At 40.5% G+C, this 144179-nt stretch overlaps 6 protein-coding genes and 1 long non-coding RNA gene across 11 annotated transcripts; 4 read left to right on the top strand and 3 right to left on the bottom strand.

The window, feature by feature from the left end:
• Nucleotides 1-9772: 9772 nt before the first annotated feature.
• Nucleotides 9773-11483, top strand: LOC120736602 (dexamethasone-induced Ras-related protein 1-like). The gene is made up of 2 exons (XM_040036845.1): nt 9773-10154; nt 10409-11483. Exons 1-2 carry the CDS (start codon nt 9884-9886, stop codon nt 10936-10938), a joined length of 801 nt encoding a protein of 266 aa, XP_039892779.1. The 5' UTR covers nt 9773-9883; the 3' UTR covers nt 10939-11483.
• Nucleotides 11484-19726: 8243 nt separating this feature from the next.
• LOC120736596 lies at nt 19727-59093 on the top strand. Its single transcript, XR_005696543.1, has 5 exons — nt 19727-20020; nt 27570-27607; nt 47388-47448; nt 48063-48120; nt 55283-59093. It is a non-coding gene; the product is annotated as an uncharacterized LOC120736596 (long non-coding RNA).
• Nucleotides 59094-65090: 5997 nt separating this feature from the next.
• On the bottom strand, nt 65091-75061 carry LOC120736495 (5'(3')-deoxyribonucleotidase, mitochondrial-like). The gene is made up of 5 exons (XM_040036672.1): nt 74192-75061; nt 72950-73050; nt 70291-70351; nt 70052-70166; nt 65091-67566 (listed from the first exon to the last, which is right to left on the bottom strand). The coding sequence occupies exons 1-5, from the start codon at nt 74462-74464 to the stop codon at nt 67427-67429; spliced, it is 690 nt and encodes a 229-aa protein (XP_039892606.1). The 5' UTR covers nt 74465-75061; the 3' UTR covers nt 65091-67426.
• Nucleotides 75062-75720: 659 nt separating this feature from the next.
• cops3 (COP9 signalosome subunit 3) lies at nt 75721-87957 on the top strand. Its single transcript, XM_040036671.1, has 12 exons — nt 75721-75990; nt 76963-77092; nt 77794-77906; nt 78185-78234; nt 80413-80505; nt 80603-80782; nt 80876-81016; nt 82007-82180; nt 82870-82956; nt 83196-83309; nt 83435-83515; nt 87572-87957. Exons 1-12 carry the CDS (start codon nt 75936-75938, stop codon nt 87623-87625), a joined length of 1272 nt encoding a protein of 423 aa, XP_039892605.1. The 5' UTR covers nt 75721-75935; the 3' UTR covers nt 87626-87957.
• Nucleotides 87958-88581: 624 nt separating this feature from the next.
• On the top strand, nt 88582-110744 carry usp22 (ubiquitin specific peptidase 22). 3 transcript variants are annotated; one of them, XM_040036669.1, is made up of 14 exons: nt 88582-88776; nt 88995-89263; nt 95889-96021; nt 100263-100376; nt 101075-101176; nt 102010-102176; nt 102279-102426; nt 102699-102801; nt 105382-105540; nt 105844-105970; nt 106054-106145; nt 107972-108034; nt 109180-109329; nt 109414-110661. In XM_040036669.1, the coding sequence occupies exons 2-14, from the start codon at nt 89144-89146 to the stop codon at nt 109454-109456; spliced, it is 1521 nt and encodes a 506-aa protein (XP_039892603.1). In that variant the 5' UTR covers nt 88582-88776; nt 88995-89143; the 3' UTR covers nt 109457-110661. The 3 variants fall into 3 exon arrangements, with proteins under 3 accessions (XP_039892603.1, XP_039892602.1, XP_039892604.1); XM_040036668.1 differs by lacking the exon at nt 88582-88776 and adding an exon at nt 88782-88888 and having other exon boundaries at nt 109414-110744; XM_040036670.1 differs by lacking the exons at nt 88582-88776; nt 109180-109329; nt 109414-110661 and having other exon boundaries at nt 88783-89263; nt 106054-106196; nt 107972-108016.
• A 2466-nt stretch (nt 110745-113210) lies between these two features.
• On the bottom strand, nt 113211-116633 carry LOC120736620 (tumor necrosis factor receptor superfamily member 13B). 2 transcript variants are annotated; one of them, XM_040036867.1, is made up of 5 exons: nt 116480-116633; nt 115499-115539; nt 115042-115158; nt 114596-114847; nt 113211-114520 (listed from the first exon to the last, which is right to left on the bottom strand). In XM_040036867.1, exons 2-5 carry the CDS (start codon nt 115518-115520, stop codon nt 114258-114260), a joined length of 654 nt encoding a protein of 217 aa, XP_039892801.1. In that variant the 5' UTR covers nt 115521-115539; nt 116480-116633; the 3' UTR covers nt 113211-114257. The 2 variants fall into 2 exon arrangements, with proteins under 2 accessions (XP_039892801.1, XP_039892800.1); XM_040036866.1 differs by having other exon boundaries at nt 115409-115539; nt 116480-116630.
• Nucleotides 116634-131796: 15163 nt separating this feature from the next.
• Nucleotides 131797-143459, bottom strand: sstr2a (somatostatin receptor 2a). Of its 2 annotated transcripts, none has more exons than XM_040036793.1 (4): nt 143245-143459; nt 139508-140193; nt 138776-139101; nt 131797-137812 (listed from the first exon to the last, which is right to left on the bottom strand). In XM_040036793.1, the coding sequence occupies exons 2-4, from the start codon at nt 139887-139889 to the stop codon at nt 137381-137383; spliced, it is 1140 nt and encodes a 379-aa protein (XP_039892727.1). In that variant the 5' UTR covers nt 139890-140193; nt 143245-143459; the 3' UTR covers nt 131797-137380. The 2 variants fall into 2 exon arrangements, with proteins under 2 accessions (XP_039892727.1, XP_039892726.1); XM_040036792.1 differs by lacking the exon at nt 143245-143459 and adding an exon at nt 142576-143026.
• Nucleotides 143460-144179: the final 720 nt, after the last annotated feature.

Below are 144179 nucleotides of genomic sequence, written 5' to 3'. Positions count from 1 at the left end.
GTAAAAATATACATGTATATGCATTTGCTGTGGCTTCACACACTGTGACGGTTTCAGTGTTAAGATGCATGGTACTGTATTTACTCTATTATGTTAATCATTTCAAATTTCAGAGGAGCTGTTTCACTGCTGGCTTTACAGTGCAACTATGCAAATCATTCCAAAGTGAACAATGCACACTGCCTGCTACTTTATGCTAATGAAGTGTTTTATGTAATAAAGGAATGAGTCAGGGTGCAAAGCATTGGTCTCCTTGTGTTTCAAGAAATACAGACTACTAATGGAAGCACTTAAGGCAAGACTTTGCATATCTGTCTCCAACAGGGCAGATGAGAATGTGGGAATATGTATAACAATGCCTGAAAATGTTTAGCTCCTAAACAATGCAATGATTTTACTAAACCCCAAGAATTAGATTGGCTGAAGATTACTGGATTTAAAATTCACGGTGCTGGTATACAGCTGCAAACTACAGGGAAAAGTGTCCAATCCAAGTCTGCTTTCACTGCTCAGATCTTGAAGATTGAACATTCAGTGATGTGGTTCTCATGTTCTCCCCATGTACATGCATGGGATTCAGTTAACTGCGGATGAGTTATCCCTGTGACAGGCTGGCATCCATTCCTGGGTGTACTCCACCTCTCAGACTATGACAGATGGTATAGTCTCCAGCCACACAGCAAACCTGAATTGAATAAGCAGAAGAATTTGAAAGGACGGAAGTTTCTGCACTTACTGAGTTTTGGACTCTGTGCTATTCCAAAACATGGGTGACCTAAAGCTCTAGACCAGGGGTCCCCAACTCCAGGCCTCAAGGGCTGGTGTCCTGCAGCTTTTAGATGTGTCCGTGATACAACACAGCTGATTTAAATGGCTAAATTACCTCTTCAACATGTCTTGCAGTTCTCCAGAGGCCTGGTAATGAACTAATCATTTGATTCAGGTGTGTAGACCCAGGGTGAGATGCAAAACCTGCAGAACACCGGCCCTCGAGGCCTGGAGTTGGGGACCCCTGCTCTAGACAGACAGCAAGCCTGATTACTTTTAAGAGTAGGCTTCAAACTTTACTTCCTGACAAAGCATATAGTTAGGGTTTGATCAGGTTACCCTGAAACACTCATTTTGACCATAGACAAAAAAAAAGTGAATTTTTAAAAAGTTGAAAAATCACTAATGAGCACGTGTGGAAAGAAAAGCCAAACAGACTGGTGATAATGTAGGTACAATACACTCAATTTCACTTCTATTCACTTAAGCTGAAATCTGTGCTACAAATAAATTTGGAAACCTATTAAAGTGTTGAACAAATTAGCATCTTTCCTTTTCTTTATTTCTTACATCAGGACGGTGACATCATTTTGCAGTCAGTACTGTGGAGTGCAGCTTTGTTGGACACTGGCCTAATGTGACTGTACTGAAGGAAGAGAGAAATATCGTGGGCATTATCAAAGAAAATACTAATAAAAAAAATCTCATAGCCGCTATGCAACACAGTTTTTCTTTTTTAAGGCTAAGAGATGTCACTGCCAAACAATCGGCACATTGAGGGTGCGCTCAGCAGCAGCCCCAATGACAGAGAAAAAGAAAAATATTTTCATCATTTACTTTCTGCCACATTAAAAATGTGTTTTCATCCAAATCCTACGACTATTTAAATGGACAGTTTCATTCTTTTATAATCCATTATTTAAACATGTGACAAGTATTTTGAGCATTTATCCTCTTACTATCACCAGGTCACCATTATGGTGCTGGGTTTTGGCTAAGCTACGTAGTACAAATAATCAAATGATCATAAACTAGATGTCACAGTTTTATTTAATGAATTAAGACGCATCACAGTTTTTCTTGTATGTAGATATGGTCAAGATTACCTGCTTAAGTTCAAACAGAGCATCAGAATGAGGAAGAAAGGTGATCTAAGTGAATGTGCCATGGTTGTTGGTGCTTGATGGGCAGATCTGAGTACTGCAGAAACTGCTGATCTACTGGGACTTTCCCACACAGCCGTCTCTACAATATACAGATGAGGGTTTGAAAAAGAGAAAACATCCAGTGAACGTCAGTTCTCTGGGTGAAAAATCGTTAAATGCCAGAAATGAGTAGAGTATGACCAGACTGTTTTAAGCTGAGAATATGACAGGAGTAAGTCAAGTGACTAATTACAAGTTACAACCAAGGGCTGCAGAAGAGCATCTCTGAATCAGAGAAGCTAAAGCAGCTGAAGACCACACTGGGTTTCACTCCTGTCAGCTAAGACGAAGAAACGAAGGCTACAGTTTAAAAAACTATTGTTTGATTTGATGACTCTCAGTATCTGCTGCAACATTCAGATGGCACAGTCAGCATGAAAGCATGGATCCACCCTGAGTGATGGTGTGGGGGATATTTTCTCAGCCCATTTTGGACCCAACTGAGGATCATTTAAATGCCACAGCATACCTGAGTATTTCTGCTGACCATATTCATCCCTTTATGACCACAGAGTTGTCATCTACTGATGGATGCTTCCAGCAGGATAACACCAGATCACCTGTGTACTTAGATAGATCCCACAGTCATCACCTCAGTCCAACAGATCACTTTTAAGATGTGATGGAAGGAGAGATTTGCATCATGTGTGATGCTGTCATGTCAATATGGACCAAAATTTCAAAAGGAATGTAAATCTGTGCCACAAAGAGTTAAGAAAGGCACAAAAGGGGTTCAACCCAGTAGTAGCAAGGTGTACCTAACAAGGCGGCTGAGGAGTCTAAATCTTTCTTTGCATTTCATGAACTAAGCAAGAAGAGTAGCAGTTTTAAGGTGTCGATATAGAAGCTGTTTACATGTTTTTCATCTGGATGTGAAAATTAGATGTATGTATTTTTCTTGCAGAAAGGAGTTTGCTACATCAAAATAAGAGAATAATAATGAAGGACCACCAGGATCTAGTGAGTATGAATGCAATATGAACAACAAACTCTGTAGTATTCATTAAGATTGAGATTAAATGGAGAACACATACATGCACTTTAACACTCAACATAAAATCATGGGACTCCTACTTGACTGAAGCGTACAGTCATCGGTCGTGCTCTCTAACCCATGATGTTCTAGTGCTTCTCGGAAACGGGGATTTAACAGTATAACATAGACGCCATTTTTTACACTTCATGTCTAAATGTGTAAAGTGTGGCATGCTGTTAGGAACACTGTGTTCCAAAGCCGTATGTGCATTTCTGTGCATTGTAACAAAACTGTACGAAAAAAAAGAGCTTTAGCTCGTTTTGGTTGTGATTCTAATATTCAAGTGCATCACAACAATAAAAGTTTCTTTCAGTGCTTCAAGACTCTGAATAACTATACACAAATGTGCTTACAGTCTGCATCCTGGTAAGTAGGTCAGAATGATGGTAAAACTCAAATGTAATTACATTTTATTATCCTTGCTTTACATTTAGGCAGCCATTATCACATCAATTTGTTTTGTTCTTCAGAAAACATCTGGACTGCTTGGTGGTCTGTCCTTGTACCTGCCTGAAAGAAAAAGCCCTCTTTTTTCCCAAACAACTTGAGACTGATGTCTATTGTTTGGTGTTTTTCTTATGCCATGTCTTCAGGGTAAAAAAAAAACAAAACCATTCTCCAACTATTCTGCTGTTGCCCTCCTCAAGGTCAAATGTCTTCCATTCCATTTTCTATTTTCCAAATACACTATTGTGCCGAAATCTTTTTAATCGTGATTTCAATGACTTAATTCAACTGGAACATTTGAATTCATCATTCCAGTCACTTACATGGCCACAGGTGTATAAAATCAAGCACCTTGCCATGCACAGTGCTTCTGTGACCATTTGTGAAAGAGTCAGTCGCTCTCAGGAGTGAATTCCAGCATAGTACCATGACAACATGCCACCTGTGAAACCGATTGGGAACGACAGCAGCATATAAAGACATTTTAGTCAATTTCATGCTCCTAACTTTGTGGGAACAGTTTGGGCGTCCTGTTCCCACATGACTGCACCAGTGCACAAAGCAAGGCCTATAAAGATATGGATGAGCAAGTTTGGTGTGGAAGAACTTGACTGGCCTGCACAGAGTCCTGACCCCAACCTGACAGAACCAATTTGGGATGAATTGGAGAGGAGACTGTGAGCCAGGACTTCTTATCCAACATGAGTGTCTGACCTCACAAATGTGCTTCTGGAAGAATGATCAAAAATTCCCATAAACTAGGAAACGATATACGATAGAAACAATATAGATTTGGTCAATGATAGAGATTTTGACTATACTGCTCTATCGCGATAGCGCATGTTGATGATGTCATCAAGCTGCGCCTGTTTTGGTCGAAGGCATCGCAGCGGCTACAACCAATATCATCTGCAAATTATGCCAGGCGACAGTCATAGTAAAGAGATGAAGCACTTTTGAAATAAGGGGAAAGCCAAAAACTGCGCTTCCTCCACTTCCATAACATTGATTCATTAATGTTGAATTCTGTCGCAGCTGCTCTATTCCCATGTTGTTGCAGTATATTAATAACTAACCTCGTATTGTGGATGAATAATCTCAGTTGTTCTCCTGACTGAAGTTTGGCCCGTGTATAGCATCCTGCTATGCGATTGCATTTGTCCCTAACCACCAGAATCCCTCAAGTTAACTATTAATGAGTGGAAAAAAGTTGGCGTTCATCCTCCAGCTTCACTGTGCTAATGTTATGCTAACATACCTGTGTCGCTAGCAATCACGTAGCACAACATGTTTAGGTGGAATCTAACGAGCTAACGTCCTGTTAACTTCTAACTCCGTTAAATGTAATAAATTCTGTTTTCATGGATGTTAAACTTAATTGTTACACCTGGTAAAGCAACAACGCTGATGATTTAATTAAAGATGAAAGAATTTAGACAGTTTTTAACTCTCAATATTCGTTTGACTTTGGGACCTGAAGAGACGGAGTTTTGGACCCAGATTACTCCGCGAAGCTCCTCACTACGGCAGCCGTAATGCTCTGACAATCCATCAAGCAGTGCCGCTTACCAAAGTTGTACTAAAACATTTTTTAACAGATTTCTGCACGCCCAAATCGGTTCGAGGTCAGTAGGCACAACCAGAATTCATACATAAGGCACACTCTCGATTTTTGAGAAAATTAAAGGATTTTAAGTGTGCCTTCTAGTGTGGAAAATACGTTATACAGAAGAAAAGAATATATCGTGATATATATCGTTACCACACATGCTTCAAATTATATCGCGATATGAATTTTAGGCCATATCGCCCAGCCCTACCATAAACACTCCTAAACCTTATGGAAAACCTTCTCAGAAGAATTGAAGCTGTTCTAGCTGCAAAGAGTAGACCAACATCATATTGAAACTTATGGATCAATAATGGGATGTCACACAAGCTCATATATACATGTGAAGACAGACAAGCATTTTAGATAAAGGTAAGCCGTTAAACTGAGTTGAGTTTATGTTTTCACCATGTCGTTTAGGTGTTCTCTGGGTTTACCGTAACAAGTTTTCTCGCTACCCGGTCTGCTCAGAACACTATTACAAAGGAAACAATGTATCTCAAGAGTTTCACTTAGTGGTTAAATCAGAATAATCTTCTTCCAGCTGGTCCTTCAGGGGAGCAGCCTCATTGTAACACCAACCCTCTGTATGCCTTCACTCCATGAACCCTCTCTGTAGTCTTCCTCGTTTCCTCCAGCCTGTAAGCTCCTTTTTTCAAGCTCTAAACAGAATGCTCTAACAATAATAAAAAATCACAATCACATTTTCCCCAAAAGGCTGGAGAATGAATTCTTATTTCCTAATTTTTATCAGCAGCTGAAAGAAAATACAAAAGCACCCACTGCAGATTTTAGAGCTTTAACAACAAAAACAGGCATGACGAACATATTAAGATGCTTCAAGCATTTGTTTGCAGCTTACATCACAAAGTGCATTTCCATTATATCTGATTATGTGAGGCAGAGGCACATTTCTGTAGTGTGTGTGTGTGTGTGTGTGTGTGTGTGTGTGTGTGTGTGTGTGTGTGTGACCACGTGTACAGGTGACTTTCTGCATTTTGAAAGCAAAACCTGTGTGAGTGTTGCTTTGAGGCTTTTTTTTCTCTCTCAGATGAAAAATGGAAATGCGGTCTATGATTTGTTGTTACCATCATCAGCTAAAATCTTTCCACGCAGCGTGCATCTGTCGCCGTCTTTTACGAGCCGCCTGGCAGACGACCCCGCTCGCCGTCTGCCCCGTTTGTTTTTCCACTGCCTCTCTGCGTTTCCCTTTCCGCGGCTGGTCGTCCTCGGAGTGGCATTATCTGTCTGCCGTTCACTGATCTCACGTGCCACCTCTTATCGTTACCGGAGTGCACATGTAGGAGAGAAAGAAATTGTTTTGGTTAATTTTCTCTTTGCTTTGATGTTAATGCAGCTGTGATGGAACCAAAAACTTGAATGAGTTGCTTTCAGTCTGATTTTCTTCTTCTTTAAATATCACACCACAGACACTGACACCTCTTATTGTTTCAGAGCTCCTATGAGCAGGACTGTACATTTTATGCCTTTTTTCCCATTAGGTGAGTGAGTGACTCTGTAGTTTGAGATTACCATTAAACACTTTGTTTCTGCTTTCAACACATTAGACGTGTCTGATGCTACTGTGATGAGTACAAAGACATTGAAAAGATGATGCAGAAAGATGAAGAAGGAAAAATCACACAAACGTGGAAGAGTTGGCTGGAGTTGTGCAAAATAAAACAGTCAGCAATGGACAGATGTAAGGATACCGATGATGAACTCCTGGATCAGTTGCCGTGACGGTGGCCAAAACGAGTCGAGTCCACTCCATGTTACCAGATAAGAAAAAAATAATAATATCAGGACTTTAGTATCAGCTCAGGATTTAATGTGTCTCTGTCACACTCTGTTAGCTGAACACAATCAGCACATAATGGATGTGCTCATCACTCATTCAGGCTCCAAGGTGATTCATTGCTTGGCTTTAATGCAAAAGTGATAGCTGTCAAATGTCAGTAGCTACATTTCCATCCAATTTCAACCCCGACTCTCAGATAAATGTCCAACGAAGATGCAAATGAATGCACTGCAGTTATGAAAGCATCAGAAGCTGCGTGCGCCGTGGGTTGAAACAAATAAAATGGAGCGTTATGGAAATATCATAATTGTGTTTGTTTAGTGTGTAAGCTGCATGTTTTTCCTCTTTTTGCTGCTCCTCTTGTGTACCTGTGTGCTGTTGTTTGTCTTCCCAGTGATGTGGAAGCTTGAGAAGCAGATCGCAGTCTGTGGGCATCTGTTTCCATGGTACTTTTCCCACTTTTCTATTTTGATTGCACAGATTTTCCAGTTTAACTGGCCTTGTTAGCCTTTCACTCTCTTTTCTTTAAATGTATTGCATATCTGTTTGTTTTCCACAAAGCAGATAGACAGGAGCCACTTAATGTTAGTCACATGAGCCTATAACACTGACCTTTCGGTTCCTCGATTACGGTCTTTGTAGCAGACGTTACCACAGGAGTGCACTCCTGAGCGTTCCTCCTTTTCACATCCAGCAGCAGGAGGATCCCACTCTTTCTCAGTCATTCATCATCTACCCTTGGACCAATTAAATTCCTCTGTGTCACATATGTGTTATCAGACTCCCATACATGTAAGCAGAAGCCCAATCATAGAAGTCATTATTTAGATTGGCTCTTTCAGAATCAGCTGCATTACATTACTTGATCGTAATTATCGATTCATTAATGAGGCGGGCCCACCCTGTGCCCACACACTGGTCATGTGCCTGCTGGTCAGATGCCTTTAACTGTGGCGGAGCAAACAGTCAGACGTGCTGCCTAATGACCCACTTCCTCACTCCGTCTCTAAGACTGAGGCCAGACATCCCATCAAAGGAGGCCCATTTCCACTCCTTATACCCATAATCTCATTCTTTAAGTCTATACAGCCTCTGGCCATAGATGAGGGTGAAAGCACACACAGATCAGTAAATCAACAGCTTTGCCTTCTCCTTCACCACAACAGAATGGCTCTGCACAACATAACTGCAGACGCTGAGCCAGTTTTCTTCACCGTGCACAGGAAAAATCTGACAGCAAAATCCAGCATTTGTTATTATGTAGAGAAAAGCATTTGGTGGAAAGATCTACTTCGGTTGCACCGTCACTGTTTCGTAAATCTGACCACAAAATTAGCTAAAACTAAAAGGGGTGGATGAGCTTTTACTTAGTTGGAAAGTTCACAGATACTTGTCCCTGGAACTAAAAGTCCAGGCTCCCTCTGCTTCCAGCCGGACATCCCGCACGCCTGTGATGAGTCAGCTGTTATTTCCTTCCATCGAGGATGAAGTTGGGAAATCACTGTTCGTCAGTGGTGCACTGACTTACTTTGATGGAGCACACTACTCCCGACGGAACCCTGCTGCTCATTTTGACATTAGCTGAGGATGCACTGCTTCATTTTTAAAACATTTTTTTTAAAGAGGCAAGACTGAGATTTGAACATGTTGGACATGTGCAGAGGAGGGATAGTGGATATAGTGGACAGATGACGTTGGAGATGGAGCTGCTGCACAAAGAGGAGGTTCATGGACACGCAGAGGGACAGACTTAGGCGCAGGCAAGATCATCTGTTGTTGTGACCCCCAAACGGAGCAGCTGAAAAAGAAGAAGAATCTCATATCTGTGCAAGCAGATGTTCTCACATTTCCACATCTGTGTCACCGAGTCAGGGCGTTACTCCCCACACCTGAAGGGATGAGACAGCAGTGAGCTAATATTAAAATCAACTGCTGTCTCCTGTTTTGCCCAATAAAACCCCACCTCCCAACATAGATACACACTTTCCACTTTGCGACTATTTACTACTAATTTTATGAACCGCTGAAGAAATCTTTGTTGCCACCTCGACTGCACACTTTCACAGTGACAGGTGAGTGAGTGTGGTCATCGAAGGTTTGATGAATTCCTTTTTTTGCATTTGCTGTGAAACTAAACGGAGACTGCGTTTACGCTGACACATGCGCACAGACACGCAAAGTCACTCCACGCTGAGTTTTGTCCCCCTTCTCCCTTTTAGGTAAGTCGTGGCAGACGCCTTGATGAAAGTCGTGCCCTGAGTGCCCCCTTTCGGTCTCCATAGTAACTGCAGCATCTCGATCAGCCGTTCAAGCTGCTGCTGCATGGTGATTATGAATCAGCAGCTGCTGGACTTGCTGAAGATGTGAATGAATAAATCAATGAATGTGACCTTGTTTGTAAAAGACAGCGGTGGGTAAACAGCTGTGGAGACTTTAGATTATTGCTCAGCATGTTTTTCTTTTTTCCCTTTTCTCCTTAGATGATGATGTTCCAGTCAACATGACCTGCTCTGCTCAGTCTAGAGGAAACTGTATCCGCTGTCTGCTTTAATGGTGTCTAAGGTCCAGCCTGTTTATTAACACAGTGTGCCAAAGCGGGTTTTAAACGCCGGAAAAAAGCGTCAATTATTAACTCTGTAATAGTGCTGGAAGTTTTTTTTTAGTTTGGCTGTTACGCACAGACCCCGCCGCCCTGCCCCGCACTGTTACAAATGTTCTGTTTTTCGGACGGTCTGTTTGGTTCTGTTTCCCGGCGCTCTCTCCCCATCTTAATTAGAAGTGACAGACTGACGCACCGGTGGGAGTTTGCTCCGCTTTTCGTTGCACTCAACTGGGCACCGAGTACTCACCGAGCTGTGACGCGGACAAGAGGCGGGGTCAGCCTCGCGCATAAATATGGCTCAGCATCTAGACAGAAACACACTAGAGCGCAAGTGAGAGCACCGAGACACACAGAAGGCTGCTCACCTGCCTTTTACGCACAGACGAACGGTGCACATCCAGCCCCGGGTTTAAACATGATCAAAAAAATGTCGCCCTCAGAAAGCGATTTTGACATCCCAGCAAAGAACTGCTACAGGATGGTGATTCTTGGATCCACCAAAGTTGGCAAAAGTGCAATCGTGTCCCGATTCCTGAACGGGAGATTCGACGAGCAGTACACGCCCACTATCGAGGACTTTCACAGGAAAGTGTACAGCATCAAGGGGGACGTTTACCAGCTGGACATACTGGATACGTCCGGAAACCATCCTTTCCCTGCTATGAGGAGGCTTTCAATACTGACAGGTACTTATCCACATTCTTATCACTCCCCTTTTTTATACCAGAGAATCCTTATGTAAACTCAGAAAGCAAATGCGGGCTTTCTAAATTCTGCACGCACTCGGTCAGAACGCACATCGTGCGCTTTAGCGCGTGGCTGCAGGGTGCAGCAGAGCCTCCTGTGCTTTATTGTAACTGTGCATACACACAGGGAGAAAATGAAAACACGTTAAACAAAAGCAAAGGCGGTTAAACAAAATAATATTCTCTGCTTTCAGGTGACGTGTTCCTCCTCGTCTTCAGCTTGGACAACCGAGACTCCTTCCAGGAGGTGCAGCGGCTCAAGCGGCAGATCTACGAGACCAAAATGTGCCTGAAAAACAAGATCAAAGAGAACATCGACGTCCCTCTCGTGATCTGCGGGAACAAGGGTGACAGAGAGTTTCACCGGGAGGTTCAGCAGGAGGAAATCGAGCAGCTGGTGGCCGGGGACGAGAAGTGCGCGTACTTCGAGATCTCCGCAAAGCGCAACGAGAACGTGGATAAGATGTTTCAGACTCTGTTTACCCTGGCCAAGCTACCTCACGAAATGAGCCCCGACCTTCACAGGAAAGTGTCGGTGCAGTACTGTGACATGCTGCACAGAAAGTCTCTGAAAAACAAGAAGCTGAAGGACATCGGGGAAGCGTACGGCGTGGTGACCCCGTGCGCCCGGAGACCCAGCGTGCACAGCGACCTCATGTACATTAAAGAAAAGGCCATCGGAGGCGGCCACGGCAAAGACAAAGAGAGGTGCGTGATCAGTTAAGCGGACGCTGAAGTTCAGACTCTAATGACACGTTTGAAGGGAGAAGAGCCCGGCCTTTGGTCAGAGCAGCCGGCAGCGCTCAAACTGACACTGGAGGTTTGGAGACGCCGAGGCCGCCGCGCGCTCCGGTGAAGCTCCGTTTATAAAGGACACAGACTGGACACGAGTCCGCTAAAACTACCAAAAAAAAGAAAAAAAGGTTTCCCACCAGACATTCGAGAATGTTAGCTTGCTCCGTCAATCAGAGCCCGATGTGTGACGTGGCTTCATACTTTGTGAGACTCGCGCATAGATGCGTAAATGTGTTTTGTTGACGTTATACCTTTACAGACGGGAGAAAGAGAGAGAGACTCTTTGGGTGAGGAGGTGCAGTGTTTCGGGGAGGTCATGTTTACATCTTCTAGATTTTCTAAAGGCTAAGTACACTTGAATGTTTCGTTGCAATCTAGAGTATTTTTTATTGTGAATGTATATTTATTGTCACTGTCATTTTTCTCTTTTGCAGTGAAAAATATAAAATGTAATAAAAAATAAATCAACACAAATATTTATCTCTGTTTCTTCTATTTTATAATGTTAATATTTCTGTAGGCACCTTATAAATAGATGCATTCAAACAAGGAAGGGGGATAAAAAGCACAGCCCAAAATAATATCCTTCACAACTCCCATTTGATCTTGTCATTCTGAGATGTCATGCTCTCTGGGACTGGGACGCTTCAGTATAACTGATGCAAATATCTACATTTTGCACTTATCCTGCAGAACCAAGCAGGATCTGTTACTTGTGCCCCTAATTCCAATCAAATAAAGACAATATAGTGCAGAAAAACAGGCTTTATTACCCAGAGGAAATCAATGCTTTCATGTTTATTTAAACTGCTATCACTGGGGACAAGTCATGTGTTAGCACCTCACTAACTGCAGGAAGACTGAAACAGACCAAATTAAGGGGATCTAAAATGTGAAAATCACTCTACCCCACCTGCAAAATAATTTGAGGTCTATCCAGGAATTGTAAATACTATTAAAAACATGCTTCAAAAGCATTTTAGTGAGCTGTTTTGCGTCACATGGTGGACGCTTGTGGTACAAATATGCAAATCATGTCCCTTTAATGTCCAGATTCTTCTGTCCTTGAGTGCTCTCGAACATTTTAAAAACGTAATAGTAAAATTCAGGACAAAAACAGTAATAATTTGTTCTTATTATGTTTTTCTACCTTGTCACCTGCATTTAGAAGTTCCAGCCTTCTTCCCCCGAGACAAGGCAGAGACTTAATGTTCGGTACATTCTCTGTGTGTGATGTTTTAAGTGCTCGCTATCAGCAATAATTCTGCATACTGTATCTTGGCAAAGAGACAGAGAACATCTTGCGTTAACCTGAGAGAGAGGAAAAGTCTCTCAAAGGCCAAGGTCAGAGGGCTGTACTATAACACTGCCCTCTAACTGTTCAGTTACACTATGTGCTCCCAACTGCATTCATTGTGAAGATCAGCAGGCTAATGATCTTATTATCTCCACACTGATAAGGCGACGGCAACACTAATTGGCCTGGTGTGACGCTCGAGTAAAAAAAACCTAAGATCACAATGTACGTTTGCACACAGCAAATCCCCGTGAACACACATTTTTCATTATTATCAACAAGCACCATCACATATGCCAAAGGCGTCAACACGCGCACTAGCATCAGAACGGGGAGGAAGGCCAGTGACACATTGTAAATAAGGACAGAATGTGCCACACAGGCCAGCAGCAGCTGCACAACAAGGAAGTGCGCAGGAATTCTGTTTCTTTCTTTTTTTCATCTCAGAATGTCTCTACAAATGCTGTTAGCTGGAAGTATTTTAATCACAGACTCTCAGGTATTGCAGACATTCCAGTGAATAAAGAGTGGTTTGGTGTTTCTTATCATGCTGAGAGCAGGTATTTAGTCTCAAGCATCTTTGCTCCATTTAATCAGTAATTACTCTCTATTAAATCAGGACGCTACATGTCTTTGTGATGAGTGCATTTATGCTCAGACACTTATCTAGTCTCTAGCACCCCTGATGGTCGGTTGGCCTCAGACAATTGGCTACCAGCAGTCTGTGTTCACATCTATTTGTGCTGTTCCATAATGCAATGAAAGCATAAGAAGTGATGCTCCAAAGCATAAAAAAATCATAAATTGTTCATAAAAATGAATTACTGAACAGCTCCCCAGAGGTAACAGCAAATGATCAGCTGGTTTCAGCATAGGTGATAAACCCCTTCCCCTCAGGTTTCCAAGTATCTAAGTACTTTTTTTTAAAGTTTAATTTCTCTCTTTTTCCACTAACTTTGTTTAAGTATGGTTTTAAGTATCTTTGTGCCTTGAATGTGTCAATTGTTGTTGGTCAAACAACAAAGTGAAATGTTTGTTAGTGAAAATCATCCTTTTTTAAAGTTTTGTTTTTATGAAGCTCAACACACGATAAAGTCAATGCTAACATAATAGCTGTTAATGGCATAGCTACACATCAGCTAAAAGCAGCTAGCTGATGTGTAGCTAGCTAACTAGATGTTTATGCTAGCTAATAAGCCGATTGTTATTTTTCTTCATCTATAAAAAGCAGTGATGAGTGTTCAGTGAGCAACATAAAAGTACAGCGAAGACTGCAGCAGTTGGACTTTAGCAGGTGGATGACTGGATATGTAAAGCGCTTTGGGGTCCTTAGGGACTAGTAAGGCGCTATATAAATACAGGCCATTTACCATTTACCATTTACGAAGTTCAAGGTATGTGCTCACATTTGGGCCGGGCAGCAGGTCTCGCCAGTAGAAGATTTCAGTCCTGCATGTTTCTGCCATATTTTGGCTTTACTTCCAAGTGTTGACACATCCTTCATATTTATGTACATATAAATCTTACTATAATGATCTACGTTACTGCTATAATGATGTATGATATACATGCTATAGTGATATTTGTCTGTATGTACTCTATTTTTGCCAGGTAGATGCAATCTCAACGAAACTTTGCACAGACATCATCACACATACGGTGATTATTAACTTCATTATAACTCCCAATTCTTTGGATTTTCATTTTTATATTATGGTCATTTCATCCTCTTTGAATGTGATGACACATTCTCCGTTTGCCTTTGTTTCACGCTCAACGTACATTGCCTGTATCTAACTTAACTGTCACCAAATCTGTTTTGTTTGACTCACCACTAAATATGGAATAAAGAATTTGAAAAACGCCAGAGGCCTGCCCTGTATAATCAAACTAGATATCTTAGGGAGCCCAGGTATGGAAAATAAACAGTAGTTTAAACATACTCACTACGTTGTCTATCAATTAAGTCTATTTTCAGCATGATTGATGTTTACTGCTGCACACAGCGCATCATTTCTTTAGCACAAAACAAGTTCTAAAACTCAAAGTGCTCCTCACAGGACAAAGTCAGACCTAAGGGTATACTTTCACACAGGTGTTGCCACCTGTGTGTGTGATCAGTTTTGCAAAAGGTCGTCTAAGTCACCGATCATAGTAATAATAATTAAATTGCTGCAAATAAGACATTGTATTGAATCCCCGTTTACGAGGTATAAGCAGTCCTTGAACTTCTGCAAAATGGAATATGTGTACACGTTTCTCAGTTTATTGTGCATAATGTAAATGCAAATCTGCAAATGGTTTGTTTGGACTAATCTCAACCTTAGAGGGATGTCCAAAAAGTAAGAACCAACCAAAACATTTTTACCTTCAAGAAATGTTGATTCTTTCAAAACCAAATGCAAAACCATAAATCCTTTTAACTGTCATTCACAGTGTTATCCTTAATACACATAATCATGTCCAAACTGTTTTGAAAGAAATAGTAAGTATTTACATCAAATACAAAATAGGAATACACTCACAGACACACACACAGTACAAGGCCTGCATAAAGTCTGCGCACATTCCAAAAGTGAAAGAATCCTTGAGTTTCTTAGGCTTCTTAGAAGTTTATTGCAGAAGCAAGAGCTGTCATGATGTGATGTAACAATCAGGCCTGACATGCGTCATCAAAGGCAGACACGATGAGAGAGATGGGGCTGTAATTACTTTCTTGATGACTAATGACACAGTGGAGGTCTGTGGGATCCTGCTTATGCAACACCATGCCGTATTTACAGAGAGCTTGAGAACATTAGGTAGTTAGCGGGGGTGAAGAGGTGACTTTATGCGTGGAGGGATGTTGTCACAGGTGTTCTGGGAGATAAGCAAGAAGAGCAGTGTTGGAATGTAAACAAATAAATCTAACCAAGTGCTGAACATAAAAACACTTTATTAGATAGAGTGGAGTTTGGATTTTTACTTACACGTATCGTGGACATGAATGACTGTCTATGATTTCTTTGCACCATTCTCTTTCAGAGGCAGAATTAGCATACAATATATAGATATGTAGATATTCTTGACGTTAAAACAATATTTTGCTGTCCAAATTTTATGCTCAGTTAAACATTCCATTAGTAAGTTGCACCTTAACTAGACACTAGCCATCAACTAGCTTCTTGTATAACTATGGTTGCAAGAGGTCAAGAAGTATGACATATTTATGAATGGCCAGCTTACTGTTAGCCGACTTAATTCATTCCACAATCGGCTTAAATGTGTGTTTGGGGTCACGTTCCTAAATAAACACCCCTGTTCACAAGTTTCTACCCGTCTTAGCTTTTTAAGTCCCTTTACCCCATAATCCACCGATGACCTGCTGCCAGGCCTTGACTCTGGATAATATTCTCCAAAACTCCTCCAAGTGTCTCTGTTAATGCGCCATGTGTTCCTGGGCCTCCTCCTCTTCCTCTTTCACTGTGGTTTCCAGGCCAAGTCCTGGCTGGTGAAGTTACTGCTGGACTTTCTGAGGATGTGGCCAGGATTGTTATCGACTCCTGACTTGTTCTTGTCCAGACTTCTCAACCAATAGTTTGAGGTTATGCAAAAAATTATAGGGTGGTCTATCTCTTTTGTTATAGTATTCACCAGTGTTGGTCAAGTTACTTGAAAACAGTAATTAGTTACTAATTACTGATTACTTCTCTAAGAAAGTGATCCTGTTTCTTTACTGATTACGTCTTTTCAAAAGTAATTAGTTATTTTATTACTTAGTTACTTTAAAAAAACATGATACACAACCTGAATACTTTATAAAGCAACAGACCTTTCAGCCCAATTCTATTTTTTCTGCATAATCCATCACGTACAATTGAATCAAATGAAAAAGTCTCTTTTTAACACTTGTTTTATTAGTTTTAATCTTTTAACTTCATGCACATTGTATCAAGCAAAAAATAAATTATACACAACCGTCTTTGACTTGAAAAAATGTATTTAACATTTAAACCTACCTGTTTTCTGCATATTCCAGCATATAAAATAAAATGTTTTGTCTTTACACTCACTCTTTCAAATAGATACAAGTAAAACACAGCAAAGAATAAATAAAATCAAACATCCAGCTGCACTAAGTCCTGTCGCTCTTAAATCTATTGTTACCTGTTTAGCAGGAGTGGGGCAGGTGGAGGTTTGCCCGGTGCATCAGTGGTCATGTCAGTGGGGGGATCCGGGGGTTTCTCTGTGAATGTCACATTCCTGTGGCAGTGTGCTTGTTGCTTGCTCAGATTTGAAGTTAATTTTTTTGCTGTAAAAACAAGTTTTCTTCCCACGCAGTGAACAGCGGACGCTAATGTTTTTGTCACTTTTTACGGAATCAAACTCAAAGTAATGTAAGTACGTCCACACTTTAAATGCTGCATGGTCGTACTCTCTCCCGCACTCCATAGTATCCATTGTTGATCTGCACACGTCTGTGTGTGTGTGTGACGTCACACGACCGTACGTCATCGTCATGAGACACTCTCACTTAGTAACGCAGTAACACAGCATGCTTACAGGAAAGTAACAGTAATCTAATTACTTTTTTGCAACAGTAATCCCTTACTTTACTCGTTACTTGAAAAAGTAATCGGATTACAGTAATACATTACTGCCCATCTCTGGTATTCACTTCATTTAATTTAGCAGTTCTGCCAACACGATGCTACCACCACCATGCTAACAGTTGGTATAATTTATTACTGCTGAATGTCTCACTTTACTTCCCAAAAATATACCTCTGGAAGCTAAAAAGTCTACTCTAAGTTACATCTATTCCCCTAAAGTATTGCGCTATCATGCAATGTACTCCTTTCTTCAGGCACAAACAACATATATAGACTCACCAGCCACTTTCTTAAGTACACCTTGCTTATACCATGTTGGACCTCCATTTGCCTTCAGACCTGTCTGGGTTTTTTTCATTGAATAGATTCAACATGTGATTGCATCACACGGCTGCTGCAGATTTGTCACATCCATCATATTGCAAATATTCTGTTCCACCACATCCCAAAGTTATAGGTCGGTTTTGTCTGTATCCCATCTGCTTCAAGGGTCCATGTGTTGCATTCAGAGAGGCTTTTATGCATACCCTCGTTTAGCAGTTCTGTGTGAAAATCCGACTAGATCGGCAGTGTCTATAAAATTTCTGAAATTTCTGTCCTTCAGCAGGTCATCCTAAACCACATCTACACGCCTGAATGTAGAGTTTTTGGTTTATTAGATATTTGTGTAAACAAAGGGCTTCTGCACTAATGAAGTGAATACTTATTTTCAGATCACTTAGACGCTGTCCTGATTAAGTGAATAGATACATTGTTTCATGGAGCTTTCTTATAACGTTGCCACACAAATTTAATTTGCTGTTCAAATAACAATATCACTATCTAGCAGAGGGGAACTTTGCTCCCTTGTGTTCACTGGCAACATCACTAAATTAAGTCTTCTAATAAAAGGCTGGTCAACTGGAAAACTGTGCGACTGTAATTTGTCATTTGGGCATAATTAAATCAAAGCTCGTCTGGATTCTTTAGTAACCTTAGAGCCCCTCTGAGTTATGAGCCACCTTATGTAACTGTACATAAATGCACTGCCCGACAGACTGAGTTGGCACAGAACATTTAGTGAGAAATAAGCTCATTATGTCCTTTTAAAATTTAGAGATTTTGTAGCAGAGGAAGGAGAGATGATTTATTTGCAGCCTAAGACAACAGGCCCGTGGACTGTTATCATATAATACCAGACTGAGTGGACCAGTTGTTGAGACACCAGACTGTCCACTTGCACGAAATGATTGACTGATGCAGGGATGATGAGTAGCCCGGGCTCTGGGTGAGCTGTCTTAATCTGTAATGTATTTATGTTTCAGCAGAGCACTGCAGCTCAGACATGCCGAGATCAAACTGACAGTGTAAGTCTTGATTACAAAGTAACCGGATCAGGGCTGGATTGGGCTGGACGCCCAACAGAACTCAAGTCCTGTTCCTCAGTTATCACAATGCTTCCAACTCTTACATAACTCAAACTCTACCATGCAATGAGAAAAACTATGAATACCAATTTATGAAGAATACAGTGCAGAATGTTTAGTGGAAGCACAAAACTAACATCTGCATATTATGTGATTTTGCTCCTGTTTCGTCCCTTGCTATTCTCTTGAGGCAGTGCGACCGGATTTTGCAATCACACTCAGCAGCTACGTCTAATATCGAACATACCTTCTCTCTAAATTTTTCATTAACATTTTTGCAACTTTGCATCAATTTCCTGTGGCTCAGTGTCTCAAACGTGCTCTCCGGACCACGAATAAACTTTGAACCTCTGAAACAGCAATTTCCTCACTGGCTCAGATTTTGGTTAAAGTGTAAACAGGAAGAGGGTGTGCAAGAACTGAATGCATGCAGAAACAATGCACTCTATGAGTAATACAGGCCTGGTTACTTAATAAATCAGGTTTAACACTTTTCTGCGTGTGAGTTTTTACCGGAGCGCTGCGTGACTGTTGATTTGCGTCTGCTGAACGTGCACTGATTGATTTTTTGGTTGGTCGGCTTCCAAAAGCAGCCATCCACATGCACATCAGCAGTACACGGTCGACTAATTATAACTAACCCACAGGAAGTCATCTGCAGTTATACAGTAACAGAGGTCTGCCTTTCATACGTGAATTACACAATCACTAATGGAATAGTAGAGTTGACAATATCAGCTTCTTGTTCCTTCAGAAAAAGCTACCTGCCATTTGTTTGCTCTTAATAAAACACCTCCACAGGGATAATAATACACAGCTCATTCCAATAGAAATGACTTTTCTTTCACATTTCATCCAATTCTTGGATCAAAGGACTTGAAATCACACTCAGAGATGATTTCATTTGACTGTCACATTTAAAGCCAAAAATGAGCATAACTGGGTTTTAGTTAATTAAGTTCATCATCTCGTTACTGTGTTTTGGTTTTTTATATATAAATGGAGCGGATTGCTTTCCAAACAATAAAGTCATTTTGTCAAGATAATCCATTTATTACATCATACTCTTGAGAAACTGACCTTTCGTTGCTCGAACGAATTATTAAAGAGCTCAGATTAAAGAGTGAAGCCGCTGCTGTTCTTGGCTCCTGTTCAGCGACTTTTCTTGTTATTGTGTTTTTCTTTTTAAGCTAAAACAGCAGCCACAGCTCCAGCTCAGTGAGGTTCTAGTAGGCTGAAAAACTTGCTTTCAAGGGGAAAATGTTTTAGTGAACAGCATAAAGGATGACTCGAAAAATGCCTGGGGTATGTCTAAGCTAAGTAAAAAAACAATGTGAACTCTGATTTATGTTTTTTCCCCTGTTTTAAGTCTCTCTCACTTGCACAGAGAAAATCTAGACAATTGAAGACACACAATAGAGCAAAGCAGACAAACACAGAGCAGAAGCAGCAGATGTATGCCAACACACACGTGAAAATTGCTCACACATCTAATTTTGGTGCCATCTGCAGCTGCGCTGTCTGTGTCCAGATGACTACTCCCCTCTCTTTCTGTCTTGTACTTGAGTCAATGACTGTCATCTAATCTGGCAGCTTCGATTTAAGCAAACAAGAGAAAACTGTGTCAAGGCTCTGAACATTTAACATCCTCACAGGGCCTCGTAAAGAGGCCTCTCAGCAGCCCTTGGTAGAGGAGAGTTACCTTTTTAACTGATGGTGAGTTAAATTAATAAAATAAAACTGTACAATTTTTGATTTTATATAATTGTGTGAACTTATGTAGTGACACTGTGCAGTTACTCCACAGTGTTGCTTCCTTGACTGTAATGCTGATGATGTGGTTATATTTATTATTGGTTCTTAAAGCTGGTTTGTTGGCCATGTAGTGCATGATGTTTTTTTCTGACTTTAAGTTATGAATATTTGTGGGTACTGCAGGTTGTCTCACTCAGTAAACAATTTGTATTTTTTGTGTTTTTGATTTGATGAAGAGTGAATTAGATGATTGATTGAAGTTACTGTTTTTAATTATTCTTATTTTTTGCAGTACATATATTGTTTAAATAATTGTTTTGTGTGTGCTTCCCCATAATACTACATAATATTTCATATATTATCTATATGATAGGACATGACAGTGTGTATTGCAACACATTTAATTTTTTTACAGTATCCCAGTACGGTTTATTGTTTATTTTCACCTCAACAAATTTAAATTCAATATTATTTATCAAAACGTTCTTATGGTGTATGTTGAACGATTTCTAAATATCGTGTATTGGGGTTTCCTTAAATTTGCTGATAATAATGAATACATACAATATAGACACAGAGGATAGCGAGAGACCAGACCATGGGGGAACACAGCTGACATTAATCAGACAAATGAGACAAAGGAAGCAAGCTAGAGACTATCAAAGTAAAACAGGAAGTAACACACAACACTGGGCCCAGGAAGAAACAGACATGGAGACATGAGCAGGGAGACTGAAGGAATAACAAAACACAATGATGAGACAAGGACAGACATGAACAGACCAGGAATCAAGAACTATAAATACAAACTTGACTCCCAGCAAAGGCATATTATTATTGTTTTACTCACCAGTGTTATTTTGAAGGCACTCCATAATTTATATAATTTTGACCAAATGACAAGAAATTGCATTTAGTCTTTTTTGTCTAATTATTTTTTAATGGGGTTATCTCTGTTTGTCCTGGTATATCACGCACATTTTTTATTTCCACTCCACTGTGGTTGTCTTTCCCTCCTTTTCAGTATTTTCTTGCTGTAGATTTTTGATCTGATTTACTACCTCTGGTACATCGACAACCACCCCACTGTGCCGCCCGCACTGAGACAGGCTGCCTTTCTGATCAACACAGCACCTTTACTCAGACGATAAACCCCTTCCATACATTTTCCATACCTTTCTGCTGTGCTGTTTACACTAACAGAGCGCACTGTCAGTCTTACCCTTTGTTTTGTTTTTCTTCTCTTTTTGTCTAGAGGGAAGTCACTCTTCATTCTTGATTAAGGTTTCAAGTATATTTTCCAGACTTGAGTGAGAGCCGAGTTAGTAGTTCTGATCTGGAAGCTGTTTCCTTTTGGAGGAATGCATGTTGTATGGGGGAGCTTGCTGCTGCGTTCTCCAGTAGCTGTCCTTTGGTCAGGGCGAGGGAGGGGGGCTCAGGGGGTTACTTTTGTGTGTTGTTGGAGGGTCTCTTTTTTTAACCCAAGGACTCGTATGGGGTGTTATTCCATGTTCTGTTCTGATCCATCACGTCTGGTAACAGGTTCTGTTGTTCCCGCAGCTTTCCCAGACATATAGTTGAGCTTTTTTACCTCCTCCACTTCCTCTACTATGACCACAATGTTTTTAGTGGTATTCTGTCTGACAGCCTGATAACAACAATGATGTGCACCAGAGTGACCAACTGAGTGTCAGTTAGTTGGTCACTGTGACCATGATGACAGTTGTACAGTTATTCATACTGGCTAACAGAAACAGATTTGTCTTTGCATACAGTTTATGAATGCAGATTACTAAACATCCAAAGATGGTCGCTTCTAGCTCAGAAAAAAAAATCAAAAGATAAAGAAAGAAAAGTGGTGACGGCCAAGACATGAATGCTAAGGCAACAAATGATGAGTTCAAAACCATATGGTGACACCAGGGTGGCTACATCCATCTTATACATCCAGCCTATGATACATATACGTTGTGAAATGAGAGTAAAGTACCCAAGACATAATTAAAAGACAGCCAGTGGTGTTAAGAGAGCACTTCAACAGATGTAGTTCCTCTTTGCTCTCAACTCAGACAGTTTACCTGCATGCAACAAAAGCTTGCTCAAATGTGATGACTTATAATGATTTCAGGATTCATCTCCTGCCCTGCCAACCTGCTCTAAAGACTCAGTGGTCCCCCTGTAGTTTGAGTAGTCAGCATTAATCGCTAATGCTCTTTTAACGACAATAATTTACACATATTATGTAAAGTGGAGCAATTACCAAGTGGTTAGCTTTATTCCTAATAGCTGCCAGGCTTCATGCCATGCTAATGACTGTTAAGTGCTGCAAGGACCCTGACGGGGTAAATTTCTCTTCAGAACTTCTTGGATAAATAGCAGCAGAACAGCAGGGATGACAAAATGAATCTACGCATAGTAAGAAGAAACAGATTATTTGTGTGTCTTGCCTTCTACAAAGGCTTTGGATTGAAGAAGATGAGACACAGGAGTGAGTATTGAATTACCAAAGACATAAGGCGCTTTCATCAAAGGTCCTTCTGATGTGAGTGTGTATGTGTGTCTTTAGATGGGGTGGTAACAGATCCTGTGACGCACATAATTCAAACAGAAACAATATAACAGGCATCTTGTGGCCGCCTAAATCGCACAAGTCTGATGATGGATCAGTTGTACCACAGGTGGGCGATGACTCAAGGGTTTGGAGGACTTAATTACCTCGGTGGTGGTGCATGTGCTGACTGCATGTTGCAGTGGTTATTCACTCTGCAGCTCTGCTAATGCTCGCAGCTTTTTACAATCGTCAGTTCAATAATAAGGAGCTTTACTTCACAATGAGACTGATTTGTCTATTTTTTAGAGAGCCGCTTTGACAATATGACGATAAAGCAAATATAGAGCTTGTGTGAGCAGATTAGAAATGTAGTCTTTGACTTTCATGAGCTGGGACAGCTTTGGTAATTATTTCCTGCGCAATATTTTGTTTGTTTGTTTTTGCTTTTTTTTTGCAAAATGCTTTTTTTCTTTTGTATTTAAAATCCAGGCTGATTTACTGTATTATAAACCAAATACATGAGCAATTGTACTGTAATTAAACTTAAGAGACCTTTTTTCCTCTGCAGAATTGCATTTTTACAATAGCTTGCAGTCAGTTGCAGTTAAAAAAACTAGGTCACATTAGCTACAATCAGAGTCACAAGTTTACTTATGTTACTCTTGAGGTGACAACCTGGTGTTGTGGTGGTGGTGGACGGTTGTTGACCTGTTATATTTTTTACCCTCTGGTCATATCTATGATTATGTCTGTTTTACATGCTGGTTGGAAGGAGGTCAATATAAAGGATTGTGCAGATTAACAACAGATAGATAAGGTGATGCTAAAGTTGTAAAGAATGATGCAGCTAGCACTTTTCTGCCAGAAAATAAACATGCATTGCATGATAAATTAGCTTTGACCTAAAACAGATGTTTAAGTCACATGTTGCATACCAATGTGGTCACCTCCGTGTTTAATGTCCCCTATGTACCTGTTATCTGGGACAAACCAACCCTTTAGCTATTAATAAAGACAAAAACAAATATCTGCTTGTTTGGTTGATTCCTGATTAATTGCAACTGCAACACAGTTATGTAATGCTAAAGATGCTTTGATAAGCTTGACATCATGCGCTACCACAATATGATAGAATTTTCTGCTAAATTCATGGGATATAAAAGGTTCACGAGTTCAAAGCACAATGAAGCACTGTTACATTTGTGACATACCAAAATTCAAGATAAGGGTGTAATGCCAGTAAAGCGGTATTTTAATTCAGTTAAGCAGCCTATATAAAATATAGTATATGCCTAAGCACTGTTGGGTTTAAACGGGTATTTCACTTAGTTGTAATGGAAAAACCCACTAAATGGAAGAGCTGTCATTTTGTTTAGCATGCCATTAGTTATGCAGCCCAACCTCGAAGCCTTAGGTCATGTTTGGAACAGCCATGGTTTACTTTAACAGCACATGTGTTTTTTTTCCAGAAAACCCACTGATATCATTAGTGCTGTGAGCGAGTGCAACTTCATCTTTTAATAATTCTGCTGGCATTACTTACCCTGTGTCACAATGCTAAACGTTAGTCTTAGCTTAACTATGAAAATTAGCTTGAACAGTAAAAGACTCAGTACTTAGTTTCTAATCTTTATATATTTATTTAGGCTGTGCTCTAACAGTTAGACTATAAACACTTGTAGCTGTTGGCATGATGACATTGTTTATATAATTTGGATGATTTCTTTATTTTTGTCAAGGACCATGTCATCGTTGTAAATTGTTTAAGCTGTACATTATTTTATGTTATGTTATTTTATGTAGTTAAAGTTATGGTGCTTTTATTTTGAAAGTCAAGCATGCTTACAAGTCACACTAGTTTCCTTTTTGGGAAAAAGAAAAGGAGAAAAAAGGGGAAAACACCTGTAAGCCCGCAGCAAGAATGGTCTTTATTGAATGTCATGTTAAGTGGGATGGACTTTAACTACACACGATTAAAGGAAACCTTAGAAGAACGGCAGCTAATTCCCCTTTTGCAGCATGCAGCCAACGAGGTATTTATCGATTTATCGTGTTTTGTTGTACAGTGTTATTTTTGGTGCTGTGTTAATGCTGTGGTGGCTTTGGAGAGAAGTCTTCAAATAAACCAGTGACTGAAAACCACTCTGCCTGTGCTTCGAGGGAATTATAACACTAAAATGAATTGTAATTATTAAAAGTAAAAGAAAAGCTTCTTGTCTTCTTTAGGTTTCTTGAAGATGTTTCACCATCCAAGAAGCTTCTTCAGCTCTAAGAGCAACTAGTGAAGAGCCCCAGGTTTTAAGCCCTATTGGAGTGTCCCCAAGACGGTCATGGACCCCCTATTGATCACAAGAGCCAAGGTGTGAAAACGGGTGTAGGTCACAACCAGCCAAGGTGAGCTCATTGTGAAACCTAGCCCCACCCTATCATGTGATTTCCTGAGCTCAGAAGGCCCAGGATGTGAGTGGGCGTTAAGGCTTCTGGGAAGGGATCTCAAAACTGGATTATAGATGGCAGACAGTTGGTGTCGTCACCCACCGCCTCTGTTCAAAGATGGTCGCTCACAGTGGACATAAATGGCTTCTTTCACTCCTCTTTCAAACCATCTGTCTTCACTCTCCAAAATGTGAACATTGGCATCCTCGAAAGAGTGACCTTTGTCCTTTAGATGCAGATGGACAGCCGAGTCTTGTCTTGAGAGACCAAACAACCACTTTATAAACGCATGACACAACATAGAAGAGCCACCTTGATAGAAGAAGAAGCTTCTCTGATGAGAGGTGCAACTTCTTCAAGGAAACTTAAAGAAGTCCAGACGCTTTTCTTTCCAAGCTCCTTTGACTACGATGACCTGGATGACTGAGAACCTTTACAGATATAATGCTGACATCAGCAAAAATTATCTATGAAAACAATGCCAATGTCATTGTTGGGGATTTCCATACTATCATTGCCGACGTCAGCTGACTGCTGATTTCATCAGGATAACATCAGCTCACATGACCTATGAAAACGGCTCATGTCATCGTGCTAAACATGACGTTTCAGTATCGCCCTTAACCTCCGGGAGGAGTTTAATTCTTGTTAGAAAAGTAGTTTTACTTATAATGGAGAATGCTCACATTTTCATATTACCTGTTTCTAAATAATAATAAAAAACTGAATGATACATATAAATGCATTCTTCTTAAATGCAATATCTGCAATGTTATGGGATTAGCTGGCAGCACGTGTAACAGCTTAAAAAACAACAAGTATTCAGTTCAATTGGTCAAGTCTCCACCTGTTTGTTTTTCTGGTTCTCTCTGCATGTTTTGGTAATTCTGGAATATTCCATCGTAACTAAATGATTGTTTGTGATTAATCGGTAACTTTTAGTTTGGCACTCAGCCTTCAGTAAATAACTGCAGACCGAGTGTTTTGCAGGCGGGGCCAGGATATCCTACAACCCACATGCTGCATGTTTACATGTGCAGAGAAAGGTTGACCGTGACTGTTGTAGCACATTCTTGTGTAAATCAGCATATTGCCATGCTGTGCATCACTGGTAGTAAAAATGCACAATCATTGAAGTTTACTACAGGTCAGGCTGACACCGACACGTGGTCTTGAAGTGTCACCTCTCCTCCTGACAGCTCCAGCCTTGTCTTCTTTCAGCGCGCTGGCTTTCACGATGACTGAGCGTCTCTTCAGTATCCACTCTCAGCTGTTGTTAGTGACTTGACAGTTATTAACTATAAAAGCTGCTGTCCTTGAATAGACACACACAGGCTGTTAACTCCTCTGCTTGCTGCTGCCAGGGGCAACCAGAAAAGAGACACTACAGAACTTACATAAGCTTCAGTTCAGTGATTATACTTTGCAAGGCAGGCTTTGTGTTGCATAGGTATTATTTGAAGTACTGTATTATAATAGCTCGAGTGCTCCCTGTTACACTTGGGTATTATAATATAGACTCTCTAAAGTGCTCTTTACTTTAGCTTGTCTCTGGTTTTTGGTCCTGAAATTGAAACTGTAACAAGATTGCTATTTTGAAAATGGCGTCCTTTTGCCGACGGCAGTTTTACACCATGCAGATCATTAAACGTTTAATTATTTTCCTTCCCCATAATCTATCATTGCTTTACTCCAGTTTGCTACCTCATCTTGAGCCACCCCTCACTTCTTGAGCCAGACTTTCTTGATCTTGTGGATTATGTCTTTGAGTTTTCTGAGGGTCTTTTAAAGTTGAGTATTGGTAATTAGTGTACTTCTTCTGTTAGGGTTTTTTTTTTTTTTTTGCATTATTCTTTTGCTTATTTTGTATTGTGCATTTTGAATCCCTATCAGGTGAGTTGTATTGTGTTGTGAGTTTATGTTACATGTCCATATCATCTGATAAAATACAGCTAACAAGTTAACAAACTGTTCCTTTTCTTATTAGAAACAGTACTTCAGCCGGGCCTTTGATTGACCCTTCAAATCAGACCTCAAGCCTGTTTCTCTAATCTCTATGCATCTACTTCCCATCATATGCTCAGTTCACTTATGCAAGTCACAAGATACCAATGAAATAATGTTGCCTGCTTAACATGAAGGAGTGGTCTGTGAAAAAGGGGATTTTTAAGTGTCTGAATTTTAAGGATGGTTCACATAATTTTACAATGCTTTGAGGTTTGACTAATGCTGCACCGCCTTCTTCTGCAATGAAACTAACTTAGAGATTTAGTGCAGATACTCACATTTAAATATGCATCAAGTACAGATTATATATATATATAAGGAGATATATCTTATAAGGATTTCTTGTGATATTGAAATCTGTATCTGAATGCAATGTTTTCACCCACAATGCAGAGGTAACACTGAATAGACCAATAACAAGCATCAGCTCTGTAGCCACTATAAACTGAAAGCAAGTTTTTTTCTGCAAAGTTTTCTCTAAGCTAATCTTTATCATTCTCATTCTCATTCTTTCAGGTGCAAGTTTAATGATGTTTCACAGCAGTTCTGAGAGTGTGAGTACGGAGAAATGTGTGAAATTAATCAAATGTTCAGCATTTCACATTAACGTGTTCGTGCTAATGCTTCGGTTCTACCTGCTCCTGTCACTGCATGCATCAGCGACCTCGTCAGCAGTCCACTTTAATGGTGCACTGAAACAGGCTGCAGAGAAATGGAGGCACGCTGAATTCTGTGAAGTAAAATAGGGAGAAAAGTTCTTGGAAAATAATATCCTGAATGCAGTTAAGACCAGATCTGGCTGGACAAAGACCAACCTGCTGGAAGGCTTTGGAAAATGTACCTAGATTTTGTACTTTCTGAACTTTTAACTCCTGTTTCATGTGTTTTGCAGCTTTTTCTGTTGATAAAGAGTCCATCTGCATTGCCATTCACACTACACCAAAGTAGTTAAGCAATAGATAAACAATTAAATAACAGAAAAGTTCCTGTTTTACACTAGAAATTCGTGTTTTTATGATAGTAGGTGTACAGTTTCTTTGCTAAAAAAAACTTGTCTTTCATAAATGGAGGACAGTTTGTACTACCAGACGTTTTTCTGTCTTTTTACACATTAATCATATAAAGAAACTGAGACAAACTCACGAAACTGAACTTGTTTGTTTCATATTAAAATATACACGTTTAGTTCAATGAGGGCAGTTTCACTTGTCAGGCCCACTCAAGATCAAAGTGGGCTGTATGTGGCCCACAACATAAAATGAGTCTGACATCCCTGATTTAGAGGCTAATAAAATATCCAGCTTAACTACTTACAATGGAATCGCTGAGGTGCTATGATTTCTTTGTTGACAGAGTTCAGGTTTAACCTGTGAATCATCAATAAAAACAGCCAACTGGCAAACAAATCTCCTCCCTTGCAGATGGAAAACCTGGAGACAGGATGGACTGACCAGGATATGACACAAAAAGAAAATAAGAATCCTTGTGGCTTTTATTTGACATCTGGAGAACATCTGGGGCACAGCAATTATTTATACAACATATATAAAAGATTTATACTACAAAGGAAAATAATAAAAAGTCAAAATTACTTTGATTTCAGAATCAGAATCAGAAACGTTATTGTCATTGTCATGAGAACAACGAAATTGTCTGAAATAATTATGAAATAATTTATGAAGATGTAGATGACGCCACAGAAAAGCCTCCAAGCTTACTCTGCATCTACTTTCAAAACAAACATGTTAAAAGCATTTTCCTCAGAAAATATCTGAAAAGCTAAAAAGCTTAGTTTTAGTTATTTTGTTTTTTATGGATTTAAATGATACATTTCTGACATTCATGTTTGTTCCTTTGGACTTTAACTGTTAATGAGAATGAAATAACAGTGTGAACTGAGTGGAAGAAATATAGTCTTCCCCAGTATCCTTAAACAAGTTTTAATGGGTCCTCTTGCATCTATATTAATATCCATTTTATAACACTTAGCCAAAAGATCAGTTTTTGACAACTTTTTAACCATTAATTAATCAGTAGTTGTGGCAACAAACCTGACTTTGGGGAGTGCCACAAAATACAAGCTAGCATGTAACTGTCAATCTGAGTTACTATAACCTGCCTGTAGTTGCTGCATGTCAACAAGTCACTTTGCAACCCATCTCATATACAGTTATTGAATCAATGACTTGTTGTAATGTTGACTGACAGGTGTCCAGATACAGGAAGCTGGAGCCAAGCGGCACCTGCTGGGCCTCGACTTTGCTACTTCAAGTTATTAAACTGAACGTCATTACTAGATTTTAGTTATCCGGTCGTTAAGTGATGACGTGATGAATCCTACTTCCGGGCCTAAAGTAGTCTGCGTTTAATATGGCTTTTGTGTTGTTAACTTGTTTAATGTTTTGTATTTTCTTCTATTTAATCTCAAAAAGCTCCTAAAACAGTCAGTGATCACTGTTGACCTCCCTCAGCTTTTATTACCGCTAATCATTTATTTAAGCTCAGTTTTTAAAACCATAGGATGTAACTACAGCCCAGCCCATGCAGCAGTATATGAATGATTAACCTCGTATTGTGGATGGATTATCTCAGTTGTTCTCCTGGCTGAAGTTTGGTCCTTTTACAGCATCCTGCCATGCGATTACATTTGTTCCTGACCACCGAGAACACTCACGTTAACTTTTATCGAGTGGAAAACAAGTTAGCTTGTTCATATTATGCTAACATAGCTGTGTCGCTAGCGGTCACGTAACACAGCGGTCCCCAACCCCCGGGCCACGGACCGGAGTCATTTGGTACCGGGCCGCGAGAGTGAGACTCGGGTGTGAAATGCATGGTTTTCAGGGTTTTTATCGGTTTTTAGCGTTATTTTGTTATCGTTTTTTTTACGTTAACTCGGTTTTCCTGGGTCTTTTCACGTCTGTTATGAATAAATCTTCGTTTTTTTCGGTACCAGTACTAGTTTTATTTTGTTGTATTTATCCGCGACACCTTAAAGGCCGGTCCGTGAAAATATTGTCGGGCACAAACCGGTCCGTGGCGCAAAAAAGGTTGGGGACCGCTGACATAACACATTATAATATACCAGCTAGCCAAACTTCAGTAACCCTACAAACGTCACTGCTGTTTAGTTTTCTGTCTTCATTTATGTTGGAAGTGATAACAGAGCTGTACGTTTTAATTTGTTTCCAAAACCCTGCAGTCAGGACATGCTATATTGTATTTAGATAGAAGCTAGCGAGCTAACTTCCTTCTAACTCCGTTAAATGTCATAAATTCCGTTTTCATGGATGCCTGGATGTTAAACTCAATTGTTACACCTGGTAGAGCAGAACGCTGATCATTTTATTAAAGATGAAAGACTTTAGACCGTTTTTCAACTCTCAGTAATGCCATAGTGATCGTTTGATATATGGATCTGCAGCGGAGTTTAGACCCAGACACGGCTAGTGACGTCAGACTTAACGTCCGGATTGGTGCCTTTTGGAGCATTGTTAATAGATCATGTGATTCCTTTTAGGGCTTGTTGTGAGATCAAGACTATCCAATAATTTTGTGGTTTAGTTTCAGCGAGTGAAATTCTGTTACTTTATTAATTTGTTACTTAAAACTAGTTAAAAGATATTTGCAGTAGGGAACTCAAGTCACTTAGTTGCAAACTGGTTGTTGACTGGGTTGTCATGTTGTTGTACTGTAGTTAAATGTTTATATAAAAGTAAAGTCATCATTCTGCAGCAACTAAGTCCTCATTTGTGGAAGTGTTTTTGTTTCAGATCCATGAGGTTCTAGTTGGATTCTGAATGCAGATATTTGTAATTTTGTTTTGTTTTTTGTACATTTCTGTGCTTTTAGATGGTAACAGGCTTGGGATTTTTGCCAGTTTATCTCAGCTAATCACTGTATTATCACAAAGAGATTGCTTGTAATAGCCAACTTGACTCCACTCAGACCGATAATTGGCTGATGCCTTCTTATTGCCGTTTTATTGCTGTCTTGATTTACCAAAGTCACTATGAGACCTACTGACCCTGAGTGGTCGCAGACCTGGTTCACATCTTTGAAGCAATGATTTCAAAGGCAAGGAGATCACAAGTTCACGATACCGATATGTTTGATTATATGACTTATGAGATTAATCATCATCACTTTGTAAATTCTGAATTCTGAACAGATTTTGATGACCATTAAATGACTGTGATTTTTTACTTTCCAATACAATTAGTTAACACAACAAACACATTTTACAGCTCATTCATTTTGAAACTGTTTTTTAACTATTTTATTTATTTTGGAGAAATATGCCTGTCTCTAAAGGGCTTTTGTTCAGCTTTTATTTACTATAATTACAACAGACATGACAGTCAACATAAAAAGGTTCAGACATTTTTTATAGTGCATGTTTGGGGTGTATTTTTTCATTTCTAAAAAAATTTTGTAAATATTAATTTAACACAATTCTGTGGGCTACATGGGATCAAACATATTGCTCTAGTATTGATCAAATACCACTACCAGTATCAATATTTGGATTGGTCCATCAACCTTTAATATAGATGGAAGCAAAGCTTTGACCAAGAAGACCTTTCAGACAGTTAAATAGTAGAGGTGGGAATCACCATACAACTCGCGATACGATATTATCACAATACTTAACGCACGATACGATATTATTGCGATTTTTAAAAATATTTTGCGATATTTAAATTCTGCACATAAAGGTAAGCTTTATCAATATTCATTTTATCTAATATCAAAGTCTCACACTCAGTCTTTCTCTCATTTCAGTCAGTTTTATTGTTGACAAACTGAGCGGTTTGTATTACAGTCTAGTCCAACTTAACTGAATGCAACCATCTGGTACAATTATAGCTATTCTGAACTATGAAATTTATGAAAACTATGCAGCCCATTCAGCAACTGAAGAATTTGAAAGTAAATTTAAAAAAAATATAATTTTACATTAAATAAAAAAGTTTTAAACTTAATTAAAATTAAACATGTCTTAAATTAAAATAAGTAAACTGTCATGTTTATTGCTGCCAAAAAAAAAAGTTAAACACATATGGACAGTGAAGGAATGTCAGGATTCTTGCTCAGAAAAAGGATCAACATGCTCTGACTCCAGAGCATGTTGACTTCAGAGAAAAAATTGTTTGTAACAAAATATCGATTTCTGCTGTCCCTGTATCGATACATTATTAGAAAACAAAATATCACGATACTACACAGTATCGATTTTTTCCCCCACCCCTATTAAATAGCATTGTAACTGTGGCCTTTTGCTCCCTGGACATTACAGCAGCATGGGAATAATATGGTCTCACTTTTAGTCTGTGGAAATAAAAAAATCAATAAATAATGTGAATATGGTTACTGATCAGCTGAAAAACAATTGAAATTCAACTTTTCATGAGCAGAACAAGAGACAGAAGATGCAATCAGGAAAAGAGAGCACGAGATGAGGAGAGCAACACAGAAATGAAAGAGAATGAAAGAGATGTGAAGAAGAGGAAATAGTTCCAAAGGAGCCATTGTCAAAGAATAGAAGCAAAAGTTATGACATCAAATCGAAAACAAAATTGAACAACTCATTGGTGACTACAGTGCGATAAAACTGCTTTATTAATATTAATGCTCTTATTCTTTTTTCCCTAAAGGTCTTTTGTTGTGGTTATTGTTCTTTTTAGACTTGGATTGCACTCATTTTGTTTATTTCAATTTAAGGTTATGAAAGCCTTTTGATGGAGCACAGTGTATCACAGATTCATTTTAAATTGTCATAAATTGTGCAAGTGATGCAATTACTGGGTAAAAATCTGAGCATTTATGTGCTGAACACAGGCAGGGTTGTGTTACACTGTGGCAAATAACAAAATATGACAAAAATTTGAAAACTACAAAAAAGAACTGCTTGCATGGAGAATGTAGGAGGCTATATTTTTGTTCATTTGTGTGAACGTGTATTTCAGCCTTACAGCCATCGTTGCTGCAATAAGCTGTTGTAAAACAGCTGCACATCATTATCACTTTTACAGCAATAAAGGGAGCTGCCTGAGAATGTGATGCAGCAAGCACGAGGCCAGTCCAGCATGTGGGTGTGTTCATGTTTGGTCTTTGCCTAATTGCATAGGAGTGTTCATTATCTATTGCTTTGTCCTTAAGCATGACAAACATGTACCATGTGTTGAATGATTTTATCGTGTGCATCTGGAGCTGTGACGCCAGCATCCATCGTTATCACGTACAAGTTATCTTGCAGTCATTATCGTGACTTACACACTGCAAAACAGATTGAGAAATGTATGCAAGTAGAGTTAAGATTGAAACAATCTCTTATGAGAGCCTTGTACTTTCAAAGAAATCAGCTTTGAGACTGGACAACGGAGGATTGCAGCTCTGCTGAAAGGGCAGTGTTTATGACAGGTTTCTTAGAAGTGCTGTACAATCAGACCAGTGTTGAACCTCGCTGGTCAGACCTGGTTTGGTCTGGTTTGGTACATTTTGTGAAACTCCAAGAGGTCAAAACAGAAGATGATCACTACATTTTTTTTTTCATCTATTATGTAAACATACGTAATGCTGTTAAATCCATGCAAATTTTAATTTTAGTTATTTTGGAATAGTTAAAATAATTTGAAATATCTTTTTTTGTTACTAAAAACTTACCCAACAATGTGCCTTACATACATCACATGCAGGCTTTCAAGAGGATATGTGGAAAAGAGGACAGCTGTAAAGACACACTATCTGTTTCTTTGTATGGGATTGAGCCTCTTTAAAACATAGCTGTGCAGAACAGGTAGGCTGTAGGCAACACATGGACCAACATACAGAGATTTCTTAAATTATTAATGCAGTATTTATCTACATAGCTACATAACAAGCAATGAAAAGAAAACACTGAAATACAGGTTCATTTTTGGATCGGATTTTTCTGCTTTTGGATTAAAATTATAGTTGAAATCACCTAATTTCCATAACAGTTTCAGTTTTAGTCAGCACGACATTTAAAACGCTGGCTTACCTCGGTTGATGTTGCTGCTCATCGGTGCAGACCTGCATGTTAGCACGTCCAGCATACTGTCTTGTTATTATGAAAACAGAGTGAGGTCACCAAACAAACAAGCAAATTATCCATTACTCAACTGGAAATAGTATACACAACATACCTTTTTATTATAAAGTCAAAAATATGTATGCCTTAAAAAGCATCAAATATTGTTTCAGTGTTAGCTTCAGCCTTTTTTACTTACGATTGTATGGAGGGCATATATCTAAGTGGACAGAGTTCAGTAAATCAGTGCAGGTATTACAATAAAAACGCATTTTTGAAAGCAAAGTTAACTTTCATTAACTCCAATATCCTTCCTTGTTGTTGTGTTGTAGTAAGGACTGTTGTGTTGATGTGTCATAAACAGATATTTGTGTGGTTTATAATCCAAACTGAGGTCATTAGTGTACTGTACAAACAGAGTAAATACACAGGAACAGTATAACATCATAATGTTATTCTCTATAATTTGGCTTTAAGAACTTGAGACTGTTTTAATAGCTTTTCTCTAATCTATTTATGTCATGGATTACTGTAATTGTGGTATATATCTCCTATAAGAGTCTTTTTTATTCACAGCATGAAAAACATACCCTTTCTGGGCCTGGAATGCTTAAAGTGGCCCTTTGATTTAAAAGTCTGTTTAAATGTCTTTGTTAATGTCACCAGGCAGGGAATAAGTAACAACAGAACAGTTTGTGAAGTCTTAATCAAACCTATAAATTACCTACAGTTTTGAGTATATAGGAAACTGCATAATGTGTTTTTTTTCTGTCGTGAACTGATATCTGACTGATCAAACGGTCAGATATTAAAAGCTGGTTGCCAAAAGTGCTAGAAATATTTCCACAGTTTGCCACCAAGATGTCCACCAAGATGTGTTTCTCTTCTTGGTTACTGTTTACTGTCGACAGTCTCTCACATCAACAGTCATCAGCCTTGACGTGACATGTTTCACATCGTGTTCTCAGCTTTCAGTTTAGAAATTGACAGCATAAGCCGAGATGCTTTACACTATACGTCACGATGACTCTGGCAGGTTCTACAGTAACTGGTCAAATAACACACTACAGCACCAGTTTACTAGTGTTGTGGACATATCTACCTTGTTATTGTTACTATTTTCTTTCTGTATATGAACTGAACACTTAACACAACAGAAATAAAAGGATATGATGAGGGGGAAAAAGCTTTCCTACTTTAGAGTCTGTACCACTGTGACAGACTACAAAACATATAGCCTGGGAGTTGTGAATTCTTCATGAGAAGTAGGGAGTGTTTTGGGAGGTGGCAGAATTATACTGCTTCCACTGAAAAGACAGAAGTCTGAGTGCCATCTGGGAACTTCTCCATTTGTTTTACTGTCATTTGTTTGCTTAGGATTAGAGACTGAAACTATTTGTTTGGGTTTAGTGCACAGTCACAGTCTAGGTAAAGAAGCAAAGTCCTGTTAACTTGAAGTTAGATGACTAATGTCTTCAACTAGCAACAAGCTTATTCAAAAATTTTTGTTACCACAGTTGCCATAGTTATGCACATTTCAACAGCAGAACACTTGTTTCTTTTTGTTGTTTTCTCTATTTAATTTTTTTTATACAGTGTCAGCTGACAGCAACAATCATTGCAAGTCAGAGGCCCTAAAATATTTGAGAGGACTTCTATGAGCAAGCACTTGGCAACAGTGGGGAAGAAGAACTCACTTTTAACAGGAAGAGACAGAACATGAATGCGGGAGGTGAAGCCATCTGCTGTGACAGGTTGGAGGGTAATGGAAGAGCATGTTTACCATGTCATATGTTTCTTTAAGCCTATCGAGCATCTGAGACTGGGCTGAATTAAGATGGCACCAGTTTATGTTCATTAGCTTTACCAGCTTCTGAAATCATAAAGTGACACCACCTCAGATTAAAGCCAATGTAATGTTTTGGGTTTGTTTGGTTTTTTCATTTTATATACAGGGAGTGCAGAATTATTAGGCAAATGAGTATTTTGTCCACATCATCCTCTTCATGCATGTTGTCTTACTCCAAGCTGTATAGGCTCGAAAGCCTACTACCAATTAAGCATATTAGGTGATGTGCATCTCTGTAATGAAAAGGGGTGTGGTCTAATGACATCAACACCCTATATCAGGTGTGCATAATTATTAGGCAACCTCCTTTCCTTTGGCAAAATGGGTCAAAAGAAGGACTTGACAGGCTCAGAATAGTCAAAAATAGTGAGATATCTTGCAGAGGGATGCAGCAGTCTCAAAATTGCAAAGCTTCTGAAGCGTGATCATCGAACAATCAAGCGTTTCATTCAAAATAGTCAACAGGGTCGCAAGAAGCGTGCGGAAAAACCAAGGCGCAAAATAACTGCCCATGAACTGAGAAAAGTCAAGCGTGCAGCTGCCAAGATGCCACTTGCCACCAGTTTGGCCATATTTCAGAGCTGCAACATCACTGGAGTGCCCAAAAGCACAAGGTGTGCAATACTCAGAGACATGGCCAAGGTAAGAAAGGCTGAAAGACGACCACCACTGAACAAGACACACAAGCTGAAACGTCAAGACTGGGCCAAGAAATATCTCAAGACTGGTTTTTCTAAGGTTTTATGGACTGATGAAATGAGAGTGAGTCTTGATGAGCCAGATGGATGGGCCCGTGGCTGGATTGGTAAAGGGCAGAGAGCTCCAGTCCGACTTAGACGCCAGCAAGGTGGAGGTGGAGTACTGGTTTGGGCTGGTATCATCAAAGATGAGCTTGTGGGGCCTTTTCGGGTTGAGGATGGAGTCAAGCTCAACTCCCAGTCCTACTGCCAGTTTCTGGAAGACACCTTCTTCAAGCAGTGGTACAGGAAGAAGTCTGCATCCTTCAAGAAAAACATGATTTTCATGCAGGACAATGCTCCATCACACCGTCAAGTACTCCACAGCGTGGCTGGCAAGAAAGGGTATAAAAGAAGAAAAACTAATGACATGGCCTACCTTGTTCACCTGATCTGAACCCCATTGAGAACCTGTGGTCCATCATCAAATGTGAGATTTACAAGGAGGGAAAACAGTACACCTCTCTGAACAGTGTCTGGGAGGCTGTGGTTGCTGCTGCACGCAATGTTGATGGTGAACAGATCAAAACACTGACAGAATCCATGGATGGCAGGCTTTTGAGTGTCCTTGCAAAGAAAGGTGGCTATACTGGTCGCTGATTTGTTTTTGTTTTGTTTTTGAATGTCAGAAATGTATATTTGTGAATGTGGAGATGTTATATTGGTTTCACTGGTAAAAATAAATAATTGAAATGGGTATATATTTGTTTTTTGTTAAGTTGCCTAATAATTATGCACAGTAATAGTCACCTGCACACACAGATATCCCCCTAAAATAGCTAAAACTAAAAACAAACTAAAAACTACTTCCAGAAACATTCAGCTTTGATATTAATGAGTTTTTTGGGTTCATTGAGAACATGGTTGTTGTTCAATAACAAAATTATTCCTCAAAAATACAACTTGCCTAATAATTCTGCACTCCCTGTATATCAACATCAGCTATTGTAAAGAAAGTGTAGGAATCACAGCTTCATAATCACAACTGCTGGCAGATCAATAAGAAGAGAGTGGCTCAGGCTGTGAATCAGAAGAAATCAGACAAATAGAAACCTGAACTCTGGTTTCATAACCACATTCTTCATCTGCTCGCTTTGTGTTTGGGAGACTCAGAAAAGGTGAAGGCATGTGTGATTTCCTGTGACTGTGTATGTGTGTGTGTGTGAGGTTTGTTTTTTGTAGAGGAGAGGAAAGGGGTCATCACGTCTATCCCAACATCCCATCTTATCTTGTTTGTGCGTAGAGCAACAACAACAGGACGATGAGCCAACAAACACACCACTGGGCTCCTCAGAGGCTGCCTGACCAAGAAAGGCAGAATGTTACATCGACAGTCTCTTCATCAACACTGGTTATTGGTTGTTGCATGTTGGGAACTAGGGATGGACCACTCTAATACTTGATCAGTTATCATGACACAAAAAGCTAGATCAGATATTGGTGACACTATGCTGCTGTGTGAGCTGTTCAAATGGTCTCCACAGTCTCCAGATCCTAATTCAATAAAAGCACCTTGGGGATGTGATGGAGTGGGAGATTCATATCATGGATGTGGAGCAACTGCACCAATATGAAACAAAGTCTTTGAAGAATGCTTCCAATCGAAATGTGCCACAACGATAATAACCATAATAATTCAATTTAGTTTATTACTATTAGTTTTGATGTTTTAAGTATTCTTTTACAGGGTAGGAACTGATCACAATATAAAGAAATTTAAGAAAGATTTGGGAAAAAAATGTAAGAAAAACAGAAAACGAAACTGGCTTTAAAGCAAATTTTCACAACAGCTTCTGAAGCCGTTGGTGTCATGTGTTTATAGGAGAACAACACAAGATTTTCCAACAAGTGTGTTATTATCGAAAGGTTGCCTGAACATCATGTGTCATTTCATCGGTCTGTTACAAAAGCCAATGTTATGCTCAAAACAAACTGCCAACTGCTATTTTAATGCTCAGTTGGAGCTTTGTGGAGCCCTTCTCTGTATGTATTGTAAGAAAGGAAGTTTATTTGCCATTTGCCTGGAAGGAAATTATATTTTCCTTTTCCTTTTCTAACACATATCCCACAGAACTGTCTCATTTTTATCTGTTTAGTTATTTAACTGCCACGGTATACTATTGCTCCTCTAAGAATTGTAGTGTAGTTCCTGCAGGTAGGGTTTTTTTTATATATCTATAACACGAATTTGTCCAGTGTTCTGGTGTAATGAGCCAAAACCCTTGATCATGTCTGGATTAAAGCTATGGGAGATGTAATGTTACATAGTAGAAGGAAATCTGTGACATTTAAAGCAATTTTAAACCTTTGGGACAAAAACATGTGTTTCTGGTGATTTTACATATGCAGGTTTATGTAATATGATGGCCCCCAAGTAGCAAGACTGTTTCAATAATGACTTTGATTGTATTACTTCTTCGAAAATTCCAAATTTCTAAGAAGCGAGGATCTAAGGACGACTTCATCAGCAGATCTAATTAACATTTGTCACAGTAAAGCAGCCGTCCCAGTCAGAGGGTCAGCAACAAGCTCAATTTATTTATTTATTTCCATGAGAGTCTTTTACTCAACAGTTATTAAATTTGTTTGTAAGTATGTTTGTCCCACGATCATTTCACCATATCAAATTAAGCATCCGTGATATAGAAAACATTGAATGGGTTAAAAAAAAAAGTAGCTATAACAATGCTAACAGCAGAATTCTGTGGTTCAGAAACTGTATTTCATGGTGTTTTGGAAGACACTGTTAAGTTCTCTGACAATTGTTGTTTGATGGAAAGAGATGTTATACCATGAGTGAGTTTATGTGCGGGGTTATTGACCCTCTGAAGCACAGTGTAGTACATTGAACTGGTTAACAAAGAGTGCGCCCTGTCTGCTTGGGCTATAACAGCATTCTCAATCTTTGTGTGAGTCCTTTGTTGCAAAGATTTCGCAGCTTGCCACAATATATTTATATACATCAACTCCAAATCTAAAAATGTTGTGATTCTGTGTAGTTTATAGAAAAAATGCAATCTGTAATCAATCTCATGGCAGCAACACGTGTCAGAAAAGTTGGGACAGGTAGCCACCCCTCTACTTTCAGTCTAGTCTTCAAACATAAGAGAACTGAAGAGTTACAGTTACTGAACTTTAGCCAAAGGAATGTTACATGTTTCTTTATTGTCTGATAGAAAAGTCTATAGTCATATGATCCTGAAAAAGAAGACAAAGAAGACTAATAGTCTTGGTTCTTCCTTGTCATTTTATTTTGATTTCATGATCCTTAAAATGTTTTCAGTTAGTGAAAGGTCTGGACTACGGCAGGACATTTTAGCACCTGGACTCTTCTGCTACAAAACTGTGCTGTTGTAATAAATGGTAAATGGCCACCGGGCCCTCTGACCATCATCAGCAGGTAACGGGTGAAGTGTCTTGCCCAAAGACACAATGACCGAGTCTGTCCAAGCCGGGGCTCGAACCGACAACCGTCCGATTACAAGGTGAACTCCCAACTCTTGAGCCACGATCGATTATCTTAGCTTATCTAATAAGATAAGATAAGATAAGAAGAGAAGAGAAGAACTTTATTTATCCCGAGGGAAATTCTTTTGTCATACACATGCTCAATGCAGCAAGAGAGACAGAGGAACAGAGGAATAAGATATACAATATATACAATAGAATACTAGTAATACAGTAATATCCAGTAGGATGGTGCAAAATATAATATCAAATAACTCTAACAAGTAACAATATAACTATATCCTGAAAAATAAATAGCTTAGCTATCAGTGCAGGTGATTCTAAAAGTGGCATAGTACTGTGAAAATGAATAAAAGAGAGTAGCAGCATTATGATGTGGAGATGAAACAAACATTCGATGAAAAACTGTTTGGTGATATTGCACGGTCTGAATGGAAACAGAATAACTTTGCTATTAATCCTCAGGAAAATCACCTACAGAGTGAGGAAGAGTTGTACAGTCTTTTTGCCACCGGCACAAAGGATTTCTTTTGCTGCATGTGCTCCGATAGTCCATCATGGAGGCGTGCATAGTTGCAGTATGTGGTTTTGCATTGTCTTGCTGAAATATGCAAAACCTTCCCTGAAAATGACATCATCTGGATGACATTATATGTTGCCCTAACACCCGTATATACCTGCATTTGTGGATGGCAGATTGAACTGTGTTCACATGCAGTGATTTCTGAAAGTGTTCCTGAGGCCATGCAGTCATTTCCAGTGTTAGTCAGGGTACCTGAAAAAGTAATCAGTAACTAATTACTGATTACTTCTCGAAGGAAGTAATCCTGTTACTTTACTGATTACTTATTTTCAAAAGTAATTAATTACTTAGTTACTTTTTATAGCATGATTTACACCCTGAATAGGTAATAAAGCAATAGATCTTTCAGCCCAATTCTACTTTTTCCATCATATAAAATGTAATCAAATGAAAAAGTCTCTCATTAAAACTTGTTTTATTAGTTTTAATCTTTTAACTTCATGCATCAAGCAAACATTCAACATTCTCTGACTGGAAGACATTTGTTTAACATAAACAACAATAAAATAGGTATTTGTGTTTACACTGACTTTTTCAAATAGATGCAAGTAAAACACAGCAGAAAACAATCAAAGACTAGCGGTCCCGTTGCTCTATTTTCACCTGTTTAGCAGGAGTGGGGTAGACGGATGTTTGCCCTGGTGCAGGTGTGCCGCAGCGGTCGTGGAAGAATCCGTGAGTTTCTCTGTGAATTTCACATTCCAGCGGCACTCGGTGCTTGCTCGGACGTTTAGAGGTTTTTTCGCTGTAAAAAGAAGTTTTCTTCCCACGCAGTGAACAGCGGACGCTAATGTTTTTGTCACTTTTTACGGAATCTAACTCAAAGTAAGGTCAGTACTTCCACGCTTTAAACGCTGCACGCTCATACTCTCTCCCGCACTCTACATATGATCCATCCATTTATCTGCACACAGCTGTTGCCACAAACGTCGCACTCGCTTACGTCATTGTCATGAGACACTCGCAAAAAAATCACGGTTTTAGTAACGCAGTAACGCAGCGTGTTTACGGGAAAGTAACAGTAATCTAATTACCTTTTTTGCAATAGTAATGCCTTACTTAACTTGAAAAAAGTAAGTTTTTATATAGCGCTTTTCTACTCTCCCAGAGTACTCCAAGCTCTACAACATGCCACATTCACTTTCTTCTATGATTTTAAGTGCTTACTAACTAACATTCATACTCCGATGGATGCATCGGAGAGCAACTTAGGGTTAATATCTAGCCCAGGGATGTTCGGCATGCAGAATAGCGGGAGCCAGGGATCGAACCACCGACCTTCTGATCAGTAGACCTGCTCTACCTCCTGAGCTGCAGCCAGCCTGAAAAAAAACCCATTCCTGTTTGTTTTGTTTTTTACAATATTATTTTTTGGCATTTGCCTTTATTTAATAGTGATAGTAGAGACAGACAGGAAGGCGGAGAAAGAGAGAATGGGGAAGACAGGCAGCATTGGGCCACGGGTCAGATTCAAACCCAGCTGCTGCCTTCTGGCCATGGGCCACCTACTCACCCACTGGTGCTAAACTGATGCCTAGCATTCCTGTTTTTAATGCAGTGTTATCTCAAGGGCTGAAGACAAGCAACCAATATAGATTTTTAGCTTTGTCCCTGATTGGATTTCTCCAAATTCTCACAATCATTTGATAATATATATAAGATTTTCAAAGTCTTGGGAATATTATTCTGAACAATTTGTAGATGCAGTTTTTTTGCAGATTGGCGTACCTCTGCTCATCTTCTGAGAAGTTTTTTTTATACCCAATCATATTACTGACCTATTGTCAGTCAACTTTATTAGTTGCACAACGTTCCTCCAGTTTTCTTTTTAGTACCAGTTACTTTTCCAACTTATTTTTGGGATGTGCTGCCATCAAATTCAACATTAACTAATATTTTTCATGTGATATTAACATGCCCGAGTTTAAACATTCGATATGTTTTCTATGCTCTATTGTGTATAAAATGTGGGTCTATGAGATTTGCAGGTCATTGCATTCAACAAAATAAACAATCTTTGCTAAGCAACACAGAAGAATTATCATTGTGCTGAAGTAACGTAGAGCTGTGTGTGTGCTTAAGTAATTAATCGTTTATGCATGTGCATGCACGCTCATGAGTGCGTGCATGTGAATGACGGTACATTAGTGATTAACGGTCACAGTCTTTATCTGTGTAACCTTGCTCATCCAAGCACAGGATGATCCCTCCCAACATTCTCTCTCATCACTGTGACCTTCCCACAGTGTTCAGCGTCTCAGCTTCTCACAGCTGTGCTTCTCACACACATTTGCAATTGTATGCTTGTGAGGACAGTAATGGGCAAAATGGATTTCCTATCTGCACCTCACCTTTGTTTTGTTTTGTTTTTTTGCTGCATCCCATATGGCAAGATCAATTATATTACAGCTCACAACATCCTAAACACACAGTATTTGTATTCACAGCCACTGTGTAAACTCATGAACAGAGACAAGAGGTAATGATTGTCCTTTTACACGCTTAGCTTATGACCCTTTTCATGGGTAGGGACATAGACACTGGGTTTTGTGTCGTCATTTATTCCTACTTTCATTGAAAAGGGCAATCTCAATGGACACAGTGAATAAACCAATGATGCAAGTGCAATAACAACTGGAATTTGGATGTTCTTTCCTATTTTGCATTGTAAATAGCTGGCATTTCATCTGAAAACAACAGATATCAGAAGGAGAATTTTAACACTGCAAGGATGATATAGCAAAGACTGGTTTGGTGACAGTTAACTGATCAGTTCAGTATTTCTTTCTTTTTTTTTAACATTATTTTTTGGGGCATTTTGCCAAAGTGACGAGAGAGGGGAGATGGGCCACGGGTCAGACTTGAACCCAGTCCACAGCTTTCTAGACATGCGGCATGTGGTCACCTGCTCACTCCATGACCTAAAATGGAGCCACAGAAGTTTACTTTAAAATTATTATGCACAGCTACTTTCAGTACTATTGATATTTATTTAGACTCTTTTTTCTCCAGTTGCACCTTCTCAGTTACCTTCAGTACTTACCTCCTCCAAATCATCAGTCTGTCTTTTAGACCCCATTCCTACAAAACTGCTCAAATAAGTCCTACCTTTAATTAATATGTCAAAATTAAATATGATCCTTTTCAGTAGGTTTCAGAGCTTATCATGGTACAGAAACAGCTTTAGGTAAGGTTACAAAGGATCTTCTTATGGCCTCTGACAGTGGACTCATTTCTGTGTTTGTCTTGCTGCCTCAGGGCAGTCTTCAATTCTGTTGACCATAACATTTTGTTACAGCAATTAGAGCATGCTGTAATAAAATGTATTACAGGTCCTACGCTGCAGTAGTTTGAATCATATCTATCTTAAAGACTCCAATTTGTTCATGTAAATTCACACACTGAGGTTAATTATGGAGTTCCACAGGGTTCCGTGCTGGGACCAATTCTGTTTACATTATACATGCTTCCCTATCATTAGAAGGCCTTGCATACATTTTACTGCTATGCAGATGACACCCAACTTTATCTATCCATCAAGTCAGATAACACACACCAATTAGCTTAACTGCAGGAATGTCTTAAAGATATAAAGACCTGAATGACCTCTAATTTTCTGCTACTAAATTCTGATGAAACTGTGGTTATTGTACTCGGCCCTGAAAATCTTAGAAATATGGTATCTAGATGCTTACTCTGGATGGCATTATCTTGGCCTCCAGTAACACTGTGGGGAAACTTGGAGTTGTTTGTGACTAGAATTTGTTCTTCAATACACATATTAAACTAATATGTCCAAAATTAGAAACACCCTGTCTGAGAATGATGCTGAAAAACTAGTTAATGCATTTATTACTTCTAGGCTGGACTACTATAGTTTGTTATTATGAGGCTGTCCTCCCTGAAAAGCCTTCAGTTAATCCAAATTTCTGCAGCAAGAGTCCTGACAGGGACTAGAAAGAGAGAGCAGATTTCTCCTGTTTTGGCTTCCCTTCATTGGCTCCCTGTTAAATCCAGAATTAAATTCAAAATCCTGCTCCTCACATACAATAATCAGACTCCATCTTATCTTAATGACCATTATAGTACCATATCACCTCATTAGAGCACTTCGCTCTTGCACTGCAGGCTTACTTGCAGTGAAGAGGGGCCTTCAGTTTTCAGGCCCCTCTTCTGTGGAACCAGCTTCCAGTTTGGATTCAGGAGACAGACACTATCTCTACTTTTAAGATTAGGCTTAAAACTTTCCTTTTTGATGAAGCATATAGTTAGGATTGGATTAGATTACCTTGAATGCTCCCTTAGTCATGCAGCAAAAGGTTTAGACTGCTGGGGGATTCCCATGATGCACTGAGTGCTTCTTCAGTCACCCTTTTCACTCACTAAGTGCTTATACACCTCTTTGCATTTAGTTATTTGTTATTATTAATCTCAACGTCTTTTCACCAGCATGTATTTGTCCTGTCTTTGATTATAAAGGAGTCTGGCCAGGGACATGACCGGGGTTTAGAAATCAGTGAGGTCCAGAATTTTTTCCTCTTAATGTTTGATAATAAAGATGTGCTTGTGCTCCAGTGACCTTTAAAAAAAACCACGAGAGTTGAAATACAATCAAAAACAGAAATTTTGAAAACTGTAAAGGACTTTATTTTCTTCCTCTTTTGCAGAAGCAACTTGTATATATAAAATTACTAAGCTGGTTACAGCCATAAATGTGACATTAAACCGGTCAGAGCAATGGAATGTGCCTCAGGGAATTGGGATTTAGACAGCTTACTATAGTGTAGGAGAAATCCTCATGATTTCCCACAGAATCAGTTAATTGTAGCAGTCAATATGCAATAAGAAATAATGTCTATGCATTTCCCTTTTCTTGTAAAACCAAGTGTTAGTTCACAACAGAGGCAGGTGGCAGGAAGTAAACATGGACAGTGACTGTGTAGCATTATGAGTTATTTTTCATGATTGCCGATGTGATTTTATGCACCAAAAGCCTCAGAATGGGTATAAAATATTCAGGTTGATATCTTTAAGGTAGTTCTAGATTTAATTTGTTTGTTTATTTCCATAGCATTAAATGACAATAGATTTTCATGTGTCATGTCTGCAGTTAGTGTCAACAAGCAATTAGCTTAGCTTAGCATAAAGCAGGGAAAACGTTAACTGTACATACACTATTGTTAGGTGTTTAAACTATATAAAAACAAAAAGCTTCAGTGGCAGTTGCATATTTTAATGATCAGATAGCAGGAAGTGTTATAAGGATTTTGCTATTTTCAATCAGTGCTGAATCTCTTAGGTGGGTACAGCACTGAAACTGAGACTATAGGGAGAAAAAAATCTGTAGGTGATTTTAGGAAATCTGCCTATTTCAAATAATACATCCAGGCTATTTCCATCTGACAATGCCATTGCTATGGAAATGTCACTGATATGCAATAGGTCAGTGTTATATTTCAAGGTAGCATCCTTGACTCAGGGATTCTCAATAGGACTTCGATGATGATTCGATCTCGAGCCCTCGAAGTTCACATGTCAAAGTGTTGGACAAAACACTGAAACCCAAATTTTCACTGATGCATCCATCGATGTGTGATAGATGGAGGTGCTCTATGCATAAAATATGGGCTGCATGAATGTGTTTGTGTGTGTGTGGATGGTCAAACTAGAAAAGTCCACTTATATTAGTTGTCAAACAGGTATCGAACTTAGATCCAGACTTTCAGTGCAAATGTCTTAAACAGAATCTAAACATGAGTCGTTGTTTATTGGTGATTTTGTTTGATTGGAGCTTGGGTAACTTGGTTAATAGAGATATCCAACATGGACTTAAAGGTGCCTAGTGCTTCCTTTAACAGTGCAACAGTGCAGTAACATTTATTCAGCAGTGGTCCTGCAGCTCATGCATGATTTTATATAACAGCTGTTAACTGACTTTCAGCTATTAGTGTTCATTCCTAGATGACTAACAGTAGTTATTTTTTCTGTTTGTGTGTTTAGGAGTTAAAAAGAGTAAAAGTATGAAACTTGTCATACATCTGCCACAGAGTAAGCCAAACACATCGTTTACAAGCGATGAAAAATCAGGCTAGTGTTTGAAGTAGCATTAACACTTGAGGAAATTTCCCTTGTTAGTCGAGCACGGAGGTGAGTGATTGAGATGCCAGACGCAGTGGCAACCTAGATTCAGCCATCCATTTGACTAGAGCACCTACTGCCACTGCGTTGTTTGAGAAGACAGGCCTTACGTCAGCACAGTACGAAGCAATGCAGTCACACACACATCACACTGATATCAAGGCGGTTTTCATACCTTACTCAAAAGGAAACAAACACTGGTTTTATAATGCATCTGGAGATTAAGCACCAAACAATAAAGGCCTTGTTTGTGAGGCTTGCTTTTGAATGTCATCCAAATGTTGTTTAAACATAAAAATAAAGTCAATGAAATGGAAAACCTCATGCATCTGATTATTGCTCTTTGAACTTAATTAAATTTCAGTCAAAGAACATTTGATTTGATGTTACTGATTGGATAAAGATCTTTCACAAGATGTTTGGCTTTAGTTTGTCAAAGGCTAACGCAATTCTCATAAGTATATAAATCAAAGTATGTGATTGTTGTTTGCTCTTGCTTTCCTAGATCCTAAATTCGTGTCTTTTTATGCTGTGCTAAGGTCCACCCAGCAGACAGATAAGATGAGGTAAGATAATTGTGTCTTCACAACATTCACAACGGCCTATACGACATTATAACCAAGCAAAAAAACTAAACAGATATTCATTACGCATTTCCTGTGTCTCTTAACTCTTTGTTGTGTCCTCTGTCTTGTAAATGGAGCCAATTTAATGGAGTTACAGTTACTTGGAATTATTAGACACGAGTGCAAGAAACATATTTAATCAGAGCAGACAGACTAATCTGAACTAAATGGGCTGCAAATCTGTTAATATAAAAATATGAATTTTTGCAGCAATCAAGAAGCTGAAATACAACACATGTGAAAATACGCTCTCTTTCAATTTTAAGGTTTCACATTTACAAAAAAAATACTAAATCTGAAAATCCAAGGTGTGCTCCTTCTTAGATTATTGCTTTAAACTTCAGAAAACTTGAGGTCTTGAGGTCAAGTTCACTGATATTCTCAGGTGATGCACTGCTTCGGCCACAGAACCTGTGCGCCTTGCAATCACTGAGTCATCAATAGAAGTGTGCTACAGTTAAGTTTGAGGATATATCTGTCCAAACTCTTAAGCCTGACCTATATTGAATCATGCTGAATCATCACTAGAAGACAATTCTCTGATTCCCTTATAGATGGTGCACTGGCTCATTTAAAGTCCTGATCTCAACCTAACTGAAATGCTGCAATGAGGTAATAAGAGAGCTATGCATAAACAAATTCCTGTAAACCTTAATAAATGGAAGAAATCTTGCAAAGAAGGGTTTGGTATAAATTCTCCACAAACATTTAACCCAAGAAATAACATAAAGGAATAATATGGTGAAGCCCTGATGACTAACAGTATGATTTCCATGTATTACTGCTATTTCCTCTGCATGTTGTGTTTCTTATCTAAAGACAGCAGTTGGGTGGGAGGCTTGGCAGTGCTAACATGAATTTGATGTCCCAAGTGTTCATCTAAATGGTAATTTAATTCAATACAGCTTTAAAGGCCTTTTTATCCAGCTACCAATCCAGGTCAAGGGATACATAGACAAGGGATTGTAGGAGAAAGAAAAACTATTAAACACAAATGTTTAAAGATTACAAGACAAATGCTAAAAATCAGAAAGCTGATTAAAGTAACTTTCAAAGTAGTGCATGTAATAGCTGCATTAAGCATCTACAGTCATGCTACCAGTTCGGTCACTGCCTGATCCATACCAGAAACCCAATTTGTCCTAGTTTGCAAAGTCCACGATGAACCTTACCTGTGTTTGTGCAGGGAACCATGTTCGTTCTTATTTTGATAATAAATAAAACATAGACCTGATATCCACTTCCACCAGCTCATCCAGGAGGACACCAATGGTGTCCCCAGTTCTCCCCAAAAAATATACTCTCTCCATCATGTCCTCGCCACGCTGTCCATTATGTGTAGACATTGGTTCATCCTTTGAGTTAGGTGCCTATGATTGATTATAAATCACTGATTCATAGATCAGTGTTATGTGGCTTAACAAACAAACTGAAAATTGTCAGGGACCAGGAATGGACTGAAAATGAATGAAAAATCAGCCAATATTGAAAAACTGTCACAAAAGCTGGAAAACAGTTTCCTGAGAAAGCTTTAAAAAATATACTAGAAAATCTGTCTCTCTAAGGAAACGACAGGTGGCTTATAAATTGTTAGCAAACTTTTTCCTGCAACTGTAAGACAAACACAATAAAACACAATGGATTCGTTTCTGTTTGTTTGTTTCTTGGACCGCATGGTGGAACAGTGGAAAGCACTGCTGCCTCACAGCCAGAAGGTCCTGGGGTTTGAATCCACCATCTGGCTGGGGCCTTTCTGTGTGGAGTCTGCATGTCCTCCATGGGTACTCCAACTTGCTCTCACAGATCAAAGACATGCAGTTAGTGGACTTCGGTTAGTTGGCGATTCTAAATTGTCCACAGATGTGAATGGCTATCTGCTTCTCTGTGTCAGCCTAGCTGGTGACCTGTCCAGGGTGTACCCTCTAACCCTATGGGAGCTGGGATGGGCTCCAGCCCTCCCCAGACCCTGATTTAATTTAAAAGATCATTTGTTTCCATGCCAATCAGTACAAAGCTGATAAATAACTGGAAATGTTGAATTACGATACTTAAAGATATTTCCAGGCAACATTTAAACCTCAAGAGAGATAAGGCCATGTCCAGCAGACAGAAAGGTCAATGCGGAGTCTCCAGAGAAATTGTGAATGTAGTGAAGTCAAGTCAGATATGTATTGCATAGTTCACAGAACTATTTTTTTAACCTTCTTGTTGGCCACACAGTCAAAATGTACTTTTCAAATGTCTGTTAGTTTAGGCTTGAAATTAACTCCGGCACATCAACAAATGCTACAAATGTCTTTATAAAACTAATGCCAGCTAGTTAGTAAGTAAAGGCTCCCTTTCTGGTATGTATGTAATTCATCCACATCCACACACTTTTGTTGTGGCTTCACCCATTTCCCACAGCCTGATGACGACACACAGCGTCAGTCTGTATCTAAAAACAACAAAGCACCTAGGATGGCTATGTAAGGATTAACATAATGGCTCCGATGAGACGCTCATACACACAAACACACACACACACATACACGTGCATTTGTGAGTGACAACTTGGCATCGTCTGCCAGCATCATACTGTGAGCTCTCCTCAGCGTAGCAGCCTCAATCTGTTAAGCAAAGACGTCAATGTGTGAAGTTTCCTGGCACTGAAGATCGCGCCAGCACTGAGGATGCTCATCACTCTCTCACACACACACACGACATCACAGTACACTAATATGGAAAATGCAGACAGATAATGGAATGGAAGGGGTGTTATATACCCTTTATTTCTATTTTTATTAGATTTCATCATTTTAATGATAATAAATACATTTACATATATGTCAAAGTATTTATTTAAACTAACATTTCCTCATTATAATAAGGAACTACTGCATAATATAAAAAAAAATAAAGGTACATCATAGACTTTAAAGCCATCATATGACATAAACATGAAAATACAATGTGAACTCGTAGCAGTGTAGTGTAATATTGACCCGGTGAAATGGTCCCACAGACGTTGTCAAACCACAACAGCAGTAGACAACTTACAAACTAAACCAACACAAACACTGCTAACCAGCAATTAGCAAAAGCTGCTATTTCGGTCTCACACCTCCTGTCCTGGGATTCAAAATCCACAGGACACCCCTGTGAAAATCAACCCCCTCATTACCAGCTTCTTCCGCATCCTTTCATATTTTCACACCAAAGTTGAATCATCTTCCTCAAAAGGAAAAGAATAAGCTATTTTTGTAATCAAGCCTTTGTTTTTTTTCTTAATTACTTTTTTCCTCTCTCACTCTAATTTTAGCACTTTTTTCCTCACTTCAGGGCTGAGTGAGTCAGGATAAGTGGTGGCAGCTTTTCCTCCCTCACACAAACACACACACATCACACTGGAGAGAGACGTTGTGAGTCAATCTGTGCGAGCATCGAGTGTTCCTTCTTTATCCTTGCAGCTCTCAGGACACACACACACACACACTGAGCTATAGATGCGCGCTGTGTTGTTTGCGTCATCTTCTATTTTCCACTGCTCCCGCTCTGATGTACGCTCAGTCTCCTTTTGCCTCTGAGCGCACTGAATTATTTGTTCGCTTGTATTCAGTGCAGAAGTTCACTGCCTTGAACCCAGCTTTGGGAAAATGACCAGATGAGGGAAACAAACTAATATTAAAAATGCACAAGTCAGTAAGTCAGTAACATATGAGATGAATCAAGCGCTCGACAGCACAATCATCAAGCCTTACTTCCAAAATTTAAAATATACATACAAATTATTTTGTAAATGGAACCTGGCCTCCCCATAGGAGGATCACAAAGTTAAATGTGTATGCATCCACATGACTAGCTTTCAGAATGCATATGGTAAACTCCATCAATGAAACAAATCTGCATTGTATATTGTACAACCAAGGGAGATAGACTGAAAATCTGCTTTTTTATTATTTCAGAATATGCTTTAATAATTGAAAAGCAGTATCCATTCATATTTCTATTCCACACCATACTGCAGTTTAAACTGGACAAGGCGATGCTGGCTTTTTACTTGGCCTTTGAAATTTAAATCTCTACTCCCTACTGTTATTTTAACAGAATCGATGCACAATAAACAATATTCTGTGCAAAAGTCTTAAAACACTCATTATATATTTACTTTTTAATATATGAGGGAAAATGAGAAAAAGGAAAATTGACTTTGTGAAACATGTGCAAACATACATAAAAATATAATATATGAAGAAAGAAAACAGTTGCAGCCTGAACTCTCCTGAGCAAGCTTTCTTGTAGATCCTTTTAAGTAGTCTTCAGGAATACTTCCTCAGGCTTCTTGAAGGACATTCAAACCTCTTTCTTGGGATACTGGCTGTCTTTTGTTCTGTCAAGAGAGCTGCTATCTGCTGCTTAAATAATATTGAGGTTGACAGTGTGTTTTGCTGTCCAGGTTTGCTTTGCCTGGATAGATTATAGCACTGGAAATGTATTTGGCACCATTGTCATGTTGACAAATTAAGCCACTGCCAATCATATGATTGCAGATGGTATTGCATGGTGGATTAAGACCTAATTGTACTTTTCTGTGTTTATAATTCCATCTGACACAATCCCAATAGGCATTTACTGAAACACATGGCCAGATCACAACAGAATGGGGGGAAAAAACAAAGAAAAGCTGCAAAAATGTAAAGATAGGTAAGGTAAGGATAACTTCTACATCATAGGCATCGCCATAAAAGATAAAAGAATAATTTATTAAATAAAAAACATAGCTGATAGCTGAGGGAGGGGCTGCTGAAGGATGTGCCTGGCCTTGCAGTAAATGATAGAGTAGATCCTGAAGACCAGCGTCCTGAAGTGGGTGAGTATTGCCGTGCCAGAGGATTCCTGGGAACCACAGGGAGAAAATACTAGATAAGCATAAGCAGAAACCATGAATAAACGCTAAAGACTTGGTGGCCTCACACTAACGCAGGTTAGCAGAAGAGCTGGCAAAAACTCGTTGACAGCGCTGGTCTTAAATACTGGCAGCCCAAATTACCAGCAGGTGCAGATCGTGGGTAGAAAGAGGTAGCTCCGCCCAGAGGTGGAGACTCCAGTTCAATGGAAAAACACAGCCACTCACCTGGACTACAGAATTATTAGGCAAGTTGTATTTTTGAGGAATAATTTTATTATTGAACAACAACCATGTTCTCAATGAACCCAAAAAACTCCTTTATATCAAAGTTGAATGTTTTTGGAAGTAGTTTTTAGTTTGTTTTTAGTTTTAGCTATTTTAGGGGGATATCTGTGTGTGCAGGTGACTATTACTGTGCATAATTATTAGGCAACTCAACAAAAAACAAATATATACCCATTTCAATTATTTATTTTTACCAGTGAAACCAATATAACATCTCCACATTCACAAATATACATTTCTGACATTCAAAAACAAAACAAAAACAAATCAGCGACCAATATAGCCACCTTTCTTTGCAAGGACACTCAAAAGCCTGCCATCCATGGATTCTGTCAGTGTTTTGATCTGTTCACCATCAACATTGCGTGCAGCAGCAACCACAGCCTCCCAGACACTGTTCAGAGAGGTGTACTGTTTTCCCTCCTTGTAAATCTCACATTTGATGATGGACCACAGGTTCTCAATGGGGTTCAGATCAGGTGAACAAGGTGGCCATGTCATTAGTTTTTCTTCTTTTATACCCTTTCTTGCCAGCCACGCTGTGGAGTACTTGGATGCGTGTGATGGAGCATTGTCCTGCATGAAAATCATGTTTTTCTTGAAGGATGCAGACTTCTTCCTGTACCACTGCTTGAAGAAGGTGTCTTCCAGAAACTGGCAGTAGGACTGGGAGTTGAGCTTGACTCCATCCTCAACCCGAAAAGGCCCCACAAGCTCATCTTTGATGATACCAGCCCAAACCAGTACTCCACCTCCACCTTGCTGGCGTCTGAGTCGGACTGGAGCTCTCTGCCCTTTACCAATCCAGCCACGGGCCCATCCATCTGGCCCATCAAGACTCACTCTCATTTCATCAGTCCATAAAACCTTAGAAAAACCAGTCTTGAGATATTTCTTGGCCCAGTCTTGACGTTTCAGCTTGTGTGTCTTGTTCAGTGGTGGTCGTCTTTCAGCCTTTCTTACCTTGGCCATGTCTCTGAGTATTGCACACCTTGTGCTTTTGGGCACTCCAGTGATGTTGCAGCTCTGAAATATGGCCAAACTGGTGGCAAGTGGCATCTTGGCAGCTGCACGCTTGACTTTTCTCAGTTCATGGGCAGTTATTTTGCACCTTGGTTTTTCCACACGCTTCTTGCGACCCTGTTGACTATTTTGAATGAAACGCTTGATTGTTCGATGATCACGCTTCAGAAGCTTTGCAATTTTGAGACTGCTGCATCCCTCTGCAAGATATCTCACTATTTTTGACTTTTCTGAGCCTGTCAAGTCCTTCTTTTGACCCATTTTGCCAAAGGAAAGGAAGTTGCCTAATAATTATGCACACCTGATATAGGGTGTTGATGTCATTAGACCACACCCCTTCTCATTACAGAGATGCACATCACCTAATATGCTTAATTGGTAGTAGGCTTTCGAGCCTATACAGCTTGGAGTAAGACAACATGCATGAAGAGGATGATGTGGACAAAATACTCATTTGCCTAATAATTCTGCACTCCCTGTATAACATCCTGCCTGTGGGCAGGGGCATTGGAGGGGCTCCTGAAGCATGGGCCTTTCAGCAGATGGGGGAATGGATCCCGCCCAAAGGCTCAGACAATGCACCACTGCGTGCACATGGAGTATGTAATGAAGTGTAGAACACCTTATAGCACCTTGCATGCCCATGTGATGTCATGAGATTAAGATCTTGAAAGCAGTTGTACGTTTATAAACATTTATTCATTGTAAGTTTAGGCATTTCTCTGCTAAAGAGCTATTGTCCTCTGCTTCTGTATTACAACTTTCCAATGAAGCTTCTAAAGTTGCTGTTACACAGTAAGATATTACAGCTGTTTATTCAATATATACAAGTACGAGTCTGGCCAATCGTTTTTCCCAGTCAGCAGCGTGTGTGCTATTTTTAAAAGCTCCTCTCTTATTTGAGAGAAATACTCATGTAGACTGTGTTGTTATGACAGGAAGCTGGGGCTTTCATGGGAAACACAGTAGTACATAAACTGGTGTTTTTGATTTGCTTCGTGGTTATGCAAATACATGCGTACTGGTTGTAAGTGTCAGCTTTAATAAGATTAACATGTTACCACAGAGACGCCATTTAGTGCCAAAACTTAATTAACAATGGGAATGGGAAATGAAATGAACACGAGCTTGTGTCCACATGTGACGTCAGCAGACTAATGTGAAATGTTTCCAACTCAGTCCTGTGCCTGGAAATGAAGACACTCTATAAAGAAAGGTTGCCCCCACAGTCAGCAAGCGCAATCTGTGTTCCTTGGCGAAGACAGGTGGCAGAGCAAAGTGGTGGCGTGGTCCAGCACTGCTGTGGAAATGTACCTGTTTTTTATTTCCATTTCCCATAATTCATTCATAGTACACGAAGGCGTAAACAGCAAGCATGCCAATGCTCTACCCAGAGGCATGTAGGGAACAAATGATAATCAGAACACCACACAAACCTGATCCACTCCAGAAGAAATTCAACTTTCTCTTTTAATTGGCAGCGTGCACGAAAGAAAAATTCCAACTGTACTTTACTGAACTTGCTTCTCACCCACATACCAATCTATTTCCCTTAAATGATTTTTCTTCTTTCTGCAGAACTCGTCAAGGCTTCCTTGGAAGTGAATTACATTTCAAGTGATGCACCCTGGAACACGTCTTATTCGTAATTAGTGACGTGCGAGGAGTATGGGACGAAGTGCTTCGAATCCAGTTTTGTACTTATTTAACAGCATGTTCCACTTAGGGATTAATGGCAGTTTCATTGTCTTTCTCTCAAATAACGTCAAGTCCCACTTTTTCTAAAGCCTGACATACATTAACAGTTCCTTACCAGCAGCTTTTCACAAAAAATCTTATGAACCAGGGCTGAGCGAGAGAGACACTTGCAGGAGGAGAAGCATGCTGTCACTGATTTGGCTTGAAGATCCCATTAACCTTAGTGATCACCTGTAAATTTGCTTTCAATTAGTGCAATCTGGAAACAAGTTAGAATGATATGCTGTTCATTATCCACAGAATTTAATGTGCTATCCTAGAATTTATTCATTTTCTTAATTTTCTTAGCGTGTTGTTGAGTGTAGTGGAGCCTATTCCAGGTAAAATAATGTATTTTTAATATGAATATTTTTAAACCCTGTTTTTATTTAAAGTGAAATTTTGTGCTGATTGGTTTCACACTCTCCGCTCTCATCAGTATTACTCTGAGACAAACACAGTTAGCAGTTAGCTGGTAAATGCAGTCAGACATGTGCAGCTAAGAAGCCTTATATCCTTGAAAAGCTTAAAAACTGGGATCGCCACACCGGGTTACTCCATTTGGCAGGTTTTTATGCAAGATGTCCTTCCTCACACAAGCCCCAAAGGAGATTTGTGTCTCCGTTTAGAAGTATTAAACATAAACTAATTAGCCACATTGTTAAAATTACCAACAAGTGAACAGCACTGATTATATTGTTATAATATAATATGAAATATCAGGCAATATATGGGGGTATCAGATTTTTCAGTTATAAAATACCATGTATCAGTCAGGCTCTAGCAGAAACTGGTATTTTTATATTGTTAAGGTTGGGCAACACATTTGATGATTTGTATTCATAGTTTGTTTGCACTGACCCCAAAACATCAGTGAATGAAGAACAAAGTTGTCACATTTCTTATTTGTATTGCTTGTAAAATATGACTCAATCTCCTAAATATTTTATGCATTGAAAGTATTATATACAACCTCATAATGCTGTTTTAGCACTGGTCATAAATCACCATCTATTCAGCTGTGTGTCTCTGTAGGCTGCATGAAAGCTGCAACTCAAACACCCACACTTTGTTTATCTGATGACAGATGAAACATCTGTGCCTCAGATCTCACCCTCGTCCTCTTCAAACAGGAGTGGGCTTACATAAACCCAGGGGCAGGCTTTTACCCTCAGGGTTAACTTCATCACACATGGAAAAATAGCTTTTAGGCTAAATATGGGTTTATGAGTTTGAATACATTAAACTATTGTTCCCAAATCTTTGTGTTTCACCACAGCAAAAACTGAGACATAATCATCAAGTGAGCTTATCACTGTTACTGTATTGTGAGTGAGTGGAGGTGTGTGTGTTTCAGTAATTACTGCTGTGTTTGACTTCCACCCATAACACCAGCTCAGCAAAACACAGTGTACCGTTCCTTCAGCCACACAGATAGACAGACAAACAGAAAAACAGATGACAATAGGCCAACAACAACAAACTGACCAAATGCTGCCTGTGGATGAATCACTTAGTTTGACTCTAGCAAAACCGTGCCAACTTCTGACTCAAAAATTACATCTGAGACATTTCACATGCACGAGGCTCTTTAGCACGTGAAACACACATACCAGTACATAACCAGAGAACACACAGAGGTACCATTTAAATATGCAAACATGCATACCCTGCTTTACTATACATTTTACTCTAAATAGGACGACCAAGAGCACTGATTTCACTTTACAGAACCAGTAAATGCTGCATATACAATCATGTTTACAAACCATACAATCCACACTTTTATCTTTGATTTTGGCCTCAACGTACTCATAAAGGAACTTAGTAGAAACAGGGGACCAACTGTTACATAGTCAACTTCTTTCACAACTAGGGTTTCCAAAAAAATAAAATAAAAAAACAATCCTTAGATTTTAATCAGTACTAAATTTAATATTTAATTACAATATTCATTTGCAACAACATCAAAACAAACATTGCTGTCTTTGCCTCCTCCAGCTGGATCGAATTTCACATAAATTCACTGCAGACAGAAAGGCACACCTCATCTCCTTACTAACAACTAAAGTATGGTTAACATTCATAACACTGAAAACTTTAGGAGGAAGTCAAAGAGGTCATCTAAAGCTCCTGTTTCAACAACAGCTATCCTAAATGCAGCTAATGTTAACATGCACACATGTTAACATTAGTTGACATTAGCTGTTTTGCTAGTAGCAATTACCAATCACTAGCATTAGCCACCTGTTATCATTAGCATAGTAGCTAGCAGACTGCAAGTATTGAACCCTTACTTCTCTTGTTGCAGGATGAGGTTAAAATCTTCTCTGTGGTATGAAAAATGGTATCAAATATTGTGTATTTTCCTGGTTATTGGTATGGATTTGGACATTTTAGTATTGCGGCAACCCTGTCACAAAGTCAGGCTGTATAACTTCTTAAAAGGACTCAGATACAAGCCGATGAGTCAGTGAAGCTCACGACTGTTGAATGACAGTCGTGAGCTTGATGTGAGTTGTTGACGGTATCCTGAACTTTTCTGTTGATAAGCGCTGCTGTTTCTGTGTGTTAGAGCCATGACTTTAGGAGATAAGGCTAAAGGTATCTCACCACCTACTTAAAAGCCAACTGGGCAGCCAATGTATTCAAGGTGGTGGGGTAACGTGGTGACTTTCACAAATTGGGGCATGCATCTATGTATTTTCAATGGATTAATTATAAATGTTTCAGAATACATCAATTTATTGGAAGATGTAAGTACACACTAATTAGAGTATATTTGTGAGCACAATATTCTTCATTTCTATTATACAATCTCAAAAACAACTGTTTGTACCTTTAAATTAACCTCTTAGAATATTGTCATATTTCTTGAAGTAAGTTATGTCATCATGTTAAAGGTAACATGAAGGGTTCTTGCACAACTACTAATGCATCACTTTAATGGTCACTTTAGTAAACAAAGGGAAAGATTATTATGAGAGCGCTGTACTGTACTGTTAAAAAAAAGGGAAGTAGCAGGTAGTAAATGTGTGAGGACTTGAGGGGGAGGTGGTCCTGGAGCTGTGATGAAAGAAACAGAAAAAGAAACGCATCAGCAAATGAAAGCTCCGCCTCACCTATTGTGATCTATGAGCTTTATCACTCGTTTTCACAGTTTTTCCCGGTCCCGCATTCTTGCCATACCTCTCAGAGTGTACATTGTATAAATCACTGGCACATAAACAAACATACATACATAGTTCAGATACATGTTCCTTTTGGCCACCATGGACGCTTCCACAGATCATATGTCACCGCACCAACAATAACTTTCACATACAGCATCACGTGGTTGACCATAACTCTACGCTGAGTAGAGTTGTGGCAAAAACATGTTTTGTACTATATCTCCTCTGCACAAACAGCACTATAAAGGGCATTTCCTTGGGATGTCCAATATGAGTGTACGCTCATAAAGTTCCTGTCTTAATGTTAAAGAGAAATTCTTGATATGCCCCAGCGTTATGACTCTGTTGGGATTTCTTTGGAACTGTGACACATTTGTCCAATAAGGACAAACGTCTGTACAGTGTAGGGCAGCCCAGACATAGAGATTCATTGGATTTTCTTTTTATTGCTGCTTCTGATAAGCGATCATATGGGTTTTAAAAAAAACAAAAAACAAATTTTATTGTGTTCTTGATTAGGTAGAACAATGTAGTGGTAACAGCAGAATGATTTTCAGTCTTTCAGACTCAGTTATTTTTTTTTATCATATAAGTTGATGTACAGTCATGTGACAAAGAAAGTACACCCGCTTTTAATGCTGTGACAAGAGTAGGAACTGAAAGCTTAAGTCTAAAGCTATGGAAGAGGCTACCATCAGAAATGCACCAGTCATTACCTACATCCTGTAGATTCTTATTTTCTTATATGTCATAAAATCATTCACTTAAGTCAAGGTGCGGCAAACCATTCCTGCCAAGCTATGGAGAAATATTTGAATCTGTCCACATCATCAAGTGATCCTGACTTTGAGAACCATGATACAAATACATCGCCAAAAGTATTCAAGCTCCCCTCCAAATAATTTAACTCATTGTTTCAATCACTTCCATGGCAACAGATTTATAAAATCAAGTACCTTGGCATGCAGAAAGAATGGGTTGCTCTCAGCAGCTCAGTGAATTCCAGCATGGTGATAAGATAGGATGTCACCTGTGCAACCAGTACCCTTGTGAAATTTCCTTGCTACTAAATATTCTATAGTCAGCTGTTAGTAGCATTATAACAAACTATAAGCAACTGGGAATGACAGCAACACAGCCACAAAGTGGTAGCCCACGGAAAATCACAAAGCGGGGTTATGCTGAGCCGCATAGTGCGCAGAGGTCGCAAACTTTCTGCAGAGTCAATCCCTACAGACCTCAAAACTTCATCTGGCCTTCAGATTAGAACAAGAACAGTGTGTAGAGATTTTCATGACATGGGTTCCATTCCTGGGCAGCTGCATGCAGCTGCAAGTCTTACATCTTTGAGTGCAATGCAAAGCATCAGGTGCAGCAATAAAGATAGCTTCTCTATCTGGCAGTCTGATGGATCAGTCTATGTTTGGTTGTTGCCAAAAGAACAGTACTTGTCTGACTGCATTGTGCCATGTGTAAAGTTTGGTGGAGAGGGGATTATGGTGTGGGGTTGTTTTTCAAGAGTTGGACTGGGCCCCTTAGTTCCAGTGAAAGGAACCCTTAAAGCTTCAGCATACCAAGACACTTTGGACAATTTCATGTTCCCAACTTTGTAGGAACAGTTTGGGGATGGCTCCTTCCTGTTCCAACTTGACAGCAGTGCACAAAGCAAGCTCCATTAAAACATGGATGAGTGAGTTTGGTCTGGAAGAACTTGACTGGCCTGCACAGACTCCTGACTTCAACCTGACAGAAACCCTGTGGATGAATTAGAACAGAAACTGTGAGCCAGGCCTTCTTGTCCAACATCAGTGTCTAACCTCACAAATTTGCTGCTGGAAGAAGGATAAAAAATTCCCATTAACACAATCCCAAACCTTGTGGAAAGACTTTTCAGAAGAGTTGAAGCTGTTATATCAGGAAAGGGTAGGTCGACATCATATTAAACCCTATGGATTAAGAATGGGATGTCACTCAAGTTCATAAGTGGGATGGCAGAGGAGCGAATACTTTTGGCAGCATTTCGCTCCCATTTGTAACTTTAATTTCTCTTAAATTTCTAATTATTGTGAATGACTGAATTCTACATTAATTAATTGGATTTTAAACAAAAATATGTCATAAGGATGAAGAGTTGTGAAACCAGTTAGGAGGTAAACCACACCAGCATTGTTTTAAGTTCTCTTTTCAAAATTATTCTTTTTTTAATCCTCCTTAGGAAAATAAATGTAACACAACTTCACTCTAATAACATTATTCCAGCTCCTGTTCATTAAACTTCAAAGACACCACATCCCATCCATCTATCCATCCATCCTCTGAGCATTCAGGTCCAGGTTGCAGAAGCAGCATTGACATCAGAGATTCCCTCCCACACTTTGGCCACCTCTTCCAGCTATTCTGAGAAGACAGCCAGCCAGGAGGCATAATCTCTTCATTGTATCCTGGATCTGCCCCAGGGACATGCCCAATGCATCCTAGTCAGATGCTCCAATTTCAATGTGGAGGAATAGCAAGCTGTAGTCTGAGTCCTCCCTAAATGATCCTCCTTTTCACTGTAGCTCTAAGGGCCTAATCTGTGTCATTTATTTTACATCGCATTACCATTATTTAATAATCATACATTAAAAAACATTGTTAAACCCACTAACTCAGTGACTACAACATGGCAGAGGTTGTGAAAACACCTGCATAAATTATCACAAATTACCAATTCCACTGTAGATCATATTACACTGTTTGTGTAGAACATAAGCAATGTGATTATAAAGCAGTGTGGGGAAATCAGCCGTAAAAAGCAGCAGCCAGCAGATTATATGACAGCGCGAGTCAGCCTCCTGCAGAGTATCTTTATGCATCTACTTAGTATCAGGTAGAGCAATGTCAGCAAGGTTTTTTTTATTATTTACCAAGATAAAGAGCACATTGGACATCACTGGCAAATTTTGCCCTCCTTAATAACTCATCTATGTTTAAAAAAAATGCCCTATCATACTTGGAGTGCAAGGTACATAAACTTTTTATGATATTAAAAAAAAAAGACAGACAATATTGTGGTAACTGCAAAGGAAATGTGGGCCAAAGCCAATCGTCGTGAAACCTAGATCAACACACTGTTTTGCCTCCAGGTAAAATGACACATTCAGAAGAAATATGGCTATCAGTGGACCTTGTTGTTACGCCAGAGAGCAAACACTGGTGTCCCGTGAGCTGATATTATGGATGAAAGTGTTCTGACTGACAACCTTTCAGTTTCCATGTAGACCCAAATCCAGAGAATCTAATCGTGACTGATTTCCACTGTTGTTTGTCTTTTTTCACTGACGTTTCATTGCATTTGAAGGCCTACCATATCATTACTGAGTGAGAAGTTACATGTGAGGCCTGATATATTTTTGGTGTGATGACGCCAACGGACGCACGCTTGTTTTGTAATCACACAGATATGTCACTCAATAACATTTTAGATTGCCAATGATTTTACACACAGTATGCTAAAACGCTAAGCTTCACCAGTCAATGTGTTCACCTTGTATTTTGTATTTTGCTGTTTTTTCTGTTGTTTTATAGCATCTTGCTGACATGAAATAAACCAGAAATGCTCCCAAAAGACTTCCAATTCACTTCCACCCCCTCCACAAACACTCTAAACACCTCCACTGTTCCTACACTTACAGTGCACTCACATTTATAGCCTCACTCAGCAAAGGACAAACAGCATCAATCTGACTGAATGAAAAGGTAAAAAACAATAATAACAGTAAAAAGTGATGAGTGGCTATAAAATGAGATTTACATGAAAAGCCTGAGACACCTTAGTGGAATGAAATTTGGTTTTATGCAGCATAAATCCACACAACAGGATGAGTTTCCTGTGGACCCAGCGCTAATGCAACAAGCATTAAATGAAGTTGGGAAATGACAGAAGCTTTATAGCAATATGTCCTTGGATTTCTGGTTTCTGTGAGTCATCTATGACCTTGTGTCCTTACACACCACAGTGAGGCAGACTGGATAATTGTGGGGGGAAAAAGTCACCGAAATGCGTGTGATTTTTAACATTTTTTTATACCTCGGCCAGAAAGACAGCTACGTTTGCAAGCTCTGCCAAAAACAAAATTATGGTTAATCACCAGCCAGATTTTAAAATGAACTGCCATCATTATCCGATTATATTACATAAGCTCTAGTTTTGGAAAGCTCAAAATGTTCATCAAATACTGGCAATAAAAACAGTCCCCTTATGTAGGAAAATGCTGCGAAAACAGTTCTTTGCAAAGGGATATATTCATCCAGTCCATATCTGAAATACAAGAAAACATTTGTTTAGAGGCAATGTGGAAAATTAAATTGAATTGTGACAAAAATGATCAAATATTATACTGAAAAAACTGAAAAATACAGCACCAGTCACTGTCTGATTGAAACATCAACACAAGTGGTTAAACATCACCTTTGAGACCAACTACGATAAAACTGAAACAGAAGAAGTAAAATAGAAGATTTATTTCTAGTGCACTTTTGACAGATAAAACAGTGCTTGAAAATAAAACCAGAAATAAAAACAAAATAATACTATAGAACAACAAAATTATAGAAATGTCAATGGAGTCACAGGTATTTTTTTTCCTACTCCCATGAAATTATGAGCCTGCCAATGGGGGAAAATGTTTAGCTCCACAAACATGAAATATTCATTCACAATTAAGAAAAAAGACGCTGGCATGGATCCAACACACACAAAGCATGTATGCAAAGGCTTTTTGCTGTCACACACGTTTGTTTTAACAGCAACTTGGCCATGAAGGCAATCGCATGGAACGAAAAGCACAGAAAGGTTCCTCCAGCAGCTGGGAGACAGCTGACCTACTTGACTGTAGACGGAGGTATTGACAGGAAACACAAACAGGCTGGGGTCAATAATTTTATGCTGACACTGCTATTTCCCCCCAAAAATATAGACTTGGAAAAATAACCTTTAAAGCAATCCCAGCCCTCATTTTGAGGCCCAATATAAATAATAAGTCAGTTTCCTCTTAACCCATGAATAACAGAAGCAAAATTAAAAGTTAAGTTGAATAAAATAAGTTGATGCAGGAATAGAAACAACCTATATCAATAATATTATACAAGAACAGAGGACTCATGCCATCAAGCCCAGTTTTTTTTAAAGAAGTCTTTCTTCTCTTTGCTCACAAGGCTTTTACACCGTTTCTTTGTACCATTTTCTGACCAAAACACTTTCTTCTTAGCTTGATTTTCTTACTCAAGTGTCTTTTTCGTTTCCCTTGATCTCACATCAATCAGAGAAGATACGTTTTGAAAGCAGGCAATGTTTATTGAGGACCACAATGAGTACAATTCTGACATAAAAGCTGCTTTTGTTGATAATCTTCCTCCAACCGTGACGTTTTGTGGAAAAGCCAGCTGCTCATGACGCTTATGTCATCTGCTGACCCTAATGTGCTCCATTCGCTGTGGATTTATTGGAAGAACATGAAAAATCATAATGAGAAATCTGATATAAAGTATGCACTGAACAGAGACGGTGAGGCAGCCACTTTTTCAGAATGCTTTACTGATGATTTGAGCATGATGCATGAAAACAAAAACCATTGCAAATTATGCTCTTGAGCAGGAACGCTCGCCCAAGCTCCCTTCTAGTCTGCACACTGGCTTCAGGGCAATAAATTTACATAACCTGTTCACATCTAAATCTGTGAACAGAATGTCATTACACATGCTTTCTTTAGTGAAATGTGATCCCAACATCTGAGATGCCAACAGAGATGTCCAAAGCTCTTCCTGTTAAAAGGGAGTTCTTCCTTTCCACTGTCACCAAGTGCTCACTCATGTGAAATCATCTTATTGTGGGTGTTTTCTCTCTAATTTTGAAGAGTCTTTACCTTTCAATATAAAGTGAGGCGACTGAATTGGTGCTATGTGAACAAAAGTTAAATGAATTGTTGGGCTTCGTAGCAGTGAGTTTAATCAAATTAACAGCTGTCTGTGTAGGTTCTTTGTCATCCAGGTCATGACAGTCTGGGCAAGAACTGCAGAAACCTCTTAGATGCGAGGCGTAACATCTTCAAAAATCTAAAGAAGTCCAGCTGCCTTCTTTTTGAGCTCAAGAAAATTAAACGCTTCCAGCTGTACAAATCATTTCATCAGCTTCTTGAGGTTTTTTCCTCAACTGATATGATCAGTGCAGAGAGCAACTACAACAAAGAGCACAAAGAGGAGCGTTCTTCATGTTTAGTTAAACCTCCCCCCAAAAGTGCCAGAATGTCAAACCACGAGTGTGGGCATGTTTCCAGACTTTGGCAGGAAGTTATCTATGCTTTCATGTGACTAAGCAGCATGCATTTTAATGAAAAAAATAAATAAAAACAACCAAAGCCAATGAAACTTTTAATGGCACTGTTAAATGAAAGAAGATGTCCAAGTCATCAAGTTATTGTTTTTTTGCATGGGTTTTAATAGAGGTGGATCAAAACATTTCACTGGCAGAAACAAACATTTGCATTTGGATTGAACTGACATTTGAATATGTATAAGCTAGTCACAAAAAGACAAGCACTCAGCATTACATACATCTTTCATTACACATAATTAGCATCTACTGCGTAGTTCCCTGAAAAATATACCGGAAGAAATTAAAAAGCATTTTATCCCAGCATCTACATATCGTCTGTGTATCCTAAAGGGGACCTATTACTGCTTTGCTAGCTACAGGTGCTGTTACTCTGATGGGTGTTCATGTTAAAAGCATCAAGTTTCCAATGAGGTTAGCATCGGTGCAAGTAAGGAAAAGCGAGAATGCACTAAACACTCCATTTCAGGTACTTTTTTCCCAACTCTTTGCTCTGTATGATGTCAGAGAGTGCAAATATTGCAGGCACACAGGAAATTGGCTCGTTTCCCTCAGAGAACGTATGAAATTAGGTGCCGCACCAAGGTTAGGTATTTTTAACTGTGAATCATATTCAGACATATTCTAGTAGAGTTGGTGAATAAAACTGTAAACGAGTATACAAAGGTCCCCTTTAAATGAGTGAAGCAGGACAGTGACACTGAGAAAGTGGTGATTTTATACATTTTATAAATGCTAAAAAATATAATAAAAATATAATTTCTAAAAATTAATACAAGTTAAGTTTTCAAGTAATTAATGACAAGCTGAAATAAAAACTTTATTTTTGGATTATTAAAACATTTTCTACAACTTAAATCTTGCGCGACATGCTTCTGAAAACAAGCTCTAAAACAGGGGTGTCCAACGCCAGTCCTCAAAAGGTACTGTCCTGCAGCTTTTGGATGCATCCTTGTTCTGACACACCTGAATGGCTTGTTATCAGGCCTTTGCCAAACTTGATAGTGTGCTGAAGAGGTAATCCAGTCATTTGATTCAGCTGTGTTTGAGTAGGGTTGCATGTAAACGCTGCAGGACAGTAGCTCTGAAGGACTGGAGTTGGACACCCCGGCTCTAAAAATATGAACAGAATGGTGACATACCACTTATAAAGCATAGTGATTACTGTTGCCGCTCCTATAGAGTTCCACTTTTCCTTATTCTGCATTCTGTCATATCCATGCTGTTGCAATTGTGGATGTTTATATTAAACATGGGCAAAGTTTCAAATAATGAGGCCAATGTGTGCACAAATAGCCCCTACAGAATTTTCCATACACCTGATGCAAACTCCTGTTTGTGAGGGATAGCCAATCAGAACAAAGTTAGCTTTGGGAGGGAAGGGGGGGGTATGGCTTGTCTATGACCAACGTTGAACTTGCGAGGTGGCAGAAGGGTCCAATGTAAACGAAATAATGATTATTATGAACTGAATCATGCAAAGCTACCCCACCACAATTTTGAATAACATATGGACTTGTCAGTGATATATTAATATTGAATATTGGTTCATTATTAACCAACACTGAACCAATGTTACTCAGTCTTCAGTGCCTACAACAATCTACACTAGCAATGTTTGGCAAGATGCACGTGTGCAGCTACTTTTCTCATTTGTGTGTCAGTGAAATATTGAACAATTACATATTGTAAAAAAAGAGCACCCATGTAGGCTTTTAAGCTTTTTAAAAACCAGAGTGGATTTCACAGTAATTTTGCATTTACATAACAGTGACATGGCACATACCTACACAATACATGCAAAATAATGACAACCTAATAAAACAGTAATTTTGACTCCAAGTCACTGTCCTGTGTTTCTGTGTTCGCCAGTGCCCACGACTCAGAGTGTATTTTTGAGCTTTTTTGGGTGCAGCGGAGTGCCCTGTTGTGAATCACATCACACTGACTCACGAGTGCAACACGGTGCAGTTAAATATTGATAAGCCTTTTGCGATGAAGGCCACAGATAGACCACACAGTGGCTCAGAAATCCATTTTGTCTGAATCTGAGAAACATCCAGAATGCAAACTGAGTCCATAACCGTCGAGGTCACTCAACACAATCTGTCCTATCCACTTACCATGTATCTTTTTATGAACTCCTTTTGTTGTTCTCATTCAGTGAGATTGTTCAAAATCTGGTCGCCAACACAAATTCATACAAAGTGTCAGAGTGCCCCCTTGTGGTCGAGCAAGTGAACATCCTCTTCCAAAAGACTGGATCAACAGTCTGCTTGTACAGCACTTCCATTCAACCTGAAACGTAAACTGCTCATCCCGCTTAAGCCTCCACACCCTACTTAGTGGAGAACAAGGATGCCAAGGCAACAGCAGCGAGCCCCAGAACTTCCACTAACCCTGATGCCAGGCTGCTGTGGGGCTGAGCCGTGCAGGAGCTCCTCACTGCCTTTTGCTGTCCAGGATGGCCCTCCAATCATCTGACCATGACAGGAGTCGTCTCTGGGGGAGGCTGAGGGGCAGGTGCTTGTTGTGGCAGGCAGTGAACAGGATGTGCTCCCACGCTGGATTTGGCTCCACACCTGTCCAAGTCACAGAAATATAAACATTATTTAAGTAGCAGCTCCCTGTATTTAAGTGTGTGAAGGATATAAATTGTCCTGACAGACCGTAGGAACGCTGCAGCAGCTGCCTCATGAGGCAATCAAACCATTGAAAATGGATGCAAATAATTATAACACCAACACTGAGTTGCACAAACATTATTATGCAAAAGTCCTCTTTAAAGATTTTGCTTTGTTCTTCATTTGTTCTTGTTCTTTCAGTGATTTAAAAATAATAGTTATCATCCCTGATCTGCTCAGATCAGAGAACTACTGTACTTTCCTACTGAATTAACTGCGGCAGCAATAATTTACACAACTCAAGCCGACTAACTTTGAGATCTACTCATAAGTTAAATACTCAGCATTTCAAGATTTTTTTAATTTTATTTAGGCAAATCCGCACTCACAGCCAGCATCAGAAATTAGTGTGTATCTGCACATTATTACGTAAAAAAATCTTTGCACTCTGGAACTCTGTTTGAAAAAATGACTAATGTACAAATGTGTTCTTTTGATAAAAAAAAAAAAGTAATGAAAAACTGACCGTCACACCAAAGCATGTGCACATCTGGAAAGCTGCAGCTGTTTTAGCATGATGGTTACAATTTGAATAAAAATGTAATCAGGTGTGAAAACATTTCATTCTAGCAATCTAATGCAATATTACTGCTGCTACCTTTAGCATGACAGGGGGCAAAGCATAAACTGTGTATAGAAAATGAACAATGGCAACATAATGTTCATTCATCACTTCGTTTTGGAGTCTACATTTTATAGCACCAGTGTTGCCATGTTTTTGGCTTAGATTTAGACTCAGCTAACACTGGTTTCTTTACCAAGCTGCATCCTCCGACACCTGCTAATTTAGACACTACATCACAGACTAATAAAATGCTTGAATTTTACTGGACCTGGAATACAAACTTCTTGGATGGGCTGTTGCACACAACCATCATTATCTGTCACCTTTATGAAATATCCTCCAAAAGGCTACAGACAACTGCCTATGTTGGCCAACCAACTTGGCTTAGCCCCGGATTTTAAGTCCCAACAAAATCTAGATGGGTAAGTACAAATTTTTTCATGGTAAACTGATGAGAGAGCAGTGCGTGAGGTAAGCTGCAGGCACTGCTTTCACGGCTCAGAGATCAGTTATGATCTGCGCTTTGTGTGGAAACCCAGCTAGCATTATCAATGACCTTCAGTGGTATAGTCTCGGCTCACCTGTAAAAGTCAGCGCATGAAAACACCTGGGAAAGGATTTTAGGACTAGGAAAACAAGGAAGGACTGTCTTTTGAGGACATCAATGTTCACATTTTGGACGAAGAAAGGGTTTAAGAGAGGAATAAAGGAGGCCATCTAGACCCGCTGTAAACAGCTGTCATTGAACAGAGGCGGTGGCTTATGGCACCAGCTATCAGCCACATATGCTCCCGAGTTCTTTTCCCATGTGTTTCAACCACTCACACCTTGCCTTAGGTGACCTCAATCGCTCACATGACGGTGGGGTGGGGTAACGTCTCACAGAGATTTCCTCTGTCATCTGTTGGCTCATATAATATCTCACATAACTAAGAGTGGGTTAACAATCCTCAAGACCACCTTTACTGGAAGAGTTCGCTACCAATTATTCTAGAACTGAAGAAGCTGCTTGGATGAGACGTGAAATGTCTTCAAAACCTAAAGAAGTCTAGTTGGCTTCTTTTCAGCTCTCAAGACTACCATTCTTTGTGTTCCCATATTCAAGTCCAGGAAGATTATCCTGGATCCAAATCCACCATCACTCATGCTTGCGTGGATTCTCTCCAGGTACTTCAGCTTCAGACTAATTGGGGATTCTTAGTTGCCCATAGGTATGAATGTGAGTACAAATGGTTGTCTCTCTATGTTAGCCCTGAATCGGACTGGCGACCTGTCCAGTGCGTACTGTGTTTCTTATCCTATGGCAGCAGGGATAGACTTCCCTGAGACCTTGAACTGGACAAGTGGAGGAAGATGGATGGATGGATGGATCAAATAACACCCCTTTACCTTGTTGTTTAGCATGTTGTTGTATCCTATTGTGCTGCTGATCTTCTCATAGGTCATTCAGGTGCTTTTTCAGTGGGCATTAGTGCGTTTTCCCCTCATTATTTGTTAGCATCTATCTTTATTTTTATGAACGACAACATGGCCTTGACTACCCAGAATGCACTGCGATTGCAGCGCTCTACTGAAATTTGCAAAATGAAATGAAGCAAGCTAAAAATAAGTAGTTTGAATGCTTTTTGTTTTTGTTTAGCTAAACTTATTGTTCAAAAATGTTGGTTTTATTTCATGAAAGCCATAGAGGCTGAACCGGAGCAGATCGCTTCACAGACCAAAAATAACCTAAAAAGATTGTTAGAGCATTAATATTAAAATAAAAGAATCATGATACACACAAAAGTGCACCCACACAAAGTTCCACGGAGGCCTCACCTAGAATGTCGGGTTTGTCGTCTATCAGGAGGTCGCCGGTGATTAACGTCTTGTCTCGGGTCAGAATGACTTGTTCCAGGAAGTCACGGCCCAGATGCTTCTCCACCCAGGCATACTAGACAAAAACACACACACACACACACACACACAGCAGATGAGATCTCATCAGCAAAGAGTGGAACACATTAATCATTTCCACAGAGAAATGGATATTTGTTATTGATTTGCAGTAGGCCTACCTTCTCATGTGGGCAGTGTTTGTAATGTTTTATAGGGCTGGTGCAAATAAAGACATCTGTGCTGCAGAAACAAAGGGAAACAAACAGACCAGAGTGGAAAAGTTACAAACACACAGTATTGTGTTTACCTTCCAGCTGCTTAGGTCTGAACTTTTATGACAGGAATTCATGTGGGGAAGGTTCCCAGTAAACATGAAATCATGTGTATGGTGCATTACCCTGATGGGAGAACGTGCACATTCAGGCACTGGTGGCTAAAGAAAGCCATTCATTTTTAGCAGCAGAAGAAATGTAAGCGAAGTTCATAACTTTTGGTATTTTTAGAGGTTATTCACGTGCATTCTCCTCTGAGAATAATCCCAGAAAAAATAAAAAAGTAGTCACAGTCTGTGTCACGCTGATTCAGATCACACTTATTAAAATATCATCAAAAACTACACGCGACCGTCCCCGAGTAAGACTCGGGGTGATGTGTTTTAAATCATTTATTAGAAAGAGGGGAAAAAAAAAATACTGAAAATATCACAGCATGGGGCCATCTGAGTCGTGAGGCTGAGTGAACGGGAGAACAGCGTGGTGCTGGCGCGCACAAAGACAGGCTCTGTGGTGACACAACATGGAGGCCAGGTGTCTGTAATTGTCCCTATGGCCTGCTGCTGTCACTGACTGCAGAGCACAAATAGATCATACAGAGAAGACAGACAAACAGACCATCACATTCACTACTGATGCCAGGCCTAGGAGGCTTTACGGCAGCCTCGACGCTTGATGCCTTCAGGCACAGCCCTGAGTGGCAAGTTGTCTCTGTTTTGGCAGCGTTGAAGACCCAAAACACAATCGCTGTTTTAATGTGTGTAAAAAAATATATAAAATGTGCTCCAAACATAAATATCAAATTTACGTGTATGTTATAGAATCTAGTCTTGCTGGCTTTTGTGAGTGACTGGAATGAGCAACAGGGGCTTTCAGACTTGATTCATTTGGTCAGGTTCAGACAAAACAGAAAAAACCTCCATCAAAAGGAGGCGTTCACAATCTGTCTCAAAAATCACAGACAGAATAAAAGATGGATGTACAGTATTGTGCAAAAGTCTTGAGCCAATCCTAATTTGTATTTGGTTCCGTGGAAGCTAAAAAAAGTGCAGTAAAGTCAGTTGAATCTTAGAAAAATGTCAAAGATTCCTCAGCTTAACAAGCATAAAACATTATTTTTTGTCACCAAAAGGTGATAGACAAAGAGCTATTAGCCAAAAACTTGCCTTATTTCAGCATGGTGTGGAGTGTGTCCTTAAGAATTTGAGGAAATTGAACAGGTGAATGAAAAAAGAAGAACAGGAGATGAACAGTATCTGAAAATCATATCTTTAAGAACTAGGGAAAAAAAGAATCAAGCAAAGAGCTGAAAACAGATCAGAGAGACGTATCTTGAGTTGATCTACTGTTCGATAAAGCCTTGTCAGAAATTGTGTCAGTGGAAGGATGACTGTCAAGAACCTGTGCTTAAGAAAGGGAAACAGAGAGAAAAGGCTGACGTATCCCAAACTACATAAGAAGTAGACTGAAAATCAGTGGCGACAGGTCTGATGGAGTGATGAATCCAAATTTCTTTTTTTTTCTTTGTTCAGATCGTCAGTCTCTACAGCTGCCTATAAAACATGGTGGAGGCTCTGTCATGGTTTGGGGCTCTATTTTAACCAGTAAAGTTGGGGATGTTGTCAAAATTGGTGGAATTATGAACACAAAAAGCACACAACACTGGCTGTATTGAAGAACAAAGGCGGTCATACCAAATATTAACTTTCAAGCTCATTATATACTGTATACTGTTATATACTGTGATTCTTCCCTCAGCTCTCTTTAAGTGTTCCCTGTCTAACCCAACCCGTGGCATCCTTTTCTGTCACACCAACCCTCTACATGTCCTCCTTCACTACATTGATAAATCTTCTGTGTGTGTTCCCCTTTTCCTTCTGCCCAGTAGCTCAATTTTCACCGTTCCTTTGTTGCGGCACCCATTTCCCATTTCCATAGGAGAGTGTGAAGAAATGGTGGCGCATGGCTTTTACATAACACTGTAGCTTCTGGGCCTAAAAAGGACGCCAATACCAAGTGTCTTAAACATGCTTTCTTTTTAATGACCATCAGGGGGTGATAGGTGCAGGTGTAAAGAAAACCTGGTCTTATAAAAGTCTACGGGAAAACAGCCCTCTGACCTGTCCCAGGTAAACACTTTGCTGATGTGTTTAGGAGCACAGTCACTCATTTCAGGCTTCCCGCCTCCCAGCTTTTCTTGTAAACTGGGCTGAGCAGGCCATTGCTGCTTTGCGGGGCTTTTGTATGAAAACAGAGCCTTAAAATGCAGCCAGCTAAATGTAGAGACTGTGGAGGAAGTCAGATAAAGTGAACTAAACAGGGTGAAACTGTGTGGAAAATGATAAACAAACCACAGAGCCTGGCATTATTTTGCAAAGTTAAATACATATTAACTCAGAACACCATTTCCTCCACCTCCCTTCTGATCAAAGTGCTACATGCAAATATCTAATCATGCACATTCTTCTCCCATTATGGTGATTTAAGCCACTTGTGATACAACAAGAACTCCTCTCAGTCTCTTTTGTGTATGTGAGATAAATGCACTGCAACTTCCAAGACCTACTCATTCATCTCGGCCATCTCCTTGACCGCCTCCACTCCTCCTGGTAGCGGGTCCAAGTCTATGAAGAAACCTTTGGACTCCCAGATGCTGATAGCTTTTTCCTGGAGTTTAAAAAAAGGAAACAAAACACATGCATACAGCTTATCTGCAACCGTGTAAATTAATCAGGTGCATGTACAGTATGTGTATCCACGTGAGTGTTCATGAGCCCTGAAGAAGTAAAGTCCAAAAGGCCAACTTCTGTGGACATGATTACAAGGTAGCACTTTGCTTCTTGCTTGGAGTAGGTGAATTAAGACACTGAAGGAAACACATAATCAAATGGAGTAGTGAGTGAACTGCTCAACACTTCACATTACAGTGAACCACAAGGAAATCGAGGTTGAGTCATTCATCCACACAAACCAATTCAAGAATGCGCATCCATGGCTGTGTCTACACATGAAGCGGGGGTGACACCAGCCCCTTAAAAATCCCCCAATCCTAATTAATGCTACTGAGCTAGAGCGCTGTTAATCTCACAATCCCCAGAGCCATGGGATAAGAGCAAGGATAATGCCTGATTTAGACTTCTGTGGGAAATCTACACTGTAACTGTAAACTCCTATGCCATAACCTTCCATGCCTTAAAGTCTGACCCGACATGTAGTTACATTTCTCGGGTTACGTGGAAGGTTGTGGAGTACGATTAAACTATTTATTGTTTCTTTTTAACCAGAAACATTTAAAGGTATTTCCAGTTTCAGTTATACTATGATGTAGATTTGCCGCAGAAGTCTAAATCATGCATGAGACCAGTAGTAGACTGCAATGTAGTACATGTGATTATTCTGCTTCCACTGTAAAAATTCCAGCATTTAATGTCCATTCATATTATGCTACTTTCTTCTAATTTTCACTGTATTCTGGATGAAAATATTGCAATGCAATAGTCCAATACTTACTAAGAAGATTAGAAGGTACTGAAAAAGTGGGGCCATCTTTTGTTTTTTGTTTTTCAGAATTCTGACAAAAAAAAATACATTTTTTCCCAGTGGCCATAATCCTCTTCCATAAATACTCCTGTACCACCCTATTGAAAAGGTCCCAGTCCAGAGCAGTCAGAAACTTGACTGTTAACCATATGTAAATGAGACAGACAATCTTTTGAATTAAAACTTGTAAAAAATAAAAATAAAAAACCCAAATCGAGAAAGCCTAAGTTGAATTTCAGCCACTATATTTAGTGCTGCTGTCACTCACACAAAGGTCACTCCTCAGCTGCCCGTACTGCGTTGACACCCAAAACCCTCTCCTGTCCTCCAGGGTGATGTAGGGCTCGGTCGGGTACCTGGCCCGATACTTCTTCAGGAACCCCCCCTCGAAGTCCGCCAGGACTCCGTCCATGTCCACCAGGACCCGCAGTCTCTTCCCGGAACGAGAGATGAACGACATGTTTGCGCAAATCCTCTTAATGGGATCTCGGAGCAAAGTTTTCCCTCTTCCTAGTAGGCGTGTTGCACTAAGCAGCAACATTTTTCACGCCCTCGGTCTCTGCCCTCTCCAAACAGTCAGCAGAAACAGCTTGTAAAGTCGGCATGGGACTTACACAAACAAAAATAATTCCAAGCACTCGAGCTAAACCCCTTTCAGTACTCGTTTTCGACACTGTTATTTGCCCCTTGTGAATTTTTGTCCAACTTTTCACATTCTGAGCGGCAGTTGAGCTAACAGACGCTGGCTAGCTGACAGGCTAGCACCACAGCAGCCGCAGCGGGCAGTTCAACTGTGACCTGCCTGTGGCGGTCACAGTTGCCGGGAGCTCTTTGTATCGTTTGTCAGTGTGTATTAGCCGGCCGGCATCCAAGGCATGCCTTTCTAAAATTCCACAGCATATGAGATAAACAACATATGCTGTTAGAGCTGTCTGAGGTGAAACGAGAAGTAAACAACTGGAGCTGCTGCACCAAAGGGAGAAGCGCTCAGCTGTAAGAACAAACTGTACTACGAGCCCGTGCGCAACAAAGATCTCACATGACCAAGATGGTTCACTCCTCAGCTGTTTTCAGGAGCCATGTACAGTGAAAAATATAAAATTTTACAACAATACGAAGGTTTTACCACAACAATAATCATACACGCAACGTGTGTGATTATTTATTGGCTAAAGAACCGTCGTTAGTTAGGTTCATTGCAATTTATGCACAGTCATCTCTTTATGCCCAAATGTGACAGCTTATTCTGAATGATAGATAGGTAGAGGGGCAAAACATTTAGCATCAGACAGGGGAGCTTCCAGAGATTCATCACTTGTGCATGAAATACGTTTGTTTGTGTGTGTGTGTGTGTGTGTGTGTGTGTGTGTGAGAGAGAGAGAGAGAGAGAGAGAGAGAGAGAGAAGAAGATGCTGGAGGCAGACCATCTAAGTCTAAGACCAAAACTTAACTGGTTACTGGTATTTAAAGATATCAAATTTATTCCATTTTAAACAAAAACTTGATTCAAATCATATATAAATTCAATCATATTTATCAATGTATCAATGTCATCATATTTTCGTTTCCCCAAAGGAGCAGCACTATAGTGGTCCTGTAAAAGTAGTTAGACAAGAGGTCTTACCATAAAACATCTACGTTAACCCCCGGTATGTACGTCACTTCCTTTATTTCCTAGTCCTCAAAGAGAGAAGTAGAAGTCCATTTTTAAATAAACACACACTCGCGCAATATATATCTATATATAGATATATATATCTATCTATCTATATATAGATAGATATATAAAAGCAAGTGTGTTTCAATACTACCAGCAAATCTGGTTGCTGGCCCTTTAAGAATTCAACGGTCGGTTCTCCAAACCTCCTTGCGGTCTGTTCTGTTCTTACGATCTCGCGATAGCCTCACCTCAGTGGCGGCTGTGTGGCCCCCTGTCTTAGTCCGGACGGAGTTGTTTCTGACGTTTGAATGAAATACAGTGCAAATTACCTCCACGTTGGACCCAGGAAATAATGGCTTCAGCCTTGGAGCAGTTTGTGAACAATGTGCGGCAGCTCTCCGCTCAAGGTAGGGTTGATAAACTCATTAGAGTCTGAAGTATTAGCTAGTTAGCTAGCATATGCTATCCAATGCCTTGCCGATAGCTAGGCAGTCAAACTGGTCAGAGGCTTCTTTTTGCTTTATCATGTAAACACATCGCTAAAACGACCTTATGTCGCTGTAGTTCCTATGTAAACTACCACGAGAAGATGCGGTATTACACAAGGACCCGAAGGATAACTGCATAACGTGCATGTCATCAAACTAGATGTGAAAATTATACTTTTTGTTTTTGATCTAGAAAATAATTTCTGGGGACTGCCTACCGGTAGTCCCGCCCTAGCCTCATATAATTGGCTAGCGGACTGAATTGGCAAATATTATTGGCTCGAAGTCATCTGTCAATCCTGCTGGCATTACCTCTGTTGCAAGGCCTTGACAGGACACTTGGCCAGCCGATTTCAATTGAATTGCCCATCCGCAGCGCGGCGGTTATACACAGTTTTATGAGTCCGTGTGTCCTCTAGGTTTATAAAGAATAGCCTCTTTGGATTCGTAAACAAGAAAATTCCTATTTTATCCATAATTTGACCAATTAAACAACAAAGAAAATGTATCACTGTGCATTATTTCTCCTATCAACTTTACTGATAATAGTTGTAGTGGAGTTGTGGTCATACTGATTGTGTCTAGTCTTTGTAGCGTTTCCAGCTAAGTTTTTGTCCATGTGCCCTCCTTGTGTGCTTTGCAATGTAATAACAACCTTGTGAAATAGAAACCTGATGACATTAAATCTCAGCATAACAACCTGATTTTATTCTACATCTGGTGGGCTGGTGTCAAAAATATAATCTGCACCTAGACCTGCAAAACAAGTTACCTTAAGCCTTTAGAAAGACACCCTAGTTTGGACTTCCCATAGAATTAAAAGGTCGGTACAAAAAGTTAAGTGTGGTTAAACTTCTCAATGTTGACCTTAATTTCCCTTCATCCCTCCAGGCCAGATGACTCAGCTATGTGAGTTGATCAACAAAAGTGGGGAGCTGCTGGCCAAAAATCTGTCCCACCTGGACACGGTGCTGGGGGCCCTGGACATCCAGGAGCACTCCCTAGGTGTGCTGGCTGTGCTGTAAGTTTCCACTATAACTTTCTTCTGTCTCAGTTACCACATGACAAGAAATTTTTCTCATAAAGTTTTTTTCCCCTCTAACTGGTCTATTATTATTATCAGTATTATTAATATTAATATTATTATTATTTTTTTTATTAGTTTACATTTTGGTGTTTCACTGCACTCTGCTTTCGTTTTGCTGTTCTTGGCCAAGATATTCTCCTAATGTTGTGTCTATTGAAGGTCACGTTGTACTTTTTGTGTTGATTGAGGAAGAGGCGGTAGTTCTTTAGAGGAAGTCTCTTGGAAAAATGACAGAGCCAGCTCAGGATTTAGAGGAAAATGAGAGGAAAAGTTGACAGATAATAAGTTCCTGCATATGATGTTCTATTGAAAGGGAATAATCTCTCTCACTTCTTCAAATTGTTTCCTTTCTTTAAAATTTCCACACATTCTCTGCACTATAGCAAATCCTGCACAGACGTGACACTGCTAAAGGTTTTCTGTTGCCTTTACAACTGATAATAAATAACACAGAAATGAAAGCTATTATTTCCTGTTTACAAAATCAATCTCGACCCAACATTGCGTCTGATCGATAAATTTCCCTCCTTACTCAAAACTCAGCCCTTTAGCTCTAAATGATTTTTAAAAATCGGCAAACTAATGCTAAGTTTTGGCTAACCCCCCTTCCTTCCTTCCTTCTGCTTTTGCTCCAGATTTGTGAAGTTCTCCATGCCAAACATCCCTGACTTTGAGACGCTCTTCTCCCAAGTCCAGCTCTTCATCAGTACATGCAATGGGGAGCACATTAGATATGCAACAGACACTTGTAAGTCTCATTGTTCAGTGAACTTGTTTTGTGTCAAGTTTTTTTTTTTTTTTTAAATTTGTTTTTGTGATTGTTAAGACAGAAGCATTTTGTGTGTGTGTTTCTAGCTGAGCTGTCATGAATCGCTACTTGTGTTCATATATTTTACACAAGGTTATATAAATGTTGTTGGTATCAGTCACAGCTTTGTATCAGTGGTTTGAAATCTGTTATGTGGATTTGTGGGATCTGGCAGAATCCACATGGTTAATCATAACTCCTCTGTTTTCCTGCCACAGTTGCTGGTCTCTGCCACCAGTTGACAAACGCACTTGTAGAGCGGAAACAGGTAAGAATGTCTCTTTCTATCATTCTGAGCCTAATCCAACTAAGGCTACGTTCACACTGCAGGTCTTAATGCTCAATTCCGATTTTTTGATCAAATCCGATTTTTTTTTTGTCTGCTCGTTCACACTACAAATAAAATGTGACAGCCAACGCGCTCTAGTGTGAACCCTCAAAGCGGCCCGCATGCGCAAAAGAAGACCTCACACACAACGCGCTCTGTTTAGACCCAGACCACACAGTATTGTTTGACTGATGGCTCTTAATATAAAGACTTTATTCGGACTTTACGTTTCCCAATTTTTTTTTAAGTTATAAAGTTATTTACATATGGCCTAATAATTATCCTTATTGCTGTTTTAGAGAGGAGCGGTGCTTCAAAGGATAGTTGCAGATTTCTGTCAGAATCTGCAGATTATACAGTACAAATAAAATATTCACGTTTCTCCAACGTTGTCTTCCCAACAGTTTCACTAACATCTACACTGGATGGCCAGGAAGCGTCCACGATGTCTTCTCGGGCGCTTCTCCGGCGCTGATAATAGGCGTCTGTCTTGTGTCAGTGATGTAAAAGACGGATTTAATGTGACATGACCGTTCAAACAGCAGTCGCTTTCTAAAACATCAGATATATATCGGATTCAGTACCACATACGAAAGTGACTCAGGTCAGGTTTGAAAATATCGGATTTGTGCTGTTCACACTGTCATACCATGATCGGAAATGGGTCGCATAGGGTAAAAAAAGGTTGGATTTGATGCGCTTTTGCCTGCAGTGTGAACGTAGCCTAAATAGTGATGTCGTTTAGGCTTGACAAAAGTAGGGCTATGTTGTAAAAGTGAATGCTTAACAAAAAAAAGAACATAATTGCATTTTTAAATTTTATTTTTTGTAAGAGAACTGTTAAGATTTGTTCATGATACATCTCCCTAGAAGAAAATGCCTTCTGCATTCTCTGTCCCTCTGTAGATTATGCAGTATGTAATCCTGTTGCACTTGTGCCAAGCAGTTTGTTTTCATTCAGCCCGTGCAGTCGGCTGCACCGTTGTGGCTGCTAATGAAGATCAAGAAGCTTTAATATCAGCGGAAAGAACAGAAATCAGGCAGGCTTTCTGTATTTCCTGGTGCTTCTGTAATTCTTGGTTTTACACTTCATGAGTCTGACTAGTTTGTGGCTTCAGAACTTTTGTCTTCTGTCAGAGGCCACATGTTTTTAAACAGTGTGTATTTATCTGCAGGCTGCTGATGTAGTGACATCCACACAATTGTATCTCTTGAAGCTAAAGGGGTTAGGGCCTTTCCTGTCAGCAGTTCATTTGATATCACTCACCCTACGCGCCACCATTGCCATACCCTCGTCAGCATTTCCTACTGAATTAGATTGTGTTTGTGGGATCGGGTGCTTTCTTAAGGAGTTGGTATAAGAGTAATCCTTTCTAGTTGTTTATCATTGCTCGGATGGGCGTGAAGCGAATGCAATAACAGTAGTCCTTGTTGTGGTTCTTAGCTTCAATGAACAAGCAACCTGTTGCTGGTGCTAGCTATAACCTACAAGAATTACCACCAGCAGCTACAGCTCATGAGGGTGGATGAGAGACTCTGGAGAGTAATATTAAGGACTGCCACAACAGTAAGCCAGGTTGCAGCCACTGAACACTCAAAATAATGGCGAGGAGACTGCCAGCAGACAAATGTATACTTGGGTGTTGATATATCTGGATGGCCAAATCAAGTCTGTGCGTGGGGAAACACTGCAAGTGTATTTATCCGCGCTCTCACAAGCAGCAGGAGAGTCACATGACCCTGCTGTCTAATACAGCATCCAACCCCCCAACCCCTAAACTTCCTTCCACCTGAATGATCATGTTAGTGTTTATCTCCTAAATGCTGTGTGGCCTACATAGTGTGTGTGTTGCATTTACCTTGCAGCTAAAACCAATTTCCCCCCTTTGGTCAGAATGAAATGAGTCAGTCACAATCATTTTTCATCACAGGGCTCACATGAGTCATTTCATCACTAAGACAGCGCTGAGTTTCAGCACCACAGTGGAGCATGTTTTCCTTTCCCTTCTTGATCTAAATATTTTAGCGTGTTCTTCAGGCCCTGACTGTTTCCAGCACATTTGGGTGTCTCAGGACGACTTTCAGCTTAGTAACTCACAATTTCTCCTCTTCTGACAGCCATTGAGGGGTGTCGTGGTCCTAAAACAGGCAATAGACAAAATGCAGATGAACACAAACCAACTTACCTCAGTTCACGCAGACCTGTGTCAGGTAAGTTCTTAGCATCATCCCAGTTGTAATCCCAGCACATCTCCTTTTCCATATGCAGTCTAAGCCACTTGTTCACCTCTTATATGTTCTTCTGCAGCTGTGTTTGTTAGCAAAGTGCTTCAAGCCAGCCCTGCCCTTTTTGGAGGTGGACATGATGGACATCTGCAAGGAGAACGGAGCCTACGACGCAAAGCACTTTTTATGTTACTACTACTATGGTGGCATGATCTACACGGGCCTCAAAAATTTTGAAAGAGCACTGTATTTTTATGAACAGGTACTGTCTTTACAGTCTTTTTGTTGCCTCCTGAATTTAAACGTTCTTTGCGGCATCACTGCACATGCTTTTGTTTTTAATTTTCTGTGACAGGCAATAACCACTCCAGCCATGGCAGTGAGCCACATCATGTTGGAAGCCTATAAAAAATACATCCTGGTGTCACTTATTCTCCACGGCAAAGTGCAGCAGTTGCCCAAATACACTTCACAAATAGTAGGGAGGTTCATCAAGGTAAGGATGCATGACGTGTGGGTGATATTTTTTTTCTTTTTAGAGGTGTAGCCAAGAAGTGTCATTTTCTAAAATCACCAAAAAGTAGTAATAATAATAGTGTGTTGATGCTCAGTAATGTATAGATTAACATTTAGGTTCATGCATGAAGAATCAGTGATACAGATCGACAGACAGGCTGTTAAAATGTTGTTTTTTTTGCCTGCTAGGCTGAGTCTCAGTGGGAGGGTGAACCATTCATTCTGTTAGCTAGAATGTGGAAAAGTTATTAAGCTGAATTTGATGAAACGTCATAGAAAAGTGGAGCTCGGGCAAAGGAAGAACTCACCAACATTTTTCTTTAAAGTTACGATAAGAGCATCAGCATTGGTGTAGGCATCAGGGGTAGGATGTGAATGCACTTCAATTATTGGTTTACACTAATTGGAAAGTAAACACCTCTGAGCACCTAAAAGACTCAAAGATGAATCGTTACTTGGACAGAGTCAAAAGCACTAATTTCAATCAGATTTGATAAAAATACTGTCACACACGAGGTGAACACAAAGGCTCACCTGTCATTTTGCCTTTTATGTATCAGACAGCTGCTCACACAGAAAGTTGTTTGTTTGTTTTTCTTCTCCCACACTGTGCAGCGCTGCTTTGTAGCCTCACGGCTCACTCAATAACTGAAGAGCTCACTCACTTAACTGAACGCAGCAGAACAGAGAGTCAGTAAAAGCAAGCAGATCAAGATGTCAGTGTCACGCAGTAGCAATTTTTTTTATTTCATTTATTTTTTTGTAAATCAAAAAATCACTGTGGGCTGTGAAAAGCAGCAAAATCTGCTCACAAAGTTTCTAAGTTTCAACAGCAACTAATATTTGGAACAGTTGAATATTTATGTGCAGCCGTAGTGTGAGCCCATCAGGAAAAGCCACTTATTTATTTTGCTGCTACTGAGCTATCCGTCTATAATTGCGTTTGCTTTTTTTCTTTTTTGTGCCTCAGCCCTTGAGCAACGCATACCACGAGTTGGCTCAGGTTTACACCACCAACAACCCGGCCGAGCTGCGCAGCCTGGTCAACAAACACAGCGAGACCTTCACACGAGACAACAACACGGGCCTGGTCAAACAGTGCCTCTCCTCTCTCTACAAGAAGAATATCCAGAGGCTAACAAAGGTGAGCTGTGTGTGTGTTTTCTATGTGATGTGTGATATTAACACACTCCCGATGGCTTCAAGAGATAAGCCTCACTGGGTAGCTTGTGCGACTTTACTTTAGGAAATATTCAGTTGTAGGAGGAGAGACGTCAAGAAACGTAGAAATGTCTCTGTCGTCTCGAATCATCTGTGGCGCAGTTCATTAGAGGTCACGATAATCAAAATGAAAGGAAACGCAGCCAAAACATGGGTGTGCCAAGACAGATGCTGACATCTGATAACTGGCTGTTGGCCCATCTTTGCTAAAACGACTAACAACAATGACTCTTGAGCTTTCAGTTTCCACCTGTTGGGTCATCTTGTTCACATTACCAAGAAGACTGAAGTTAGAGGGGCTGTGTGACACATAAAACTTGAATTTCACACTCCATACAGCCTATAGGTTAAATCCAGGCCCAGTGCTGTCTGGATATCACTTTGGGTTATCTTTTAGGTTCATGTTGCACATGCCAGCTCAAACAGACAGGCACAAATCCAAAGCACCAGCTAGCCAGACAATCCAGAGTACTGAGAGCTTCTTTACTGAGGTTAAAGAGACGTTCGTTGAGTTGTCAAGGTATTTATTTGAAACAAACTGGAGTTTAGATGGTGGGTTTTTGCCCATTCACTAGATCTGATATCGGTTTTTCCTCTGTGCGAACCCCACAGACCTTCCTGACACTGTCTTTGCAAGACATGGCGAGTCGAGTGCAGCTTTCAGGCCCGCAGGAAGCAGAGAAATACGTCTTACACATGGTGAGTTCTCCAGAGAGACCAAAGCACAAAAAATACAATCCAGTTGATGCTGATAGAAATCACGATATCCAACTTTACGTGTTTGTGAAATGGTTTGATATTTTTTTTAGCTATAGATGTATTACACAAGTCTTTTATCTGTTGTGTTGGACCGTTTTGGACTTGAAGGCCTTAACGACCATATAACAATAGTCTTTACGCTGGATTTTCTGCATTCCCTCTTGTTTTCTTCTTTGCAGATTGAAGATGGTGAGATCTATGCTAGCATTAACCAAAAAGATGGTATGGTCTGCTTCCATGACAACCCTGAAAAATACAACAACCCAGCAATGCTCCACAAAATTGACCAAGAGGTGTGGAGGCTCAGATCTGTGTTCACTGTTCTTGTGCTTTGCATGGATTGTTTGCAGTTGCAACACACAAATCCTGCATGAATTTTTGAAAATGAGCACGTGTCTTTTTTTCCCTCTCTTTTCAGATGTTGAAATGTATACAGCTGGATGAGAAACTAAAGTCTATGGATCAGGAAATCACAGTAAACCCACAATTTGTGCAGAAGGTGAGGGGGGGGCTCCAGCAGCACTGGAGTTGCTTTTTCTTATTTTGGCTTATGTGTGTATTTTTGGTAGAATGAGCCAGACTAAAGATGTTCTCCTGTCGGCGTGTATGTTGTCCAAAAAGTTCAAATTTTAAACTTTTTATTGAAGCAGAGGATAAGATGCTTAGAGGTTTAGAAACAGTGTGATCACTGTTTGTTGCACATGTGGCATGCCTGAGCAGATTGTGTTGCCAAGTCACATGGTGTCTTCAGTCACTGTTTCATGAAATCCATTGCTGGGCGTTTGATAAACACTGACTCCGTAATTCTCCCTTTTCAGTGTAACTGACATGCCGCTTGTTATGCAATGTGCGATCATAAGGTTTCGCATTTCCATCCATAAAAACCAAAAACTACACCTGATTCAAATTATAGATCTCTCCCTTCAAGAACATTTCCAACTGTGCAAGTCAGAAAATGGTCCTATCCTGGTGCTTCTTTTTCTCTTTTTAAAGATTGCCCCCTGGACGTCCTGTTTTGACCGCTTGCCCTTGTATGTCTACATTTACACTATGGTGCTAAAACTTGCACAAATTTGCACATTGGCTTCCGTTTCAAACTAACCCAACCTTCCTTATGAAGGGTGGCGAGCCTTTGGCTGTAGACAAAAACCAAGACGCTGTTTTGGATGAAGAATCTGATCCAAGCTTATCAGGTCGGGAATGTGACCACAAGAATGCTTTCACTTTTAGTTTTTTGGGCCGTTTGTGGGGTCGTTCACCCTAAACTCAGGTGTAGGAGGCTTTCCCAGCTATAACAGCGTGAGAATTATTTTTCTTAACCAAATATTTATTAGTCCTTTATTTATCCAGGTAAAAAATCTCATTGAGATTAAAAATCTCATTTTCAAGAGAGACCTGGCATTATGGCAACAAAAGTCAAAATACACATAAGTATATAACATTTAAAACAAATACAATATCCATACCAACATGTATAAAATATACAATAACAGATCAAATTAAGAGTACATTAAAAACAATCACACTGAGTAAAAGAGTTATTCTCTCGTTCCTTTAAGACAGACTTAAACTCTCCCAAGGTAACCAATTGTGATTGATTCTGATCAATTCTGTTCTGATTTTTGGGACAATCAATTGTATGATATTGTGAGAACGAAGGCTGTATTGATGGAACCAGCCCAAGGAGAGATTTATAGATAAAGATCAACCAATGGGAGAGTCTGCGAATATGCAAAGATGGACATTTAGCAGCAGCGTACAAAGAACAATAATGTGCACGATTTCCATAGCCAGTAATAAAACGTAAAGCACAATGGTACACAGTATCCAACCTCTTTAGGTGTAGTGGGCAGGTGCATTCATAAAAAGCAGGTCACCATAATCCAATAAAGGTAAAAAAAAAAGTTGCATGAATCAAGTGTTTTCTCACTTGGAGGGAGAAACAGGATTGATTTCTAAAAAAAGTAACCTAGTTTTAGTTTTAACTTTGACACAAGCCTTTGAATGTGAGTTTTAAATAACAAATTCTGATCTATAATGATCCCTAGATACTTGTAAGATGTGACCATTTCAATTTCAGTTCCTTGAATTGTTTTAATCTTAGGAGACGTAGCTAACAACTCTTTGCCATTTGAGAATAACATGAACTTGGATTTCTCTGGATTTAACACCAACTTAAGTTGAGTTAAATGGGACTGAACTACATCAAAGGCAGACTGCAGAAATTGCAGGGTTTGTGCTACTGAAGGGGGTGAACAATAAATAATTGTATCATCTGCATAAAGATGAAATGCTGCATTTGACAAATTATCACAAAGGTTGTTTATGTAAAGAGAAAATAGCAATGGCCCTAATATGGAGCCCTGTGGAACTCCTTTGGATACTGGGAGAAAAGAGGAAGAAGACCCAGCAGCATGGACACACTGTTTTCTTGCTGACAAGTAATTTGAAAACCAACTTACAGCATTTACAGATGGACTAAACAATATTGGTCTATTTAATAAAATAGCATTGTCAACTGTATCAAAAGCCTTTGACAAGTCAAGAAAAGGAGCAGCACAGTATTTTTTTTGCAGTCCATTGAATCAACAATGTCATTAACCACTTTAATAGCAGCAGTCAGGCTCACTTTCTATCAAATTGTGAACCATTGTGCTAATAAAACACAAATTAATTTGTCAAATCTGGCTAAAGTTAGCAGCAACCTGCCTTCCTTGCAGGCCTGCGTGGTTTTATATCAGTTTAATCTTACATATGACATACGAACGCTTATTTTCTACAGAAGCTAAATGGTTTGCACAGCTGTCGTCTTGCTTATAGTTCACCTCGTTTGTTTACACCTTTCCATCATTGAGAGGCGCTGCCTGGGCTAGTCGTACATTGTGACTCATTTTGTAATTTTGGCTGTAAATTTACTAAATAATTCTCAGCTTTCAAGAACTATTTGAATTTTCTCTCTGGTCCACAATGGTTGAGGACCAACAATAATGTGAAGTGCACATGGTAACATCTGCCTGTTCAGACAGTAGTACCTTGTGAATACTTTGTGCTACCACAATACACCAGATATTGCTGTAAAGCTCGTCTTCCCTTCCTTCCAAAACAGTTTTAAATTTTGTCTCAAGAACAAACGGTGATGGAGCTATGGACATTTAAAGTTAACTGGCTTGGATTTTCAGTGCCAACAAACAAGGACAGCAACTTTTAAACGACCAGCCAAGTAGCTGCACACTTCCTTATTGTATATATCAGACCTTCCCAAAGTGTGGGGCCCGCCCCCTAGGGGAGGCGCGTTATGAAAAGGGGGAGAAAAAAACAAGACGCTTGGACACGGCTAGCACGGGGCGGCCACAGAAACACAAAGCAGGAAATGAAGCATAGTTGAATATGTTTCCAAACCAACTTCATTCTAAGCCAAAGACTTGAAAATATGGTGAAGCATATCTGCCCTTTGGTTTCACCTGCACAAGTGCCAAGGTAGGTCTCCCCTGCAGAATTGGTTTTCGCTGGGCTCTTCAAATCACGGACAAACAGCATCCCACATTCTTGATTTTTAGTTCAAACACTTGCTGTAATGACTAACTACTCCTGACATTTTGGAGATGTTGGCTCTTTATACAGTAAAGTTACAGCAGGATACAAATAATATCAGGCTGATCCTGCCAGGATTTGTTCCCCCTGTCTAAATCACGGACTAACAGTATCTCACAGTTGTTTATGTTTTTCAACCCATTTTGCACAGAGAGGCATTTTTTGAAAATGTTTTGATAGCAATGTTGAATATAATTACACAGGAAAACAAAACAAAACAACTACACGTAAAATAATCACACCGCGACGCCTCTGACTTTCTAAATAGAGGGACAGTAACTCTGTGTGTGTATGTAAGCCTGTAAAAACCGAAGATAGTCAGATTAACAGTATTTTGTCTCTATCTGCCATTCTGCAATTCATCTCATGTAAACAATAACGTGGTGCACAGCGTGACGTGGAAGGCACATACCTTAGACGTTGTGTGACGAACGCCGTTTACGTGTGGACGAAACGGCTGCATTGTCAAAAATACTCGTGTAGGTGTGGATGTAGCATAAAAGAGTTAGTAGTTAATTTTATTACTACCTGTAATTTATTGCAGATTACTTGTATTTGCTTAATTGTTTACTAAATGTTTGAGGTGTGAAATAAACCGAAATGGAGCAAAATAAGGGTGTGTGTGGTTGGAGGATGTGTTTGTGCGTGCGTGTGCGCATGCACCCGCGGGAGGGGGGGGGTGCGCGAACATTTTTCTGGTAAAACAAAGGGGGCCCAGCAAAAAAAGTTTGGGAACCACTGGTATATATCAACACAAACTGGGGAAAAAGTCTAAGGAGTTAGTTCCCAGAATGGCAATACGCCCTACCATCAAGTAATATTGGGCATTGAGACCTGAACAAAACAATCACTCATTGTTGGTGGAAGTGCAGCAGAAACTGGTTTGCAGCAGTGGCTCCGCCTGATGTGTTCAGATAACAGCTTTGATGTTTTGTGTTGTTTTTGTTTTTTGTTTCCCCTTCAGAGTATGGGATCGCAGGAGGATGATGTCGGTAGCAAAACGTCTAGTTATTCCTGAGGGGCCTTGGATGGGGAGAGAACGCTGCAGCCACCCAACACGTTCTTCCCAGGATGAGTTGGATTTTTTTAAAAGAGGAAAAACAAACATTCTATCTCACATAAGGACATTGGTCAAGGAAAATCTAATTGTGTGGAATGATGATAAATTTGGTTATTCTTACTTCACAGTGTCTTAAGGATAACGTGAGATCCTTACAGAAAAAGGAGGAAAAAAAGAAAAAAAATTGCAATTTTGTCAGTGTTTTATTTATCAATGTTCAGGTTGAAGCGCCACTGCTACATTAACAGAAATCACAATAATAAAAACTGGACTTATTTGTTCCAAACGTATGTGAAAAATCTCACTGTTTGTTTTGGTTCTGCTGCATGATGGCCGTGACTTTGAGGGCATTACGTACAAGGTCAAACATCTAAAATTGATGAAGAATGAATCTGATAAAATTCTGCATTTGTAAAGACTGCAAGCGATCGTTTCCCTCTCACTCCTGCCGGTTAGAATGTAGATATCATCAATAGTGAATCTGTACACATGGACATGCCCTTGACCAAAACTCGGCACAATGGAGGAGTCGTTCACAATCTGGTGCACTGTTTTGTTTTTCTTTTGTTTTGTTTTTCTTTTGTTTAGGGTTTTTTTTTTGTTTTTGTTGTTGTTTTGTTTTTTTTAGGTCGGATCCACTAGAGGTCGCTAGAGCACTGTACAGAAAACCGATTTGACAGCTTGTTATTACAAGAGGTGAAGTCAACAGATGAAACCAAACTGTCATGTAATTTTGGGAGCTTGAGCTTGGCGATTGTGGATCTGTTAATAATAAATTGTTTAAGAATATAGTTCTGGGTTTCATGCCTTTATGGAAAGATTCTCTTCGACACGGGCCCTCGTCTTTACGGTGTGTTTCAATTCTCATCCATTCATGGACTGTCACTTTTTTTATCTTTTTTTTTTTTTTGTAATTGTTACGCTGAAGCTAATTTTCGCTTCAGCCAATGAACGTACGTATGCAAGCGGATGTGGTTAGCTGGAGAATTCCACCAATCAAGACGAAGCGCCCTTCTTTTTAGAGGCAGGACTTTACCCTCTGAACGAAAGTTGGCACATGTCAATCACATGCAGCACTCGGTCGTGATTGGTCCATCGCTATGAATGAGGTGGGTCTTAACGACACTCGCCGTGTAAGCTACTTGAAATTCCAATGCTAACCAACTTTAGCCAGCTTGCTAACGTGTAACTGAGCGACTGTGAAGAACTACATGTAAAGCGGTATAGCTGGATTTAAATACATAAATGATACACATCTCCAAAAGAGGTATATTGTAAAATTTGTCTTCATGCTTGCTACTGCGCGTGTCTCTGCTACTGCAACCAGGACATGTCCAGTTAGCCAGAACGCAGCACTTGGTGGATAACGAACCCTGGCAGAGCTAGCCAGTCAGCCCGCTTGGACTGGGTCTGCTTTGAGGGATTTGAACAGGTTTCGTCGCTCAGTGGACAGTGAAGCCGGATGCTGTGACTACCATGAGTCCCGCAGGCTGCCCCCATGTCAACGGCTTCAAAGTGGACAACTGGAAGCAGAACCTGAGGGTCATTTATCAGTGTTTCGTGTGGAGTGGTTCAGCTGAGACCAGAAAACGCAAGGTAACGAGTGTTTAGTAGGGACCCTTGATGTACGACCGTGTATGCGTGTGTTTGTGTGCTGAGCTGCCGTCGTGTGCGTAGATAGTTCTCCGCCCTTCCACAACAACAGACGGTGAATGCCAAAGTACCGCTTTCCCCCTCAGCCAAATACTATCCAAGCTCAGAGACTTGTTCTAGTCTCAGTGTGGCGCTTAAATGCCACTCTGAGCACCTCACCACAGCTGCAGTGTCCTCAAACTGATGCAAACTACTAGCATGTCACCCAGTTAACCCCCTCGCCGCTGAACGTTAGCTTAGATCAAAGCTAGAGTCCGCATGATGGATCAGCAAGCTGATGATGTGCATGTGTTTGCACTGGCACTGCGCCTGCTGTGGCTCCACTTCCTCCCACCAGCAGACCGCAGGCCAGTGTTACACGGTGGTGTTTCCTCGCTTATTGGGGCACTGATGGCTCTGAAATCAGCCAAGTACTTCATATCTCTTGTCCTCATAAACCTATGATAACAGATATGCAGCATGGCCATGTTTGTTCAGCATTACAGGATCAACGAGGTTTAACAGGTAAAGCAACAGAATGTGTCTTCAGTTACGCTGCAAGAGGAAATATTATTTTTCTTCTCCTTTGTTTATTTTTTTTTTAATAATCATGCCATTACTTAGACATATAGCATGTTGTGTTTGCATTATCTGTGTGTATACTGCACTGGCTTAAGTCCAGGAGACATGTATACAGAAATAAATGGTGCGTATGCAAATAGTATATGTACTCTATGGTCTCTTCCTGTGCCCCTGGAGGGCCAAAATCCCTTCTTATCATGAAATATGTGGGACACCTCTCCAATCAGACACATGGTTCTTATGGGGAAACTGTTACACCAGGCGGTTCTGCTCCACCTGTCATGCACTTGTTTTCTTTTTATCCAGCTGGAGAAGTCTGTTGACAGTCATAGATTAGATTTTCCAGTCTAGTTTCAGGTCCAAGACAGTCTTTAATTTGACCCTGAACAATATTTCAACCGCAAAGTTTATCCATACATTATTGTTATTCAGCAAGCATTGGTGTATCCAGGTATTTTGGCTTGCTACTCACACTCTGCACCTACACTGGGTTGCTGCAGGGATGCAACAAAGGGAAAGGACAAGTATTGTGATTCCAGGGCCATTCAAAACAACAATGGCAAACAAATTGCATACATTTTGACAGTCAAGCAGCAACACTTGAAAGTGTTACCTGTGAAAAATACAACTCCTTAATCACCCGCTTGCCACTCTGTCGTCCATTACCTCTGGCGTCAGCCTCAGCACTGTGTACATCAGACAGTCCGCTGACCTTCAGATGTAGATTGAATACAGAGTATTGGTTCACCTTTAGAATTCAAAGGCTCAGTTCTTTGACTCACTTCACTGACAATCACACAAGTGTTTTATCTCATCTGAATTGCGCCAACATTGAATTTTATCAGTCTACTGCAGAGTAAAAGCGCATTTTCTCACCGCAATCCTAATGTGATCTTTTTACATTTGTAATAAAACATGTAACATTTTATTTTCTGTATATTAAACATAGCCAAAGTTTCAAACAATGAGGTCAGCATATCCTCTAGTAGATCTTGTGTGTCAGAGGCTTCAGGCAGGTTTTTTTTTTTTCCCCTACACTTGTCTGTATGATGTCAGTAAGAGCAGATATTCCTAATATGGTCAGGCACACGGCTCTGGTTGTTAGCACAGAAGCTCCGCCCACCTACTCTTCAGCTCATCTGTTTATGAGGCGCAGCCAGTCAAATAACAGTGTGCTTGGGAGCGGGAGGATAGAGAACTAAAACGGATCATTTCAAACAGTGGAAAAACTCAGCAGCTAAGATTTTTTTTAAAAAGGATTATTTTGAACTGTAAAAAATGCAGACCCATTAGTACAGCACAGGATTGACAATAAGGACCAGGACATAGTCCTTTTTAACAGCCAGTATAGGCTGCTCAAGGGACCATAAAATAAGACCATGTTTTAAAATTGGTGAGTCACTACTAAACGTCAGAGCTTAGCAGATTTAGCAATATTTTCTGTCCTCCTAAGGCTGTCTTCTACTAGCTTGTGCCACTGCAACACAAAGTAGATTTAAAGTGAAAGGCCCTCTGAGTATGAAACCCGGAGCTGGTGGCAAAAATAAACAAGGTCAACAAAGTATTTGCCATTACGACAGTGACAGCTGTTGCTTTAAATTTAAGTTCAGCTTCATTTTTTTTAGCCCTTTGTTTTGTTTTTTCTGTGTTGAACATTTACTCTTTCCACTAGTTTCAAGGGCACACACTCCAACAACAACCAAATCTTAGTATCAGACATGTCAACAAATCAGATTTACCTGGGTGTTTTCAGTGGCACAGCTGATATTTATGCTGCAAGACTAAATGTTGCAAAATAGAGCGATGACTGTAAAACGGGTCCGTTATTTCTTAGTTTGCCTGAGACAAAGGAGGAAATAATCGATTAATCTTCATAAATAAATATCAGTCTGTTGTTTGGGATGGCAGGCTACCACAACTTTTCCCTAAATGAATGAGACAGGTGTCGCTGCATGGGCGCACAGTGTAATAATCTTCTCACTTTACACTTTTCTAACCAGCAACTTTACATCCCATTACCCTTTCCAGTTCTCCCCGCCTACTGGTAGCTCGTCTCTGACATCGCAGCATTTGGAGGAATATGACACAGTTGGAGCTTGGCTGTTCTTCGGGTGTTAGAAGAACCACAAGGCCTCTTAATACACAGTACACAGTGTTCTAAACCATAACTACTGCGCAGTGTATATGTGCTCAGGCTCTTACTGACAGTTTGGGATGTGGAGATGTAGAGCAGAGAAGATGACACAAATCCTACATGAATACAGCGTCCTTGGGGGACTAGCTAAACAGACGTGCACACTGTAACAATGACAGCCAAAAGAATGAGTGACGAAAGATTGTTGCATATTGATGGGTATTTTCATAATTCATGTGCTGTCCGAGCAGTTTTGCAAGGAGGGGTGTGTGTGTGTGTGACTGGAATAAGAATGTCTTTTTTTTTTTTTTTGTATCTGTGTCCCACATTTACACTCACAAGAGAAGCATGTTTTTAAATCATGAACAGCAGAGGTGGTACTCAATGAGGAATAAGCCCAGATGAAAAGTTTTTAATCTAGAGGGTTTTAGGCTTTTATTTTGGTAATACGGATCTCAAAAAACACTGCATGAATCAAGCAAATGTGTGACATTTGTCAGAACCCTCATCCGTTTAGTAAGACAAGGTTGGTAACCTATGGTAACAACTATGAAGCTACTGCTTAGCTGTACAGTGTAAACTGAAATGGGTGGGAGGTAACTGTGTGACCTCTCTCTCATCCATGTGATCACAGTGTGTACTCTGTGGTTTAAATAGATTTCAAACACTGTCTACAATGTCTAATAAGTCAACTTCAAATGATGTAAAGTTCTGTACAAACGCTGCCAGTATTTTAAATTTAGTTGCACACTGGGACTGTTGTCAGTCTACACAACTATGTATATTGATCTGGATAGATGTGGATAGAAACAGCACAAAACTCCAAGGCTGCTACTTACTACTTCTTACTTCTTCCCCATTCTGAAGCTTTGTTCAGCAACTTTGTTCAGAGAGACGTCTTTAGGCATGTAGAAATGTTCAGAGCACTGAGTTGCTATCAAGCAAATGGCTAATTAGGTAACGATAAGTATTTTAGTTGTGTCTAATAAAGAGGCTTGTGAGTGTGTTTCACACATATTGTAATTTTTCTTAAATTGTTCAACTTTTTGATTCAATTCTGTTTTATTCATACAGTGCCAAATTACAGTTACCTGTATTGTAAGGTAAAGCCTCCACAATAATGGAGGGAAAACTCCCAACAATGAGACGACCGCATATCAGCAAGCGCTTGGCAACAGTGGGAAGGAAAAACTGGCTTTTAAACAGCATGAAAGCTCCAGCAGAACCAGGCTCAGGGAGGGGTAGCTGTCTGGTTGGAGGTGACAGGAGATAGCGATGGTAAAATAAACTAGAATCAGGCAGCTAGCTTACCTACAGCACTATGAACTATATGATGCTAGGTGCCATGAGAATCTCTGCCTTTAGAGATGTTAGTGTTTACTCCTTTTTTCTTTTTGCAAAGCCACTCTAGTTGTTTCTTCTGATCTTTATGCAAAGCTAAGCTAACCTGATTATAGAGGAGGAACACAATAGTTTTGAGTTTTGTGAAGAAAAAGGTTTATTTCCTATAATGTGAAAATTTCCTTTAAATAAAATCTACATGCAGTTTTAACTTCTCTTCATATTGGTTGTATTGTTTTATTTATTTATTTTTTTACTTCTGTTGACATTGATAATTTAGGGTTTTAGACTTCTTGGTCATACACGTCAGGTAAAGACGGCATCATTTGCCACAATCCTTACATCTTCTAAATTGGGCACCAAACTGTACTGTCACTCTGCCTTTCCATTTTATGTATATTAGCTTACCAGTCTAGATCTCTAAGGTAGAGTTTCTATAAAATGCCACTGATATCAACCTGTCTCATGATTCCAGCTCTAATTTTCTTCTACATTTTCTCCTCTTGTCTTTGTGTCTGATGCTCTCCCATATATCATCCTCTACCCGCTTTCCTTTCTCTCCTGTCTTTTCTTATTTTCCCTGCACTCCTCTTCTTAGGCATTGCTCATTTCTTCCCACCTCCTTATATTCATGCTAGCTCATTGGCATGCCAGCTTGTCATCTGCATGCTTTTGAACTGTTGCTATCTACCCTCCATCCACAGTCACGCCGCCCTTCTTTTTTTCTTTCCATGACTGCCGAAAATAACGAATAAGAAACACAATTCATATTTAAGAGGTGCATTTTAGGCTTAGGTGAATTTTATCCTGATTCTGTACTTTAAGCCATATCGCATTAAAAAGCAGAACGCATCATGCTTTGTAGCTACATTAATGCCTTGTAGGTTTTTGAGCAGTGTTTGAGAAATGTTCCATTTACTTAATAGAAAACACACAGTAGATGGGAAAAATAGCTTTTGACATCCAGAAGTGTAAACTGATGTGTTCACTGCAGCTGCTTAGAAATGCCAGGCTTGACATCATGTACAGTAGATGACCTTGGCACGATGACGTGGTGCATTTAAATGAGCTCTTAAAGACTTTTCGTTGTTTTGTCTTAGATAAAGTCTTACAGTGATGCTGCTCACATTACTTGGTGTTCAGTTTTTCTGTTTGCAATGACCAGGCAGTCTTAGGCCCCAGTCAGAAGCTGAGAGACTAGTTGACGACCCCACTAGGGAAAAGTGGTTGCTGGAGGTTGCAAGGTAAATTGGTTGCAAAGCATTGTACAGTGCTGCACCAAAAATTTCTTTGTGATTGCCTTTTTGCCACTCGCAGATTCCCACAGTTGTCCATAGCTTGCATGGAAAATGCTGACTTGTTTACAAACACTCACCAAGTGCTTGCTGAGTCGTAATGAAACTATGAAAAGTGTAAAAATGGAGAAAAGTCAGCCATTAAGATGCCTCTGTTTCGGTATTGCATCACCCTCTTTCAAGTTTCACTCTCTCTGTGGTTAGTTAGCAGGATTTTGCAGTTTACAATTAGACCTCTCTCATGGATACTATGCAAATCTGCTTGTGGCCAAAACCATCCCCAGCAGGGGATGGTTTTGGATGGTTTTGTTTGTTTGTATCCGTTGTTTGAGCTACAGAGGCTGAAGCATATTCATGTTTCTATGTTCTTTCTGATGTGTTCAAGTGGCAACGGGTGGACTCCAGGAAATTCAAGGTCTGTCTCGTAGTGCAGCGTAAAGCAAAAAATGTGAATGCTTTTGTAAATAAGAGATTTCAGGTTTTGATCTGAGCACATCTCTAACAAACAAATATATAAACACATGCTTTTATTTTGTCACTGAAATTTTCAACACGCGGTGCGCTAAAAGCAAAATTGCCATAGTTACGGGAAATCTGCATTGTAACCTACGGCATAACTGCAAACCCATCTGAACCCTACGCCGTAACCCGGCATGCACTTCACGAAAAATGTAGCTACACGGGTTGGCGCAGCCCACAAGTATCGTGATTGGCCAGTTCAGCTCCATCAAGTTTTTGAAGTTTTAGAAAGTAACAATCATCATCTCAGGACAATGAATAATCATCATAGCAGCAAAATAAGGAGTCACAAATGTAACAAATTCCTGGAGGGAGATTGCAGAAACTGTCAGACTGGATGTGAGGGAAGGCACAGAGGAGTAATATGTTTACACCCGTAAACAACTGACCACCACAAAGAGTGGAGACCCAGGTGGGGGAAAAGTCCCAGCAATTCATTTTTTTTTCTATCAGCATGTAAAACACAGGGACTCATCCACAAGATGATTAACATGTAACACACATAAATGAGATCGGCCACTTACGTAGGTTATGTCATGGGTTCTACAAAGATTCATCCTTGAAGCTGTTTCAATTTTTATGATTTTTTTTTTTTTAAGTGTGGAGTACAAGTTTGAGAAGATTCATACAATCGTTTCATCTCTCTCTCTCTATTTCTGTCTCACTCTCTCCCTGCTGTTCCTCCTCCCGCCCACCACCCCTCCCCCGTCTCTTTCAGGCCAAGTCATGTATCTGCCACATGTGCGGCGCCCACCTCAACAGACTCCACTCCTGCCTCTACTGCGTCTTCTTCGCCTGCTTTGCCAAAAAACACATCCACGAACATGCCAAGAGCAAAAGGCATAACCTAGGTATGACACACACAAACTCACGGTCCCATACTAAGCTTCCTCATTGTAACAAACATGGACGATATCCACACAAATGCACACCCCAGCACAACACCATCGGGGCTAATTATACAGCCAGCGGCTAATGGAGGTATAGGCTAGTGCCACTGCATCGTAAACACCATGCATTGGTGTGTTTGAGACTATATTTATAAGCAGCTTTGGCTTTCTTATATTACTTATATTAATGCTTTTATTTCAGCTGTGACGCATCTGTGGTTTTTGTGAGGCATTCGGAGCCACAGGGGTGTGAGCTGTTACGCAAGCGAGTGCAACATAAATGCAATACTGCCTAAAAGACTTCATCTCAAGGGGCTTTGGAAAGTCACCTGTGTATTTTGGCCTCACGCAGCCTATTAGAGGGAAAGCATGCAGTATTGAACTTGCTAATGAATGGGCACTGAGGTCTGTCTTGGTGGCTGATTTAAAATTAAGCACATTTCCATTTTATTGGGTACACCTCCCTGCTCTCCAAAGCCTCTCTCAAAATCCCTGCAATCATTCAGCGGTGTGGGTATTTATAAGCAAGAACAATGAGATCTCTCTCAGCCTTGTTGTAGACAGGATTAATATTGCAGGTCAGTGAAGGTAACACAAAATATCACGAGCCATTGTTTTCAGTGATAATCTGTATATTTTTCTCCCTTTAAAATGACTGAGCAGGCTTTTATTTTGAGGAGCCAAAGCAAGCGCGCTGTATTTCTCACTACAGCTCGCACGGAGGCTGCTTAGTTGGCCTGGGCACACACAGTAAGAAAACGGGAAATTGTTGTATTTCAGTTCAATGAGTTATATATTTACAGGAAACAGACGCGATCTGGACAGCTCCAGATCTGAAGAAAGACGTGGGTGTTTGGTGAACAGTTGGTTGTTTTCGCCCAGTGCTTCGACTCCCACTGGGGAACACAGCCTGTGATAATCAAAACATTGCTCAAAAATTTAGCAATTTGGTCAATGATATTGCCCAAACTGTCAATATCAATATATTGAGAAAGCTGCTGGTAGTACCTGAACTCATATACTCAGATAGTATAAACAGCTGCTAAAGAATTCTGCTGTGTGCAGAAATCGCTGCTATTCACATCTAATTGGGTGAAAAATAAAAAGAAACACCACTGAGTACACCATCCTTCCTCCCTGAACTATGTGTCTTGCAGCAGGCCTGAGACTTTCTGTGAAAGTTTGATATGTTCTGAAACTCCCATTGGTGCTTGAGTTAAGTGGCGATTGGGGCCCTGTTCCAGAAATCAGATTTAACAAACTCTGAGTTCCAGAAAGGATGATCAGAGTTTGTTTAGTCACTCAGAGTAATGAAAGAACGGCATCGTCGATGGAGCTCTGATACCAAGAATCACCATGGCAATGGGTAACTAACGATCAGAGCCTTCATTTAAACCCAGTGGACTGAGGAATATCATGTGAGCACCGACCGTGACATTTATCTAAAAATGATAACAAGAAAGGGGAAAACGTGCCTTCCCCAGTTAAATAACAAACCCGAAGTTATTAAACCCAGAAACATTTACACCACATGTTACTGATTCAGTCTATTTCTACGTTGATTCTTCACCAGCTCTCTGACACTCACAAACTCGCAGACTCCCACGAGGGTCCGTCATCTGTTAGAACAAGTGCATGAAGGCTAGACGTCATGTTGAGCCTTTTTTGTGCACCATAACCCTGCACACAGGGTTCATAGCATTGCGATGCTGTTTACAGGGTTACACAGGGGTGTAATATAACTTATTCAGGACTCATGTATTTGAATTTGGGCTTAATGAAGTTGTTTCTAAAGCAAATGACAAATGAAAGTTTGAGTGATCAGAAGTGATTCTGTACTCTATGGAAGTAGTGATCTCAGCTACTGACAAGTACATGCTCCATTAAAAACATCACAAAAGACTGAAACACAGTGCATTATGTACACATTCACACTGAGCATGCTAGCACTGGACCTGGTGTTAGCAGTGTACTATTAAAGCTGAGGGAGTGTAACTTTCATCGCAGGTGTGCAGATTTTTTTGTAAGTTGTGTCATCATGAGTATTGAACAGTTGTGTTGCACAAGGAAGGTTGGTGTTTTTTCAAATGGTTACTTGACTAGCACAGCAGTGCAACCACATCATCGGGATCATAGTTCCTGAATATCCTTAACAAGTCTTAAAAAGCACTGGGTGCTGTCATCTAAAAAGACGCTATTCATTGTTATGAAAATGTCTTTAATCATTTTATCAAGAGTGTTAAAATGAGCTTGGAAAGCAGCGTAATGTCTGCTGTCATTGTTCATGTTAGAATCAGGATAATTGCTGACATCCATCCTTTTTATTCTGCTTATCCAACTCATGCAAATTCCACAGAGAGAGACCTCAGTAACCAGTGGATTCAAACCCAAGACCTTCACTGTGCAGCCCATAATTGTTAACATCAGTTCAAAACAACAGAAAATAACTGCTCGTATCTAGTTTTGTAGCTAGATGCTCACAGCAGACATGCTGCCTACTAGGTGGTAGATTAGCAGATTTGGATGCTAACAATCCGCATTTGTTTAAATGGCTCAACCAATACCAAATAGTTTGGCTAAGAAAAGTCTTAAAACATAACCTGCCTCAAGCTGTAGGATCCAAGATGCCTCCTGCTAGTTTTACTGGTTAAATAATGTTTTTTCTAGACTGGAAATCCATCTTCATCTGCTGCTCTCTGACACTTACACAGTTGACATCAATTAATCGTCTCACTCCAGCAAAAATAGGCTGTGCTAAATGACAAAACTATGGAGGAGCACAAAGCTTTGAGACTCGGGATTATTGTGTTGCTAGAGTCGATCACACAGACATTTGTACAACCTTTTTATTGCCTTTGATATTACCGAAAGCATTAAAAAAGGGGCAACATTTAATTACACTGTAAACGGCGTATTATCTGCACCAAAAGGCATCATCCTGTTAGTGTGAAAGCGGCGATGCCAGCTCGACACCCAGTGTCTTTCATTTTTTATTCTCCACATAATGGAATTACGGCTGTTTTGAGCTGCAAGTGGAGTGCGTTACACTGCAGCGTTGTGCAGGAGAGCGCCGCCGTAGCAGAGGCACAGAGGGTGTCGCTGACAAAAGGCTGGATTTGGCAGATGTTGGAGAATCTGTGCTTTGGTTTTTATCAAGCCTGCTTTGCTTTATCACTCGGCTCAGGAAGACCCCCTGCGGGGGGTGTGTGTGTGTGTGTGTGTGTGTGTGTGTGTGTGAGAGAGAGAGAGAGAGGCCCACATAAACTGTTAGCTGCTGAATTAAATTCTGCAAAAATTGTAAGAAATCGTCTAATAGAAGGGGAGGGTAAGGTTTTTTGGGGGGTTTTTAAAGAGAGAGACGCTCTCAGCAGGCTGATGAGGAGGTAATTAAGTCGTTTTTAATACACCCTGTGGAATTAGCCTCCATTAAACCCGGCCCCTCCTCCTCACCCTCCTTCTTTCTGTTCCACCTCCTGTTTTGCCTTTGCATCTCTTTCATCTGCTCATTTTACGGACGTCCACCGTTCTCTTTGCCTCCTCATGTCGGACTCCTCCCGCTCTCTCACCACTGTCCTCTTCTCTTTCTGCCCTCTTCTTGTTCCCATGGTTACCCGATGACCCTTTCGATATTCCGAATTGTTCAAGGATTTCATTTAATTTCACTTGGCACCGTTACAACCCCACCCCCCCCTTCAGTCTGTCAAATTTTATTCCCTCACTTTCATATTTGCCTTTGCTTTTCCTCACCTCCCTCCATTCTTTCCTCTGTACCTGCAGAAGATGACAGCCAAGAGAGAGGCCGTCAGGCAGGTTGTTATGGCAACAGCAAACAGGTTGCCGCAGGGTACAGAGCAGGTGAGGAGAGAGAGGTAAGACGGAGTGGAAGCACTGTTTTGGGCCGTGAGTGAGCATTTAAGTGAGTCTGCGATGGTGGGAAATTACCCAGAAAGGCGGCGTCCTCACCTTTTGACTTCCCATTGCTCTCTCTATCGTTTCTGGCTGCTGTGAACACATGGCTGATCTGTCAGCAGATGAACCCTGCTGCCTGCCGTCGCAGCGTGACATAAATAGAATAAAACTGAGAGGTGAAGCAGTTAGCCTTTTACACAGTTTGCAGCAACACGCAACCCTTTACAGTCTCGTGAGTGTCCCTGCATTTGAATAAAATGCCGTCTTCTTCTTTTCTTTGTGTGTCTGTCCAGCTATCGACCTGCTGTACGGGGGAATTTACTGCTTTATGTGCCAAGACTACATTTACGACAAAGAGATGGAACAGATCGCCAAAGAGGAACAAAGGAAGGCCTGGAAGATGCAAGGTACAGCAACTTTAAACAACGCACCAAGTGACTTTGACCTCAGTGGGACATTTCTACACCAGAGCTCACCAAGCAATGGCACTTCTGTGCTCAATCACTGCATTTTGAGATGGCAGCACATATGCAATATTAAAATCCACACTGCGCTGCAAATTCTTTAAACTCCTGGTCTTCATTATCCAGCTTATTAACCTGATTAGACTGCAAAATTAGCTAATTTTGCAGTCTAAAGTTTTTATAGAGTTCAGTTTTGATGTGCTAATTCATATGAATGATAATGCTGTATTGCAACATTGTTTCTAATCCTCTGTAAATGTGGATTTTTATAGAGCAGCCCCAGTGGGTTCATGCATATGTAGCAGTGGTCAAATGTGTTTATGGCAGCCCTCTAAGCTTGAACAGAAAGATTCAAGTCTTCAACCTTTAACGGCAAGTGTATTTTGTGAGTGTTTGAGAATTAATCAGTGTGATTTTTATTTATTTTTCCCCCCGAAAAACCCAAATAGACAACACAAAAATGCAGAAAGTAGCAAAAATGATAGAAATTTTAACTGATATATGCAAATGCATATTTAATGTCTTTTTTCTCATTTGTAAGAAGCTTCAGTAACCACGGCAGTTTCAAAATTATTATTTCATGGTTTATTATTTCATGGTATTATTACACAGGTTTGTGTGTCCGTGTAAATGTGTTCCAGGTATCGGGGAAAAGTACTCGACGTGGGAGCCGACGAAGAGGGAGCTGGAGCTGCTGCGTCACAACCCCAAAAGAAGGAGGATCACCTCCAACTGTACAATTGGTTAGTCTCTCTCTCTCTCACACACGCACATTGACATCACATCAAAGATGAAGCAACACCATCATCCATCATGTTTTCACACGTACTCTGCAGCCCGGAGCTTGTGAGAATGTCTGACACACTTTGGACATCAGCCGCTCTTTAACCTGCCAGCTTCTTACTGCAAAGCCTGTGTGATGGCAGCTGGCCCCTGTGTGCTAATTGCAGAGCTAACTTTCTGCTTTACCCATTCCTTTAATAATATGAAAAGCTACTAGGCACAGGGTGATGCATAGAGGAGATCTTTGTTGTAGTGATGATGAATATTGGAGTGAGGCAGTGGTGGGACCTTCAGTATGTCGGAGTGAGGAGAGCTGGCATACGTTTAACACCTTGCAGCAGCCTGCAGGGACGTGCTCCAGCGCCAGCAACATCCCTGGCTCTGTCTAAGACGAGGGGAATTACAGGGCTGGCTGCTCATCCATGAAAAACACTACAGCCTTCTTTCTTTTCTGCTTCCTGTCTTTCCTTCCACCTTTTCTCCTTCCTCCTCCTTTCTCTCTCTCTCTCTCCCACCTCTTTTGTTTTTTTTAATATATGTGGTTGGTTCTGCTTTAATCAGGCAATGGTTTCCCTGTATGCAGTCCACTAGTGCCTTAGAGACATTGCAGTGTGTGTGTGTGTGTGTGTGTGTGTGTGTGTGTGTGTGTGTGTGTCTATAACAGCATTGCAGCCTAGCTGCCACACTGCAGCAGCCACGAAGCCTCTTTTTCTGTTTATCCTGTCCACACACTTTTGTTTCCTTGAACTGCGTTTATGTCTGTTTTCCTTTGCTGTCCCTCTTCCACCCGCAGGCCTGCGCGGGCTGATAAATCTGGGCAACACGTGTTTTATGAACTGCATCGTCCAGGCGCTGACGCACACCCCACTGCTGCGAGACTTCTTCCTCTCGGACCGGCACAAATGCGAGATGCAGAGCAACTCCTGCTTGGTGTGCGAGATGTCGCAACTGTTCCAGGAGGTACTGCGTCTTTGATTTTATTTTAGTAGTTTAGAGAGGACAAGGAGGTGATTCAGAAAGTGTCATTTGAAAACACAAACTCCTCCCACCCCCTTACCGCAGTTCTACTCAGGCCACCGCTCACCTCACATCCCGTTCCGCCTCCTCCACCTCGTGTGGACCCACGCCCGTCACCTGGCGGGCTACGAGCAGCAGGATGCCCACGAGTTCCTCATCGCAGCGCTGGACGTCCTGCACAGACACTGCAAAGGTCAGACGCACAGAGACGATATCATAAACAAGCTGAAACGACCATCAAAGCTGAGACATGTGACTTTCAGTCAGACATGTTTGACACGGAGAGTTAAGAGGCTGAAAACACATGTGAGGCAGTATTGATTCTTTTGGATCTCTTGTCAGTTTATAAGCACAGTAGGGATTTGTGAAGTTACACAGTAAGGCTTTTAGTGACAGTGTGCTTTAATGTTTTTGGTGTGTGTGTGTGTGTGTGTGTGTGTGTGTGTGTTCTTTGTGTCCCTACAGATGACAATGGGAAGAAGGCAAACAACCCAAACCACTGTAACTGCATCATTGACCAAATCTTCACAGGGGGCCTGCAGTCTGACGTCACCTGTCAAGCCTGCCAGTGAGTGTGTGTGTGTGTCTATGAGACTGTGAGTGTGTGTGCAGGGAAAAAACAACTTAAAACTCTACTGATGCCTCACTAGAGTCTGTATAAAGAGATTAAAGTGTACAGTTCCATCATGAAGACACAAAACAGCCACAAAACAGGCCTCACTTGTCTGCATCAGAATGTCTAATGGCCTGCCTCGAGGTGACCCTCCTCCCCCTCCCTCCCTAATGCCTCCGTTCTCCTCTATCATTCACATACTGCACCATCAATCACACACTTGGTGAACTGCTACACTGCAGCAACAGGAACAGCCTTTCATGGCGTGTAAAGTTGATCTCTAGCTCCACCTGGTGGTTTGTGGAGGCAGTTGAAGCTCTGAGTGGACTAGCCCGCCTTTTTAATTTATTTATTTTTTAAACTGATCTGTTATGTGATTAGCTCCTATTTCCATATGAGATATTTTCACACACTGGGGCATTTTTGCCTTTATTTGGCGTGGCTGAAGTGACGAGTAGACGGGAGAGAGCAGGGGAAACGCTGCAGAGGCCACGGGTCAGACTTGAACCCAGGCAGCGGCATTTCTGGGTCACTGCACTAAGTGTAGCAGTTTGTTTGTTACTGTCAGAAGAAGTTTTAAGCTTATTGTCAAGTCATGCTTAGCTGAGGAACACAGCTGGTGCCTCTCCAGTGGAAAAAAGAAATCGGCAGTAAATACAGTGAGCCACAATTTTGTGATTCCATCTATCCGTTTTCTTCCACTTATCTGGGGCCGGGTCACAGAGGCAGCTGCCTGAGCAGAGAATGCCTAACCTCCCTGCAGCTTATCCAGGAGAACACCTGGGTTTTTCCAGGTGGGCTGGTGTAGTTGTAATCACTCCTGGGTCTGCCCTGTGTCCCCTGTAGTGCATGCCCAGGACACCTCACCCAGGAGGCATCCTTGCAAGATGTCTAAACCACCTTAACTGGCTCCTTTAGATGTTGTAAGTGGCAGTTCTACTCCAGACATCTCCAGTCTGTCTGTCAGTCTCCTGCTTCCCTCTCCCCATTACTCATGAACAAGACCTTGAGATACCTAATCGCCTCCGCATGGGGCCGCAACTTACCCCTGACCCGGAGTGGCCACGAGATCCTTTTCCAGCTTAAGACTATGGCCTCAGACTTGAAGTTGCTGATTCTCATTCCCACTGCTTCCCACTCCAGTGTGAGCTGGCCATCACCTGACCAAGTCAACAGGACCACATCTGAAAAGATCAGAGATGAGATCCTGCAGCCACTAAAGTGGAAGCCTTTTGCCATTTTAAATCCATCCCTATAAAATTTGACTAACTAAAAGATGCTGTAGAGGAATGCGGTCCTCTTTTTCGTTTTGTGGCAGCTCTGGAGAAAGTCAGAAATTTCTGCTTTGACCAACCATAACCAGACTGTTGCCAGTCAGCGACACTATTCAGAGCTTTCATCTTCATGGTGAGGAAGACTGCTGGATTAGGCTAGAGTGCAGTGGAGGTCCTGGGTGTAGCAGTCATCTTAAACAGCCATCAAATTTGATTAAAGCTCATGTCAGAACCAGTGACATGGCTTTGAAAGAGCCCTTGTTCTGATGACACGGGCGGCTTTGTGGAGATTCATGGCACCAGGAAGTGGAATTATTAGAGCAAAGAGATGGAGCTAAATTTGACAGAAAGCCGGCGCTGCAGTGATACATCTTGTAATTGTGCTATGGCCCTTGGCTTAACAAGAACACTATGCATTACAGAGAAAGTAGGCAGAACAATAGATGATTTATTGGAGCTGTTAGAGAGATAACGGGGGTGCAGTTTGGAAAATGGATATTAACTGAGCAGTGTTTGTGTTGGTGTTGCAGCTCTGAGCAACAAACTGCTGCGTTATAATCCAGCTGTTCCAAATGACTGAAGATACGAACACAGTCACAAATATACCATGAACCAGTAGGATCTGCTTTATGTCCTTAAGAATGAACACAGCGTTACCAATTAATGTTCAGCTGCAAAAAACTGATAAATAGACCACCAGTGGAATTCTTTGGCTTTCATTTGTTTGAATGTTGCTTTATTTTTATCTTAAATTCACCTCCTTTCAACACAGTGGTGTACTTTTTCCAGTCAACTGTTTTTTGTTTTTTTTTAAACTGCATATTTACACATAAATAGTGTTCATGTGAGTTAAAGCCTTTTTTAAAATTCATAACCCTTTTCTCTGTGTGATGTCAGTAAGAACAGATAACCTTAATATGGTTGTCAGTAACAGTGGCTCCGCCCACCTGCTGTTTGCACCTCCTGTATTTTTGCAAGAAAATAAATGATCCTTTAAAGCAAACTGTGAAAAAAATGAGTTGACATGAAGTGATAATGAGCTTGTGCTGATGTTTCTAATAAAGAAGGGGAAGAAAGTGAGATTCTGGGTTCATCCCGTTCTCATAGCTGGTCATAAAATGACTCGGAGGTAAAATGGTTCTGTTTTACCATTTCTGGATCATTGTACATTGGGTATGATAATGATTATTTTGAGCTGTGACTTCTCAAGAGTAACACTTGACCGTGTCACGTGACATCCTGGCATCTGTTTGGTTCCCAGTGGTGTTTCAACAACTATAGACCCATTTTGGGACATCAGCCTGGACCTGCCAGGCTCTTCCACACCATTCTGGCCCCTCAGCCCCGGAGGAGATGGATCAGCACTTAACGGAGAGAGTCACACCACTGGAGCCACAACACTGACGGACTGTCTGCGCAGGTAACTCGCATATGAAGAATAGATCAGAGAGACATGATCTGAAACGTCAGGATTGAGCTGTAGTCATCAGCATTAATAGATAAACAGGTGGGGAGTTTTTGTCTGTTTTGTGGTTGTAAAATGAAAAGAATAATTTCAGCGTTTTAATCAGAACAATCCTACATGCTCTGCAAACTCAGAGACCCACCCTTTAGCCTCATCCCAGAATCATCATGAGCGTCACATAAAACTGTTCCTACCCTTCCTGACAGGGGAAGCAGCAGCACTAGTCCCTGGTACCAAATCTCACCCTCTGTTGTCCAGGTTCACCAGACCAGAACACCTCGGGAGCAGCGCAAAGATCAAGTGCAGCGGCTGCCATAGTTACCAGGAGTCTACCAAGCAACTGACGATGAAGAAGCTGCCCATCGTGGCGTGCTTTCACCTCAAAGTAAGAGAGGTTACATTTGACGGCTAATGAAGGGGGATATTTATTACCTGTTCTAACTCGTGGATATGTGCGTGTGCTCGCAGAGGTTTGAGCATTCGGCCAAACTGCGGCGGAAGATCACTACTTATGTCTCCTTTCCTCTGGAGCTGGACATGACCCCGTTCATGGCCTCTAGGTGAGCACAATCTAAAAGAAGGCTGGAAGCTGTCAAAGAAAACCCAGTAAGGTGCATAAAAACTAGAAGCTGCTGTGTGCATGCTAGGCCTCAATCACAGTAACAACTGTGTTTATATGGACTTGTGTGCGTCCAGTGTCTTTTCTTTTTAGAAAATAGATTTTTGGTCATAAACTGATTTTTGTCATTAATGAGCACAACCGTAAAGACTGATCATTGCAGCAGAGTCTGGATGACGCCTGCATTTCCTAACTCATCAGTCAGCTGGAAAAATATGGTGGCCGTGTTTTATTTCAGAGTACATTACTATGTGCTCATATCTAAATATGTTTACATCCTTACTGTGCAAACGTGTATGTGTACTGTATATAACACTCAAAAAAATGAAAAGAACACTTTGAAAACACATCAGATCTCATTGTGGGGGGAAAAAATCATGCTCGATATCTGTACTGGTGTGTGTGCTGGGAACTAAAGGATACCACATCACTTGATGGAAATGAAAATTATCAACCTACAATGGGGTGAATTCAAAGAAACCCCCAAAATCAGGAGGAACCCAGGACCCACTGTACCAGGGTAGGGTCTGAGAGTGGATCCAAGGATTTCATCATGATACCTAATATCAGGGTGTCTTTGCCTAGTCTCTAGAGATCTGTGAGTCCTTTCATGGATGTCGCTCCCCAGACACCACAGATCCATCACCAAACCGTTACAGGCAGCATGTTCTCCATGGCTTCTCCAAACTCTTTCATGTCTGTAACGTGTTCAGAGGGAACCTGTTCTCATCTGTGAAAAGCACAGAGCATCAGTGGTGGACCTGCCAGTTTTGGTATTATGAGGCAAATGCCAGTCAGGATCCACAGTGCCAGGCAGTCGGGAACTCAGGCCACCTTCATGAAGTCTGTTTGGTCAGAGACATTCACACCAGTGTCCTGCTGGAGCTCTGGCAGGTGCTCATCCTGTTCCTCCTTCCACAAAAGGAGCAGATACCGGACTTGCTAATGGGTTAAGGACCTTCTACAGCAGTTTCCCAACCACTGTGTGTGCCATTAGAAATGATCAGGTGTGCCGTGGAAGATTATCTGGTTCCACCTGATTAGTAGTCTCAGTGACTGGCGTGAGTAACGAGCAGAACAATTACATTCTCTTCCACTTCATACTCTAATTAAATAAGTTGCCAACTGCCAGTAAAATAGAAGAAGTTACATAATAGTCATGCTGACCTCTGTCCTGGAGAAAACTTTTTTGACATTAGACAAAAATGTGAAATATGTGCCGTGGCTCCAAAAGGTTGGGAAACGCTGCTCTACAGCACTGTCAGGCTCTCCTACAGTAACTGCCTGCTTCCTGGAATCTCCTCCATGCTACTGAGACTCTGCTGGAAGACACCGCAAACCTTCTGGCAACAGCACATATTGATGTTTAAATACCTGTGCAACCTGTTTAGGGTCCAGGTATCGCCTCATGCTCTCAATAGTGACACTGATCCGAGCCAAAACTAGTGGGGGGGAAAAAACAAGCCAGAAAAAATGTGAGAGGCCTGTAGAACTATTTTTGTTTTGGGGACTCAAGTGGATCTTTCATTAATTTTATTAACAACAAAGCAGCTGACACTGAATAACAATGTACTCTGCTACTTAACTGACCAGATATTTCACTGGCTTGATGCTATAATCTGATCGAAAAGTGTTCTTTTCATTTCTTTGAGCAGTCACAGTCGCTTTGCAGTGAGTGTTAATTTGCGTAATACATCAGAGGAAACTATTGTGCTTGAAAGAACAACAGTTGGTATGTCGTTACTGAGTCTCTGCCGTGTGTTTCAGTAAAGAAAGCCGGATGAATGGGCAGTACCAGCAGACCGTGGATCCCTTCAACAACGACAACAAGTAAGCAAAGCGACACGTTTGCAGCATCGATTCCACAATAATCCAAAATGACCAAACGTATAATCTCATCCTTCTGTCACCTGACACAGTGAGCCTCGTGGAAACACACCTGACAGGTGCAGCAGGGCTTCATGAAGCGCATGTTTATAGAAATGTGCTGTTTTCAATCATCACAAACTGTCTGCTTGACTGCTTCTTCTTGTCACTGGTCTCACAGCTACATTCATTTCACTGGGTAGAATCCACTACCTCATTTGTTTGCATGGAAATTAGCCCAACAAAATAGGAATTATGAATTTGCAAAACTACCTGTCATAACAGCTAAGCTGATTATCTGTTAGCTTCCAGTGTCTGGAAAAGCCATTTACAATGCTGCAGTATAATAACAGTCCTTGTACAAAAACATGGTGAACTGGGAACAATAACTTTTAGTGATTTCTAGGCACAACATACTGAATCAATAATTGTATAATGTCCCAGTAAACAGGAAGAGCATTACCTCCAGTGAATGATCAAAATATTGGGATAGTCGAGGAAAATTGGTAATGTGGTAATCAGGAGCTACAGAACGACACGCTGATGCTGCTGCTGTCCTAAAAACCACCACAGGCAGGCTTCAGCTTTCTCCCAGCCAGTTATAAGTGAAACCTGAATTTTTTTTTGAACAACAGGAAAAGGAAGCTTCATGAATATTGAGAGCACATTTTTAATCACGTGAGAGCGAGATGAATTTGTTTGTGCAGTCACTGTTGTAGTCCTGGCTAAACTCACAAAACAGCTGAAGAAAATGGTGTGTAGGAAGGAATAATAATAATAATAATAATATTAATAATAATAAATTTTATTTATGAGCACCTTTCAAGTCACCCAAGGACACTTTACAATAGGATAAAACACTTAGTAAAACAATGGCAGAATAAGAACAATAAAATAAAAGCACAAGATAAAATGAACAAACAGTGGATTCACAGTGAATATGCAGATTTGAACAGATGAGTTTTGAGTTGGGATTTAAACTGGGGGAGAGAACCAATATTTCTGATTTCAGGGGGCAGAGAGTTCCACAGCCTGGGAGCAGAGCAGGAAGTCATTATGAACTGAGTAAAAGCCAAACTGCAGCTTGTTCTGCTCTCTTCCTGTCGCAGGTACAGCTTGTTTGCAGTGGTGAACCACCAGGGGACACTAGAGAGCGGTCATTACACCACTTTCATCCGACAGCACAAGGACCAGTGGTTCAAATGTGACGATGCAATCATCACCAAGGCTAGCATCAAGGATGTCCTGGATAGTGAAGGGTGAGAACGTCAAAGAGCTTGAGACACATTTTTGCTTTTGTGTTTCTGCTGCTGACTGACCTCGTGGTGCTTTCATCTCCTCAGGTACCTTCTGTTTTACCACAAACAGTTCCTGGAGTACGAATAAGTCCCTGCATCAGCACGGCCTGCAGGATGAGCTGAGGGACGACGCAAGGATTTGTTTGTAACAGAGTGATGAGAAAGGCAAAGAAACACGTTGTCATTGGCAAGTCCCACCCTTACTACACACCAGTCTAGTTACTCTGTGTGACATGCAAGAAGGACACTGTCTGCTGTGCAGGAGAAATCCAACAAATCTGACTGGATGGGCCCTAAAGGAATTTTATGTACTTGAATTCAGGGGATGAAGAAGAAAGCAGCAAGTCAGTGTACAAGTCTGCTAAAAAAAAAAGAAGAAGAAAAGAAAAGGAGTGCAGAGTCCTTCTACATTTTTGTTCTCTTATCAGACACAAATGCAAGAGAAGCTTCACTTGATCACAAATGCTGTCCTTCACCAATGTCTTGCTACATGCTTCTTGCACAGCTGCATATGTAGGGGAAGAAGCAGAGCAACAGCTTTACACAGAGCTACAAGGCTCGGTTGTGATATTTTTTTTTCTCCCCCCCTCTCTTCAAGGCAACCTTCCGGACACAAGCGCACTTGTCTAACACAGCTACGCTCCTCCAAAAGACCAAATATTTCAAGGGTGGAAGTTGTCTTCGTATGCTTTTTTTTTTTTTCCAGAGTGCAGCTACTGGGGAAGGGAAAAAAGACGTTAATCATAGTATTGTGTCTGAAGTTTATTCCATTTTTATTACTTGCGAGCTTGTAGTTATCGCTCAGAAACCATTTTCCCTGCGAAGGACATGAAGGATCTGTTATTTTCTGCCTGTCTCCTCGTCAAAAATGGGGAAATAGACAACACAGTAAATATATTTTTATACATACTGCAATTTAAAAGCATTTGTTTGCAGTTTTGCGTTCTCCCTGGACTCTCACGTTGTTCATCTGCGTTACATTGTGCTGTCAATCTCATATATATCATTTTTTTTGTACACATGACTTTCATGACACTGCTGCTATAGGCTGCTTCATTTTGTTTTTTGTTTTTTGATTTCAGTCGTGTTCTCCACATTAATGAAACATTGTAATGATGCTGTTTCAGGTAAATGGCAAAAGAAAGAAAGTAAACAAAAAAGGAGGAGAGTCTGTACAGTGGGTCACAGGCTCAGTCCTGCAGTGTTAACTGTCGGCCGCATGTTGCTCTAATTCAGTGTGTTTATATGTGTGTGAATGTGTGCACGTGAATATGCTCGAGAAAGAGGAGGATTTAAAAAAAGAAGCAAAAGAAATCCATTAAAAAAACCTCAGCTTAGGTGCGTTTATATAAAATGTGTTATTGAGTGTAAAGAGACAAAAAAAGAGCGAGTATGTGTCCTGTTTGTATGCACGTGTGTCGTGCGCGTGCGTATGTAGCGTATGTTCATGTACTGAATCAGTACTTGCATTTAGCATGCCGTCTGAGCTGGGTATCACAGTTTGATAGGATTTTTTTTTTTTGTTCCACATGTTGATGACGTGTGTAAAAGTATATATGTACAGTTTGTATGTAGAAACAAAATGGTGAAACCTCAAAGTTGATTTGTTCTTCTATATTGCTGGATCCAGCCACGGGGTCATAATCAGAAAAAAAAAAAATTATTAAATATCTTGAGCCAGTCAGTCATTCCACAAAAACACATGTAACTGCTGCAAGAACTGGACACAGTGATGGAAAGACACTCAAATAAAGAAGAATCTATATCTGTAAAATCTTTGTGTGTTGCTTTTTGTCACTAATTATGTAAGATTATATTTATGTGTTTATTTTATTGTTTGTGTTGCTATATTTTAATGTTATATTGCTGATTGAAGGGTTTGAAAACGACTGTAAAAGATTCATGGTGACAACTAACATCAGCCCAAACACCTCATGCCAACTGTCAAGCAAGCAAGCACGGTGCTGGAGTGGTCATGCTTTTGGCTAGCTTTGCAACCACAGGACCCTACTGTGCATTCACTGAGTCAACTGTAAGTTTAAACGTTAGCTCGTCTGTGAAAACAGATAAAGCAACACGGAAGTGACAGAATGGCTGAAAAAGTTAAGAATCAAGGTGTTGCAATGGTATCAAGAAGGCGATAAAATTGTCTAAAAAATGTTAATAGAAAACCAACAAAATATTTTCTTTTGGAGAAAGAAAGCAAATTATATAACTGACAAGTTAAAAAAAAAAAAAAAAAAAAAACCATCTTTAAATCAATGAAATTACAAATACTTTTTCCAGCTCTCATTGTTTTAATGTTTCTAAATTAAATCAAAGTTCTCATTCCCGACGCGTAACATACCATCGATTTGTCACGGCTCGAGGCGTGTCATAGTAACGGGAAAGGTACCCTTCCGCATCCTTATGAAACACTCCAGATTCTTAATTGAAGCGAATGCACTTCCCTTTTTATTCGCTTCGTGGCTTTCTATTGCAGTCCTAACCTAACCTTAACCATAACCTTACATTTATAGGTTCATTCCAACCTGCTCTCATGCCTCAGAATGCGTAACATACAGACGAATTGTCACATATCGTTGGTATGTAACGTGTTGGTATAGCTCGTTTGCATCTGCCGTTTACAAGCTAAAGAGACCTTCACTTGCTTGACATCTTAAAGTGTCGATTATATTTGTGCCCTTTGGTATAAGGCTGTAACAGCAATTCATAGCAGAACAGTATGAAACTTTGCAAACAAACCACTGGGGGAAAGCAGAGTCACAAAGTCTCTTTCTGCATTGCTAAAAATATGCTCCATATCCGTTTTTCACAAAAGTCAAGTCAGGACCGTCGTGTCCGAAAGTCAGACGCAGGAGCGGTGTACAGCAAGCGCTTCAAATTCTTATTAGAAGACCCAGAGCAGAGTAAATCCTCTGAAATGCTGTATAGCCGTTATGACACTACCCATAACCACATTATTATTCATCTTTGGCTCTCTTGCACAGCATGCGGGTTTTTTTTTTTTTTTTTTTTTCTCGGTCACCCATAAATGGTTACAGCAGATGGCCGCCCCTCCCTGAGCCTTGTTCTGCTGGAGGTTACATCCTGCTAAAAGGGAGTTTTTCCTTCCCACTGTCACCAAAACTCTTGCTCACAGGGAGTCAAATTATTGGTGGGTTTTCTCTGTTTTCTTTGTATTATTGTAGGTTCTTTACCTTACAATAGAAAGTTTCTTGAGGCAACTGTTGCGATTTGGCACCATATAAATAAAACAAAAAAAACCCCTGAAAATTGAATTTGGACGCTGACTCACGCTGCCACTTGACATCCACAGTCATATTCAAAACTAGTCATGATGTCACAAAGTCACACTTGTAAGCTTGACTGGCAATATTTATTCATTGTAGCTATTGCAATATGCGGCCTGATGATTTACATTTACACATTCACAATGACATTAAGCAAAAGCAACATGACAGAAAACCTATAAGCATGTTTCATATGTGGAAATATGAAGTGAAGCATAAAGTTGTATTCATGTTAAAGTGTGTTATTTTCACACCACAGTCGAGGGAAACCTGAACATCCTGCTGTTACTTCCCTTTAATTCCCGGTTTTCCCAATTGGGTCGATACATATAGAAAAAAAAAAAAAAAAAAAACATTCCCACCTGATCCCTTTAGAATCAGCTGGTTTTTTACAGCATAAAGATGACTAGTAGATAAGATGGCTTATCTACTATCAAAATGTAGATAATAATAAGACCTTTCATATCAATTTCATATTTGTTATATCATTTGACCCTTTAAAAAGTGCACTTTGGGTAAAATTGATTTAGTTTCATGTGCTTACTTATGAAGGTTTTTTTATGAGGGTTTAAAACATGCTGGAAAAAGACAAACACAAATTTAAATTCCAACACACGCACTTGACTTGACATGTGTATTTATATTCTTGTGGGGACATCTCATTGACGTCTCATTGACGTAACGGTTTCTCTAACCCCTTACCCTTACCCTAACCATCAAAAATGAATGCCTGACCCTAACCCTAAACGTAACCATAACCTAATTGTAACCCCGACACTAAAACCACAATTTGAGTCTCAAAAAAACCTTAAAACTCATTGGGACCGGGATCGGTCCCCACAAGTATAGTAAACATCCAATGTTTGGTCCCTACAAAGATGTTAATGCACACGCACACGCACGCACGCACGCACGCACGCACACGCACATGTAGTTCATAAAAATCCTTAAAATCAGACAATTTTTCCAGCAAAGATATAATTACAGTTTTTGTATTAAAAGTGAGTGTGAAGGTTTCAGTATAAATGATGAGTGAAGGAACTGAGAGGTCAAAAAACGGTTTGTGGACTGTTGTTATAAAGCTGGGAATTTTCACCCTCTCCATCTTTGTGTCTTGCGACTACGTTATCAGGGGAGGGACTGATCATTAACCAGTCATAACACTCTGGGTCTCTTTTCTGGCTCTCAGAATCACCGAATTTACATGAAATTGAGTTAATATTTGATTTCATAAGATCTGAAATGAGTGATGGATCTATAGGATTTTCCGGAAAGTGTTAAACAAGTGCTTAAAAGAGTAGAGTTAAGGTCAAGGCTGAGGGCTTGGTTTCGCCCCCTGGTGGTCAGTAAATTCAACCTAGACGCTATGTCCATATTATATTTATAGTGACGGACTGATTTGTCACATACTTTGTCACATATTGTGATGGTGTTTGTAGCATTTCGTTTTTAGGGTTTTTTTTGCTGTTATTGTTGGTTTTGGGGTTTTTTTTGTTGTTGTTTTTTTACCCCCAACAAAATATCCAGTATATCGACAACCTTCTCTGATGGATCGGAGACACGGTAATTAATTCCAGTTCACTTGCACCACTAAACTCATCCCACTGCTGCCTCCTCCTGGACCTTCATGTCGTAGGTTCGGAAGCTCTGCTCCGTCCAGCAAGCCCCTCCGTTTTGGGTCTGGGCTCTTTGGAGGACAGCTTGCTGGTAGAGCACAGGAGGGTCTCTGAGCGTCCTGCTGTGGGCCGGGCCTCGCACGTTCATGTCGGGGAAGCAGTGGACACACACGCAGGTCTCTGTTGGCAGGGAGTCGTCTGATGGCTCGAGGTTAACGGGGCAGCTCGGAGACATTAGAATATCTATAAGTGAAGAAGGCAGACCCTCGTTAAACTGCTCAGTGTTTCCAATGGTTTTTTGGTTCATTCCAGACTAACCTTTGGAGCTTTTTCCAAGTTGCCCAGCTGGAATACCAGTCTCCTGTCCCGGCCTGGCCTCGCTCTCTTTCTTCTTCTTGGATTGACTGCCCTGTGTGGATCCTTGGTTAGAAGTTTTGGCCTTGCCTCCTCTAAGAAAGGCTACAAAGGCCAGAAACAAGCTAGAAAACAGCAGCGCCAGGCACACAGCCAGCAGGGAGTAGATGAGGATATCAGAGTCTTTCAGTGTGGAGGGTCCTGCGACAACTTCAGCTAGGAAAGAAGGAGGACAGATCTTTTGACTGAATGCTTCTAGATTCATATGTCAGGTATATAAGCTCTGAACAATGTTAGTCAATCAGAACAATTTGATAAAGTTTTGATATTTTCCAATACTTCCTTCTTTAAGGTTTAAAAACACAGAAAAACCCCATCAGGACAAAGGTCACCGAGGGGTCAGCACTCACTCTGGCAGTGTGAGGCGCATTCTGGAGGATGTGTGCCGCAGATCTCTTTACACTCTATACATTTGTTTAGCAGCTTATCGTAGTAGTGGCCAGGTTGAGTCTTACAATTTACAGCCTCTGATGCAGAAGGAGACAACGTGAGAGAAGAAGCAGAAGACATGTAAGAAACTGAACTGTGTGGGTTTAAGAGTATCTCTGCTGTTGCTATTACCTTCAGGAAGAAAGTCAAATATCAAAAATACATGTTACATCTATATGTCTTCAAGTTTATGTGTAATTCTAGCTGGATTTTAAGTTGCAATCTTGGAAAAGTTGCATTAAAAAAATGCCCCTGCATGTGTCTGTGAATGCATGTGTGTGCTCTCACCACAGAAACTTCTGCATCTGCTGATTACAAGTGATTTCTGACATGTCCCCAGACAGTCCATACACCCCACCAAAGCATCCCGATACTGACCTTCAGCACAGCCTCCACCCATCGGCCTGATAACCCTCACACTGAAACACACACAAAGGGACCAAAACAAACGATTTTATTATTTTCTTTCTGTCTTTGTGACTTGATCTCTATGAAAAGTTTATTTATAAAGAAACTTTAAAAAGATGGGTGGCTGTAAACGAGCAGCTGTGGCATTGGCTAACTACACATTATGTTGGTTATTTTATGTGCGTGTTATTCTGGTATTTATATATATGAAAGCAAAGCAGCTGTGATATGTAATGCATGCATTGTAGTGGATTAGACTGCTAGCTCTATCCTTGACCCAGTGAAACTGTATTATTTTAGAAATCGAGGCTTTACTGAGAAATATCTCAATTTTTGTCCTCTTTTTGTGTTTTCCACATGTTTTTTGGAGCAAAACTTAGCATAGCTACAACCAGCATCCTTTTAGAAATCATGTACTTTCTTCTTAAGCATATTTTTCTTTGCTCCAGTGAGCACTGAGTCATCCAAGTGCAAAAAGATGCAGATCTCTACACCACCTCCGCCCCGCGCTGCTTTCACATAGAGCGCTAAGACTAATGCCCGGGTATATCCGTCACACCCCAGCGAGCAGCACTCTGTGTCTAATTCAGGATTCATATACAGTATGTTCTCTCTTTAACTTTCAGAAACACATATAAAGTCCCCAGCGTCTGAATTCAGAGTACCTTTTAAATGCACTTAGCCATTTCTGTGCTTATTTATGGAGGGCGTTTTCATGTTTGGAATCTACAGAAGGACGTAAACTGCGTTCAAACTGATAGAAAACATTGTTTCTCGTTATAAAAGCCTCAACGAGCCGCTTGGTTTGTTATGAAGGTCCTCTATGGGAACTTAACCAGCACTCGATAAATGGATTTGATTCTCACCTGCGTTTCAAATGCTAACGAAGCACATTTATCTTACTTGAGCCGCTGCTATAGGCTGTTAATGATGTTGGCAGAGATGACTTACCAAGCGAGATGAAGACGCGGAGGGAGAACCCTTGATTTGAAGATGAGAGTGACACAGGCCTGTATTTCAGCGTGGAAGCTAATTTAAATATACACTTAGTGCCAGACTGGGGACTTCCCCCTATGCATGAGGAGGATCCTCCCACTTAAACACACACACACACACACAGAGTGAGGTCAGACAAGAAAAGTGCCTATATATTGTAGTCAGTTTCCCTTGGACTGTATTTTGAGACTGAGCGTAGTCCATATAGTAAACACGATGTCTGGTACTGAGTGTCTGGCACATGGAAGTGTGAGACAGTTCACTGCACTCTAGTGACCTCCACAGTCACCTGACCGGAGCACTCTTGGGATGTGGTGCAGCAGGAGATTCACATCATGGATGTGCAGCTGATCAAATCTGCAGCTGTGTGATGCTGTCATGGCAATATGGACTAAAACATCTGAGGAATGTTTCCAGCACCTCGGTGAATCTGTGCCGTGAAGAATTAAATCTGTATATAATTTGGAGCGAGCTACAAGAGGCTGTTAGGAGAACTCGTCATTATTATTTTAGTCCTTTTCCACTTAATTACACTTGAACTACATAGAATATGAAATACCCTCTACATCTTTTTTTAAAGAATATAAAACATTCATTAAAAAAGAAAAGATATATGGCCTAGAGCTCAGACGCCACATTTATTCCAGTTTGATCTTAAGTGGGCCAGGCCACGTTTAATCCCTGAGATAGTTTAATATCAGAACAAAAGTCCAATTTCGACAAAATGTATACATTTTTGGGGAGGGGGATGTTTTTTATATGATAATAAAAACACTGCTGTAGTAAATGCAAGAAATCTGTCAGCACGAGTCTCTGGGCTTAATCTGCAAGAGGTAAATGTGTAAAATTATAAACAGAAATTTCTTGTTTATTCACAGAAAATGTCTGTTTTTACATTTCTATTGTAGTGAAAAAAAATTGATTTAATTTTGGGGGAAATTGGACCAAGGTTGAGTTTAAATAGGAAAATCAGTCAACACTTTGTGTTACCCACAATTTTTTATGGATCGTCTTCAGAAGTGACATCGACATACTGGGCCTTGGGAGACATGAGTTTCTAGGCTGGCTACGCATGTGACCTCATTGTTAGCACCCACCAACGACACCATAACAGGCTGATGTTGTCATGAGGCGACTTTTGTTGTGATTTGGCGCTATATAAATAAAATTGAATTGAATTGAATTGAATTGAATATTGTAATAAAAACAAACTGATGTGACCATGATCATGGAGAGGTCTTCATCAGTAGGAAAAGCTGTAAAACTTAGAAAGAAAATACAATTAAAAATACAAAATTTATGCCCTAACTCACATTTTATAAAAACATCCAGTGGGCCAGATTGGAGTCTTTACAGGGCCAATTCTGGCACCTCGAACTAGAATATAAGCAAAGTTTGCCTTTTAGTCCTTTAGTGTGTTTTTAGATCATTGTGCAAAATGCTAAAATGCTGCTACTACAGATCAAAGTGTTTTACTTTGTTAAACTAGAAAAATGTGCCAATTTAATCATACTAAAAAAAAAACGTTTTAAATAAGAATTAAGATTTGTGCAGCTCCGTGTTCCAGTCTTCGCACACGGAGCTCCTACAGTGACTCAGTGTTGACAGATATTAATGCACTGCTGAGCGTGCCTGACACTTGTTGGGAAGATGTGAGTAAACTTTCTCGACATCAGTGTGAAACTGCTGGGCAGTTCCACACCATGTGTTTTACACTACGCTGAGCACAAACCATGACTGCAGTGTCTTATCTCTGCTTCAGTTCTCATATGAACAAGGATTTGCGTACAAAGATTTGTGTCTGTCTAAAACTGAGACCGAATACAATGAACTATTTTTAAGCAAAGCGAGAACACCTGATCTTGGTAAAAATGTGCCTTTGACGTGGAGATTTAAACCTCTCAAGCCCTGCACGGCTTTATCTCAGCTCCATCACTGAAAGGTCCTTTTTGTGATTTGAGATCCCCTCAAAACAGTTCGCTTGCAATATACTATTAAAAAGTCACTGCTGGCATTAGATTGAAACTGAGATTAGTAAAGAGGGCGACTTGGACGAGTGTGGAACTAAAATGTCAGTTTGAAAGACAATGATTAATCTCCCAAACCCCGAGGGAGATCTGGAATAAAAGGTTTCAGATATGAGTCTGAGATTTTCAGGGAGGATCTGCTAAGCAGCTGTAAGAAGATAACGGAAATTATGTGGCGAGATGTCATTAAAAGGTGTTAGTTTTGTTTTAAAGCACTCTCATTTAGTTCTGCTTTCTGAGACTGTTAGTAATACAAAGAGTCCACTGCTCCCCCTCCCCGATAAAACAACTGCAGGTGCAGAAGCTTATCCCAGTGTGCATCCCTGGTCAGACCACGCAGAGAGACAAACAAGCCTTCACACTCACATTCACATCTACGGCTGATTTAGAATCACAGATCAGCCTAACATGCATGTGTTTGATCTGTGGGAGGAAGTCAGAGCACCCAGAGAAACCCCACACAGGGACAGGGAGAACATTCAAACGCCACACAGCGAAACCCAGGACCTTCATCTGTGGGTGGCGCTGCTGTATATCATGGTCATCTATCAAATAAATAAAGTCAAGAAATGACAACCACAACTTTGAACGCCATCAGCCCATAGGAGTGCTTATTTCACTTGCAGGGTCACGGTACCACACTGGCTTCCCACTCATCGAAGCCTGAGAAACTGACTCAGTCTCTGACCCTGAGGCTCTGTAGCAGAAAAATCCAACAATCTAGAATCCAATCTAGAGCAGTCCTGCACAGTTCTACCAGAAAAAGAGTGTATAAAGCACTTTGTACAACATGTCTCATTCATCCAGTCAGACACAAGCATTCCCCACCCCTGCTATATCGAAGTGTTTTCTAACGTTCACTAATAAACGCCTTGGAGAATAATTTGGGGTTCAGTTCCTTGCCCAAGAGTACTTTAGCATGTAAACTGAAGCAGCTAGGGATTAAACCACCAACCTTTTAATTAGTAGGTGCTCTACTGCTTTACTGCTCGAGCCACAACCACATAAATCTGCTGGGCCTTGAGTTAGAACCAGTAATGTCAGCGGTGACGGGAAGGGCTAGTGCAGGAAACCTCTAATGATTTGCAGATGCAGTTTTTCATCCAATGAAATGTATCACAGCTTCTGTTAGTCAAAATAATTCTCAAAGGCGTTCAAAAAGTGGCCTGGTTTTCAAAAGGAAACAGGCAGGACCTTTGCACCAAAGCCACACTGGTGGAAGGTGTTTGTTAAGAAAGACTGACAGAACAAAGCCAATCAATGGCTACATAAACAAAAGAGGAAACACGGCCATTAAAAATGCATATTAACAAACAAATTCATTACTGGGATTCAAACTACAGGAGCATGCTTGAGCAAGTGAGCCGTAAATAATCAACTTCCACTTTGGCTACATCTGTATGTAAAACACCTAAATGCAAGTCACCGTGTGAGAAAAAAAGAAGCAGAATTTGAGGAAGAGCTGCACATGGATGACTCGGCTCCATGTTGACTCACAATGAAAGCAAAAGATTGGTCATCAGATTTGATCTAATCTGCACCAAAGTGTTAAATGCAAAATAATGGAGAGAAGATGTCAAAGATTTAAACAAAATCAAAACAAAACAAACAAAAAACAACAAAAAAAGAAGAAATAGTTTGACAGGAAATATTTTTGCATCACCAAAGTGGTTCCCATAGAGCTATTAGCAAAAAACGTCCCATATAAGTGATTTACAGTAGATGAGCTGAAGTATCTGAAAGTCATGTCCCTCAGAAAAAGGAAACAAAAATCCAGCAAACACCTGACAGGACCATAGAGATGGACTCTTCAGCTGATCTATCTGCAGTTCACCCAAACCTCTTAATAGAGGGGGGGCTTCTTAACGAAGAGAAACAGAGGGGAAAAGCCTCAGGTGTGCCAAAATACACAAGAATTGAACTGAAAATCAGTGGCAACCGGTCTGTTGGAGAGATGAGTCCAAATTTGAAACTTGTAGCTAAAATCAGCTTCAAGGATGGAAGTCAGGAAAGATACACAGCAGTAAGTGTCATGGTTCCATTGTTTCATGGAATTATGAACACAGAAAATTATAGTTCGATTCCGCTCCACCACACAATATGATGAAAGTCTCTGATTGGCTATAGTTTCACTCTTCACCATGGCAATTCAGTTCAGTTTCTTTTCAGTTTTAATTACACAATGCCAAATCACAATTTGCCTTAAGGTGCTTAATGTTGTTTTTATACAGAGAAAAACCAATGACATCTGGCTTAATGGATAGAGCTGGGCATCATCTGCATAGCAGTGAAAATTTATGCTATGGCTTTGAACGATAGTACCTAAAGGAAGCATGTATAATATCAACAGAATTGGTCCTGGTGAGGAACCCTGTGGAACATGTCAATGATCCCAAACATACTGGCCAAATAGAGAAACACACATTACACACTATTAGTCATGGACAAGCCTCTCCAGAGCCCCGACTTCAACATTATTGAAGCAGTCTGGGATCAAATGGACAGTGAATGGAACAAAAGGCAAGCAACATCCGAAAACTGTCATGGTGTGGGTCTAGGGACCCAGGGCTCATGTATTTTTGTATTTTGTATGTTTATTTTTCCATATGTAGGGTTTTGGTTGTTTTAAATAAATCGACTCTCCTTCACAATAAGAGTCCAGTGTTTGGGTCCTTCTTACCTCAACTCCACGGTCTGCCATTGCAATCCGTGACAGTATAATCCCGCCATAATGGACCTGGCGGACTCAAGTGTTGCCTCAGAGAAGGAGTTGTTCTCCCAGCTCTGGGATTACTGCTGAAGCATAATCCAGACTGCGAGCAAACACCAGAGACAAATAGAGGTAGTGTTTTTTGATAACTTCCTGTCATCCTCTACCTTTTCTGTGAGCTTTTTGGACATGAGAGTAAGCTCCAGCTTTGAGCTGTTTGGTTTGGGCAGTCTGAGCAAGGAGGATTTGGCTGCCCTCCTGGGAGCCCTTGCTTCCTGTTTTTTTTCTGCATCGACGGACGGTTTTCCCACCGTCGCTTGCTGCTCACTTGTTGGAACCTCGGAGGAGACGGCGCCCGTGCCATCGTCAAACCACAACTCACCTCACTCCTGTGGCTTTAGAAGAATCAGCTGATTCCGTACCAGCTGAGCAAGGCGCCGCAGAGAGTTACTCAGCCATAGTTGTAATTCTACTTGCTTTGAACAGGAAACTAAAGACTGTTTCTTCCCCGCTCACTGGCAATGCTAAGCCTGCTAAATGTGGAGAGAGAGCGGTTTTGGCTAACCTGTCCACTGTGGGTTTCTCTGAGTCAGTGGGCCTAGAGACTGTCAGTGGGCCCTGTAGCTACTAACTGTGAATCTGTTATGAGTAAACCAGGCTGAGGCTGCCACACCACCATCATCACAGATGCTCATGGCAGCTTCGCCACCATCATCTCCACCACCTGTGGCTGCCACACCACCATCGCCATCGCCTCAACCATCTGCAGCTGCCGCCCCGCCTGGGGGGACCCGCTCAGCCCGAGCTGGAGGACAGCACGCCGGGGGGGTGTGGGCCGTCTGCTGCACCTCAGGATGTCAAGCCACCTGGTCCTGCCTCGTCTGGCCATGCATGCCGGCCATCCACCAAGTTGCCCAGGCCACAGCCTGCATGACCTGGACGTCATGGAGCGTCTGCTGTGCAACGCTGCTGCCACTGGACCCGCGAACGGCCACCTGAGCCGCTAAGTTGCTGCCAAGGGATCCGCGGCCGTCCACCAGAGCTGCCATGTTACCAACACCAGGCCCGTGGCAGGCCACCTAAACTGTTTTGCCACAGTCGCCGCCCACTGGGCCAACCTCCAGAACTGTCTCACTGTCGCTGCTGGACCCGTGGCATGCCACCAGAAGGATCTCGCCAGCATCGCCACCGGTTTGGTGGGCCACCTGAACTGTTCTGCCGCCACCATGGAAATCATGGTTTGTGGAACTGTTATGCGGCCTCATCAAGAGCGTGCTATTTAAGAAGGTGGCAGAGCTCCAGTCAGCGCAGGATTATACTGCGACAAACCTGTAAAGTACCTCTGTTGATGAGTGTTCGTGAACAACATTGCTGCTGTGGGTGTCCTGCTAAGCTGCGTGTTTTTGTGTCACCAGGAGACAGGAGCGGAGAGCGTCGTCAGGAGGGGAACTCACGGAGCTGAATTAGGTTTTGGAGTTGTCACCTTTTTACTGTTTATGGACATGTGCACATGCACACGTGCAAAAAAACGAGCTTTTAATGTCCTCTGAGAATGTCATTTGATACTATTGGCTGATCGTGCGAATAGGTCCCTTCAACATTAAACTCTACAGAGCTAAGATTGCCAAGAAATACTCATTGTGAAGAAAGGCCCAACGAAGAGAATTTGTGTTGCTATACTGAAGAAAGTTCAAAGTTAATTGAGTTTGTAGATTCTTGTATGCAGCATGTATACTACATGCAAATAACACCATTAGCCATGTTTTACTTTATTCTGACATTTACCATTATGTGGTCATCCTGTTAAATAGATGGTTAACAAGATTGAATATTTGTTATTTTTGCTTTGACTAAGCTGCCACATAAAAACATTAAGCGAACCCTCAATCATCGTAGTATAACACATTATTAAACATCAGGCATATCATAATAATCCACTGTGAAGGCATTTCAGCTGATTTGGTGCAAGTCAAAGGGGCAACAGGTGCAGCAGGGAGGCAACAATAAGACCAACCTCCAAGAAAGGAAATAGTTTTGCAGGTGGTGGCCACAGACCATTGCCCCTCCTATCTGATTTTTCAGCTTTCTCTTAGTTCCTGTCACAGCTGGCAGCACGTGATGGTGCATACAAGGCATTGCACAGGTAGTCCAACTCCTCCAGGAGGGGACACCCATACATACTACGACCAGAAGTAACTTCAAGCACAGTGTGGATGAGATACCAGCAGACGGGCGGTTATATGAGCACACTTGGACAGGCTGTAGAAAAGCATCAACGCAGCAGCAGGACCAAGAGGAGTGTTATCAGAGCCCTACAGGATGACCTCCAGTGGGATACTTATGTGTGTATTTCTGACCAGACTGTCCAAAAAAGGTTTATGTAATGTGTTCACCATGGTTTATGCTTCCTAGCTGGACAGATTGAGATCATTGATGTGTACTGACTTTGTTTTATACTTTGATATATTATTGCTTCATGTTTAAAAAGACCAAGAATAGTTTTAAGTGTAGGTTTTGATTAAATGAAAGCATGCTTTGCCATATATGTCCTGGGTGTGAATCTGTAGAGCCATGAAAAAGTATTTGTGTCGTTCCTGATTTCAGATTTTTTTTTAAAATTTTATATATATTGTCACTCTTAAATGTTACAGATCATCAAACAAATTTGAATAGTAGACAAAGATAACCTCGGTAAATACAAAATGCAGTTTTTATATGATGATGTCATTTATTATGGGAAAAGTTATCCAAGCTTACCTGAACCTGCGTAAAAAAGTAACTGCCCCACACTGGGAAATTACTGCACTGTACTTTCCCAGTGTGGCCCATTGCGAAACTGAATGTGACACTCCTCATTCAGAGAACTATGAAGCTACGTGTTTTTGGCAAGTCTGGTATTACCTGAGGATACAGCAGTGACATTATCTGAAACTCGAGCCATGTCTAATATGAGCACTCGGTATGTGAAGGTATAGTATTTATTAGTACCCATGAATAAAGCCAAAAGGATTTATGGATTTAAATACATGCATTTGTTTTGATAAAAAGACTCACAGCAGGCGAGAGGAGATTTCATAAAGAGCAGTTTGTTGTTGGGGGGTTGTATTGTTGCGAAAAGTGTGCCGCAGATGGCGAACAACTGGTGCGAATTCTGAGAAAGAAAAAGGAGGTTGCTGTGCATTGTGGATCACACCTTTAACCAAATAACCCCTGTCAGAAACCTGAAGTCACCCAGAATAGATTTGCTGCAGGTGGGTAGTCAAATTCTTCAAAGGGAAAAGGAAGCCAGCTCACATGATTAAAACTGAAAACAATGAAAAATAGTCCAAACAGGACTAAATCAGCCTTGGTCTGATTTGCTGAAGTATTTCATGCACAACATTTAGAAGTGCAGGGTAGCAAGAAGAGTGAGTTTAGTTCTACATAGAGTGTTACCTTATTAGATATTCACTTGATTTGACTGCTTTTCACTGTTGACAATGATAGAAAATGTCGAGTTGTTGCTCCTGCGAAAGCGTGGTGGTGTAATATTTTGGTGGGCACGATGAAGAAGAAATATAAATAAAGCCTGCAAAAACATCTTTGTTCCCATAAACCACTGGGATGTTTGGCATTTTATAGGGAACACAAAAAGCAGCAGACTCTGACCAGCAGATGGAGTCACGCTACAGTATATGAAAGGATAATCTGCTCTGTGCACGTTCAACAGTAACTTCCAGCCTGGTCTATGTTCTGTTCAACATGGATTGCAGTGGTTTACACGCACCATCTTTTTTCTTTCTTCATGCCACTGGAACACTTTGTTCATCAGTTGTAATCCTCTTATGAAGGTGTTGAAACTCTACTTAGGCGCAGGTTTGAAGAGGATGAAAGTAGGCTCAGTATGTGATGAAGATAGTATTGACAGGTGTATGAGGATATGTGATGAAAGGATGAGAGCTCATATGTCGAGCAGAGCTCCCCTGAAATACCTCTTGGACCACCGAACACCCAAGAGGGGCGTCTTTGCTAGATCAAATAGACAGCGTTGCACAGTTGCACTCTCACATTTACTTTCTTCAGTGTCGGTGTAGCATCTGTTTTCACTTTACCCATGCTGGGAAACACGATGTTCATTACAGAATAATGGAAAACCCAGACATCATCCTTTGCTTTGTCTATGCAGGTGAAAATTACTGTATTTACAACCAAGTGCTGTTATGAATACTAGATGGTTAAAATGCAACTATGTTTCTCTTTTCATGCATTCTTCCTGCAGAGGCTGTTATAATGAACCGACATGTTGTATTTGCACTATTTTCTACGGTGTCTTTGAAAGGTCAAACACACTGTGAAAACCATACAAAACACAACAGAAGTAGGAGAAAAAAAGCTAAAAAAACCAACAACAAAAAACACCCAACCAAGGTAGAAAAACACTGGCTTATGATATAAATACTCATTCTCCATTTATCGCATTCTGAAGATTTTCAGAAAACCTGACCTCTGACCTTAAGGTCAAGGTCAAAGTTCAAGGTCTCTGAAATTCAAACTTATCCGAAAATCATAGTGGATGCCCCTTTGGTATGAATTTGAATATGTAACATGAATGCATTCACAAAGTTGGGTATTCACGCTGTCCTGCAAGGTGACAACACCACATCACCCTTTTACCTCAGTGGTTGAAGGGTGATGTGGTAGTGTTTTTAAAACCCCCAATGTAAAAAAAAGGGTAGAAACTATTGCAGTGCAGCCCAATGTAAGTAACTGACACTGTAATTAATGAAAAAATGAAAGTAAATGAAAAAAAGGGAGGAATCGTTCACGACTGCGTAACAAACAAAGTCACTTAAACTTCATTAAACTTTAATCTGCCATCAGCCATTGTCAGCCCTTATCCTTCCTGACTGATCTCCTTGTCACTTGTCACCCATTCAAGTTGGCACAGGTAGTTCAACTCCTCCAGGGTGGCACAGCGTACTGCCAGAACACTGTTTGCTGTGTCTCCCAGCACAGTCTCATAAGTTTGGAGGAGATGTGCCATTATACAAGGAGAGTTGGACAGGGCATCAACCAGGGAAATGGACCGGTGTCTGCTCCTTTGTGCAAGAAAAGAGAGGAGGAATGCTGCCAGATCACCACAAAATGACACTGCAGTGCAGTGCAGTGTACATGACTGGTCGCATGTAGTGACAGGAAATTGTCAAATGCCATTTGTGTCTATTTTTCTGTTTGTTTTAGTATCTTTTGGCTCTTTGTTTTCTATTTAGGAACCCTCACTTTAGCTTCTTTTTTCCCTCTCTCTGCTCTTGTGGTGTCATCACTGTAAACTACCTACAACACCAAACAGTGAGTCTACTTAAAGCTAACAGTTAGCTGGTAAATGCAATAACACTTTTGGCCATTAAATGCTTCCTCTCAGAGTTAAGGGAGACAAAAAAGAAAGGAACAAATGCAAAATAAGACTTACTATGGGACTTATTAATCAGAAAAAATAGACAGACACATCACTTGAAAACACAAAATCTAATGGTAATTCTATCTATTGCTAACATGACAAATACGTGATGTTGGGGTTCTAATAGTGAGGTGGAATGAGTAAAACTGCATGTCTATTATCACAGCATACCGAATAATATTTCTTTGTTTTATGCTGATTTTGTGTGTGGCCACCTCTTAAACTCATGCACCGCGGCGTTGAATATATCAGAGTACGCTGCAGGAGCCTTTGACAGCATTCTGAACAAAAATAATTTATGCATGAATTATGTAAAATGCTTGTTTGTGAGTATGATTAAAACTAAGCTGAAAGTTGGCTCTTGAATGGATGATATGGCAAACTGCAGGGGAAACTAGGGCCATAGTGTTCTTTGACTCTTCACTATGTAAACAACAAACCTTAACACAGCGATTACTTATGTATTACTCATGTAAAAGCTTCTTTTAAGAATCCTTTTATGAAGAATCTGCTTTTCTTAAGTGCTGAAGTGAAGTGATGAATGCAGTCACGACAGCTGAATCTTGGTGAAGTTACATTTGGCAGAAGAGAAAAGCACAGCACTTTGGGTGTGTGAAAACTCAAAAACTGTGATATAAAACGTGCGCTTTGTGATTTTACATCCCAATTTAATCTATCACAGAAACCCACCAAATTTCCATTTATTTTGTCAGTACCTAATTTTGTGGCGTTTCTTATGCTGATTGCATCTCAGCCTACTTTAAATTCACATTATGCAACAGAACTTTTCAAAAGACGTACAAGGAATGGTTTGATCGGCCATTTTTCCATCTGGTTATTGAAAAGGTCAGAGAGGCGCGATTATACCCCTCTGAAGCTTTGGCACAGTGCTGACCTATAATAATAAAACCAGGGGAGCATGGTCAGCGCTCACTGACATTTTTTAGATTGGCATTCAAACCTAATTCTCATAAAGCTTCAGCTGACGAAATATGGACATGAAAAATCTCCCTCTACTCTGAGCATTTAATCCTCATTTCCATCCTCTCACCTGCCGCCACCACAATAAAACACCCCCGAGCACGACATTCATTATAGAATACATTACTTGTTTTTCGGAGTGGAACTGCAGCGCAGCCTGGCACGGCGTTCTGAGTCGTGAGTCATTCGGAGGCGACTCAGGCTGGAGAGAAAATGAGAAGTGATATGAGGGAATGGTGTTGCACGTAGGCTCACTGGTGTGTGGAAGGTAATAGATTGAGCTTTGACTGTTTCTTCTTGCCAGGGAATGTCCTCATAACCCCACATGAAACTAAATAAAACACACATTTTGACCTTGTCACAATAAACCTAATACGAAATAATAAATGAGAAGCTGTAACTCAAGTTTCCTAATTGCAATTATGTTCTTGTAGTTTGTTTGGGGTTTTGGGTTTTGGTTTTTTTTGCAATTTTGACCTTGAACAATAGTTCTCTAGGCTTTTAAGGTCTTATAAATTTTCTTTTGGTCAGTTTTGGGTTGAATTTCAGTCAGTGGTTTTGGGGATCTTGTCAAAAGTGATGGAATTATTATATTCGGCTTTTGGTTTTCCTGTATTACCATCTGGAACGCATCAAATTGGACACCATTTCCTTATTCTACATGAAAATTATCCCAAACACACTGTCAATACAGTAAACGCATACCTGGATAGAAACAATGGAATGCTGTCAGTCATGGATTGCCCCCCCAGAGCCGTGACCTGAACTTTACTGAAGCAGTGCTGCATTATTTTGACAAAGAAGTGAACAAAAAGCAGCGGAGATGTCCTTCAAGAAGACTGGAGAACTATTCTGAAGTCTATATATATTCAACTTGTTTATATGTTAACAGGAAGTAGGAGGATTTTTCTATCAGAAGTAGCCCTGCTCATTTGATCTCCTTTAGAACAATAAGAAATCTTTTCGAATGTTACTCTCATGTCACAAAACCTCCCCCCGAACACACAAAAAAGACCAGATCAGCCCTGATACTGTAATTGAGTGCTAGCTCCCTCTTTACAATTAGGGCAACTTTATGATTCATAACTGGAATCAGAAGATTTTAAAGTCTTATAGAGAGCAACACCCAAATTTCCCTTTAAACAAAAGCCACACTAACAGCACTAATACTGACCAACTGCTAATGTGAATATGCACACGTGAAGAAGTTCCAACTCAAAAAATGGAATAAATGTCAAGTTCAGAAAAGATTAACAAACAGTTACATTACATTTCATTATTTTTAGCAGTGTAGCCAGGGGCAGACTGAAACAATGCGTGAAGCCAGGAACTGGACTCCATCCACTCTGCTCACACAAACCCCAGAGTTCCCGTAATTATATTCCTGGATGTCCACTATGTGTTTTCCCTCTTTTTTGGCAAATAAATAACATTCTAAATAAAGGCGAAAGAAAATAGAAGAGTCAATAACTCTGGAAAAGCTGTCCAGAAAGATTCATTTCATTTTTAAATATTTTCCGTGCTGAAAAGAAGGACTAATGAGCCTGTCAGGCCACATAAAACAATTAGCCTATGCCTTACAGACAGAGAATGAGATGCAGATTTTACACTAATACAATGAAAAAATCTATATATTCAGTTCAGCTAAGTATCAGCTGTTTTACACACTTTAACTGAAACTGAATAAGCCCTGACAATGCAAATAAGCTTAAACGGTAAATTACATAGCTAGTATTTTTGTGTTAGTGTTTCAGCATACATTTCTTTTATTTTCCCCTCTTACCTCCACCTTTCCTTTGACTTACTCAGCAACGTATCTAATGTTCAGTAGAATTCGGTTTGATTTATATAGTGGCAGGTCACAAAAGTGACCTCAAGGAAATTCCTATTGTAAGGTAAAGACAGCTAAAATGTTAAAAACGTTGCACCTGATGTGTGGATTGCAGAAGTTCTTATTTTGCCAGAGCTCAGGTTGAATAGCTCAGGCAGGTCCCTCACAGGTAGTTTGACAATAGGACTTGTTATTTAATCTACACACATTTTTTTATGAAATAGAAGTAGAAAAATTAGACCACACAATTGTCTAAATTATATGAATGTAAAAATCTGTTTTCATGGCTGTTGTTTGTCATGTTTTGTTTTAAATGACTTATGCAATTTTACTACAATATTTTTTCCTAGCTTTAGCTAGAAGATTTAAACCTAATAAAAGTTCTAAGGCTAACATGGACCTCAGTCGAACAGGGATAGAGACCTGTCAGCGACACCATGGCAACGTTGCTACCATCGCTCCATCGCTAGAGAAAAATGGTGTGAGTGGTCGCTGTGAAATCAGTAAAGAACCAGCCATGGTGGCCTGGAGAGCAGTCAGTGACCCTAAGCGAAAATGTGCAATACCTAATGGGTTGAAGAGATATTGTTGGGGGGGGGGTGCGCTCCTGTACCTGCATGAAATTGTTGCCAACAGGTTTATAGTGCTACCTAAAAACTACATTTCCTCAGAGATTGTATGAAAAACGCTGACTTGTCTGTGTACACATTTACCAACTACTTGCCATTTTGTAGTGAAAATGTGAAGAATGTGCTACGGTTGAGATTGTTCGTTGGTGAACTCGTTGTTGTTTGTGATTAGGCGCATTTTTTACTTTTGGTAAAAAAAAAACCCCAATATCTCAGTTTTCGATTTGTGTCACCATTTTTCGAGTTTGACTTGGTGCGCAATTAGTATTTGTGAACAAGTCGGTGTCTTCCATACACAAACTAGATTGATGACAGCAATCTGCTAGCAACAAAAATGTTTTTTGTTGAGTGACTCAGTGACAGCCAGGAACTTCCAGGAACATACTGCCAAGTGGTCAGCGAATCCTTTATTTTGCCTAAGTGATCGGAAATCGCCAACTGGTCTCTAGGCTCGTGTGACGGAAGCAGGATTTATGGTCCTGCGAATGTGTCGGTCTGTGTACACGTTTCCATTCAGACGGCAGGGTTTACCCACCCCAGATCTCCTAAAAGTTGCTGTCACTGGAAGCAGATGATGTAAACGACTGCGACAAATGTTGGAATGTTGGCCAGATTAGAGATGGGAGTGACAGCGCGGATCTGGGAGCTGTGAAAGAAACTTCAAAGATAAAAAAATGCATCGTGCCGTCATCTGTCACATGACCCAGCCCTTGCAAGTCATGGTTATCTGTCAATTTTAAGCTCACATTGCGACATTAACTTGCTAACATTTAGGAAGGCTTATTTACCATGACTACTATCGCAGAAGACGACGCTAAGGATGGGGTGAGATGGATGCAGGTAATCAGCTGTGGCGACTCCTGAAAGCAGCGAGAAGATGTGAGGACGCTAATTAGCTTAACATGTTACGGAGATCCTGGTAGTGCTTATTTGCACAAACACAAAGTTCAAAAACATAAAAGAGGAATCATAAATGTAATACCTAGTCAGACAAATACATATCAAAACACTATCTCTGAAATGCACTAAAATCAATGCTTAAATGTTATATCACAAATGCATTTTTTATTCTCAAATCAATGGTTTAGTGCTTTAAATGTTTATCTTTTTAGAAATACAGCTCATGTTTTACAGTTTATAACAGCACTTACAGTAAATGCTGAGTAAATGATTATGGAAATCTCAATACGGTTGGAATCAGACATCCCCCCCCAGACAACAGGAATGTCACGCCTGATATTAGGGAGGCTTAGGTTGCTCTGGGGTAGCTGCTACTTGCCCTGACATATCCCTTTTAATTCATTTGAATTGTGTGAGATAAATAACCTCACGTGTCCTCTCTCTCTGTTTTCTCTGAAGGAGTCAAGCTGTAACTGAACAAAAATGTGAGAGCTAAGTGGTTTTGTGTTTGGGAGTTCCTCCACAGCCTCTTGAGGGTTGTTGGCGTTCACCAAGTTCCACCGAGTATCGTCTGTAACACTGTGTATTCTGCGTGATGTGTTCAAAGATCAAGGGAAAACTTGGAGTCCCTCCAAGTTATGCATTCCAGTGGAAGGCCCTTCAAGTTGCATTTCCAGGACCTTAATAGCTAGGCAGTAGTCCACACTAACACATACTCACAGCCAAAAGTGCATTCAGTAACTCACAAACACACCAGTTTAACCATGGCCCGCATTTTAATTGCAGAGACAAGGACACTGACCTGTCCATTACAATCATTGATCACGTTATATTCTACAGTATGCAACAACAGAGTCACAAATAAACATCAGCTTTTGACATTAAAGCACACAAACAGAAGCTTTGTACGCTGGGGAGATAGCAGTAAAAGTAATACACTCTACATCTCTGTTATGTTTTAGTTACCAACATCTAGAGTACAAAGGCCTTTGGTTGGTTGGTGTCTGGGGAGTAAGGGTGAGAATGAAGTTTTGTTGTACACTGATGTCTTTACATGATTGGGTTCAAGGCACATCAATAAAAGTAACAGCACAGAAATGTACATAATCACGTCTGCACATGGCCGGTATCAAGCAGTTTATTACTAGTTGGTGTAGTCAGGATTATAGTGTGATATTCACCCAGAATCTCCTGATTTTAACCTAAAATGACAGAAAAGTATGGCCTATTATGAGACTAGGGTGCATGTTTATGCATTTTCTTTCTGTGTATTACCAAAAACGAAAAAAGCATCACCTAGTAAAGTGTGTAACACTGGATTTGGTTGGTACTGTGATGCAAAGTGGAATATTAAGCCACCATCCCCATGCAGGAACAAACAGAAGATACATACTGAATGTTTATAACGAAAGGTGCATCCTCAGGAATGCACTATTAGCCCTTCGCAAATTAACGAATGTTTCCAAGGAAAGAAACGGCATACAAGAAGCCAGAGGTCTCCCGTGCCTCTGCTTCTGCCTCTCGTCTGTACACTATACAGTGATGGGCACCGGCCTTGAAAGGCAGACGATTGCCCTTTTCACATTAGGTGCTGAATTGTACCCAGCAAGTAACTAGCCAAGATACCTGCTAATTTATTTATTCATTTTTACATTTTTTCGCGAATAAAATGACCTAATTCCAGGTCTTGACTTCACAAAATGACAAAGAAAGCAGCTACTACAAGCAGCGTCTCATTCCCCCGGCTCTCCTTTGAGCACTACATTTACACTGGTTTTGGCACAAACTATCTTCATCAACATCTATTAAACACCACGATGGTCCCGTAAGTACATTTAGCGTGTCCGAGTAGCCGGTGGAAACTGTGTTTTGTGTGTTTTCTTCAGTATGGTTCAGTACATTTCGTCGTTCACTTTAGGTGGGTGTAAAAAGTGCGTCAGCTCACATTTCACTCCACCAGCCGTGAATGTGACTGAAAGACTGAGAAAGAAACAGACAGAAAAACACAGAGAGTTCAAGTAATTAACTCTGGATGATGGGAGATCAGTTCTCACACTGCAGGCTTGAAGACGCTAAATACCTTAACTGCAGTGGGTGAGGATCTGAAATGAGTCTTTTCACCGCGGTGCACATGTTATTTAGTAAAGCAGAAAAAGGAAAACATACTAAAATATACTGCATGTTTCATTACGGTTCCTGTTTACTGTTCACTCTTTGATTGCTGTTACATACACAGTCCGGTCGCCATCGTCATTTCATGTATTTTTCAGACTATGGTACAAGGATGTCTGTGTGACAGAGTATGAAACAGGGCTAAAGCACATTAAATCACAGCATGCCTACAAACTTCCATAAACATGATTCATAGGGTATCTCTGTAATCCTGTTCTGACCTGTTACTGAAGGTGCGACTGACCCTGCTGGAAATACGACCTGCAGCAGTGACAACACAGACAGAATGTCACGACAAATTACTGGGTGTGTTGCCTGCTACAAACTGGGACTTGCCTCTCTGTGTGTGCAGAGCCTCACATTAATATTATTAGGAGTAGCCTCTTCTACCTCATCTCTTTTGATTGCATTGATTGCGAGCTTCCGGCCTGACTCATATACTGGAACCAACTCAATCTGACAGTGGAGCGTGTACCCAGCAATCTTGTTGCTGCTGTAGAGGCTTTGACAACTAGTCTGTGAACCAGGTGTTGTGAAGGTGTCTTGTGGAAGTGGATGTGAGTAAAATCATGATAGCTAGAACAGAACGGGATGTCTTCTGTGGACGTGGTAAGGGTTTCTAAATTCAGGCTATTGTGAAGATCTTTTTGCTGAAGCCCATTTTGCTCATACAGAATAAATTATATCTATATTGGTCATGTTTTTGCTAGCCAGTTGCTATAGGTAAGTTAAAATTAGTAATGATGGACGATATAAACACTATCTAATATATAAGAAGACTTCCAAATCAAAGAGGCTAAACATATCCTGTAGCCCTTGTGGCTCCATGGCTTTACTTAATCTAAGCCCTGACTTTAGCATGCTAACATCTTTACATTGATAGCAGTTTATTATGCAGATATTTATTGAACATTTTTACTCCTTGCTAACATGTTAGCTTGCTAATGTTTCTGACTGAGTTGCAAATTCAAGGAAAGCTAGCATGCTAGCATGCTAAACACAATGTTAAAAGGTTAACACACTCGCTAAATATCTGTATAATATAATTGTCAGGATGTCAGCATCAATGAGCGCCTACTTTTCCAAGGGCTCTAGTTCCAGAAGGGAATTTCTCCAAAAAACCTTCATATAAAATGTTTTAAGCCTTGACCCAAGCAAAGCAGCTACCAGGTGAACTGTAACATGAAAATCTGTTTACATAAATACTTTGAATGGTGAAGGAACTACTACATTCCTCAGCGAATATTTTCCAAACTTCCTGAATTTAATCCTTGACATTACTGTAGTCTTTTTGAATGAATTTTATAATTTGTGTTGTGTGTGTTTGGAGTTAGGGTTTCTTACGTTTCATGCTCATTAAGTGTTCGTGGGTTTGAACATTTCCATTACAACACCAGCTTTAACTAATCAGAGGCATTGCTGTTTAAATTTTGGACATCTACTTTTGACTGATTCAGTATTATGTAGGTCATGGTCAAAATCCTGATGAAGACTATGAATGGAATTGGCACTTTTCAAAACTCACTATTTTATTTTGGGCCTTATTCTGGACAGGAAAAGTCATGTTTCCCTTATACCATGCTCTCTATTCAGCTCTGTATGTTCTGAAACACAGAGTATCTAACTAAATATGTATACAGGCGTTTAAACCTGCTGAACCAATGACTTCTTTCCATTAGTTTTGCAGGTAATTGGATTTTAAACCACATTATCAAATAGTGTAAATGACAGACCTGACGATGGCAATTGATGGAATGTTAAGGGATCGCCAAAACATCTTTAATTCATCAAAGAGGTCTGATCAATTTAGCAAAATAGTGAACTGACAGACCAACACTGCCGAGGCTTGAACCACCCTGCAAGCAACCCTCAAAATATAGACCTAAATATATATAAATGTCCAGTAATAATAGATTTGGTCGCGAATTTGAGCTATAGCTGTCTACTTATTATTTCCGTTCTTAATTCAATGCATTAAATGCAATTGAGAGATAGTGAAATACTATTCAAAATATGTTGATCATAATGCTGTTTGCCATATACCGCAACAACAAACTCTAGCGACTGTGAAGACCAACTACATGTTGGTTTTAAATTTGTTTTGACCTGATATTTTCATATATCTAAACTTTGCTAAACTGTTCATTTGGACATAAAACTTGAATGTGTCCGGAAATGTGTGACATGTTCCCAGCAGCAGTGTCCTTGATTTTAAAAGAGGGGCTATTATGCTAATTTCCAGCTCCATGTCATGAATTATTCTTGGGGTTTACTAGAGTAGCTTTGGGCAGTCAAAGCTTCGTGCTCACAGCAAGAGCTATAAGCCTGAGATGATAATTTTAGGAATATTCCGTCTCACTGACATCCTAGAGAGCCGAGCGTAGAAAAAACTGATCATGAAGACCAAATGTTTGGATCTTAGATGTTACCTGTACATACACAAGCCTCATTATTTCAAACTACATGTTTAATATGGACATCCATCACACAGGAAATCAACAAAAGCACTCCATTTAATATTCCTTAAAAAAGGACTTTACGGAAGTGCAAATGCATCAATTGTTACTAGACTATGCTGCCTCTCGTGGTCGTGTTTCTTATTACCATTTAGCAAACAAGTCCATGACAAATGACTTTTTTAAATGTAATACACTGTATAAACTGCATGTTTGAGCTATCCTTACATTTATTTATGAAGAAATACATCCCGGCTCTGGAAACACTGTGTCTTTGAAGAAATAATGCATTATTTTTCAAGTTGTCACCTTGATCTCTTCCTGTCAGTCATGCTAACACAGCACACTTCAGTCTTCAAAGCATTGTCCTCATGTGTGTTGTGTTCTCAGTGCATACACTGCATCCACAAGCTTTAGTTCTTTTTTTATGTCTCTGCGTCTCCTTATCCATCCATCTCTCTCTCCTTCCCTGTTCGGTTACATGACACATTTGTCCGCCTTCTGTGAAATTTCGGCATCTTTGCAGGCACACGCTGACTGAACCAAATGTGAGTCTGAGTAGAGTGTTACGACATTAAATTGGGAACTCTTACATTGCCAAAACACAGCACTTTACACTTATGGGGGCTCTTTACAACGGCACAAAGTAATGTAAAGTTCAGGATACGGTAAAAATACTTTTGATGGGACTTTACAAACTCAGCAATACACAATGTAATAGCAGGTTTTTCCTTTAAAATTGTTTTTGATTTCAACACATCCACATGTGTGAAGTTTCCCAAGAGGTTGAGAGAAAGCCTTTTTCCTATGCACAAAGTCAAACTGTTGTAAGGGAACAAGGTTAGAGACAGACACAGTTTCCCATTCTTTCACTAAATCAATAATCCAGGATGTAATATTCAGAGGTTTGCAGATCTGTAGCTTCTTCCATCTTGATACCAGCTAGAATGGAGAGAAAATAACATCCTTTGTTTGTCGGCTTTGCCGTTTCGTTGCCCCGCTGATCATGTAAGACCAGACTAATCACCTGATATGAATAAAATATGAGCATGAACCTTCAGGTTGTAGACTCAGATTCTTATCTTCGAGGCTCTGGGGAATTACAGAGCTGGCTGTTTTCAATCAAATGTTTTGCCTACTTCTCTCCATGGTACTTCCATATCCGGAGAAATCGTTGCCTAAAGTTTTTTAGCTAACACACACACACATACACATTTTAAAAAAGAGAAAAAAATCAGTCAACTAGAGCAAGGATGGTACTCGGTCCCCTCAGACTTCTCTCTGCCATTGGAGTACTATCCAAAATATTTCTTCGTCCTTTCCACCACGCTCCACTTTCACATCCTGCCTCCTCAAGATCATTTCGGGCAACTCCATAAAAGCTTGAAGCTGGCAAGCACAAATAGCATTCTTATAAATGTTTCATGTCACTTATCTCTGAAAAGTACTTGAGTAAAATACATATTCTTGCTCCGCCTTAGGGTTAATAAGCTCAAGTTGCTTCATTAACCCAATTAACAAGAGTTTTGAGCTCGAGTCAGTGCACTTCCCCTGACCTTTAAAAAGATTAAGAAATTGTTTATTTTTCAATTCGACTTTGCTCATGCATCAGTGTCCACGAGCAGTGCTTACATCATCCGTTTTCTCATTTGTGTTTTAACTTGGGGTTACCACAGTACACTGGCAGCCTGTCAGTCTGTTACTGGCACTCCTTTAAATGCTGGTCTGCAGTTCGCCATTGAGCAGGGTAGGATTGTGAGTGTACAGGTTGGCATTAATAATCGAAGCTTCGTTAATCATCTTGCTCCTGTCTGCCCTGCTGTCGCTGCGCTCTACCTCATCCAGGCCTGCCACCTTTTTCAAGCACAGAACATTCTGAAAACTCTTCTTGAAATTGTCTGACAGGAAGGCGTACAAGATGGGGTTGGCGCAGCTGTTAGCGTAGCCGAGCACCACCACGAAGTCGAACGTGCTCTTCACAGCAGAGGTGGGCTTGATTGAGCCGGTGACAGAGGTGACATTGAAAATGTAGAAAGGCAGCCAGCAGAGGACGAACACCGCCACCACGATGGACACCATCCGGGTCACCTTGCGCTCTGAACGCTTACGCTTTGTGGAGCCCACACGCAATCCGGATGACTTCACCTGGCAAAAGGAATGGCTGTCAGTGGCTTAAAAGTTCCCAAATAAAAAAGTACAGTGTTTCCATAGAAACATCCTAATATTATCGGGTTTTTTCCTAGCTGGGCTAGGTAGCCTTTCAGGACTAGCTAGCCAAAATCAAAGTCCTATTATCCTGTTGTAAAAACAACAGTGATCTATGGGTTGATAAAATTGTGTCTACGGACACGTTTTATTGCAAGCCAACATTAAAATAATGACAGAAAAGTGTTTAAACAGACATTATTAACATATTTACATGTTACATGTTAGCCGCCTAGCTTAATTGATTCTGACAATTGAGGACCCAGGGATGTACTAATAAAAGTGCACACTCGGTATGCACAATGGCTGCCATCTTGGCAACAAAACAGAAAGGAAGACACTACTAATCAATTTTCAGCCACTAGCAAAAGGCTGCACTGTAACTGAAAATAGCGAGTTCAGTGCTAAATATCTAGCTAACTACCAGGGAACATTTTCAGGTTTCAACACTTTATGTGTTGTGGCATTATTTGATGTTTATGCATGATAAAGTGATTTAGTAATATGTATCTTCAAAAGACTGTAAATATTCCCAAAATGCTGTAGCTGGGAAAAGAACCAGATTTCCCAAATGCAAATCATGTGGAAATTACTTCAATCACAAAGAAGTATTTAGTATGCATAGTGTCATAAGTGCAAGCATAGGATCAAAGGATCTGGATTAATGTTCTTTTCCTTTATGTATGTACTGCATATTAGTTGAAGCAAAAAAATATATTTAGTTAAAAAAGAAGAGACTGTTATTAGCTTTTTTTAATGAGACAGTGGCAGTGTTGTTGATTTCTGAGCTGACATTTCAAACTAATTGAAGTGGACCACCAAAACGTTGAACGTTCTGCAATGTAACCAAATCTTGTTGGATTTTTGTTGTGTAATTTAGAGCGTGCAGTTGCGGGCTCTTACCTTGACTATAATGAGCAGGTAGCACATACATATAACTGCCAGCGGCAGGAAGAACCCAATGAAGAAGGTGTAGAATATGAAGGCCGTGTAGTAGACATCCTGAGGCTCCGGCCACACAATGCCACACACTGGAACCTTGTTCAGTCCACTGAAGATCAGAGTTGGCAGGATGACTAACAACGACACACCCCATACTGTGAGGTTAATTAGCTTTGCTACACGGGGTTTCCGCCATTTTGTAGACTTAATAGGGTGAACCACAGCCAGGTATCGATCGATGCTCATTACCATGAGACAGAAGATGCTGGTGAACTGATTGAGAGAGTCTGAGATGGTGTAAAGAATAAGAAAGAGCAGAGGAGTGGAGAAAGGTAGAAGTTGAGTTTAGACTCAGTAACACTTGATTAAAAAATACATGTATGCTCCTGTGAGAACCGATGAAAAAAACGAACACAACCAGTTTTTGCTTATAGTACAGACTAGAAACAAGAAATCATGTAAACACGTCACATTGTATCTATTTCATTACCTTTCTTTAGCAAATGGAACGCTTTAACACCAGGTCTGATGTGACTGAGCACCAACTACGTGTTGGCACGACTTCAGTTATTTAAAACAGTTTTTAATCACATTTTTCAACCGAGATTTGACATCTCAAATGGTTGTTCAAACAGCATCAAAATGTTTGCCGAGTTTCCGCTGTGAACCATTAACCATATGCTTTTCACCCACCTACGCTCATGATCATTCGGCACAGAGCCTCTCCGAAGGGCCAGTGCACCAGCGCCAGCTGCAGGGCGATGAATGGCAGGCTCATCATGCACAGAACATCTGCCACTGCCAGGTTGAGGATGTAAATGTTGGTCACCGTCTTCATTTTGGCGTAACGTAGAATAACATAGATGACCAGGGTGTTACCACACAATCCCACAGCGCATACCATGAAGTAGATGAAGGTAATGACCACTGAGCTGGTCTTGTCCTGGTGATGCTCCTTGTCTTGGGAAATATTGAAGCCCAGGTCGGAGTCATTCCCTTGGATGTCGTACCAGAAGGGCTCAGGGATGGAATTGTTAGGGGAAGTTGGGAGGAAGGGCAACTGATCCAAGGCCATGACTGCTGAGAGCAAAGTGGTCTAATTTCCTAAAGGGTTATGGGTTTCTCTAATCCAGGGTACAGTGATGATGGGAAATATTAATGAGTCAAGGGTTCAAATGACATGTTTCAAAGAACTGCTTTTACTAATAAAAGTTACAGAAATACATTTAAAAGAGGCTTTGAGTGATGGATTCAAGGATAAAGGTAAGAGCCTGGGGTCCTGGGAATATAAGACTTTGACTTCCAAGGTTGTGGGGCTCTAGGGATAAGGATGACTCAGAAATTTTCACATAGGAGGAGCATCAATTATCACATCTCAGCTGCAGAGAGACAGTAAAAGAGAAGGATGGGTGGGGAGAGAGACAGCAGAATAGAAAGTAATAAGTTGGGTTGAAGAACAGGGACCATTTCGTTTGACAAAAAATAATAACAGTCCTCCAAGATCCATGGCAACAGTTGCAAGGTTACTTTACATAACTGCTTTCACACCTCACCAGAGCATCATGTACAATATTCTCTCTAGAGAATCCTCTAAATAGTACCTCTATATGTTGTGTGTGATTATCCTTAATGCTGCTTATTTCGCTCACAGCAACATTTTTGGCACGCAGCAGTGGAGAGGAGATAGTACAAATTGTACATGATGTGCAGTTTCATAAATATAAAATTTTTGCCACTTTGTCCTTAATTTGAGACAAAAAGAAAAACAGTAAGTAAACCAACTATGGGACTGGGAATTACCTCAAACATCAAGCTGTTTACTTATTGAATAGCCAACATTTGCATTTGCACATTTTTGCTCATATGTCAGGCAAAGGTAGCACAGCCGACAGGAAGAGATCAAGGTGACTGTGTGTTTGAAGGTGAGCGATACAGAGAGACAGTCTGGTTATCACTATAGGTTATTACGCCTGTTTCCACTGTTGTACGTTTAAATGCAGATGCTGAATTTGATGCCTTTTTTTCTTCCTTTCTCACTCAGACCATGAATCCTGTGATGCTACAGGTCGGGGGAGTGTGCTAATATGTGTTTACGCCTCCCCCACCTATGCATACATGCAAGAAAGAAAAAAAAAAGGACGCCTGAGCAAGAGAACGCCAAGGGCACCGGGGAGCTGAAGACAAATGTTTATTCAATTGATCTCGAGGACAAACAGCTCTGACACTGGAGCGGGATCACTCACTCTTCCCCATCCAGTGACAGGTCTGGCTCAGCAAGGACAATAGTCCACTTCTTGCTTTCATTATTTACACGAGATGAGCCTGTGTAAAGCTGTTTAGATAATCCACTTTGAGTAAACAAGGTCATAAAAGATCACAAGTATTCAGGAGATGGCAAGTGAAATGCTTACATCTCTGGATCACACTAGACATCATTCCACAAACTGATTTTCTTGCAATTAACTATTTAAGCTCTTAAAACCTTGCCTCGCCTTCCTCTCATGGACAGTTTAACATGTAAAACTTACTAATTTCAGATTAGTTTCAGTGTAGACCTTCAGTGGAATCCTTTGTTAGACTAATTATTGGTGTCTACACTGTTGTTTCATGAACATGGACTGTGCTAGGAATCAAAATTTGGAATTTATTCCTGCTTAGTGGTCTTTGTTTTAGCGACACCTGTGGTTACTGGTGGTAACTGCAAGTGCCGGAACGGCGGCTCAAACTGCTACCCCCCCCTCCCCCCCCCCCCCAAAAAAACCCCCCAAAACTACTGAACAATAAAAAAAATGTGTTTTACAAAAATCATGTTTGAAATTAAACACGCAAAACTGAGATATTCAGTTGAGAAAAAATAAATAAAACAGCAATTCTCTAAAATCAATATTAGCATTTGTTAATAGATGAAGCTCTGCTCGCCACAGTTGTCTGTGAGGATGGAGTGTCAGAGAGAGAGAGAGATTTTATAGTGTTATTTGCTAGCAGGAGGAGGGATGCGCAATTAGTAGCTTTTTTTGGAACCTCGTGTAATTTAATTATAAAGCAGGATAATCACATTTTTAACTTAAGCAGGGGGATTTGGTTTATTAAAATAATTGCAAAAGAAAAAACATCCAATAAGCTTTGCTTCCCACAAAAAAATGCTGGATGGGTGTCAGGAGCTGCGCCTTGGCTCAGCTCTGGCTGTGCGAACAGTGATGCCGAGGAATCGGCAGTGGCACGGCTCAGCCTCACAGCTTACCTGCAAACTGCGCGCCCAACAGGAAACTTTCCATCACATCGGCGCGGAAAACAGCGGCTGAATAATGAGCAGGTTTGGTTTGTCTTTCATCTCAGTGACACGGGGATGAAACACGGCACCGAACCTTTGACTTATTAACCGACAGATAGAGATATTTATTTGCCAAGCAGCTGCTGTCTCTGGATTGCACCTGTTCCAATGATTTTTGCAAGATTGCCCTAATCATTAAAGAAAATCAGAAACTATATCAGAAAGAGACGCGCGGCAATTTTTTTTCATTTTATTTGAACATTTTCTCTTGCCAAAGACTAAGCAAGTAGAAGTAAGTGAAATTCCTCCATTATGTGTATGCGCAACTTCATCATAGCCTGAACCTCGCCAAAATATAACTTACATCAGACTCCCACTAAAGTGCGCACAAGCAAAGCAAAGTGCGCACATGAATGAACATGATTTTTTTTTAAAGATCATTCTTAAAAATCGGATCAGTCTCATTGCCCCCACCAATTTCATCACTTACTTTTCCACGGAAAAATACCATCCTCATATCACGTCCAGAGTGGCAAAAGTGTCCCGAGAACCTGAGAATGCGAAGTCCTGCCGCCCCCGAAGCGGCTCTGACCTACTGGAAAGCTGCATCCCGCCAGCCTCTCCATCCACCTGCTCCTAACTTACGCACGGCGCCGGCATTCAGTCGCCCTAATCAGAGCTGCTGATCGCGCTACATCTCTCAGGCCATTGTTACCTCCGAGAAATAGTCCACGTTTGTAAAAGGAAAGACTAAAACAAAAACAAAAAAACACAAGAGAATGAAAAATAAAATAAGGTGGCGTGCGCTCGCGAGTGTGTGTCCAACAGGAAAGTCTTGGCGAGGAGTCAGACAGAGCGGCAGGACGCGCGCAGCACCGAATGGAGAGAGAGAGTGTTTCTGACACACACACACAGAGAGAGAGAGAGAGAGAGAGAGAGACGGGTTGAGTGATAGATCAGCAGCAACGTGTCACTGTGCGTCGGTGTCCTACAATTTGCTGATTTCCATGCACATGAGCTGGCTCTGCTTCTGCTGTCCTTTTGAAAAACCCTGCACAACTCCCCAGCTGCACGCTGGCTTCTGTATCAGTGTGTCTAAGAGGTATATTTAAAAAAAGGAAAATTAATAAACATTTGGAATATGGAAAATTGCACATACCATTTTGCAGGGAGCTTTTGTTCTCCAGCTGTGTTTCCTTTTGTGATGTGATGTACTCAAGGAAAAGGAAAAATCAACCCCAAGCTGCTCAGGAAAAAAGGAGGTAATCACGCTGTCCCTCCAAATTCATCAGGTTCAAATGAAGTGATCTCAAGTGCTTCACTGTCCCTTTCAGGCGCCCATCACAGGCACCGGTGCACCCCTCTTGTCAGCCAACAGCGATGGCACTCGGATTTGAGCACTGAAGCCAATCCAAGAGCCAATCTTATGTCTTTATATAAAGGGAGCGTTTTCGAGAGAGTGCAGATGGCGGGTATCTTCTGTGACCTCTCTCAGTGGAGAGCTCCGTGAGAAAATGTCCCGCCACTTGTCTCAACATAGCAACACAAAAGTGCAGCTATTATTACTGCTGTCCTATCAAAGATTAATAGTTCTATTTATGTCCAAATTGAGGGACTGGGGCTCCTCAAGGGGGTCACAATGTAAGAAAGTAAGTGGAAGGGGGATTTTTGAGGGGTTCCTGAGGCAGAGATAACCCATCAGTGTATCAGTATACTTTCAGACAGGCTACTGGTTCAAGTGCATGTACTTCAAAGAGTGCTGTATTCTGCTTCACCAAGGATAGCAACAACTCAGCAATATTTACAGTTCATTTTTATATCATTTGTAAGGTTGGAGTGGTTCAAGTATCCCTGTATCCTTCTAGTATGAATAGCCACAAGATACATGAAAAAAAAAGGACTGATACTGGTTCCACATGTAAATATTAAGCTAATAACATAAAGTTATAGTCAGCACTTGGAACAATAACAGAAACTTGTACTTGTCTTCAAACTGAATGGAAGCCAGTCTAGCACCGTGGCCAGTTGTTACTTATACACTTTTTTAGCTACACCCATTCAGCTGCCTCTTTATGCAAATATATGATCAGGCAC

Source organism: Simochromis diagramma, unplaced genomic scaffold (genome assembly GCF_900408965.1).
Source record: "Simochromis diagramma unplaced genomic scaffold, fSimDia1.1 OVJJ01000371.1, whole genome shotgun sequence".
Lineage (NCBI taxonomy): Eukaryota > Metazoa > Chordata > Actinopteri > Cichliformes > Cichlidae > Simochromis > Simochromis diagramma.
This window is presented reverse-complemented; position numbering and strand designations above follow the sequence as displayed.

Excerpts from the sequence above, each read along its gene's own strand:
- LOC120736602 (XM_040036845.1), top strand. The coding sequence starts at position 9,884 with ATGATCAAAAAAATGTCGCCCTCAGAAAGCGATTTTGACATCCCAGCA. Across the intron at positions 10,155-10,408 it reads GAGGCTTTCAATACTGACAG|GTGACGTGTTCCTCCTCGTC; the intron begins GTACTTATCCAC and ends CTCTGCTTTCAG.
- LOC120736495 (XM_040036672.1), bottom strand. The coding sequence starts at position 74,464 with ATGTTGCTGCTTAGTGCAACACGCCTACTAGGAAGAGGGAAAACTTTG. Across the intron at positions 73,051-74,191 it reads AGCTGAGGAGTGACCTTTGT|GAAAAAGCTATCAGCATCTG; the intron begins GTGAGTGACAGC and ends TTTAAACTCCAG. Across the intron at positions 70,352-72,949 it reads GAGATGGCCGAGATGAATGA|CACAGATGTCTTTATTTGCA; the intron begins GTAGGTCTTGGA and ends TTGTTTCTGCAG.
- cops3 (XM_040036671.1), top strand. The coding sequence starts at position 75,936 with ATGGCTTCAGCCTTGGAGCAGTTTGTGAACAATGTGCGGCAGCTCTCC. Across the intron at positions 80,506-80,602 it reads TTCACGCAGACCTGTGTCAG|CTGTGTTTGTTAGCAAAGTG; the intron begins GTAAGTTCTTAG and ends GTTCTTCTGCAG. Across the intron at positions 80,783-80,875 it reads CACTGTATTTTTATGAACAG|GCAATAACCACTCCAGCCAT; the intron begins GTACTGTCTTTA and ends TTTCTGTGACAG.
- usp22 (XM_040036668.1), top strand. The coding sequence starts at position 89,144 with ATGAGTCCCGCAGGCTGCCCCCATGTCAACGGCTTCAAAGTGGACAAC. Across the intron at positions 100,377-101,074 it reads GAAGGCCTGGAAGATGCAAG|GTATCGGGGAAAAGTACTCG; the intron begins GTACAGCAACTT and ends AATGTGTTCCAG. Across the intron at positions 102,427-102,698 it reads CCTGCACAGACACTGCAAAG|ATGACAATGGGAAGAAGGCA; the intron begins GTCAGACGCACA and ends GTGTCCCTACAG.
- LOC120736620 (XM_040036866.1), bottom strand. The coding sequence starts at position 115,520 with ATGGGTGGAGGCTGTGCTGAAGGTCAGTATCGGGATGCTTTGGTGGGG. Across the intron at positions 115,159-115,408 it reads CAGATGCAGAAGTTTCTGTG|AGGCTGTAAATTGTAAGACT; the intron begins GTGAGAGCACAC and ends CTTCTGCATCAG. Across the intron at positions 114,521-114,595 it reads ACTTGGAAAAAGCTCCAAAG|ATATTCTAATGTCTCCGAGC; the intron begins GTTAGTCTGGAA and ends CTTCACTTATAG.
- sstr2a (XM_040036793.1), bottom strand. The coding sequence starts at position 139,889 with ATGGCCTTGGATCAGTTGCCCTTCCTCCCAACTTCCCCTAACAATTCC. Across the intron at positions 139,102-139,507 it reads CCGAATGATCATGAGCGTAG|ACTCTCTCAATCAGTTCACC; the intron begins GTGGGTGAAAAG and ends ACACCATCTCAG. Across the intron at positions 137,813-138,775 it reads ACCTGCTCATTATAGTCAAG|GTGAAGTCATCCGGATTGCG; the intron begins GTAAGAGCCCGC and ends TCCTTTTGCCAG.